The sequence below is a fragment of the Diadema antillarum genome, unplaced genomic scaffold (genome assembly GCF_040938485.1).
Source record: "Diadema antillarum isolate AM-2024a unplaced genomic scaffold, OU_Dant_1.0 seq00001754_RagTag, whole genome shotgun sequence".
NCBI lineage: Eukaryota > Metazoa > Echinodermata > Echinoidea > Diadematoida > Diadematidae > Diadema > Diadema antillarum.
In genome coordinates this window covers 428,868-573,046 of record NW_027272436.1, presented here as the reverse complement: position 1 = coordinate 573,046, position 144,179 = coordinate 428,868, and the positions used below count along the sequence as shown (strand labels likewise).

General features: G+C 37.9%; 7 protein-coding genes, 1 long non-coding RNA gene and 1 pseudogene across 8 annotated transcripts in view; 5 read left to right on the top strand and 4 right to left on the bottom strand.

Annotated features, from left to right (window-relative positions):
- LOC139712064 (neuronal acetylcholine receptor subunit alpha-6-like) overlaps positions 1 to 9,038 on the top strand; it is a 9,856-nt gene extending 818 nt beyond the window's left edge. The window contains exons 2-8 of the mRNA XM_071623901.1: positions 4,322 to 4,446; positions 5,323 to 5,367; positions 5,770 to 5,879; positions 6,315 to 6,447; positions 7,401 to 7,652; positions 8,137 to 8,394; positions 8,928 to 9,038. Of these exons, the coding sequence (XP_071480002.1) occupies positions 4,322 to 4,446; positions 5,323 to 5,367; positions 5,770 to 5,879; positions 6,315 to 6,447; positions 7,401 to 7,652; positions 8,137 to 8,394; positions 8,928 to 9,038 (1,034 nt within the window). The remainder of the gene's footprint in view (positions 1 to 4,321; positions 4,447 to 5,322; positions 5,368 to 5,769; positions 5,880 to 6,314; positions 6,448 to 7,400; positions 7,653 to 8,136; positions 8,395 to 8,927) is intronic.
- Positions 9,039 to 14,277: 5,239 nt separating this feature from the next.
- LOC139712063 (uncharacterized) lies at positions 14,278 to 15,450 on the top strand. Its single transcript, XM_071623900.1, has one exon. The coding sequence runs from the start codon at positions 14,278 to 14,280 to the stop codon at positions 15,448 to 15,450; it is 1,173 nt and encodes a 390-aa protein (XP_071480001.1).
- An 11,479-nt stretch (positions 15,451 to 26,929) lies between these two features.
- LOC139712062 (uncharacterized) lies at positions 26,930 to 28,093 on the top strand. The gene has a single exon (XM_071623898.1). The coding sequence runs from the start codon at positions 26,930 to 26,932 to the stop codon at positions 28,091 to 28,093; it is 1,164 nt and encodes a 387-aa protein (XP_071479999.1).
- Positions 28,094 to 49,079: 20,986 nt separating this feature from the next.
- Positions 49,080 to 62,432, top strand: LOC139712051 (sodium-coupled neutral amino acid transporter 7-like). Its single transcript, XM_071623887.1, has 7 exons — positions 49,080 to 49,433; positions 50,115 to 50,313; positions 52,958 to 53,096; positions 54,142 to 54,295; positions 55,084 to 55,346; positions 59,930 to 60,129; positions 62,074 to 62,432. The coding sequence occupies exons 1-7, from the start codon at positions 49,191 to 49,193 to the stop codon at positions 62,244 to 62,246; spliced, it is 1,371 nt and encodes a 456-aa protein (XP_071479988.1). The 5' UTR covers positions 49,080 to 49,190; the 3' UTR covers positions 62,247 to 62,432.
- A 7,102-nt stretch (positions 62,433 to 69,534) lies between these two features.
- On the bottom strand, positions 69,535 to 81,534 carry LOC139712079 (BBSome complex member BBS4-like). Its single transcript, XM_071623914.1, has 13 exons — positions 81,509 to 81,534; positions 79,140 to 79,281; positions 78,497 to 78,576; positions 76,389 to 76,564; positions 75,692 to 75,818; positions 74,953 to 75,080; positions 74,152 to 74,206; positions 73,683 to 73,751; positions 72,609 to 72,761; positions 71,991 to 72,162; positions 71,267 to 71,336; positions 70,467 to 70,608; positions 69,535 to 69,909 (listed from the first exon to the last, which is right to left on the bottom strand). Exons 2-13 carry the CDS (start codon positions 79,270 to 79,272, stop codon positions 69,610 to 69,612), a joined length of 1,605 nt encoding a protein of 534 aa, XP_071480015.1. The 5' UTR covers positions 79,273 to 79,281; positions 81,509 to 81,534; the 3' UTR covers positions 69,535 to 69,609.
- A 2,142-nt stretch (positions 81,535 to 83,676) lies between these two features.
- Positions 83,677 to 95,572, bottom strand: LOC139712061 (uncharacterized). Its single transcript, XM_071623897.1, has 7 exons — positions 95,491 to 95,572; positions 94,107 to 94,130; positions 88,414 to 88,563; positions 87,190 to 87,357; positions 85,370 to 85,562; positions 84,574 to 84,676; positions 83,677 to 83,871 (listed from the first exon to the last, which is right to left on the bottom strand). The coding sequence occupies exons 1-7, from the start codon at positions 95,570 to 95,572 to the stop codon at positions 83,677 to 83,679; spliced, it is 915 nt and encodes a 304-aa protein (XP_071479998.1).
- A 331-nt stretch (positions 95,573 to 95,903) lies between these two features.
- Positions 95,904 to 97,339, bottom strand: LOC139712074 (uncharacterized). Its single transcript, XR_011709554.1, has 3 exons — positions 97,179 to 97,339; positions 96,438 to 96,538; positions 95,904 to 95,976 (listed from the first exon to the last, which is right to left on the bottom strand). It is a non-coding gene; the product is annotated as an uncharacterized lncRNA (long non-coding RNA).
- A 10,955-nt stretch (positions 97,340 to 108,294) lies between these two features.
- LOC139712060 (uncharacterized) lies at positions 108,295 to 116,890 on the bottom strand. The gene is made up of 6 exons (XM_071623896.1): positions 116,842 to 116,890; positions 113,458 to 113,607; positions 111,574 to 111,735; positions 110,683 to 110,875; positions 109,303 to 109,405; positions 108,295 to 108,489 (listed from the first exon to the last, which is right to left on the bottom strand). Exons 1-6 carry the CDS (start codon positions 116,888 to 116,890, stop codon positions 108,295 to 108,297), a joined length of 852 nt encoding a protein of 283 aa, XP_071479997.1.
- Positions 116,891 to 120,555: 3,665 nt separating this feature from the next.
- Positions 120,556 to 129,784, top strand: LOC139712059 (uncharacterized; annotated as a pseudogene).
- The last annotated feature ends 14,395 nt before the right edge of the window (positions 129,785 to 144,179 follow it).

The window sequence follows — 144,179 nt, the reverse complement described above, 5'->3', positions numbered from 1 at the left end:
TTGTACATGTACTCTGTGTTTGTTTACCAAAAACTGTAATTATTAGTATTTTTTATAATGGTCATTGCTTTATCGTCATTATTCGGAATTCGTATTCTGTACAGGTCGAAGAAGTAGTGAGCCTATTGTTATATACTTCTTGTTAGAAATGAAATAAAATAATGAAAACGAAATATCTAATTTGATATGGTTTGCGCATGCGATGGGTATCTCTCCTGTATAGCATTGCATGTTGCTGACTCACGTATCAGTCTGGCATATAATGGGATTGCCGTCACATATATATACAGTACATGACTGCAATCCCGTGTACGCATCCTTGTCAACATACCTTTCTGAAATATACATTGTATAGTCTTGCGAGTGTATATATAGTGTCCATATAGATAATAGTGTCCATTTTTGTTGTTCTTGCAATTGTTGTAATTCAGCTGTTCCGTTTTGGCAGCCTCGTATGCTAATTCAACCATATTGATATCTTTATAGTCCTTGTACTGCCCCCTCCACATATAGGAAGTAACATGTTGATGTTGATAGATGATGATTATTGTGATGACATTGATGATGATGATAATAATGATGATGGCACTATTCCTCTTACTTCTCCCGCATAAAGGAGATAATGATATGACATAATGATTTCTTTATCTGATATTATGTTTTGTTTCATTGTAATAAAAAATGGCGTGTATATAAATCTCATTTGAATATGCAAAAGTCACATTGTCGGAAATGAAATGAAATGAAATGAAATGAAATGAAATGAAATGAAATGAAATGATTACGATGAAGATCACAATCATTATCGGTATGATTGCCTTTATCATCCATCATCACTATAATTATCAAAATAAAATAGGCCCTACAGCGATTTTTACTATAATCATCATTATAATCATTATTCAGAAAGTTGAAAAGATAACAGTTCACCAATGATTTCCTAGTAACTTTGAAAATAATGAAAAGAAATAAAAACAAAAAGCCAAATGATTTTGGATGAACTGAAAGACATCATATATTAAGGGTCCTTTTTAAGTTGTGGTCACTGATTATGATATTTCACTTTTGTTAAGCTGCTGCGACACTATCATAAACTCACTCCTTCGAGATTAGATTTTCGTGAAAGAAACTGAAAGTGAGAATTTCCAGGATATTTTTATCTTTTCTTCTAAAATAAATTCAAGCTATTGGCCTGTCATCTTAAAATGTATTGTGACGTGCGTAGAATTTTCAGCAAATGATATAAGTTAATGAGGAGAAAGTAAAAAATAAAATGACTTATTGTTTTGGATGAGTTACCTGATGTGCGGTAACAAAAATTAATTCCCCCCCAAAAAAAATAAATAAATAAATAAACAAACAAAGAAACAAACGAAAATTAACAAATTGTAATTGCTTCTGACACCACGATTAAGTTTTAGTGGGATTGGGCTCAAAATAACTAAATCAGTACGATAATAAGACACATTTGCAGTCCACTATAGCTTGATAGTGCAGTATCCCATAATGTTGACCTCGGATAGATAAAATGTATTTTGGCAGGCCTCCCAGGATGACGTCATCGAATATTTTGTTGCTAAAATTTCCTCAGTGCAGATCAGTTATGGAAATCACAATTATACTAATAATAAAATCCCGAGGAACGCATGCCAATAAATTTCCTGTTACCCGTCTCCTCCCCTCTTGAATGTAGGTCACACACACACACACACACACACACACGCACACACACACACACACACACTCACACACGCACACGCACACACACACACACACTCACACACACACACACACACACACACACAAACCCACAACCAACCATCTTATATTGACAACTATATGTTTCTGCAGGGAAGTGGGAAAAGATCTCTTTCTTGTCTCCCTGGGTTTTGTGGAGTTTTTGTTTGTTTGTTTGTTTGTTTGTTTGTTTGTGTTTTGTTTGTGTGTATCTGTGTCTTGATTGTGTGTGTGTTATGTGTGCTGTGAAATTTTCATGAGCTTATCGTGCTTATCATGGCTTGCTCCTACTTTTCCCTCTTTTATCTATATCTGTGTATCCTGCAGCTATGTATTTGTTCTAAACGGTTTCTTCTTCTTTTCGGTGAGTGCTCAGAGTATACGGCAACTACTAGTTTAAAAAATATATATATAAAAAATCAGAAAATAAAAACTCTTTAAAAGTATCAAGTGTATCATATTGGTTGTCACAAACTATATGGATCTCCTGATTTTGCATTCTGCGGCAGGAAAGACTTTACCCTCTAAAATGTTAACTAAAAATAAAAGAAAGGAATGGTCAGGAAACGTAGGGTGACGTTGAAGGTGCTATGGTAGGGGGCGGCCGGGGGATCATGAGGAAAGGAACAGACGAAAATACGTGTTTAAAGTCTGATCCAAATCGTCTGTACACGTGTAATATATCATGCTAAATATATATCCAATTTCTGGCTCATATCACAATAAATTCCGATTAAGTTGGGTTTCATATTAAGTTGGGTTGACTAAATAGAATAAAGTAAGAATCTGATGTATATGCGGATTAATCAATCTATTCATATTAGAGGGCAGACTTAGCTTTGAGAAGTTCTGACCTTTATATTTAGCGCCTGCTTGAATTCAGTCTTAATACGCGAAGTTAATATAACTTTAAGAATTACTGGATGCTTGCTTTATCTCGGATACGCATATAGCAAACAACTCTTTTCTCTACCTATGAATCTAATGTAAGTGAAGCGCTCACGGATATAAATCAATTACAATGTATATATATATCGCATGCATTTTTATTTGTAGCGAGTCGGGCAAGCCTCCAACAAGCTTTAGAATCTTGCCGTGCATGAAGATGAGCTAGAAATATCTTGAAATATAAGCGCGGTATGGAAGTGATTTGTCACACTTTAAAAGGATAGTATAGTTTTGGTTGAGACGGGGCTTCAGGTTTCCGACTTTTTGTGAGATGATGAAAAATCTCTTATGAAATATGGAAGACTTAGAGCATATATATTTAAAGAGGAATCAAAAATTTATGTGAAGAAAATTGGTTTTGAAATGGCTGAGATATCCAAAAGCAAGGTGACCCTAATAAAAGGAGCGACCTACCTTTTATTTGGACCACTTTGTTTTACTTTATAAATCTCAGCCATCTCAAATTCAATTTTCATCAAATATACTTTGAATTACTCTTGAATTGTATGGTCTTTCAGATTTCATATGTGGTTTCTAATTATCTCGCAAAAAGTTGAAATTTGAATCCCCCATCTCAACCAAAACTATGCCTTCCCTTTAACAGACAGTACGGTTAGAGTGCAAGTTGAGGGGTGAGGGAGGGATGAAGGGAGGGGTGGGGAGGGGGAGATGAGGGGGTCTGATGAAAGATGACTATTTCCTCCCGGAGCGAGGGAACTGCATGCATGGGGGCAAAGAGAAATTGTGTGACTTCAAAACTTTTCCGAGGGGCCAATTTGTGGTTCAACTTCCTCCCTTCAACTATAGAATGCTGTTTCCCCTGACTGTGTTTTTTTTTTTTTCCGACAAGCACTCGTCTGTAGAGCGTGAGTCTGTGTACTAAGATTGCCTACCATACTGATTGTGTGTGTCTTTTAGTTTAACTGTGTTTGATTTCACTGTCTTCGAGAAACTTTGGTGCGCAGTAGGTAGTACCTGGTAGGGTGATTTTATTTTCATTTTTTTGATGTTGGTGATGTTCTATAGAATTATCAAATTTTGAAATAGAAATAATACCGATAAATCAGTGAACGCTTGACGAGTAAAAATGAAATAAATGTAGAAACGAAGTAATCGAGTTTCCTTGTTTTAGTTTCAGTTTCAGTGAGTTTTATTCTCCACTTGTACATAACAGAAAATAAGTCTAACAATATAATATTATTATAACATGTTATTCACAAGTCATGAATATATAAACAAAATTTCACATTACACATATAATTTGTCATGGCAGCATAACGTGGTATCAAGCGTCTTCCTTTCAGTATAAATCATTGTTTTAATTGCTTTTGTTCATTTTGAAAAGCATTTTTTCACCTTACTCTGATTACTGAGACCTTACCTTATCCTCATATATATATATATATATATATATATATATATATAATACTCAGTTGTATCGCTCCCCCAAAGAGAAAAACCCCAAATCCCCTGTTCCTGTACTCACGTGTTGTGAGATTCTAATCAAGAATGCACGGATTCATTTCTTCCTAACAGGTTCCTGAGCTTTGGATTTTAGATCATCTCATCATAACACATCAGATTGCACCGTGCTCAAACTTTTCACGTTTCTTCCATCTTTCATATTCTGTGTCAGAGCTTGGCCCACAAGACAATCTGACGGCCACAATATTCAGCCAGTACAACAAGCACAACCCGCCCTCACACAACGAATCGACGAGAGTCAAAATGGGAGTCATTCTGCGTAGTGTAGCGAACTTGGTAGGACCCAAATTAGAGCCGACACTGCTGTTATTTTAGTGCTACCTTCTTGTATTATTTGTTTCAGACTTTCTTATTTTCATCAAAAGCTGCAATATCGTAAACGGCAGATGCACACACAAAAAATAAAATCGTCTTTACAATATCTGTTCGCCAATAACTTACACTTATAAAGTTCTGTTCCATTCGCATTTGTTTAAAGTTGTGGTCAATATTTATTAAGCCAATTAATGCATTGCTATTGCTGTTTATTTCCACTTCTTATAAACATTCGATATCTTGGAATTCCTGCTGAAGGAGTCGAACTCTTCTGCAAATAATTGTTGATGCTGTATTATTTCCATCTTTCAGCACTGCTATTATTGCTGCCACCCAGAAAGGTAGCATCTCAGAATTTTGATTTCCTAACTAATTATATTATGTTATGTTAAATGAGATAGTATAATAGTATTACGTCGTATTGTAGGTGATTTATCGATATACTCCTATTTTCTTCAGAAAGCTTCACAATAAATGCTATTAACTTATGATGGACGTTGAAGCATGAATGCATATTTACCTTTTATAGAGATAATGAATTAAAAAAGGCACTTCCAGTTGTCCTTTCTTTATAAAATGGTAGTTTGCTACCCCTAGAGTGAAATAGTTACTAACAGGTTTTCATAACAATGGCCAAAAAACACCACAGTAGCAGAAACAATGATTTTGAACAACGTTGATCGATATTGGACAGACCTTGTATCAGAAGTAAGTGTTGTATACGCGAAGGCGTGCTGGCATTTTTATCCGTCAACAATCGCGGCACGATGATCATTTGCTCCTGTGCTGTAATTCCTACATCATAGAGGTGACATGTTTTTTTCTTTTTTTTTCCAGGATGAATTCGAGGGCACTTTCTCGGCTATTGTGTGGCAGAAATTGGTAAGTATCAAAGAGACGCAGAACTGTTCTATGACGCTGATTCCATGAGAATATAAAGAACTTGATACTTTTATTGAGATGGTGATTGCCGATTCTTAAAATCACAATCACTGTATTATTTTCGTGTCGGTCGCCTTTGCAATTTAGTGTGAGAGATTTTACACAGAGGTATTTTATGGTGTATTAGATTAGAACATTGTCTTTTAAAAAATGAATATCTGCAGAAAAATGAGCACAGAATGATTCTGTTGTGGTGCTTCTGTCGTCATGTTGTTTTCCCCCTCCCTCTGTATCTTCCCCAACATCTTGTGGTGCTTTTATGACCCTCTGCAAGTGTTTGCCTTCCATATCATAGTTTCCTATCATTAAACCAATTTCTGACATTTTATAATTGTCATGCAGTTCTGGACTGATCCCAGATTGGCGTGGAACGAATCCAACTTCGACGGCATCGACGTGCTTCGGTTACCGGCATCACAGCTATGGATTCCAGACATCGTTCTCTATAACAGGTGGCTGCATGGATGGCTAAAATTAAGTGATGGCATGGTGTTTCTTTCAATTCAAATTTGATTTCCAAAATCACACAGATTATCTCAAATGCAATGATTACAAAAATCATTGTGATTTGATACAAAATAAATGAAAAAAAAATTGTGAGCGGAAAGAAAAATAACAAAGTGCATAAAGTATATCAAACTGTGTAATCAAAATCATTGTGTTGGTAGGAAATGAGAGCCCCAACTTAAGGACATAAGATTAATTTTGATGTTTGTAAAAATGTGTGCCATCCAATTAATAGGAAGTTTGAAAGAAAATAATGATGGTGCTATTTATAGAACACCAGTTAAAAGTTTTTTTTTTGTGCTGAGAATTTAGAGATTCCTTCTTTTGTGCAGTGAAACGCAAAAAATAAACCATGATTTTTTGATTTTTTTTTTTTGCAGCGTTGCCGAATGGGAGACGTTGTCTCCGGTCCATGTGTTAGCCTACCCGGACGGCATTGTGTATTCCATCGCTCCACTTAGTGTGAAATCGTCGTGCGAGATGAACCTCGCAAAATATCCGTACGACGTCCAGGTAAGCGTGACTTGTTATTGAGATAACCTTCGTGAAAGACCGCAGGTGATTAACCATTGATTAATTAACTAAACAAAATAACCTGTTCCAGTAAAACAAAGAACAGGCATAAACTACTAGAAGTGCACTTTTAGCATAAACAAGTATATAGTAGAAGTGCACTTTTAGTAGACACTAATCGAAATCTTCAAAATATTTTGTAAAGTTATGAAATATTGAATACTCTGATAGTATCACTCGTGTTAAGGAGCACCATGTAGGCCTTTCTAAAAGGCATTGCAATTCTTACCATCACACAAGTCTGAAATGTGTTATATAAAAACTAGCTATTTTGTTATGATTATAATCATTATTATCATTATTATTATTATTAATATTATTATTGCTATTATTATTATTATTACTATTATTACTATTATTATCATTACTGTTGTTTTTCATAATCACGCCTGGAAAAACACAAATTGTACTTTCTCCCTCCCTTTCTCACACATTCTCCTCCCCTCCCTCCCTCTCTATCTATCTATCTATCAATTCATCTATCTATTTATCTATCTATCTATCTATCTATCTATTTATCTATCTATCTATCTATTTATCTATCTATCTATCTATTTATCTATCTATCTATTTATCTATCTATCTATCTATCTATACATCTATCTATCTATTTATCTATCTATTTATCTATCTATTTATCTATCTATCTATTTATGTATCTATCTATCTATCTATCTATTTATCTATCTATCTATCTATTTATCTATCTATCTATCTACCTATCTATCTATCTATCTACCTATCTATCTATCTATCTATCTACCTATCTATCTATCTATCTATCTACCTATCTATCTATCTATCTATCTATCTACCTACCTATCTATCTATCTATCTATCTATCTATCTACCTATCTATTTATTTATCTATCTATCTATTTATCTATCTCAAGAACTGCACGTTAGTGTGGGGCTCTTGGATCCACGACGAATCCATGATCTCGCTCCAGCCGTTCGACCCCGCCCTCGATCTCCACGACCTCGTACCGAACCCGAGATGGGAGGTGGTCGACACATCGGTCGTGCGACATGTCAAGAAGTACAACTGCTGCATCGAGTCCTTCGTCGACCTCTCCGTCTCCGTGATCCTCCGCCGACGCCATCCCGACAGCTTCATCGCATCGTCCGTCATTGCCGCGTGGATGGTAGGATTTCACTTCAATTCACAAGATTCACACAATCTCCCCTTGTCTCAACTTTGTCGTCATAAATTTTCATTTTGGATTTTGCTCTGCATTACATTTTATGACAACATAATTGTTTTGAATAACAAGAAAAATATAAAGGATATTTTTTATCGACAGCTACAAGAACACCACTCTGTGCTGACGGAAACGTTACATGTGCACACGAAATAACTCTACTCAAGGCCTATTCCACAGCATAAATTTGCATGTAAAGACCTCAACGACGATGTCGATTCGAAGTAGAGACACACAAACCAACCAATAGAATAAAATCACATTTTGATTGCTAGACTTCCATACGACACACTAGGAAACCGACTAGCTATAATTGCCACCTGAATGATGGATCATCAGCATGAACATTAGCATGATAGCTGAAGCATTACAATATCAGACAACGCATCTACATGGAAAGATTGTTTCCAATCGTTTTTGGTCACAGATTCTTATCACCTTCGTGATCGCCCCGCCCTCGTCCGGGGAAAGGATCATCTTCTCCGCGTTCATATTCATCTCGCTGATCATTCTGTCGATATCGCTCAGCGGTTCGGTGCCGTCGTACACGTCCACGAGCCTTGGGCGATTCCTGGTCTTCGGATTGATGATGACGGCGATGATCACGGTGCTGATGGCCGTGAGTTATGGCATGTTCCCGAGACCAGAGTTGAGCATCGTAAAGGAGGGCCTTCAGACGACGCAGGTATAATGACAGTGAAAAATGCAAAAAGGAACCAAAATGAAATCAAACTGGATATAATTATGCATGCATATAAGGCCTTAGAACATGTGCTTTGAACCTGCAGGTGTTCTACAACCAAATAATAATAAGGACCTAAGAAAATAGCCTACTTCTTATGCATGTAGAACTAAATGCTTCAAAACTTAAATCAGCCGTTCCCTACTGAAAGTTTAGGCAAAGTTCTTAAAGACTTTAATGTACAAAATGAGCAAACAAGCAAATGCCCTGAGTGTCAACTCACTACTGAAACTTTACAATCATTTTTGGAAAAGAAGTGATACTGCTAAAATATTGACGTATCATGGAGTTAGGAGAACTAAAGTTTTAACTAACTAAATTTTCTCCTCGCCTTGTTCCCCCCCCCCCCCCTCTTTCTCCTTATCTATCCCTCATTCTCTCTCCTACTTTTTCTCCTGTTTCCTTTCACACGCTCCGACTCCGCTTTACTTCTTCTTCCCTCCCCCACCCATTCTCTCTGTCTCCCCTCACCATAGGATCTCTTGAATGAACGCAGACGACGATACTTCCGATTGCTAGATCTTGGCGCTATGATCGTCACCGTCGTGCTCCTCTCGATCATGACTGGCGCCCTCTTTGCTTCGTGAGCTGAAGGATTGGAAGCGAGTCCGTGTGTGTTGCGTGCATGTGTGAGTGTGTGTGTGTGCGCATGTGGCTCTTCCTACGCATAGATTGTATTTTTATAACGCATAGATAATTTTTGTATATAGCGTGTGCTCTGAAAAAAAAAGAAAGAAGGAAGGTATGCTAAAAAAAAAGGTGATTTAGCAGCACAATTTGTGTGTGTGCATGTGTGTGTGTGTGTGTGTGTGTGTGTGTGTATGTGATATAAGGGAGATATGGATTGATTTGATTAGGTTAATCGCGCGCGCGCGCGCGCATGTGGCTTTAGTTTCATTGTCTACCACTAGATGGCACTGGAGTATCAGAACTGAGCAAATTACCATCTTATGAATTCACCTGTCCGTGGTCACTACAAAAATCTAAATAATCTGTATATTATATGATGATCTGACCAGAATGGCGTGTATCTTGCGATCAGCGGTGCTAGCTGGTATCATGGCTTGCTTAATCAGACTGTGTTTCCCCTTGTATGGGTATATAAGGCTAAACGACCGATTGCCTTTATTTTCATCGTAGGAATCGACTTCATCCTAAATTCATTTTCTTCCATACAGTTATTATTTTGATATTCTTACTAAAAGAGCCTGACTCCTATATCGCCAGAGATACTGCCGATTGAATTCTTGACCTGTACATCATTATCGATGCTGTATCACATATGGCTGTTGTATGTATTACTGAAGCATACCGTTTCTTACAACATGAGGCGAGACCATCGAAACAAAAGTATAAGTTTAACAAATTTTAAAAAAAAAATCCAAATTGGATAGACAACTAGATGTTTGAATACGGTTGAATAGTACACTGTCTCTGCTTGGCAATTGTTATTTCACTAGTTGTGTAAATTGTAATTAATTTCTCTAAAAGGATAATTTCAGGATAAACAATGGCAATGTGTAACGTAACGATGGTAACCAAATTTGGTCTCTTACAACCATTCTATTCACCTAAAATTGGGGGCGCATCTCCATAAAAAGCTTGCCAATTAAAAGTCATATAACTATTGTGACGTAATTTCACAAAACAACGTAATTATCAAAAATATATTAGTGCCTGTGTGAGGGTTAAAGATGTGTTCTCTCATTTATGAGTTCAGTGAATAATAGTTTGTGATATCCCTAAATTTCTTCAGCGTTTCCTAGGGCTTATTGATCTTCCTTGTTGACCCCCCCCCCCCACATAATTTTTTTACACAGTTTTCATTTTTCGTGCCCCTTTTCCTATCTGAATAAATTCATGTATATTGTTATAATATTTTTTTTTAATTTTATATCCATTTTCTTTGTTTCCATTTTTTCAATTGTCATGTTGTACTTATGTTGAATAGAAAAAGTAACTTGAACTTGAAGGAGTGAGTTTACGTGTCATTATTCACTGTTTACTTAATCAAACAATTCATAACACGATACAACTTTTGACATGTTACACTGTTTTAGAGTTGCGCTGGTTCTTTTTTTAAAGGTTTATTCATGTACAGAAATAATTACTGCATATATACAGATTTGCAGAAAACAGTCAAACGGCTGATTGAAAGTCTTCTTTTTTTTTTACATTGCTGAATGATGATAAACAGCATGAAATGAATAGATACAACAGAGCTACTTCTGCAACTACAATCTGAATTCCCACCTTTGCTCCTTTCACAGCACTGGTCTCCCCCCCCCCCCCATCATTTTTTTTTAATAATTAGTTACATCCAATTAATTTATAAAATGACAACGTAATCCGGTATTTCTATATGCACAGAAAAGGGTCATTGACGCGATGTAGCGGTAAACAACAACAAAAAGATCCTTTGTTCCTTCGTACCCTTGTTAAGTACAAAAAAAAAGTATAGCAAAATCATAAAAGACAAAAGTAAAGACAATGGGAATCTGTGTTCATTATAAGAAAAATTAACACGCCCAATCCTATTGCCCCATCTCCCCATTGCAAGTTTACCCCCCCCCCCCCGTCCCTCCTGAACCTAAGGTAGGCCTAACCATTAACCCATAAACCTATGATGTACTTCCTATACAACCACCTTCCGACCCCAGTAATGTCCAATTTACCCCTCCCTTCGTCAACGCATCTGCCCCAACCCTCCTGTTAAATGGCAACTACAAACTTCTCATTGAAACTATGTTTCTGAAAATCATTCTTTAAAAAAATGGGGTAGAGGGGTTTGTACCTCTGGACCCACAAGGAGCTTCTCACCCCCCCCCCCCCCCCCCCCATTTAAGAGAACGCCATCATTAACGTCTTTACGCCCTTTCGCTATTTAAACTGATGGTTCTACCTACTATCACAGTCTATATTCCTACTATTGTACTACAACGGCAAATACTTCTTGATAGTGTTATACGACTGATATTTATTTTCACCTCTTGTTCCTCTTTTAGTATCACTTTATACTACACGATACTACTGCTACTAAAACTACTACTGCTTAATAACCACCATCATTTACTACTATACTGCTACTACTAATGTTTTATACTATTACATTGTACTACTACTACTACTACTGCTATTACCACTACTACTGCTACAACTACTACTACTACTACAACTACCGTGTATACTACCACTATTACTGCTTCTGCTGCTGCTGCTACTGCTGTTATTTGATTTTTCCTTCTCTTTTTTGCTTCCATCTATTCCGAATATTTTCCGATGCTGTCTTTCTCTTCTTCTCTTCTTTCACCACTAACATTTTTCCCCTTTTCTCTCACTTTGCACTAGGTGCATTTACAGCAACTTCTGCGGTTATTTCATTCCCTGTGTAGACAACGAATGTCGATAAAGTGCTATTGATTATTCGAAATCAATATTGAGGATTTTAAAGTTAAAAAAGAGAGATGACAGTACATTGTATGATGGTTTTTCCCGCTCTTCATGAAGGTCAGTCGTTCAAATTGTGGTTAATTTCAACTGATTTCGCATCGCATGTTTGTACAAAGTCGTTGGATGTCGAACGGACGTACTTTCCAGAACCACAAGAGATTTTGCCATCGTTGTCCATCAATACACCTTTGATATGCATTGTATGGGTTGGACTCTGCACATCGACTTTTCAAAAGTGGCTAGAAAAAGAAATCCAACGTCAAATCGCAAATTACGGAAATCACAAACCTGTATTCTGAAAATAAAAAAGAAAAAGAAAACGTACTGAAGATGCAATAAAGCATGAAAGTTCCTTGAAACTCAGTATCACTGTTCAAGAGGAAAAAATTGTTTTGTATATGTGCTTTGGGTCTAACATAAAACCTCAAGCATTCATCACTGAGAACCAAAGGCCTATTCTATTTGCGTATGCTATTTGCCTATCTCTTAAAGAATAACCTCTAGTTGGCAAAGACAATTATTTCAATACCTGCTTTGATACGAAGGGGACAAATCACCAGAATAGGTCAAGCCACATTTTGGCGTATTATACTTGAAAGCAGATACTTGTCATGAATTATACTTGTTTATGCGAATATAGTCAGGCGAAATAACAAAATAAAGGAGAGGGGGAGTTACAAGAAACACATGTAATCTTCCATTCAATGATAAATTATTGCTGGAAGGACGAATATTCTTCTGGTAGTCTTGAAAAAGAGCATTGGAGCGAATGATTTGAAAGGTCTATAGGTCAAAAGGCATTTTGCCAAGTAATGTCTCCTCAGAGTTTTGGCTAAGTAGGGGAAATAATGTCGTATTCAGTGGTGATCGACGCTAATCGATGATTTAAAGAAAAAAAACATGAACACGAGTAAAAAAATAATAAAATAAGAGGTCGCAATCGTCACAAAAACATATTGGGCGATTGAAGTAATAGTGATGGGCAGAAGCCTTGTTATGCAGCATCATAGAAATTTAGGACAAACGCATAACAGCTGACAAGCTACAGAAAGTACACATTGTGAAATCAATGACGAACTTAGTAACCGTCGCACCAAAACTGAAGTGAATGAATGAAGTATTACCGAGTTACGAAATATTGGGGCAGGGATGGGGATGGATTGGAAAATTTATCTCGAATACGATCAAACTCTTTTCGATTAACCATTACTGTATTTGGGGTTTTCTTTTTTTTACGAGAACTGGGTGTAAAATGTACAAGATTGATGAAGAGTTCACTACTTCAGAGAACAAAGGCTATCTATAGCAGCTAAAAAACCAAATCAACTCATCACGAGCGTTCTTCATCGTGTTCAAGGTCTCAGACAGGATTGTCCGAAATCCTAAAGAAGACGCATGACGCTGTGATGATTTGATGCAACCAGTAAAAGTTGTTGAACGCTAGTAATGCGTTACAATCTCCTGTTTTCATCTATTGTATATCGGAATCAACACGTGGACTACAATCATCATTAGATATATAATTATATGTATACATATTACGTCAAATATACCATCTCTTTTTTAGTACTATGTGTCTGGTCTAGGGGTCACTGTTTTCATTTACATCCACAGACTTGAATAGTGAAGTATGATATGCATTTTGATTGTGCATGTCAAACTGTGATTATCAATATTAACATTTTGTTATGCATCGAAATGTGGAAATGCAATAACATCATAGGCCACAATAAAACGAGCTTCTGTTTTTTAACCCTGAAAATTTGATTCATTAAGGTTTGTAGTTTCGTTTGTTTTATATTGTACGAAACATACTTTGATTTCTTTCTCTTAATGTGGCGGGAGAAAACGAACACCTGGTTAAAATATAAAAAAGACAATGAAACAAATATCAACTATGATATCGTCAATCCTTTCAAGAATTACATTGATAATGCTAATAATCTTTCAAAAGAAATAGTGATAATGATGATACTGTGAAGAAGAAGAAGAAGAATGCAAAGATACGTGTGTATGGTAACATGCAGGAATGACAACATCACTTTCGAGTACTGATGATTAAAGTGGAGTGTACGTCTGATTAGGAAATGGAATGAAATGGAATGGAATAGTCCACGCGTTCCCCGAGTGCAAAGTTTTAACATAATTTATCCGACCAATCAGGAATAATGTAACTTGATCGCTGTCGATCATCATCTCGATACACACAATGACAATAACCGCGCATCTTTACCTATAGAGCATCGGTGAATAAATATACTACGATCTTCTCCTACATACATGACATACTAAATCTTCTCGATTTTAAAGTATCCACTTAGTTGAGAAATCGCGATAGCTTATTTTCGTGACTGCCGAACGCCACACGCTCTCATTATGGTATTTGATAACCATACTCTTCTGGTCGCTGTCGGCAGCCTCGCCGTCGGGTTGGGCGTACCGGGCAACCTTCTCATCGCCGTCGTCTTCGGCCGGCGAAAGGAGAAGAACGCAACGGATGTCGCCATCATTACTCTCGCTCTCGTCGACCTCTTCAGCTGCCTGTCGTTGGCGATGAAAGCTGTCATGTATCCGCTTCACGGTCCGGCTGACTGGACATGTATCGCAAAGTCCATGGTAGTGCAGACAAACCTTTACTCGGCCCTGTTCATCACCCTTTCACTCGCAGTGTATCGCTACGTGGCTGTGTTGCATCCTTTTTCCCGAATGATTGTGGCTCGAAGGGCGTGGCTCATCTCCGTCGCTTGTGTCCTTCTTGCAACCCTCGTCCAGATTCCCCTCATCTTCACCGCCACCTCCAAGAAGAGGGGAAAAGTCTACGCCTGCGATACGTACGGGTATGATCCGAAGGCGCGAAAATTTTACGTCATATTTCCCGCGCTCATATTCTTGCTTTCGCTCTTGGCGATCATGATTCTGTACGCCAGAGTGTACCATGCCATTAGAGAACAACAAAAACTCCGAGAGCAAATGATAACAGGTAACGCAAACGTTTCAACCATTACTGCATCTCAAAGTAGTGGCGCCGACACGGACAAATCGCCAGCCACCCGTCGAAAAGACATTTCGGTTGCATTAAACACGCATGGATATTTTGTTTCATTGGATGACACAAATATTCCCCGTGCTGGTGGCTGTGAGGTGAACAAACCTAAAACAGACCATGGACTAGGGGAACTGGTTGGCCCCAACGCCGTTGTGAGTACAACACGTATTCCCCCTTTAAGTGCCTGTGACAACAAAATGACTGGCGTTCTTCCTACCAAATCGGTTGCTAAGCAACGGCGTCAAGCGGACCACAAGACAACCCAGATGCTGATGTTCACCACCATTATCTTCTTCGTTTGCTGGCTCCCGTCCGTGGCACTTCGGATGATCCCTCCGGAACCTAAGCAACTTTTCGCCAAGCGTGTGCCCCACGCCCTGACGGCAATCAACGTCCTGGTGCAGCTGAAACACTGCAACCATTTCATCAACGTGTTCGTTTACCTGATCGTCAACCGGAAGTTCCGCCAGGGATGTGTTGAATATCTTTGGTGTGGACATTAAAAGGAGAATTTGACGTCATCACACTGTCCGATCTCGACCGAGGAATAGGAAAGATTCTCTGCATTCAAAAGAGAATCGTGTTTTCAATTCAACTTAGTTTACCATGCACATTTTCCTATAGGATCATTTTAAATCCGTACCCCCCCCCCCCTATAAGGAAGACAAGATAGAGAATGTAAATGAAAATAGATATACAAATGAATAAAAGAATGAATAGCGATAAGTAAGCATACAAATGAATGAATGAATAAATAAACAAATGAATAAATAAATAAGAAAACAAATAAATGAATAATCATTATAGTATTTCCTGATATTTAGTATAAAACTCACAGTATGCACATGTAATATAATTCTATCGCTTCGTAAATGCACCTATCACCCAAATTATACTTCATCCTAATTTCCTATAGGCTATCAATAAGTACCTGCGTCGTTATAATTATTCACTAAACAATATCTTTTGACAAAAAAAACGAGCTTTTTGTCATGAGACTGCGCAGATGTTTCAAAATATTAATGTCAGTATATTGATGTTTTAATTTCTGCATGTGAAGTGGCACCATGTTAGATTCAAAGAATGCTAAAAGGTCTAGTACACTATTTACTCTATTCATTTAAGTTCGTTTCAGCCTATTTATTTTCCAAATATTACAAAATTATCTAAAAGTAACAATATTCATTTGCACATTCAGATGAAGAGAGGTTATAAGATGATGCAATGAAGTACAGTGTATTTACGAAAATGGCTATGTTGAGAGGCTTATATCATATCATAATTATCATGTATGTTACCTTATTACCGTGATGGTAGTGGATATTGATAGTAATTAATTTCATCCAAAGATTTGGCATGACACAATTTTGTGCATGCTTTATGAACAAGTCTTGATTTCAGCTTGGGTTATTACTCATTTCTTATGGGTAAGTTGATATTTACAACTCGGAGTGTCACCTACATTCATGTGATTTTTGGGTCCAGACAAAATAAAATATGGTATTAGTCAACAAGTATGATTATTTGTTTAACTTTTTAATGATATCTAACAACCAATTGAGAAACGACACGAATGCTCGTTCTCTTTGTCTTTCTATCCAATGCATTCTTGGTAAGCAGTGTGAGTTTGAATTTCGATGTCTCTGAACAGAAAAATTAATCCAATGACATATCTATAAACTCCCGATAGATGCGTTACCAATCGAGTATAAACTTCCTGTTGTTTCAATATCACTTTGATACCACTTCCGTGCCGGTTCGTTGTCAAGAAAGGATCGATGTCGAAACGCAAAGGCACGTTTTGAAATTTTGAAAGAAAAAAAAAACTTCTTCGGGACGAGCTTCACGTTGTCAAACCATTTTCTCTAAACACAAGAGAAAACGAAGCGCTACAATCGCATCGATCAGATTGTCGATGTTACTGCGGATCCAATTCAAATACATACAATAAAATTTTAAGATCGCTGTTTTTTTCGCTTCTCGTTTTCACGTCGAAATGGAAACGTTACCGACCAACACATCGGGAAAACAAAGACAAAATGTGTATTGTAGTTTAGGAAAACATGTCAGTCGGTACGATCATGTTTCGTCTTAACAATTATGTATACAAATATTTATATGTGAGATTTATATACCAGCCCTTTCTGTTTATTCAAAAAGTCGTCATCCTGCACCCGTACGACTCTAAGTGAATGAAAATGTCATGTCGACTTATGCGTAAAACAACATTCGTCAATCGACGATAATAGCTTTTCGGGGGTATTGTTGATATCATATCCCCGAGGTTTCTCAACTTCACGCTATTTCGAGTGAGATGATAATGTCCACAATACCCCCTCCAAAAAAAGCGGTCAATATATGTTTTATGCACCGCAAAAAAAAAAAAAAAAAAAAAAAAAAAAAGAATGATGAATTTTCGCACTTAGCCCGAGCTGGGAGGAGGTGGAGACGTCTGTCGTGCGACATGTCAAGGAGTTGAAAAAGTTGAAAAGGCCTTCAAATACGCATACTTTGAATGAATAAACGTGTTTTACAACTAACCGCAAAAAAACAACAACAACAGATAATTAATAGGATCCAACATCAGTTCTTAATTCATCTGTCTAATGCACGCAAAATTAAATAAATCAAACTTGAATCAGTCTTCTCCTGTAAGTAGGTCAGTCGAAATTCATAACGTCTTATTGTACAGATTTCTAAATTAACAAACTAATGCCCTGGGTGACTTAAATCACTAAGGCCAAGTAAAAAAAGAAACCAGTTTCTCGTCCTCGCGCGCATCGATTTTGGCCGCCGCATCGATTTTTTTACTATTTACTATTTTCAAAATGGCGCTGAAAATACCAAGAAATTCATAATTCTCGTCCCAGCCCGCTCCCCGCCCGCATCGATTTTCAGTTGCCGCATCGACTTTTTTGATATTTACTATTTTTCGACAATTCACCTACCAATCGTGATGTCTCATTTCTCATTACGCCTTGCGTCCTCTACTTAGCTGTAGTACAGCTGTAGCTTCCGTAGTGCGTATGTAATAACGCATGCATTTCACACTGCGAGCTCGGCAAGAAGGAATGACCGATAAAAGCAGTCGAACTGTAGTTGGTTAGGCGCGCGCGGGCGAGTGTGGGCTGTGATACGTACAGTGTACTCGGTACGTCGTGAACGCGATAGCGGCAACAGTTTTGCGAACAATCGCTGATATCATATTCCACGCATATTTCGCGCATTGTTCGTATTTTTCCCCGTTTCTCATATTTTAGGCGGATGAATTGTACTGTACAAATGCTTGTGAGGATTGTATCGAGTTTGTATAGATTTTCATGTCATTGTGACTATGTGCATGTGTGTGCAGTGTCGGAAGGTACGGTGCCAGTGCAGTGGCCGTGCCGGCCGCGTATGCGTGTCTGTAGCTGTCAGGGTCCCCATCCCCTGATCTGTCAGCTGTCTGTACGCACGCGTGAACACAAATGTGTAGAGGCCCGTACACTCTGCTCTGTAACGTTGCATCTGCCGGCGATTTTGAAGAGAAAATGAATGCGCTTTTCCAGCAAATGTAGAATTATTAAATGGGTGTATCTACAAAATAAATAACTTTTCCACGGATTCTGGTTTGTCTCGTATTTCTGCGGGATACTTTTCTTTACGATGTAAATTCACGGACACGGCCGTGAGTCGTATCACCTGTCATAGTGTGGTATACAATCATTCATCATCCAAATGATGAGTGATTATCAAATGTTTTTTTTAGAATAGGAAGAAACAGCTTTAAATGTTTAATGCTATAATGCCATATCAGTATCATTTTTACATCCATCCAAATGTATTTCTGCATGCATGAAGTTTCATTTCAAGTATGGTACATAATGGTTTAAAAATGCACAGAGTGCAGGCAAGACATACACTTTGGACCTGGTCTCTCATAACACAGCTAACAGAGTGATATTTCATTTCATAAATTGGATATAGAAAATAGTAAAGCCCTCTCTCATTACCTTTCTCAGAATTACCGGACGAGAAACACATATTACTTTCATTTTGACAATCCTCGAAAAAATAGCAAGATATCAAATAGTAAGGACCTCCCTCATCGCCTTGCTCAAAAAACCCGGACGAGAAACTGCTTTCTTTTTTTACTTGGCCTAAGAGATTATGCAGTCTGTTTTAAAGAGATCTAACACAGTTGAAATCTGAGTGTATAGAGTTAGGAAACCTCAGATTTTGACTTTTTTTTCTCACCTCCTTGATTCCATTTTCTTTCTTTTTTATTTTTCTTTCTCAATATAAATATCTTTCTATCCGTCTTTCTCTGTATCATCATCTCACACTCCCCGACTCAACATTCCGCCCCACCTCTCCTCTTCACCAAAGGATCTCTTGAATGAACGCAGACGAGGACACTTCCGATTGCTCGATCTTGGCGCTATGATCGTCATGTTTATTCTCCTCTCAACCATGACTAGCGCTCTCTGGAGCCATCGCCGTTCGTATGTAGCATGGAAGTACCTGTGTGCAAGGAGGTTTAAGAGATGGAGTTCCAACTTGCTGTAATTATTCAAACAGCTGTCATTTTTTCTATTGATGCACAAAAGAATTCCACAGGCGCTCTTGTGCCTTTGATGACCGGGGTTCCATACCGCCGTCTTTTGAGCAATCTGAAGATTCATTCTAAACTCTAACTTGATATCGGCTATATTGTGTTTGTTTATTTTTTAAATAGAATGAATGTTTACTTAATGATAAAGCATATAAAACAAGAGTAAATCCCGTCCAGGATTATGTGCAAAAGTGTAAACCTGAGCTGTATGTCGTGAAAATATTTGAAACTGTACCCTCACTATAAAGCCGATTTTATCATCTTTCCGATCACTTTCGACAAATGAAACTGAAATGGTATAATTTTCAAATATGGGTCTTTATTTATTTATATGTTAGATTAGTGTAAAGTCATGTAAATTTAAGCAATTTTGATTTTTATTTCATCAATTTTTGAACAATTTTATTCGCGCATCCCCGTGTCTGTACATATATAATTATGTATCGCTTAATTTTGTAAGAAGGGACGGTGAAAAGTAATTACCATCATAAAGACATATCTTCCTTTGAAAGTGACTAGTCATGATGCAATGACACATTAATAGATTATCTTTCTATCTGTGGGGTAGCTCCAGTTTAGCACGTACTACAAATAATTCTGAGTGGCGGCATGAAACATGGGATCAAAGGGAATGAGACTGTTGTTACTCCATTTCTCAAACCTCCTTGCTGTGTGGGTGTGCGCGCATGGGGCGTCCACGACTCTTCTAGGCCCAGATAGCACAGAGCTGAGCAAGTTGCCATACGTACATTCACCTTACCGTGGTCACTAGCACGACATCAATAATTTGTGAGGTTTTCTTGCGATCAGCGGCGATAACTGATCTCATGGCTTGCTAGATTAATCAGGCCCATATCTAATAAAAAGCTGATATGATGTCAACTCTTGCTGGAATGGCAGTTGTCATGGTAATGACAAGAATCCAGCTTCATCGACTTCATCAACAGCTACGGTCTATATCTCAACGTTTTATGAAATGGGGCCCTGGTGTTTTGCCAGGTACGACAGAGCATGGACCTACCAGAGGTATAAAATTTGGAGTGTTTGTCTTTACTGTCACCGCTTCTGTCATGTTCTCCATGAAAAGAAAGAGAAAAAAAATATGCATATGATATATATGTATATATATATATATATATATATATATATATATATACATACATATTAGGCCCTATATATATATATATATATATATATATATATATATATATATCATTATCAATGTGTAGGTCCTACGTATATGTGTGTGTGAGTGCGTGAGGGGTTTTTTTTTTTTTGCATTCTTGTCTTAAGTAAACAAAAATAGACCAAAACAATTAAACTACATTGTAAACCAAACACATGAGTGGGCGTGGTTGTGTTCATAGTAAGACTTCGATCAATCTATGGCCATAAGAAAATTATACTACCTATTTAATTTGACTTGCACATTAGATACTGACAGGCCTATATTCTTATTATGCAAAAGTCAAAATTCTTTTCTATTTCCTTTTTTTTCCAATTTGATTATGTCGTATGATATATGTGTATTTTCCGTGCTCATTCTGGATGAATGAAGGCACTACTAGTAAATGCGTCAGCATGGATTGATGATACAATATATTAACCAATATCGGTTTCATTCAACTTTTTTTTATTTTTTTTATTCATGTTCCATATTCCACATTTCGTACAAGTTTTATATTCCATTTGATTTGAAGCAGAAATGTTTTTTCACACAATGGTCAGTTTCAACCAATAATGCACAAATGTATAAGGACATATAATTAACGTGTAATATGAGGAACCCACTAAAAAGCAGAGCTTGTAGGATGTGGGTTCCAAAAATATAACATAGGGTTTTAGTACTGTATATCAAAGTCAGAAGTAACGTAACATGCAAAATTCAAAATATTGAGAATATTACAATGTTTACGGGATGTACAAAGTATAGTATATAATGTTTATGATTAACTTATGGTATAATGCTTAGAAAAGTAGCAAGTTAATCAAACTGGTGAGGTCATCCGAGCGAGGCATCATTTGAGTATATGCACAAAAAAAAATTGAAGCGATTACGGCAAAATAATTACACATAGGATTTTAGAAAATTGGCTTTGAGATTTTTCTTAAAGGAGCTTAAAGAACTTGAGTGCAACCGAACCGAATCTAACTCATTCCAGAAAGAAGGGCCGGTAGATGTAATTGTCTTAAGGGCTAAAACTGTACGAACAGGGGAAAAATGATAGGATTCACTGTGTCTTGTAGGGTAAGTATGAATATCACTGTTTTTCACAAACATTGAGGAAAATATACTAGGAAGGTCGCCAGTATTCAACTTATACAAGAAAATTCCAACATGATATAAATACAAATCAGAAATTTTTAACAATTTACTTGAAACAAACAATTCATCAGTGTGATCAAAAAATTGTGCTCGATTTGTAATCCGCAAGACCTTTTTCTGAACCAAAAATAACGAATCAATTTTAGTCTTTGAGCAATTCCCCCAGGCTAATATTCCGTAATTCAAGTAAGGTAATAATAAAGTTGTATAAAGAGAATGCAATACTAGTATTGGCTTTGGGAAGAGATATTTCAGTTTGTGAATAATTCCAACATTCTTGCACAACAATTTACATAAATAATCAACATGTACCTTCCATGAAAGGTTACTGTCAATATAGATACCTAAAAATTTTGTTGAATCTATTTGATTTAACTGTAAACCGTTCATTAAAACTAAACCTGGAAGAGATTTTATTGTGCTACTGAAAACCATATAATTGGTCTTGTTTATGTTAAGCGACAATTTATTTGCCTGAATCCACTCAAACACCAACTTAAGTTCATTATTCAGAGAATCGAGCAAAACATAAGGATCTGAGTGAGAATAAAAGAGACTTGTAACATCTGCGAACAGAAGAAAAGACAGCAGAGAGGATGAGTTACGGAAGTCATTGATGTATAAAATGAATAAAAGAGGACCTAAGAGGGAGCCCTGTGGAACACCACAACAAATCGAGTTTATATCAGATTCATGATTATTTACGGAAACAAATTGAGATCGACCGGTAAGATAACTTCTGAACCACTCCAAGGCCTTTCCACGAATGCCGTAATGATTTAGTTTATACAAAAGAATTTCGTGATCTATTGTGTCAAAGGCCTTGGAGTAGTCCAGAAACAGACCGACTGTATGCGACTTTGTGTCTATAGCTCTTACAACTTTCTCAACCAGTAGTAATATAGCATGGGTGGTTGCATGTTTTTTCCGAAACCCGAATTGATTATCAACTAAAATATCATTATCAACTAAAATATCACAATCGTTTACAAATTTGATTAAACGATTATAAATCACCTTCTCAAGTAATTTAAAAAAGGATGACAGAAGCGATATTGGTCGATAATTTCCTAACTCATCCTCTCTGCCTTTCTTATAGATTGGAATAACTTTAGCAATTTTCATTTTAATGGGCACAATACCAGTTAATAAAGATAAATTCAAAATGTGAACTAAGGGTGATAGTATTTCGTTTACAATACATTTCATGAGGTGATTAGAAATCCCATCATGACCTGTACTCTTCTTGGGGCTAAAAGAATTGACAATCTACGACCTCTGTTTCAAGCACTGGGAGAAAAAAATAAAGACTGTGGATTGGAATTTAAAAGGTAAGAATGAAAGGGTCTGTGTACAGATGAAATATTGCGGGCCAGATTCGGACCAATATTAACAAAAAAAAAAGAGTTGAATGCTTCCGCAATTTCCACATCATCTGTTAAATTCTTCCCTTCACAAAGGATATTATCAATAATACCCTTATTTACACGTTTATGAATAACGCTATTTATTACATGCCAGGTAGATTTTGCATCTGACTTGTGCTGTTCAAACAAAGAACAAAAATAATCTTTTTTTTTTTTGCTTTACGTAACAGGGACGTAAGAGTATTCCCATATTTAATGTACTTTGATTTATTCAAAGCTGTATTACATGATTTATATCTGTAAAATAAAGTATTTTTTCTGTTTATGGATCTAAGTAAAGCTTTTGTTATCTAGGGTGAGCGCGGAACTATTTTGTAGTTTCCTCTTTGATTTCTCAAAGGGAAATGCAAGTGATATAAAGGTACCAAAATATTTATAAATCTGTCGTACGCGTCATTCGGATCAGTGGAGTTTAAAACATCATTCCAATCAATTTCGGATAAACTTTGTTTGAACAGCTGGATATTATGATCGGAGAACACTCGTGATTGCGATAAATTTTTACACACCTTTTGTTTATGCGATTCAGGCACAGTAGAAATGGAAGAAACTATAACGGGAAAATGATCTGATATGTCCGTAACAGCGATACATTGATCATCATAATCATGGTTGTTTAAAAATATGTTATCGATCAGTGTTGCGGAGACTCCAAATAATCTTGTAGGCTTGGTGATACAAGGAGTGAAAGAGGATGATACCACAGTATCAAGAAAATCACGTGTTTGTGGCTTACCATAATCAAGTAAGTCTAAGTTAAAATCTCCCATTATGTACACGTGTTTGTTGCGGAGATAGGGCGAAACTAAAACAATTTCTAAGGTTGAGATGAAGTCAGAATGATTACAATTTGGGGGCTTGTAAATTTCTCCTATCAATACTTTTTTACCACCTGGCATACTTATGTCAATGAAAATACTTTCAATTGAAACAGACATATAATTTAACTGATTTATCATTTCAAATTTCAAATTATTCTTCACATAAAATTTTTCGTCACCAGTTCGAAAACTGAAGAGAATGATAAACTTTTCAAGGACCTGCGAAAAGACCCCAAAAGCATCATCATAAACGTCTTTCCGTCCGCCCGCTGTAAATGAGGGTTCTACCAATTATACCGCTTTGTGTACTTCTGTATACTGAAGTCGACTTCCAAAAAGTGTATGTCGACACTGCGACAAAGCTTATCTCGTCAAATCTACTTCCCAAAAAGTGTCTGTCGACATGCGACATACACTTTTTGGAAGTCGACTTGGCGAGGTAATCTATGTCGTCATGTCGACTTATTAAAGTTATCATGTGGACTTATCAAAGTTGATAAATCAACAAAGTGAGTTAGATATCCTGACATGTAGACATGATAAGAATATTATGTCGACTTGACAAGATGAAGTGTCTCGCCATTTCGTTAAGTCGAATGACACGAAGAAGCGTTCGTAACTATGGCAACCGTTGTCACTGTTAGCGCTGCTATGCGAATGATGCAACTATTCCTTGCCAGCTCTTGTTCAACTTTTACTATCCCCTCACCATTATTATAACTGTACAACTACTGCATGCTGCCGACTTCTGCTGCTACTATAATATATTGAACCACTGCGTCGTCATCGTCATCATCATCACAATCATTTACTACTGCTATTACTACTCCTATACGATTTTACTACTTCTACAACAATAACAACAAATGTATTACAACAACAACTATTACTACTACTCCTAATACTGTTAACCCTTTAACTGCTTGTTTTTCTCTTTTTGTTTCCTCCTTCTTCTTCTTCTCTTCTTCTTCTTCTTCGACATCGTCTTTCTCTTTGAAAAATGTAGCAAGCTCTCTTCTCTTATTTCTACACTATATAGGTGCATTGACAACAACTTCTGCTGTTTTAATGGAATCTTCTATTTCTCCAAATTGAAAAGAAGAGTTGAATAGCGACCCATGTGATATAGTACGCTTAGAATATTTTTCCATTAACGAGAGATGTCCATAAGTACTATTGATTATTCGTTGTCGATTGAGGAATCTTAAGTACTAAAGGAGATGGCAGAATCGCGGTCTCTTTCAGCATCTTTATAAATGTCAGTCGTTCAAAGCAAAGTTTGAAATATCGACGTCGCATCGCATTCATTTTTACAAAATATTTTGATGATAGGCCGTACTTTCTATAGAGCCAGAAGATATTTTATCATCGTCAGCCATTGACGCACCTTTGTTCCTTTATCAACATTACTTTGGGTAATGTACGGTCTGGAATCTCCACATCGATTTTCATAAATGGCTCAAAAATATATACACTGAAGTTGTCAGTAAAGAGGACAAAGTTCCTTGAAACTCAAATTTACGGAAGACATGGAAGATGAAAAATAAACACAATGTTTCTGTCTCATTGGAGTCTAAAATGAATGCATCAGTTAGGACTAAAGATCCTTCCTGTGTTTTGTTTGCCTATCTGCACCTGTATATGGCCTCTTGCTGAGTACAAACAATTGTATTACAATATGTAGCGAAACGAAGGCAACTAATAGAAGAGGATGTTAGCAGAATAGGATAAAAAAACTTTTTTTTTGACTGTTTCGATCTCAGCGGCCTGCATATCACAGTTGCGTAAGAATCTCAAAATAAACAGTTATGGTGAGTAATTTGGCAGTAACTTGCACTATAGCCATGAAGATATAATAATGAATATGAAACTATGACAGGCAATGTATGACTTTGTAAAGACAACGGACAAAATTTAAACCGTCAATAATTGTAACCTTCTCACATGCATTTTGCCGAGAATATGACAATTAACATGCAAAATGAAAGTGCAGCATATTTCGAATAACATCAAATATTCTAATGTTTTGTTTTGGTTTTGGCTTGCTTTTTTGTTTGTTTATTTGTTTTTCCACAGCGTAAAGTGTATCGTGTTGCCTTGAGTGGCTAAGGAAAACATTTTCTATACCACAAGTAAACGTTCTCCTAGGCCATCATTTCAATAAAAGGGGCACATTGAGATTTGAGAATGACAGATAATACTTTTAACTACTTGGGATATAACATAGATGGATTCCTGGCCTTTAGTAAGACAGCCTCAAAATGGCAAAGGTGAGTACATGTATAATGTAACGATGTACATTTTGTGGGTTAATCCATTTTAGGAGATCCGTCGGAGAGCAATCGGTGACTGGAAATGAAATTAACGTCTGATTAGGAATGGAATAGTCCATGCTTCCCCTAAGTGTAAAGTTTAACATATCCGTCCAATCAGAAGTAATGTAACTTGATTGCTGTCGATCGTCATTTCAAGACACACAATAATGGCATCCGTGCATCATTCCCTGGAGCATCGGCGAATTCTAAATGTACTGCCGTGATCTTTACTTAAACCTGAATATCGCGAGACTGAAGTACAACTTTTCCGAGATATAGCAACAGCTGAGTTTGGTGACTGCCGGACCGCCACACGCCACGTTCCAATATATACAAGAACACCAACCGCGCGTTTTTGCCTGTAGCGCATCAGTAACAGGTGTTGTTACTATTGGAATCTTCACTCAAAACTCCAAAAGATTGGAGCATCTAATTCTTCCAGAAAAAGCTGAAAAAAAAAACTGATTCGAGTGAAATCCGAACACCACACGGTCCCATTATGGCAAGTCGTCGGCTCGCTGTCGGCGGGATCGCCGTTGGGTTGGGCGTACCGGGCAACCTTCTCATCGCCGTCGTCTTTGGACGGCGAAAGGAGAAAAACGCAACGGATGTTGCCATCATCACTCTCGCTCTCGTCGACCTCTTCAGCTGTCTGTCGTTGGCGACGAAAGCCATCGTTCACCCGTTCCACGGTCCCGCTGACTGGACATGTATCGTCATATCCATGGTGGCACAGGCAAACCTTTACTCGGCGTTGTTCATCACCCTTTCACTCGCAGTGTATCGCTACGTGGCGGTTCTACATCCGTTTTCCCGAATGATCGTAGCGTGGAGGGCGTGGCTCATTTCCGCTGCTTGCATCCTCCTTGCAACCCTCGTCCAGATTCCCCTCATCTTCACTGCAACATCCAAGAAGCAAGGGGACACCTATGCCTGCAACACGTACGGGTATGATCCGAAGGCGCGAAAATTTTACGTCATATTTCCCGCGCTGATTTTCTTGCTTTCGCTCCTCGGTATAATCATTCTGTACGCTAGAGTGTACAATACCATAAGAGAACAACAAAAACTCCGAGAGCAAATGATAACAGGTAACGTAACCGTTTCAACCATCACTGCACCCCTAAGTAGCGGCGCTGACATGGATAAGACCCCAGTCATTCGTCCATCAAAAGACATCTCAATCGCAATTAAGACATCAGAGCATTCGCTTTCACCAGATGACACACACATCTCCTGCGCTGGCGGCTGTGATCAGAACAAGTCTAAATCAGACCATGGACCAGGGGAACAGGTCGGCCCCAACGCCGTTGTGAGTACAACACGTATCCCACCTTCAAGTGCTTGGGACAACAAACCGGCTAGCGTTCTTGTTACCAAACCTGTTGCTAAGCAACGGCGTCAAGCGGACCACAAGACAACCCAGATGCTGATGTTCACCACTATCATCTTTTTCATTGGTTGGCTCCCGACCGTGGCACTTCGACTGGTCCCCCCGGATTCTAAGCAGGGTTTTGCCAGGCGTGTACCCCACGCTCTGACCACAATTAACGTCCTGTTACAGCTGAAAAACTGCAATCACTTCATTAACGTGTTCGTTTACCTGATCTTCAACCGGAAGTTCCGCCAAGGATGTGTCGAATATCTTCGGTGTGGACAATAATCACACTGCCCCGTCTCGCCCGACGTAAAGGAAAGATGTTCATCGGAAAGGGGAATCTCGCTGTCGCCTTTAACGCCCATACTGTGTATAATCATTATATGATATTTCTTGTAGGACCATACCAGCTCAATCGACGTAATAAGAATAATGGAAACTCGTGTTTGCTTGTTTTAGATGCAAAGGCTGAAGGACTGTGCTGTGATTATTACGCTTCGTATCTGCTACAGATTAAACTATCATAATGGGGGATACATCTATCATGTGCGCAACAAATTAGATCATCTAACTCTTCATTTTGCCCAACCATCGTCATTAAATGTGCTATCGGCAAAACGCGTATTTGTCAAAGAAATTTCGCAAGATGCTGTAGGGATTCGTATAATACGCACCAGTCTTTTATGCTTTGTGGAAATCGCGGCCACGTGCATTGTAACGTCAGTATTGAGTATTGGCGGGTACACTCTTCTCTGTTTCCTTCTCCTTTTATTTCTTTTCATTTCCTTTCATTTTCATCAAAATGTTCGTAAAATCATCATTAGATATAGCACTATTCATTTGCAAAACAGGTGAAAAGGCACATAAGATATTGCCATGAATGAAATTGCGAAATTGTACGTTTAGAGCTTTGTGGAATCACAAAAAGTAAATGTAAAATAACCATGTGTGAATGTGTGCTACCTGTGTACCATGTGGCAGTAGATACTGAACATTACTGATGATAATAAAAAATCCTCCAAACCTTTGATCTGAAACTGTTTTGTGGCCGCATTAAACAATCTCAATTTTTGCCTTATTTCTAACGGAAATCTACGTCAAAGTCGACACTTACAAGTCGACAATATCTTGATGTAGACATGATTTGTTGATCGCGACTGTAAAAATTCTGTGTTGATAATCATCTCGTTTAAACGCCGTATTTCACCTTTCCGCAGATGACCCGCACATGACAGTGCCTAGCGCGTATCTCACCCGTAGTCGCCCGGAGGTGCGCACAAAAATCTTTTCACCCGCAGCCATGTTTAGGCCCTGTCACACCTTTCCGGGCAAGCTACTCAGGCTTGTTGCGTATAGGGATTTTCCAGCATTCCGCACAATTTCTGAGAGCTCACAAGAATTTGGGCGAGTCAGTGCTTGTGTCTTACTTGATGGACGCGTTCTACTTAAATTCTACTTGCGGGTATTCTATGTGACCTGCGTGCCACACATGGGGGCTGACAACTAAGTGAAGGAATTCCTCTGAATGAATGGCAGAAGTCCCACAGAATGTCATTATCTTGGCTGCATACGGGGACTGCAAAGTACCTGCGTGGGAGTTGCCTGCGAGGTGCTGCCGCTAAGGGCCTCCTACTGGCGTTCTGCGCGGACCTCTCCGGGGAATACCCGCGACTCATCCGGAAAAAGTTTTGGTCATGCTCAAAACTTGGCTGCGGTTAAATCGGACTTGCGTGCGCACCTCCTGGCAACTACAGGCGAGATACGCGCTAGGTACTGTCAGGTGCGGACCAACTGCTGAGAGCTCCGGGTAGCAAATTTGTTTCCCCGCAAGTCAACCCGCAAAACTTCTTCAGATACGGTATGACAAGGCCTTGAGCATGCTCAAAACTTGTTCCGAGTGAGTCGTGGGGGTTCGCTCGCAGAGGTACACGCAGAACACCAGTAGGAGACCCTTACCGGCAGCACCTCGCAGGCAACTCCAACGCAGGTACTTCTCAGTACCCGTAAGTCGCTCGTAACAGAAAACGGATCGGTTTCAACGCACTCACGTAGGTCACACGGAATACACGCAAGCAGAAGGTAAGTAGCACGCGTCTAGCAGGTAAGACACAAGTGCGAAACTAGCAAATATTCGCAAAAATTCTCATATTGATAATCACTCGTCCCCGTATGATTCAATAGACCGGTTTTGTGATGTATTCAGACTTTACGCATGTTTGTTCAAAAAAGTTGCCCTTAACCTTGGGTAACAACCACAAAGCTTGCCAAAGGCTTGCCCGACCAAGCATCAACTAAGTGAATTCCCGCCAGAGGAACTTAACAGGAGAGGGCAGGTGAAAGAAATGCTTTGTTAGTAGGCAGTAAGAAAAGAAACATCCATAAGCTGTAATGAATTACAGAAACCGTCTATTTTTTTGATGTTATTTGGCCTACGCCTGGGAATGGACATAAGGTTATGTGCTAGTATGTATATAAATAATAAATGGTATAGTTACAGTAGCTTCATGATTTGAGTATGTCATGATCGTGTTAAGTGCAAATATATGTGTATGAGTGCGTGTCTGTGTGTATGTGTGTGTGTGCGTGTGAGTGTGTGTGTGTGTGTGTGTGTGTGTGTGTGTGCGATGCTCCTCAAAGCCTACTTGGTGTTTGTGACTGTTCCAAAACTTGCAGTCAAACTGGAGTGCGGGGAAAATTGAAGGATCTTTATTTTCTTGTTCTCTATCATATAACCAGCAATAGCGATGAAGAAAATGATTTATGACAATTGTATTGTGATTTTTGATCAGGAGAGATGGTTGGAAATTAATGAACGAGTCTCTGTGTAGATCGGGATGTTATACCTATAGGTAGCAACGAAACGCTTTCGTTTCTCGATATTTGAAATGCATGGTTTTCCTGGGCGCTTTTACCCTTTGTGACATGCATTTTTTTTTTCGTACAAAATATGAGTTTTAGATTCTGTGTCCTTTCGACAGAAAATGCATCCAATGGTATACGATGCCACCCCCAACGATGTATTGTCAAACCGAGTTTCCTTCGGGAAAATTTTCCTTTGATCTTAGTGTCATTTTGATGGGTGATGTTCGTTATTCCGAAAATTCGTTAATCCAAAAATGGTATATCCTTAGTTGTTCCGAAGGTTCGTTAATCTAAAGGTATAGCTTCCTATACCTAGATGTCCTTTAATCCGAAGATGATTATTATAGCAGTGTAGTATTAGTTAATCCGAACATGATGGTGCGCTATTCCGAAGTTTCGTTAATCCGAGAATGAACAGAAAGTTCGCTATTCCGAATTTCGTCAATCGGAAAATGAAAAGGAGGTGCGTGCCAGTTGCGAAACATTGGAATAACGAACTATTTTTCTTTTTCATTATCTAATTAACGGACCTTATTTAATTTTCCGATTAACAAACTGTAACCATTGAATAGACATACACACACACACACATACATATATGTGATAAAAAACCTAAAATGGCAATAGATCAATATATATATATATATATAATATCGGGCTTTTCAACATTCGTGGTGGAATAAAAAGTTTCCATAAACAAAATGTATCGCCTAAAATACAATGTCACATACAGTGATGATGCATTCACAAATCTAAATTGAAAGAGCACGTTTCACACTATGAAATTCTATGTATTTTTTTGTTAATTCTTGTTAACCATTCATTCTCTTCTCTCTCAGCTTTCTTCTTATTCTCATCATTCTCTTGTTGACTTGCGGGGCAGCGGTTGAGATCTGATTTACCCTCACCCTCCCCCACATTTCCTTGAATATCAGTTTAGGCCTTATATTTTTCTTACTCTGTTGATAGAAACAAAAATAGAATATCTAAAAAAAAGTGCACTATTGCTCTTAATTTGAGTTCTGAACATGCACATGCAAAATCTCCCTTGTCTATATAAGAGAGAGCCTCTCACACCCTCCCCCCCCCCCCCTACATTTCCCTGAATATAAATGTTAATATTTTATAGAAACAGAAATCGCATGCGTCACCAATAGAACTCTGAATTTTCAGGTCTGGCATTGTCTGAAAATGCAAAATCTCCCTTATGTGGGATGGAGCCTTCCCCCCCCCCCCCTACACACACACCCTCTATCGTTACCTTTCCTTGAAAACGAATGTTTCTTCTTCTTCTTTCTTTTTTGATAGAGACAAAAATTGAATATTTCACCATTATATGTGCACTGGATCTCTGAAGTACAAGTCTGAAAATGATAAATTTCTCTCCTGTGGGAGGGGGTATCCCGCTCCCACACCCTCCTCCGCTACGTCGCTCCGCTCTCTCGTATACATCATCTTCAAAGTCTTGCTCCCTCCTCCTCGGACATCATTATAGACTGGATCGAAGCCTCTGTGGATGATTGTTTTAATTTACTGAAGTCAAGAAAATTAAGAAATCTGATAAAGAGAAGGAAATACGTACATGTACTACATACAGAGATTAATACATATTGCTATTTCATTCCCTTCATTTATTTATTTTCTTTGCGTATGCACATGGCACGCATGTGCGCATCATGGCTTATATTCGTGCTATAGTATGCAATGACTATCGCCCATTTTCAACCCCGTCACCCAATTGCATCCCTCGGTACAGATTGACACCTGTGCAGTATACACACATAACGCATAATTCATTCATTCATTTCGATACAGACTTACAGAGGCCTGTTAGGCCCCTAAATGGAATACAAACTGCCTTTGCAGTAAACATCGTGTCATCGAAGATAATTTTGTTCAGGACGAAATCAATAATCCCTTTTTATGACTATAATCATCATCTACCGCGTCCCCACACAAGTATACATCGAGGAACTATGTAAACGCAAATTTGTAAATAGATAAGTACAAATAGGCTTTACTTAGACTTCTATGAAAGCAAATGACACCAAAAAGAAAAAAAAATCATCATGAAATAGAAGGTTCTTTGTTCCAAACAATGAATACATGATAAAAAACAGAAGAAAACAGATTGGAACAAATTCCGCATTTTGTTTTCCAACGCTCGATTGTCAGCAAAAGAATGACGCTAATTCTAGATATCTTAAGAAAGAGAAGAAGAGAGCTGCATGGAATTATATTCTGTCTTCTTTGAGGGTGCTCATTGAAATAGTTTTATTAATTTAACACTGAAAATAAAGTAGGAGAACAGGTGAACAGCCGAATTCCTTTCGATGCCTGCGCAAAAAAAAAACGTATAAAATTAGTAAAAACAACACGAAAAACATGTCCGCTGGATGGTTTTTGTTGGTTTGTTGGTTTATTTTTATTGTGGAAAGGGTGACCGAACAGAAAAGGGTGGGAGTCTGCCTTGATACTTCTTCTATCAGGATCTAAGCAACCATGTTGTAGAAAACAAATATTTCTGTTTCGACACTAATAGATTTCCAACCCTTGAAACATTAAAGCCATGCTATGTTGCTGCTTACTTCTTTTATAGCACACTTCACCTGCATGTCAATAATGTATTTTGTGAGTTTTTTACAGTCTAAACAATAACAACAACAAAACAAAATCAATCATTGTGATTTTCTTGAGATATGTAGTATTGCCAACAAATTCTTCGCCCTTTTGTTTTCCATCGTTTTGGTAAACCACTCATCTCGAGGAGTATACGATCTTTGCTGTACGTGTTGTTTTGGCAAAAACCACGTGACTCGACGAGTTCGAGGCGCTGTCAAGGATCTGTTAAGGCTTTATACGGATGGCAACTCTGACGCAAGATCTTTGATTTTCAAAACTACATTATCTCGAAGAACAGAAATAGGTGGTTTTGCCGAATTATTCTTTAGCAGAAGTCAGAAATTGATGAAATCGAAGTTTGAATAAAGAACAAGATGAAGACCCAAATTTGACACAAAAACGTGAGAGACTATACGAATTAACAAACGACTGAGCGATGCGTTCGTACGCGAAAAAAATTATCTCCTTCGGCTGTTCCTACGAATTCACGAGTCCCAAGAGATTCGTTGATGGGGTATAGTTTCTTACAGTCTTCTCACGAAGTTCTGTCGACCGTCGACGAACGCCTTTTAATTCACAAGAACAGCTTAAGACCTTCTTGAGAAACGAATTGATTTTCTGTTACACAATGGCCTTAGACTCGTTAGAGTTCGTACGTTTTTGGCAAGAATGCCTTAAAGGACAAGTTCACCTTCATAAACATAAGGATTGAGAGAATGCAACAATATTAGTAGAGCACATCAGTGAAAGTTTGAGGAAAATTGGACAATCGATGCAAAAGTTATGAATTTTTAAAATTTTTGTGTTGGAATCGCTGGATGAGGAGACTACTACAGATTGTGAGTCATATGCGTACAACAGTATAAACAAAATGTAAAAGAAAATTCAACATATTTTCTCTTTTTTCGCATAATAAAAGAGCTCTTGACTTGCCTCTTTCTAAAGGCAGGGGGAATAATATTACCCATAACATTTGTCGGTAACGAGTCAGGGGAATGTGTACTTTTTTCAAAAGATGGCATTTTGTGAAATTCTCTTTATATTTTCCTTACATTGTTGTACGCATGTGACATCTAAGTTATTCATACACTGGAGTAGTCTTCTCATCCAGCGGTTACTGCTCAAAAACTTCAAAAATTCATAACTTTTGAACGGATTGTCTGATTTTCCTCAAACTTTCAATGATGTGTTCTACTAATATTGCTACATTCTCTCAATCCTTTGTTTATGAAGGTGAACTTTTCCTTTGAGTTGTCATACGTCATACTTACGATTTTTGCTGTCTCAAGATAGTCCCATGTGCGGCCCGTCTCAAGATAGTCCCATGTGCGGCCCATCGCATTCTCAAGTCATTCGTTAGAAGATACAAAATGTATCATAAATATGTGTTTTTATTTTTTCCAGTTGCAAAAAAAAAACCCCACTGCAGTACGTATACTTTCGAAAATTCTATGCTGTTGAAAGTTTGATACATGTAATGTCAAAATGACATTAGTGCCGAGGAGACTACAACTGCAGCTGCAGCTGAAGATGACATCTGCAACAGAATGATTACGAGGATGTGAACTGTCTGGCTTTATACTCCTTAAAACTCAACAATTGCACGGTAATGCGTACTCACGAATGTCTTATGAACGCTAGGAGTCGTTCGTACGAAGGCCGTACGAATCTCCGTTTGTAAAAGGCTTTCCTACGTACGCCGCAAGAGCCCTCTGTGAACAATTTAGGCGCAATTGCGATCATTTTATGAATTTGATCCTTCTAGAATATTTGTCTCGCAACCCTACAAAATTTACGAAAATCTTGAGTGGTTCTTACGATGAAAAGAATCTTGGACGATACCATCGACCAGGCTGCGAACTTTAAAAAAAAAAAAATGTCTACGAACGCCGAGAAGATCTTACGAAATACGAAATGGTCGAAAAATCGTTCTTCCTCGTTGGTAGCAGTTCTTTAAGGCGTTTGTGGCAGAGCCTTTGCGTAAATGGATGAATGCATGCTGTGTAATAGGGTTGATACATTTCATGCTGAACAGTGAAAGATACATATAAGATCGAGTCCTTGTCCGCAGTATTGCTTCCTTCCTAGGGCCATAAGTCCGTCATTATCCCACAACGACCACTTGGAAATAGTGAACAGTGACCCCTGCTGAAATAAATGCAATTTCATAATAATATGTCACTCAACGCATTCAAGCTGATAACAGAATTACGCGAATTCGCAAAAGCGAGAAAGGTAAATTATTCACCAAAATAACCCTTAAGTATAGAGACATTAAGATGATTAAAGACAAAGTCTACCCTTTATTTTGTGTTTCTGTAGAAACGACCTTTTTACTCTGCTGGAGAGGACGTGTTTTGCCCACACCATTCCCTTTATTCAGGATTATAATTGCGCGATTAGTTAATATTTAGATAACCTAATGCAGGCGTTATACCCGCGGAGACAATTGGGTGTGTCCGTCTTACCCAAGAGGCCGTTTTTCACTCTCCCCCTGATATTGATGACAATTAAAATGCATCTAACTGCAAATGGATTGTTAGCAGTTCCTTAGTCTTGTCTCGTCATATGCTGTTTTTATCAAAAGCAATGTTATGTGTGGTACAATATGTTCATCGTGAAGATAGTTCTCTTTGAGATTGGCCATCATTGCTTCGCTGAGATAAAAGATAAACTAATTTACCAAACAAATTGTCCAAAGTTGGTTCCTTAGTCAAATTCACCTATTATCTGCGTAAACTTTTGCTCATTATTGGGCAATATACAAGATAAAGAGTTAGCTTCATTAATTCATACAACGTTAACGCAAAATTCCCTGAAATGTTGTTATAAAATGAGATAATTATATCAAGTCGATGGAGTTCCTCCGGTTGTTTCCTAGGTTGGGGTTATTTGTTTCAAAAAAGAAATTGTTGCAATGTGTTTCTCTATGTACCAATATATGGAATATAATCATATCGCAAAATCTATATATGTTTATATGATATACATTATTATATACATGATCTATTCACAGTATGAACCACCAAATCAGTGTTGAACAGAGCGTTACTATGTGAACACTGTGAAAAACAATACCACAGTGTGAAATCATCTTCACACTGTTAAATTCGAGAGTTTGTTTTCACATAGTGAACTGTGTGAACATTTTGTGAACACACCACATGTGAGACACTGCGTTCTTTCCAGCAGGGATAGGCAAAACCGTGATATTACTATCTGGCAGAACTGTGTCTGTCTTCAAATGCAGGAAAAATTACACAGTGGAACGGACAATACAGAAGTATTGGATTTTATTTTTTGTTGTTGTCAGTAATTGATTCTTTATAATCTTTATGACTAACAATAGTCAAGATAAAAGCATGCTGAAAAGGTATTAATATTGAATCGTAAGGGTCTGTTTTTGACATTATAGCGAAAAGGAGAGAGGTTTATATCAGTACATATCATAGTTCTGTGTGATGGTGTAATGTAAATGTGCTGTAAGTAATGCGGATGACTTTTTATCTCATACGCGAAGCTTTGGAACTATTTTGTCTTCCACGTCGGACGTGAGCGTTCGTTTTTATTCTTGCTTGTTTGTTTGTTTGTTTGTTTTGAAACATGTTTTGAAACAACCAAATATACACTCGTCTTTCTCCCTCAATTCAGTTCAAGCTACCCCAATATTTTTTTTTAATTAATGTATACGAAATATTTACATTACTACAATACGGTCACCACAATATAAGGAATGAAAATGAATGATCAAACAATTATTTCTGGTTGAAAAAAAAGAAGAAAAAAGTAATCGGCCGCGACGGAGGTCGCTCGTCGGGAAATTTCATATCTCACTGAAACCCTACCTCGTTTGTTGCCACGGCAGCGTAAATCCTAGATGAGAGCGACATTGCTGTCTCTGAAGATTGAAGTTTCAAATTACCACTTCAAGAAGACGTGGGGTTTTTGAAAAAGCAAAGAGGGAAAAAAGAAAAAAAAGGATAAGGTGAGAAGATGAAAAAACAAACAAGAGGTATGAAAACGTACTTAGTGAGGGGAAAAATCAGGAGAAAACCTTTCATCTTCTTGATGCTGGAGGCGACTGGTGTATGTCTTTTTCTTTTCTTTTGTTACAGGCAAGGTAAGGGGTGACGTCTGTTTCCGTACGTAAGGCCCTGGACACACTGAGAGACGTGAAAGATAATCACGATATTTGTAAAGTCACAATCACGCGCAGACACACGAATAAATCGCAAGTACGGTTGACATAAAATATAAGAAAAATGCATCATCAACGGAAGGGACCGATATTCTAATGAATATCAATAGAGCTTAAACTGAAGACACAGAACCTAAGGTAGGCCCTACTGGAAGATCTCTCATTCTCTCTTTCATTTTCTCTGCCCCTCTTTCCCCCTCTTTCTTTCTCTTTGAATATACTTTATCTCCATTGTCAAATGAGATTGTTACCATTCAAATGTTGTTTTTTGTGCATCCTTTAATATTCAGTTAAACGTCCGATGTTGACATTAAAGGGATGATAATACTCAGTAGTATTGGTGGAGATGAGGATTAGGTTTTTAACTTTTTGCGAGACACCAAAAACAAAATAAAAAACAACAGTTATGAAATAATATGGAGCGTTATATTCTAAGAGGAATTCAAAGTTAAATTAGATGAAAATTGGTTTTGGAATGGCTGAGACATCTAAAGTAAAACAAAGCAATCCTATATGGGTCCCACCTTTTATTAGAATTGCTCTGTTTTCGATATCTCAGCAATTTTAAAACCAATTTTCATCAAATAAATTCTTAATTCCTCTTAGAATGACATGCTCTTTCATAATCTATTTCATAAGAGGTTTCTCATCATCTCACCGAAAAATGTTCGAAACCCGAGTGTTAGGTCTCAACTAAAACTATAGGTACGATCCTTGAACGACGCGATATTGTGATGACTACCAATAACAATGCACTATTTTCTACTAATTCTAGATGTACGTCTTGACAATGAATATAATTATATACATCTACATAATATATATATTATGACCTTTTTCTTCACATTTGATGAAATCACTGTATTTATACATTCGTGACGTCACTTTCACTTTGCGTGCTCTTTTTGCGTCCTCAAAAGTAAAGATCAAGGTATAAATACGTATAGCCAAGGTGTAGAGTCAACGATCGAGAGCAAGAGATATGGAAATGCTGAATTCACTCTTTCATCAACCTGACACCATCAGGCTCTCACAATATGTAAATTGATTTGTTTGTAGCTGTTAATCATTCCTAAATTGCTATTGCTAATTTGACATATGATATCAGCTATCGATTGCATCACGAATCGTCATTTAGCATCAAATCTCTCCCTAAAAAACAAAGCATGGACTTTTGTATCACATTGCACATGGTTTTCTGACCGTTTACCACGAATAACATTTTAAAAGTGTATTCAATATCTTTCTTTATTTCCTTTTTATCTTACAACTTTTCACTATCAAGGGAAAGACAAAGGTACGAAGTGAAGTCAAAATAGAAAACAGGTTCTGAATCGCTCTGGGCCATTAGATTTGCCTGAAACAGAGTTTATCATTAAACGTTAAGGTATTCGTTGCGCCTTATAAACTCAATTAATTATGTACGTTCACTGTTTCGTCACGTATCATTTCATCAAACGCAGGTGCAAGCACGCAAAATACAGTAGTTGGGTGTCATACATGAACTAGCCCACACAGCATAATAATATTCTTAGACATAAACTGATCTTTTCTAATTTGATGCTTGAACAATGCTTACGACAGGGGTAGTATGCGGCAACTACTTTGTTTACAAGTTTTGGAATCGTTTATTACTCTTAAAAATTTGACCCATAGAAATGCAAACTTTAAAAATCGAGAGGGGGACAACTACTACTTCAGACTTTTACACATAAATCTCACTCATGACATTTCTAGTGATGACATAACATCGAACAAAGAAGACGAGAAAACATTCTCATTCACAAATGGACATATATGATTTATAAATATTTATCTACATTGTATATACATTTATCTAATGTTTGAAATTAATTAATATCAATGATTTGAATGCGTTTTCAAGAAAAAGAAAATAAACGGTTTTCGATCATAACTCCATAGTAAGTCTACCACTGATCGACCATCTATGTTTAGATCGACTGCACCTTCGCGCAATGGTTTTCTTGCGTATGAAATCAAAAGTCACAGTAACGTTGCTATAGTGCACATGCTATAGTAAAATCGCGATGTTAATGACTGCCAATGTAAATGGACCTCACTATACAAATCAAGAGAAGTGAGGAGGGTGCAGGTAAATGACAAGAGGAAACAGAAGGAAAAGACTTGAAGAAAAACCTCATTAATACGCATAATTGATGTTAACACGTCTTTGCATTCACTAGATCTATAAGCGCTTTATAAAATGGAGAACAGGCTGTCGGTTAAAAGGATGAGCTTGCACCGGCGCACAAACTGTCACTTGCGTCTGTCGCCAAGAATTCGTCGCTATAGTCAACAGTCTTAGCCCGTGATATGAATCTGCGCAGGATTTTCTGCCATATTTAAATGAAATTAAGGCGAAACTGAGGAATATTTTTTAAGATACAATGTATTTGATCAAAAAGCGGTCAATGAGTAGTAGGTCCAACCCTGCAAGGTAACCCATCTTTCTCTAAAGAGCGTTACTATAACTTTGAAAACACGGGATCCTCTTTGAATGAGGATTATCATCAAATTATTATTTTTTCCCTGTGTTACAAAGAGAAACAATTCTGCTTGTCACAACAAATATTTTGTTTTCCCCTAGACAATGAAAATTGGTTTGTCCTTACCATAGAGGATTGCAGTGACATCTAATTCTAATGAAAATGGATTACATAACCCTCGTATGTGGGATGACACACATGCGATGTCTAAACCATGTCACCCCACTTTGGCAGTTTACTCATGACTGTTAGACATAGGCCTACCGTATTGAGATGGGGTAATTTTAGCATTTCGTAAATCACATATTATTCAAACCATCTGCCTTCCTTCCTACTTTTTTTTTTCAAACTGGAGAGAGTCATTTTTGTGCTATTGAAACTTGTTGACTTGATTTGAATTGATGTATTTTATGTAAAGCTAAGGCTGCAATGAATGCTCGCAAGTAAACAACCACTGGAGCGAAGCAGCAACGCGTATAATCAGCTCCTCTCCGAAGGACTATAAAGATAGGCAAACGAGGATCTGGATAAGGGCAATGCTAAGGGATGCAATCGCCGCAGACATTAAACTTGACTCGAACCAGGGGGTGGTCATAACCACTGAGTTTTGGTGCATCTTTTTTTTTTTAACGATATCTGATTTCGTCTGATCAGACGACTCAAGGAGAATGTCTGCGGGAATATGGAAGTAAAGGGGATTCCAAAAGAGAATCCTCGAATTCCGAATAGAAGGAAAAAAAATACTTTTTTTATGACTTCATCATGCGCGCTTGTGTTGAAATTCTAGAGGTGTTTTTTCAAGAAAATGAAAAAGCTAATTCTCATGAATTTCTGCTTTCTCTAGCACTTTACACTTTCGTATCTTTAACCTTGAAATTTTACTCAATGACTATCGCCACTATTCGCGTCTTTTCCCTTCATTTTCATTTCCATGATCTTGTTTTCCTGCGTATCTTTCTTATGATTTCCGAGCAGTGTTTCTTGAAGCGTTTGCTCATCAACGTGTAGATGAAGACGTTGATGATGTGGTTGGTGTTTCTCAGGGCGAAGCCAAGCATCACCAGCATGTTGTTGATGGGTGTGGCGCGAAAAACTCGCATCCTCTCGCTCGGAACGTGCGTCGCTATGATACCGGGTAGCCAGGACAGGAAAAAAATGACACTAACAACGAAAAGCATGCGGATTGTCTGCCTCTCTCGTACTTTGTCTGCGTAGTTTGCGAAATTCCTGGACCAGGGTGGACGGGGAAAATGCATTTCCACGTCTCTCTGTTCCACTGCTGTGCGCTTTATCGAGGCAGACTTGGAAGCCAACGACGTTAGCTCTCTTCGAGACTTGAATCCGTCGTGCTCCGAGAGAGGTTGAGACAAGTGAACCATGTCTTTCTGTGTTTTCCTTTGTCCTTTGTGCGAAATCCCAACTCCATCAGTCGATTCAGAGCAACACGCAGAGGTCTCAGTGCCCATTTTTGTTACCTTCCCCTTTCCCGAACTGGGAAGAAATTCGGAGCACTCATAGCTCGAGGGCAGCCGTCTGGAGCTGACGGTACCGGAAATCGAAGGTAACGCCAAGTTCTTCTTGCTTCTAGTTTGAAGCAGCGAATCTTTGGTGATGCAAACCGTGCGAGATGGTGGGCCCGATGGCCTGGTAATGGCGGATCCCACTCGATTAGGTTTTGTAATGGTCAGATAGATTTTTAGATAAAGGGCACAACTCAGGATGAGAACCAGGAAAAAGATGAGACTTGAAAATATCGGATAGAGGACATCAAAGTAGGGCAGCTTACTTGGAGCTCGTATACACGTACCAACTGAAGATCGGTGTGCAGCTACTATCTGAAGTGAAAGGGGGACGCTGATTATAATTCCAAGAAGGTTACAGGCAGAAATAAGACATACCAAGCTAGTCGACTTCCACTGCCATTTCTTCTTCAGCGGATGGCAGACGACACGATACCGATCCAAAGCGATTGCGGCGGTGAGAAAGAGTGACGTGTAGCGAACGTAGCGAAGTGAGAATGCGTTGAATTTACAGGAAGAAGTGTAAACAAGATCGGTAGCCAGAGTGTTGACAATGGTAAAAGTGGCGGGAAGAGCCGCCAAGAGATCAACCACGGCTTGGAATCCGATGAGAATGTCTGTGCTGGAGCGACGGGTGTGAAAACAGCAGACCAAAATGATGAGAGAATTTCCTGGAATGCCCAAAACCAGAAGGACCACGTCTCCGCACAAGAGAACCACCTTCTGCCAATCCATGTCAGCCGGGTAGGAGCCGGATTCTAAAGGTTAATTTCCATTACCCGCGGTCAGCTAAACGCTCTCCCGAGAAGTCCGTTTTCACACTGATCACATGCTACACATCAGCACCGTTTTAAGTGGTCTGCTCTGATCGTATCCTCCCTTCCCTGACGATCTCACCCACTGTGTTGACGTTGAGATATGTGACTATAAGGCCGTTATGAAAAATGTAATGAATAGATTATTCAGTGGCATTAGCTTATCGCCTCCTTACCATTATTGACTGGCTGTATAGGTAGAGGAAGATTGAAAAGCAGTCCCTAGGCAAAGATCCCCTGTTCGATATTTACTGAACTCGCACCTGAGCCAATCTCTTTATGAAATTAGCATTATGATCATACAATTATATAGACCTTTCACTGAGGTGGTTTTTTTTTCCAACAGTTACAACATAATTCATAATAGTTTTTCACCAACCTGTATTAATTTTGACTTTGGTGAAACTGCAGTTCCTTAGATTCCATAATATGTTCAAGGTGGAATTTGTATATCATTTTTACCAAAGAGTAAGTCAAGGTCACATCTTATTGCACAGATTGGAAAAACCTCCAATTGGATCATATAAAAAAGTAAGAAAATTAACTACAACTCCTATCTGAGTTGTCAAAGCATAATTGGCGAATCGTTACAACCCTCAAACTACTTGATGTGACAGACAATTCAATGAGAGTCTGTTTGTAAACTGGATCATCATTGTAGATAATTTACAAACTTATACGTAAATTAAACAAAATAACAATATCAAAGCCTTGCAAGCCTCTTATATCATATAATGTATAAAATGCAAACAAGTCTTCAATATTGTTTTCCTCATTCAACTTAAAAACTAAAAAAGAACAGTTGTATCCGTTCACTAATTTTTCATGTTGCTATAAATTGACAATGATAGTGATGGAGAGAAGGTTGACGTTTTCACTTGGCATTGCTTTGGATAAAAAAGTGATATTGAAATGATTCGATTCTCTGGTTCAAATTGGGATGTTATACCTACGTTTCATCAAAATACTTTCGTGTCTTTGTCACTTTGTTTCTCGATATTTGAAATGCATGCGTTTTTACCCTATGTATGCTAACACGTTCAATGCATTTTGTATATGAAGTATGAGTCTTTTCAACAGAAAATGCACCCAGTGTGATATGCCATCCCGAACGTTGCTTTGCCAAATCGAATTTTCTGCCAGAAGTTTCTATTTTGCTTTAATGTCACTTGTTTATGAGTGATGTTCGCTATTCCGAAGGCATGCGTTATTCCGCAACACACAAATTCGTTAATCCAAAAATGAAACAGGGTTGGTTAGTCCGAACATGGCTTTGGCGCTATTCCGAAGTTTCGTAAATCCGCAAATGAAAGGAAGTTCGTTATTCCAAATTTCGTCGATCTTAAAATGAAAAGGGGATGGGTACCAATAATCAAACTTCAGAATTAAAGGGGATGGCTAGTAACCGATCAGTGGGAATCAGTGGGAACGCTGAGGGATGATTGTTCCAATCCTTGTGAGATTCATTTAAGAATACAGTTGATATCTACTGTTGTGTGAAAATTATTTGCTTCAGAACGGTCTCATATTCAAGTAATGTGCAGATTAATGCCCCGTCACTGACCAGGCATGCTAACCTGGAAACATTAAACTGCATATTACTTGAATATGAGACCATTCTGAAGCAAATAATTTTCACCCAACAATAGATATATAATGTACTCTTAAATGAATCCCACAATCATCCTGCAGCATTCCCACTGATTCCCACTGATCGGTTACTAGCCATCCCCTTTAATAGCCTTATTTCGTTCTAAGCTTTCAGTATAGCGAACCCACCCCCTTTTTTATTTTCAAATTAACGAATCATCGAAATAACGAACCTTATGTCATTTTCGGATTAACGAACCATCGGATTAACGAACTGTCACCATCGAATAGATCCATAAACGTATACATAAAACATCTGACTTTTCAACATTCTTGGTGGAATAAAAAGTCTCAATAAACATAACATGTATATACCACTTCTCAAATACAGTAATTTGATGATGCAATAACAAATATAACCTGAAAGAGCATGTGTCACACTGTCATATAATTTATAAAGTAAAGTGAGTTTATGCCTCCGTCATCGGAGGCTTTGTTTTCGGGTTGTCCGTCCGTTCTTTCGTAATGAATTTTGTGGACAGTGTAACTTAAGAAAAAAACAGTATGAGATATCCTCGGCATATTATGTATGTTTGAATGGACGAATTTGTGCACATACCTATCAACTTTTGGGAGCATATGCTCGAGGTCAAAGGTCAAGGTCAAATTATCAAAATTTCACTATCTCCCCCCCCCCCCCCCATTATCTATGCAATGCCATAGGGTATACTTTCTTGAAACTTCATGTATACATGTGTTAGCCCGGTAAGATTGTCTAGGGAAAGTTTTGGGCCATGGGATCAAGGGTCAAAAGTCAAGTGAAAATGCCAAAATTTCACTTTTTTTCATATCTCGGACCTTGCTCAAGGAATCTGCGAAACTTTGATCTTGACAAAATACCAAAACAAAGAAAAAAAGACAAATGAAGCCAGGAATCGCACATAGGTTTGCCCCCATATCCTATAATGCCGACAAAACAATCATATACAACACTCAAAAAGTATAACCCATCAGGCCAGATACTGCGTCTGTTATCGATATATTTCACATGGCATGGCATCAACGAGTTAAGTGTGTCATTGTCGCTATAGCTTCGACTCCCGTGACAATGTCGGCAACAATATTGCTTTCCGAAGGATAAGGTCTGAGATGATGTCAACAGTATAGAGTCAAGTGAGAAATTAGTCATATTAGTCTGACACTGTTGTGAACGTGTTGTCAACGTCGTCACAGTTCTTGTCATCGAACGACGTGTGTTGGAGTTCGGGCAAATTCACTCGGGCTTGCATCATCTTCCTCGTCATCGTCCTTGTCATCATGAGCTTTTCATTCTAACTTGTCTTCGTCAAAGACTGATCAAATTTGAATACTGCACCATTAATACAGCTCCCGGCATATAGCTCAGACTATGATCGAGACTAAATATCAACCACCGCACGGGAAACGTCGACAGCCGAAACACCTTCGCAGAAATCAGGGAGGTGAGAACACCTCCCTGCAGAAATCCAACGTGATGTTGCTCACCTTCCGTCCTCTTGACTAGAAATGCGATGGTATATACTAGTACTGGGAATGCCAAACAAAATATTAAAGAAAAACAACTCTGGTCATTAGCTCAACTTAATTACTGCACTGTATAGAAGCCATTGATGCCTCTAATAACTCATATTGATTACCATATGAAACATTTAATTATCTCCACCATGCAAGCAAACTCCAACGGGAAATCGGTGTGTCAACGTGGCATTGAGATAGACTTTAAACCTGCATGGGTTGCTTACGGGACATCATGGGCATGTCGCGCATGAATTAATCCTTTAAGATCATATTCATGATAACAGAATGATATTAGAATAAACGGGTTAGTAAATGTATACAAACGGTTATAGCTGCTGGCTATACCATTGATCTTCCACAGCGTCCAAGTGAAACAAAGCATGTCGTTGAATTCACTTCGAAATCATGGTACATCTATATACATAAATGCAATTCATGGCACTGAAAATATTGTAAGACATATATAGAAAGAGGAAAGAAACTGTTTGACTATTTATATATAAAAGGCAATACCTGTAATACGCTCACCATTATGATACACAGCTTTGCCATCGGAAGCTTTGAATAACATAAGAAAGCAAATGTTCAATCATGTTGTAATTTGTCAAACAGGAAAGACAATGTTCTTTAATTTAAATTCATGAAATTCTTCCGTCGAGATGTTTTCATTGCAACTGATTGACAAAGTGCCCTACATCGACGTAAATAAGCACTGAATTGATCAGTATTTTAGTAGTAGCCATGATAAAAAAAATCATGGGCGCACATACTCGAGCAGGATTCGAACCTACGACCTCCTGATCGAAGGTGATCAGGAGGTCGTAGGTTCGAATCCTGCTCGAGTATGTACGCCTATGATTTTTTATCATGGCTACTACTAAAATACTGATCAATTCAGTGCTTATTTACGTCGATGTAGGGCAATTTGTCAATCAGTTACAATGTATTTAATGTTATGCATGGTTCTTTACATTTTGATTTGAAGTGGCTTTCACCAGTTCGATACCACACACTTCATCGTCCAATTACACCACAATGTTTGAAATAAAGTTACAACAGAAGATAGTGAATTCATACTGATCAGATATTTCTATCATTATTAAAGGGACTGTACAGTACTGGTTGAGATAGGGATTCATGTTTTGAACATTCCTAAGTGAGATAATGAAAAGCCTCTTATGAAATATGAAAGAGCACGTAATTTTCAGAAGGATTCAACGTTTATTTGATGAAAATTGGTTTTCAAATGGCTGAGATATCCAAAATAGTGCTAATAATAAAAGGCGACATGCCCCAACTGTATTAGTATCTCTTTGTTTCACCTTGTTTTTGGATATCTCAACCATTTCAAAACCGATTTTCATCAAATAAACTTTTGATACCCCTTAGAACTGCACTCTCTTTGACATCTCATATGAGTGGTTTCTGAATATCTCACAAAACGTTAAAAGCTAAATCTTCACCTCGACCAGAACTGTACACACCCTTTAAGACACATTCACCACTGTCCCATTTTATGAATCGTTATAATATGCTCAATTGAATCAAATGAACGATAGATGATTATATAAATAAATATTGGCATAGATGCTTTTCCTGGCGCAAAATTTATCGTCTGCGAGATAGCAGTACACAAGACAAGAAGACACACAATTATTGCAAGAGACTTTATAATGATGATGATGATGATGATGATGATAATGATAATAATAATAGTAGTAGTAGTAATAATAATAATTATAATAATAATAATAACAATAATAATAATGATAATAATAATAATAGTCAGTTCTTAGACCCATAATACCATAAGATATAGTCTCTATATGCGTGTATAAAATTAATGAAAACAAAGTCTATCACATATTTCCCTATTCAAACATATATATGTAATCAACAATTATCAAAAAGGTGAGTTTTTAACACAGATTTGAATTTATCAAAATCTGTAATGCATCTAATACTGAGAGGGAGATTATTCCATAATGATGGTGCCATTTTTCCAAAAGCTTTATCACCAAATGTCTTGGATTTGACACTTATTTCAAAGAGGAGATTTTCTTATTTTGAGCGCAGATTACGACCAGGATAATATGGCTTGATATGAGTTCACTGAGGTATGCAGGGGCATTTCCACGAAAACATTTGAATACAAGGGTCAAAATCTTAAACCTGATACGAGCTCTTATGGGCAACCAATGACGACTACGAAGGATGGGAGTTATATGATCAAATTTCCTTTTGCGTGTTACAAGCCTTGCGGCTGCATTTTGTATCCGTTGGAGTCCTTTCAGCTGAGAGTCTGGAACTCCAATGAGCAAACCATTATCATTATCCAAATGACTAAAAATAAACGCATGAACCAGTTTTTCTGTAGTTGCTTTGGGTCTCGATATATCGAGAACGTGTTTCCAATCCTGTGTAGACCTATTGCTGCAGATTTGCATATGTTATTAGCTGTTATTGATGTGAGTTTTCACACTAAGATCATCTTGGATAATGACACCAAAGTCACGTGCCTTAGAAATCGGTAGCCCAGGAATATCGCAAATAGCCAGCAGAACAACATGAAAGAAAGTAAAAGCAACAGAGAAATTAAGTACTCGATCATTTCCAAATGCAGTAGGAAAGAGAGAGATAGAAAAAAAAAGCACAGAAGAACACGTGATTATAATATACGTCACAGCAGCATATCAAATCATTTTGAGGTAGTTTCTCGTGTGTTTAAAGAAATCTAATCATGAAAGTTGAAGTTCTATTCCTTGTTTTAAAACAACCTCGTCACAGTTTACATGCAGATACCCTATATGTAGAAGACCTTAAATTTGTAGCCGATTGGTTCACACCTCATCATAAAAAAACTAACTTATGTGATAGTTTTCGCTAATAAGTACCACTGCATTTTCAGACAGACATTGTTCATTCCATTCGCGGACTCCAAAACTGCTTGCTGTCAACGTCACTGGTGGTACACGCGGAGAATCGTAAATAATGAGTCAACCGACCATCTGATGCGCTGAAAGTCACATGTCTGCGGTAGTCACATGACTAGTACCGTGCACACTCGAAAGCTTTTGATGTGCACAATAAAAATACACACACATCGTGTCAGTGGTGTTATGTGCCTGCGCCTACAGTTTCAGAAAGGTACATGTACGTGTTTCTACTACCGGTATAGATATACGGGGTATGTGTAATTTGTCACCGGACTTCCCTTGAGCAGTGAAATTCGACCTCGCCAACACATTGTCATTGGATGATCTGTGTGCTAATACCGAATACCGTCTATGATGTTCACTTGTGACGCTCAAAGACATTGATATCTATTTTGCGTTGTCTGGATGGAGTGGAGTGTACACCGTGCATGTGGAGCATTGCAAAACAGACAGACAAGACCTGTCTGTAGAAACCTACTGAATTGGTAAGTCTGCTGAAGTGTAGTAGTAGACCACTGTAAATATTATTCTCTTAGCCCGACCAGACCCCGCGTGCAAGAGAATTGGAGTGATATGTGCACGGGAGAAAAAGCTGACAGAAACTGCCAACTTTACATTTACTTGAACTCATTGTGCCAAAATTGGCAAAGAGAGAGAGAGAGAGAGAGAGAGAGAGAGAAAGAAAAGAGCAAAACACTTCCAATGTGTTTGATGACAACTTTGTGTGGCAATAAAGTAGCTGTGACCTTTAGAGAGCTGCTTCTTCAGCTTCAGGATGAGCAATAAGGTTCTCAACCTGAATGGTGTCAACGCCGCCCCAGATGGATACGAGTCGAGTGAGAGCCAATCCCTTCTGGGCAGCGTGTCCATCCGGATGCTCCCTACCCCGACCGGCGAGACTTCCATTCTTGGAGCCATGTTCATTCTGGTCAACGCCTGCATCGGAGCAGGGCTGCTCAACTTCCCTTTTGCATACCAGGCAGCAGGCGGCATAACCATCAGTATCATCTTGCAATCAGTGAGTTGTTTTGCAGCTGCCATCATTATTAATATTAGAGAGGACTTTGTTAATTAATCTGTGCTGCAATTATTGTGTAGATAGATATTGGTTTCTTTCATCAAAAGGAAAGTGCATACAATGTAGCAGCCCAGAGGCTGAATTGTGTGGCCTTGAATGATGTAAATGTACTGTTGTTGGGAATATCAGTGGTAATGCAACTTTTTAAAGATTTCCTTCTGATCATAGTATTTGTTTGCTCATTTATCTTTTAACATTGTTTAACACTCGTGACCGAAAGTACAGTAGATTTATCCTAACCCAGTGGAGATTTTTAGTGAATTCAGATTCAGTTTAAGAGAATAAATAGGTTTTAATCTTGGGTTACTGTATTCATAAGTTTTATGAGAAAAAAAGATAGTCAAGATGTTCTTATAAGATTTGAGAATACGTTTAAGTACAGTAATTCTTGGCTTCAGTGAAATGACTGCCCTTTCACTGGTGGATATAAAATTTGCAGTTTTCCATTCAAGTTTCTGTCAAATTCAGAAGCCTTGAAGGAATAAACTTGAGGCATCCCAAATTGACAGTTCAACTACAATGTAAAGCTTGTAACATGAGGTTCGTTTGTGCATTGACTTGTTGATTGTAATGCATGGCTTACAGTATTTACGCGATTTTGCATACCGTACATTCGTTTAGGTCCTCGTTGGGCTCATTATGGCCACCCTACTCATCCTCGCCCTGTGCTCTGACGTGAGACAATCTACCTCCTACCAGGGGGTGGTACAGGAGATGTGTGGCCCCATCGGGCGGCTGGCCTGTGAGTTGTGCATTATCGCCTACTGCTTTGGCACCTGCATCACCTTCTTTATCATCATCGGAGACCAAACAGATGGGAGTAAGTAGACCAGGAGGATGTTCATGTAGTCCTTGAATTTTGAGTAGACATCCAAAGAGAATTCTCACTCATGAATTGCCAAATGGTACACCCACATGTCCTGAAGTTCATAATACCCAAGACATCTCTTGATGCATTTATGATGCATGCTTTCCAAGGACAATTAGTATCTGGAACCACCCACCTATTGGATTGTCCAGTCGTGCATGCCACCACCCTGACAATATTCAGAGAGGCTGCTCTCCCCACTTTTACAATTTTGCAGTCTCCTACTGGATCTGTTATTCTGTACAGAAGAATTTATCCAGATTTTACTCTCACAGTGCACACTTTTCATCGTAAATAAAGACCATCACTGTAGCACTTCCCCACGACACACAAGTATATTCCGCTCCAGTATATTCCACCTTATCAAGTATCAAGTATCAAGAAAGAGGGGGAAGGTTTGAAAGGTAAATTGGGCTGGAAGAGAAAAATCACTGCCTTTCAATAGAAAAAAAAAAATTGTAAAGAATCAAGTGACTATTTAATGTGTGTTACACTCTTATCTTTCGTCTGCCCAGCAATCAGAGGAATATGTGCTTCAGCTGCATTTGCAGAAGAAAAAAAAATGCTTATCTTTGATGTGTCTTCATGTCTGCTATGCAGGAAAAGGTGTTTGGGGTAAAGAAGGGAAAAAAAACCTTTGCAAACATAATTACTCTCAGAACAGTTATTATCAAGAGCTTATAGAGAGGACAATTGTATACTTTCAGGGCTCGACACTAACTTTTATTTCTGGTGGCCCGATCGGGCCACCAAAATCATGACTTTGTATTTTTTGGTGGCCCGAAAGTAATATCTGGTGGCCCGAAAAAAAATCAAGAAAAACATGAAAAAATTAAGTCGGTCCTACTAAACATAGAAGCATAAATATTAAGCATTACTGAAGTAATACAGGTACCCATGTCCAACATTAGTGAATAGAAAATTCAATCATCTTACCGTTATTCTGAGTTCTAACATTTAGCAAATAGGCTTATAGATTATATTGAAATTTTATGCTATTTTCGTGGTCAAAACTTCCGTTTGAAATGAGAAAGTGGGAGCATTTACAGACATTTGTAAACATCCGACATTTGTTTTAGCATTGTAAAGTGCCGAAAGTTACCGTTATTCATTTCTGATTGTAAAAGCAATCATCCAACACTTACTAGTATTTTAGCACCTTACGGAACCAATTGTTGCCGTTAATCATTTTTAAATGTAAAAGAAAACAACCGACATTCATTTTAGCATCTTACGGAGCTGAATGTTATCCCTATTCATTTCCGAAAGTGAAAGCAAACATGCGCTTTTCATTTCAGCATCTAACTGAACCGATTGAAACCGTTAATCATTTCCAAATGTAAAAGCAACAATCTGTTATTCATTTCCAAATTTATAAGCAAACATCCGGCATTTATTTTATCATCGTACGGAGCCGAATGTTCCTGCTGTCCACTTCCGAAAGTGAAATGAATCATCTGACAATTATTCTAGCATCGTACGGAGCTGAATGTTACTGTTTTTCATTTTCAAACGTCAAGGCAGACATCAGACATTTATTTTACCATCAAATGCAGCTGAATGTTACTGCTATTCATTTCGAAATGTAAAAGCAAACATCCGACATTTATTTTAGCATCGTATGGAGCAGAGTGTTACTGGTATTCACTTCCAAACGTAAAAGCAACAATCTGACATTTATTTTGCCATCTTCTGCAGCCGAGTGTTATAGCTATTTACTTTCAAAAGTAAGAGCAAACATCCAACATTATTTTATTTAATCATCGTACGGAGTTGAATATTATTGTTATTCATTTCCGAACGTCAAAGGGATCATTCGACGTTTATTTTAGCATCTTCCGAAGCTGAATGTCATTGCTATTTACTTTCGAACGTAAAAGCAAACATCCGGCATTTATTTTAGTATCATACGAAGTCGAATATTACCGTTATTCATTTCTAAAATAAAAAGCAAACATTGACATTTATTTTAGCATCTTACGGAGCCAATATTGTTACCGCCGTTTATTTCCAAAATTAAAGGCAAACATCCGACTTTTTTTGGTGGCCCAATCGGGCCACCAAAATCTTCATTTCTGATATTTTGGTGGCCCGACGTGCATTTTTGGTGGCCCCGGGCCACCGGGCCACCATTAGTGTCGAGCCCTGACTTTACATTAAGTCACCAGGCTCTATAAAGAAAGTTTGAATTACTCTGAGTTTTATCTTGAAGGTGGACATGCTTGCAGAATGTAGTGGTTGAAGCGACCATATCAGTAATGAGCTAGGCTAGCCTAGTAGGGCAAATGAATTTAAATCATACCCTTGTATATCATTTGTACTCTGTTCAACACTTCTTTCTTCTGGTCGAATTAAAATGATAGAAAATGTTTCTGCATAATGTACAGGGAACCATAATTTTCCTTTGAATTGAAGTATCACAATCCAATTGCTATTGCTGAGACATTGTTTGGATATATGTGTTTGGATTTTCTTTGAAGGGCTATTTTCCCCACACTTTCAAGTTTGCTGATACCGTAGTATGCACAGTTGTAGGAATATAGTGCAGGGACCTTAGCATGCAAAAGCCAATTCAAATTTTGTTTTCTGTTCACAGTTATTTCATACATAGTCAAGGGGGATGAGGAAGTGAAGGACTGGTACCTTGACAGACGTTTCACTATCACATGTTGGGGCCTCCTTATCGTCCTACCACTCTGCATACCCAAGAAGGTCGACTTCCTCAAGTACCCAGGGTAAGCAAGCTTCGATGTCTTTCAAGCTAATAACTTGTCCAATTTGAGACCAGTGGTTGGACCCCATGACACTTTTAGAGAGACACTTGCAGAGGAGATGAGAATATCCAGTCCCACCCAGGTAGATACTACAGACCAGGCGACCTGGAGATGTCAGATCTAACAAGGGGGAGGGGGTATGGGCATAAAATGATCACAATGATTCAATAAATGTTATATTTTCCTGCAACCTTGCAATTCTCAACCAACAAAATTTTTCAATGCATTGATTTAAAAAAAAAAAAAAAAAAAAAAAAAAAAATATATATATATATATATATATATATACCAGGGCTCCACACTAACTTTTATTTTTAGTGGCCCAAAGGCAAACATCCAAACTTTTTTGGTGGCCCGATCAAGCCACCACATTCTTCAATTCTGAAATTTTGGTGGCCCGACGTACGTTTTTGGTGGCCCCGGGCCAGCGGGCCAGCGGGCCACCATTAGTGTCGAGCCCTGTATATGCACTGTATATGCTTATATTATGTGGGAGAGAGGATCCTGACAAGTGCACCAAACATTGTGTATGCTGTGCTACACATGAACTAGGATGTGGATTCAATTGATAGATTCTTGCATCGGGTTGTTACATTGCAACTGACTGACAAATTGCCCTGTGTTGATGTGAATAAGCATAGATTACTGTAAAACATGATATATTCGTGGCATGAATTTTTCACGAATTGGAGCCGGTGGCCTTTTGTGCCGCATGAAATTTTCGCGAACTGCCACTGGCATTCAATGCATATAGTGTAGACAAGAACTTTCGCGTGCATTTTAATTTCGCGAATCTTGGCGCTCGCGAAATTAAAATGCATGCGAACATTCCTCGTTTTACAGTATTCATTGTTAATTAGTAATGGCCGTGATAAAAAAAATCATGGGCATACATACTTGAGATATGTCATTGAAGAGCTCCTTCTCAATCAGTTGCAATACTATGTGGGTGTTGGTTGTATGTTCCTATCTATGTAATTCTACTTTCTCCTACCCAATCATACAGGTCTGTAGGTGTATTGGCATCTCTATATATCTGTGCTGTTGTCATCATCAATTATTTCGCCTGGAAGCACACGCCCAGTGAAGATCTTGTCACTGAGCCGTCGTCATGGACGCAGGTCTTTGTAGCTGTGCCAACTATATGCTTCGGTTTTCAGGCAAGTTCGGCCGTTTTGATAGTAGGCACCATTTCCTCTGCAACAGAGCCACTGTGTGTGTGTCTATGATGTTTCCTGCTGCTTGATTTGAAAGAAAGGGGATTTTTTTTTGGTGTAAAGTGAATGATCAGTATGCAGTAGCTTGCACTTAAGAAAACAAAATGCAATTGACCCATTGAGGATGAGTACACTCAGGCAAGTGTCTATGGGAAATGTGTGTTGTAGTAAAATCAACCCGTCCTCAACAGGTCAAAAGACTTAATTGAAGAATTCAAATGTAGAATGACAATGCTTATGCATTCAGCTGTTCCTACATCTGCAGCAGCACCCTAACCATTGTTTCTGCAAGTCCTACAGAAGTAAAATTTACTTGAATGTGTGATTAGGGACTTGCTGTTATACATGTACTTCGCTATAATAACATAATATTTCCAGCTTTTGGGAGACAATTTTGCTAATTTTGAAATTGCAACTGAGAAGAGCTTTAGGGAGACATTTTCGCAAATGGTGAAATTGCAACTGAGAAGAGTGAGTTTTTTTCACACCGTAAACACGGTATATACATATATTTTTCATTTGTGTAAAAGAAGGCAGTGTTTCAGTTTGCTTTTGATTTTGCAAAATCAATTTACAATATGCACAAAAGCAAAACCTGTCATAAAATGTACAACATATATAGTGAAAGAAAGATGTCAAAATGAGCAAAATACAACTGTACATACACTGTAATTTAAAAACAATTCTTTTTAAAAGAATCATTCTTGCTTGCTGTCCTCACTGTCCTGCAGTGTCACGTCAGCGTCGTGCCGGTGTACTCCAGCCTCTACAACCGGTCTGTCAAGAGGTTCGCCCGCGTGGTCATCCCCGGCCTCTTCATCAGCTTCACCGCCTACACGCTGGCGGGCATCTTCGGCTCCCTGACCTTCGGCAGCAATGTCTGCTCAGACATCCTGGTGTCCTACCACCGCAGGGAGGTGACCGTCATGATCGCGCGCTTCATGGCCCTCGCCAACATGCTCACCACCTACCCCATACTGCACTTCTGCGGCAGGTGAGGCAACTTGCATCTGCAGTCCACTTGGAGACCTATATGCAGGCAAAGAGGCCATACATACAGCGCTGTGTCATTCATGCACACATTCATTCCTATGTTCACTTCTCGTTACATGTTCTGTAGAAGAGAAATTCAGATGCAGCTCAGTACATGCGAAATATACACAGATTGCATGAGTAGATCTTGTTGTGAAGGTACTGCCATAGAGATGTCCGTTCAAAAAATAAAAATTGTCCTTTAGTGATCGCTTAGGTATTATTTTCTTACTTTCAAACAGGCAGATTTGACTGCATACTGCTGATCAGTGTGCAGTGTGCTTGTATGTGCAGAGACAGCACTTTTGGTATGAAATGGGTCTTTGTATAGTGTAGTTACCTCCGCCAAGGGAGGAGGTTATGTTTTAGCTACCGTTGGTTCGTTAGTTCGTTAGTTAGTTCGTTTGTCCGTGTGCAAAATAACTCAAAAAGTAGTGAATGGATTGGGATGAAACTTGCAGGGAAGGTTGAGAATGACACAAGTACCAAACGATTAACTTTTGGCAGTGATCCGAGAATTTTTGGGGAATTTATGAAGGATTTGTGATATTTTGGCAGGTAGGGTCAATGAACTTGGGAGTTCAGGCTGCGCGTATTTGAGGTTTGCATGCGCGCACTAAAGTGCGTGCCCCACTTTTTGCTAGGGCGAGGCGCGCCGCGCAGCTGAGGGTTTATGACGTAACAAAGGCTTCTATATTGGGAAATTTTTCAGCATGTAGACCTATGGGTGGAAATCACTTATCTCTATGGAGGAGCCCAAAGAGCTTTCCCCCAGTGGTAGACAGGAGAAAAAAAAAAATCTCTATTGGAAGAGCAAGATCATCGGTGGAAGGTAACTGCTTGGCGGAGGTCTGCGCTCTCAGAGTGCTTTTCAAGTTGCCTTTTTCATTCTCTCACCTTCTAACACTATGGAGTTACATACAGTGTTCTGTGCACTCCCATTATAACAAACATGCTTATAGCGAAACCAATGAAACTCTCGTTACAACGAAGTGAAAATTCAGGTCCCAAAATGATTGTCTGTGTATCTTTATGTACTTTTTTGTTCGGCTGTAATTAAATTGTGGTATAACAAAACAGAAAAAAAAAAACTGCTGGTCCCAAAGACAAAGCCTGTATGTGGCTACAGCACAGGTTGGTATCTCTTGCTTTTCATATTTCAGGCATTCTAAATGAGTGCCATCATGCAGTCTCCAAAATTCAGAGCCAAAATACACATCTTTGCAAATATTTTCTCACATGTTTGATTAGATTTGGAAATGACAAACACAGGATATGCTACTCTAAAACATTCATTCATAAAATGATTGCACAGCCCTATTCTCATCATATTTCTTGCATGTAGCATAATATGCATTTAATCTGTAAGTTGTAGTGTTATTGCAGAAAACATAGTCGTAATCATGGTTGCATTTGTGTAGAAGTGGCCTATGCAGAATAACTTGTTTGAAGGCCTAAAATGTTTGAAGAATTCAATTTAAACTGCAAATGATGAGAAAGTAAGAAATTCAAGATGAACACAACTTCTCAAGTCTCCTGAACTTTCCATAGGGAATTATCAAGGCAGTTTTTAGCTATCATACTGACATGCTGTGGTACACGTGAGACATGATGCAAAAATGCGTGTCAATCCAAATGCAGATATTGTTTATCGCACTTTGTTGTGTGAAAAGAGCCATATGCTTTTCCAACACCCAATTCAAAATTGCCATTGTTTCTTCAGTGTGATAAACTTTTCACCCAGGGGAATATCATGTGTCATTCTTATCTCTTGCCTTTTCTCTCCTAGTCTTTCTTTGCCTTCTCTTCCCTATCATATCTACCACGTGCAGGCCCTCTTACTGTCTCACTAGACCTTTTGTTTTTCTTCTTCCAAACTTTTTAGCCCTGCAGGGGGTTATTTTACTGAATCCATTCCAGCAATTCACAACTCAATAACTAATATCTTCAACCGAGACCCAAAGTTTTAATATTTCTCGTATTTTCATGTGTGCAAACAAACGTTTGAGTAACTACCACTTTGTATAACATTTATTTACAGATACAGAATACATGTAAATGTATCACTCATCTTTATATTGAATATTCAATAGTTTTTTTCTTCATAATGTTTGAAATTGGAATTTTGTTATTTAGTCTCACTACAGTGTGTCTCTAAAAAAAGTAAACCCAATTTCAACAGCAAATTTTCAGAAAACTATAAAATATTTGCACATTATTTTTTCATGGTTAGATAGTCCAAAAAGTCCTATATCCAATGATACCACATAGGTTATGTAACTCTCATGCATGACTGAGCATGATTCAACTTAGTGAATGGGTGTGAAATCATCACTGTGGCAAGTTATTTCTTGCTATTGTCATTCATTCAGGGCATATTTGAAGTTAAATTTTTGCCAGCAAAGATTGTTCCTGACACAGGCACACTTCACATGCTTTCCAAACATGGTACAGTTGACAATTGAGCAGAGAGTATTCCTGGTAACTCGATACCAGGAAACAAGAAGTTTCGTGGAAGTTCAAGAGGCTTTTCGGGTGCAGTTCCCCAACAGGCAGCCTGCAACACAAAGAGCCATCTAGTACAATGTGAGAAAGTACCACTGGTATGCTGATCACAAAACTTGCCACAGTGATGATTTCACACCCATTTACTAAGTTGAATCATGCTCAGTCATGCATGAGAGTTACATAACCTACGTGGTATCATTGGACAGAGGATTTATTGGACTATCTAACCATGAAAAAATAATGTGTAAATATTTTATAGTTTTCTGAAAATTTGCCGTTGAAGTTGGGTTTACTTTTTATAGAGACACCCTGTAGATCTTGGTTATGTCTGTCTTCTCTCATAACAGGTGATTTTATTTTGTAACATGGACCTGGCTTATAAATACACGATAGGCAGTTCATGGTCTGCTGGAGCCAATATTGTATATATTATGACTAGTAGAGAAGGGCACATACTGCATGATCGGTGGGAAAGTATGAAATGATATTGAAGGACTTATAACCTCCAAGAAACTATCACATTTCAAACCCAGAGGTTAGAACATTCTGTTTATTTCCTCCAGCAGAAGTAACCACCTGCTATTGTATGAGTTCAGTCAAGGTAGCTTGAGACAGATGCATACATTCAACTAAAAATTTTCTTTTGTAGGTATTTCTGCAGGAGCACCGACAAGCCAACAGATAGCTAGCTACTTGTAGCTATGCAGGAAGTGTTATTAATGAAAGGCATCTGCAGGTTGTGCCTCACTTGTGCAGCGCGTAACGAAATTGTGTACCAAAATTTTCATTGTGCACTGATGACCTCATTTGCCAATTGACCGCATGAGTGTGTTTCTCTGCCATACGGGAACATTTATAGCAAGGATATTTTGCCAAGCGGAGACTCGTACAAATGGCAGGCAATCACATGGACATATCTATCTACCGATAGTCGATTGCTGGCATGTGAACAACCCATACAATAATTATACAGTATTTCTCAGTGGTACGATTCAGAAAAAACAGATAACGTCCCAACAATGCAGAATTATGGCGCTTTTGTATTTTGGTTCTGTTCCTCTCCAATTTTCTCTCTGCGCTGTGAAGAAACATGTAATCATTCGAAACCTAATTACAGAAATCGTGTGCAGGTACAACATATAGTGTTTATTGGCAAAGCATTCTATTGTGTACTTTGCAAATACTACTTCTGATTCACGTAATCGTGCAACAATAGATTCTTGCAGGTGAAAAAATGCAATCCATACATTTTAACGTTACAAGTATTGTTGTTGGAAAGTATAGTACAGGTATATGTTATATGATGTACAGTGTAGTGAAAAAATAAAAATTTTGGGGTGTTGAAAGTTTCGCGCATTTCGTGTAACCAGGAACTAGTGCGAAAATAAAAGTATGCGAATATTTTTGTTTGCCATATGTCATGGCTCGACACTAACTTTTTTGTTTGGTGGCCCGATGGGGCCACCAAAATCCTAAATTTCACATTTTTGGTGGCCCGAGAGAAAAATTTGGTGTCCTGAAAAAAAAAAAAAAAATTAAAGTTCTTTTTTTTTTAGTCAAATGAGTCAAATATTCAAGTTAGTACTCATAAATAAACTTCAACAAACTTGCAACACTCACTCGCAGGCACTCATTCAGTCCTTTTCATCCATCCTTTAAACAAATTTAATTGCTAATTTCCGGCGCAAAAAGTTACGAATTTATCGACATACTTTTCAAAAAATTTTGGTGGCCCGAGGTGGGCCACCAAATTTGCCCTTTTTTAAAATTTGGTAGCCCGACTTTCATTTTTGGTGGCCCTGGGCCACCGGGCCACCGTTAGTGTCAAGCCCTGCATATGTTTCAGTAGTTGATTTCTTGATTCCACAGAATTAAAAGCACGCGAAAAACTAGTCGCACGAAAAATATCCACGTTTACAGTACAAATGTGAATGTGGTTGTGTGTTTGTGTGTATGCGTGTATGTCTTTGCATTTATACTACAGAATTGTTGTTACGTCTTGTCAGAATAATTTGTTTCTACAAAACTTTCTTACAGACTTGCGGTGGACACTATGCTCCAATCTATCATGAAGAAAACCGACGAGGAGTGGCGTTTCAAAGAGAGGAGGCGGCGAGTGATCGAAACGCTGACGTGGTTTGTGTTGTCGCTGGTGCTGGCGCTCTTCATTCCCGACATCGGTGTAGTAATTTCCGTCATTGGTGGGCTGGGTGCTGTCTTCATATTTGTCTTCCCAGGTGGGTTTTACTTGTTGTCTGGCTCATTAGAATTTCACTTTACTCTGCATGCGTTTGCTTCAATTTAGGATTGTGCAAGGCAGGATATCTTTTGCACAAGCATTGCCATGGTTACTACACTGATAAACAGAATCTTTAGGATACAAGTTTGTGGCAACTAACTTCTTGGACTGTGTTTAGCAGTCAAATTCCCCATCTGTCTCTTATATTATTGTAAGATTAGATTAGATTTGATTTGATTCAATTTGATTTATTGGTTTCTGTAATTGCAATTTTTATTATGCCTCCGCCACGAAGTGGTGCCGGAGGCATTATGTTTTCGGGTTGTCCGTCCGTCCTTCCGTCCGTCCTTCCGTCCATCCGTAATGAATTTTGTGGACAGCGTAACTAAAAAACCTTTTGAGGTATCCTAATGAAACTTGGCATGTATGTGTATTAGGGGGTGAAGTTTTGCCTATCAACTTTGGGTGCACATGCTCAAGGTCAAATGCTTAAAAATTTCACTATTTCACCCATATCTATGCAATGCCTGAAGATATTTTCTTGAAACTTAGTGTATACATATATTACCCAATAAAGATTCTCTGATGAAAGTTTGGGGTCATCAGGTCAAAGGTCAAAAGGTCAAGTAAAGATGTTCAAATTTCACTTTTTTCTCCTTGGAAATTGTTCAAGATATCTTCATGGAACATAGTATATGTGCATGTACTGACTGTCAGTGGTTATCTAGGGAATTTGGTGTTCATGGGGTCAACGGTCAGGGGTCAAAGGTCAAGGTCAATACTTCAAAATTTTACTATTTCCGTTATATTTATGCATTGCCAGCAGGATTTTTTTTTAAACTTGGTGTATGCATGTATCTATAGCCCAATAAAGATTCTCTGGGATTTTTTTTTTTTTTTGGCCAAGAAGGTCTAAGGTCAAAAGGTCAAAGATCAAGTGAAAGTGCTGAACTTACTTCTTTCTCCATATCTCAGAAGTGGCTCAAGTTATCTTGAAACTTAGTACATATGTGTATTTATGTATGTTCTGCCTGACAGTGATTCTCTTATAAATCTTAGGGTCAAAGGCCTAATGAAAATGATAACAATTTACTGCTCAATACAGAAATTGTACTTTTTCTCCATACCTTGAAAATAACTCAATGCATAAATTTATGAAAGGGTCAAAGTCAAGTTAAAGTTCTTAAATCCCCAAATACATGCTCTCCTGTTCATCCAATTAAGCATAGGTCAAGGAAGGTGAACATTCAACACATTTGTGACAAACATGTCATTTTAATATTTTGCCAATTTTCTGAAAATGTAATCACACCTTGTCCACATGTACTATAGACCTATTAGGAGAATCATGCATTATGGCGGAGGCGTATCAGTCGCCATAGCGACATTTCTAGTTTATTTTTATTTTTTTCATCATTTTTTGTTTAAACAGGATATGACAAACTGACCATTCACCACTTTCATGTAGGCTAAGATTGTATATGAACCTATTTGTGAACAAAACTATGGATTATCCTTAGGAAGCGGGCAAAGTACAGTATCTTTCCACAGTGTGGGAGAATTACCACCTGGTTTTTATCAGGGAATACTCAACTGATTAGTCACCTTCCATTTGCATTCTAATCTTATTAGTCCCTTTGTCAAGTTGTATCTTTGAAAAGAGCATATGGGCAACTCATGCGGAGAGCAACGTGTTCGGATTTGACATGAAAGGAGGTAAAAAAATTGTGTGATGTGTCGTACACCACTGTATCTACATACTCCTGACACCTGAAATCAAGGACCAGAGATATTGTAGATTTTTGATGATTTGCTTCAATGAAATATATCAGTGAGATATGGATCTTCAATTGACAAGAAAGATAGCTTCATAGCAAGTCACCTCATCATGTAATGTTTGCCATAAGTCCCATCATTCAAACCTCCATCTTCTTTTTCCCAGGTCTGTGTCTTGTCCAGTTTGTACTTCAACATTCGGCGGCGTCGCCAAGGAAGCGGTGGTTCCTCATAGCCTTCGGGACTTTCCTCCTAGCACTCGGTGTCTTCATATTCTCTGAGAGTTTTATCCTGTCCATCATGAACGACGTTTCTGGTCAGGGCAAGAACATCTGCTGAGAAACTCGTGGCTGTCTCATGCAAGTGAGAGCAGTGTGATGGCATTACGTAAACCACTTTTCTGTATTTTGAAATGACTGTGTGTGGCATCATCAGAGATATCAGGATGTGAAGGTTGTTTTTTTTTTTAACTAGTAGTAAAGCGACAGCAATGCTGTCAAATTGAAATATTCTTGCATTGAGTTGTTATTAATGTGACTGATTGACAAATTGCCCTCCATCAAAGTAATTATTCAATGTTTAAATAGTCATACACACTTGGGTTTGACTACTAAAACATTGAATAATTGGTGCTTATTTTATGTCGATGAAGAGAAATTTATATCAATCCATCACAACAATAATGCTTACCTCTATGTTCTTGTTGTGATGGTCAACATCTATATTGAACCAGTGAAGACTGGTTATTAGATTTCATTGGAGCAAAACAATTGAGATCAGTTTTTCAGGGCATGTGCTCACCTTTTGTAATTAGCAGTTACCTTGAATTGCACACCACTCTCCCTCAAGAAGTCCTAAATGTGGAGTCTGCTGTGCCTTCAATGCAAATATGCTAGATTGTAAAAGTGGGTTTGTGTAAGTTTACACTGTCGAGTATGCATGTGTGTTTGTGCATGTGTGTTTGTGTTCGTGTTTGTCTTAAAAGTACTAGGAAGTCTTGAAGAGACAGGGTCATTGGTATGAGGTGAAATGAAAAAGCACATATTAAAATAGACTCATTGCACAAGAGCAGAAGAATCACTTCCTGCACATTAGTGACATCCACTGGTTTTAGTATTTGTGTTGTGGTTAAAAGATAAACAACAACAAAAAAATAACTGTGGGAGCACAGTGATCTGAGGCTGCTTTTTCCAGTGAGCTACAGTTGTGCATAAACTTCTCTGACACCGAATCCCATATTAGACAAATTTGCAAAAAATTCAGAGGGCTTATGAAAGAGGACATTACATACAGTTATTGTTATTATAATTATCATTGTTATTATTATGAAACTTGTCCAAGTGTGCTATTGTCCACCAGAGATTATGGATATGCATGCAGTGTGTGATAGGATGCTCGGTTGAACAAAAAGGCAATGGTTATACAGAGAGTCCACAAAATGCACCACTCCTAGTTCTCTTTGTTGGTTGTCATTAAAAGTCTTCTTTTTCTGCTGATCTGTAAGTTTTTGAAACAAGACCCAATACCTTGTAAACGTCCTGATCATACTCGTAGTCTGTGGCAGAAATAAGTTCAGAGAGAGCAAATAATATTTGCTTTTGTACTGTCTACTTTGAGTTTCATATTTAGTTTTGGTGGAATCATCACACATTTATCTTTGGTTTTGTCCCATGCAATGAAGGTACAGCTGTATGGTACTGGAAGGAAAATGTATGCATGCTTTTGTTTTCCCCCATTTCAGTTTAAGTAGGTATGTTTAGTCGTGATCCTCTTTGATATGAGCTGTGTGAAACTAACGTCTCCCGTGTAGTAGGGTCGGATAACAGGATAATAAGATTTGCTCTCGAGGCTCTAGGTGGTCTTTATTGAAGGCTCTTAAGTCTTATATTAAAGGTGTCATTTAGAAGTGTTCTTTTTCTGATGCTGGTTTACTTTGTAATTGAATTGATAACTCTAATACAGGACAGAGCCCTTTGTTTTGTTGACATAAGATTATTGTCTTTTAGTCCTACTGAAAGATGATAAAAGCATGAAGCGCACACACACAATTAAAAAACTACGTACACATGCCAGAAAAAAAGATAATTCAAATAAATCATCCACTTCTTATTGGTGATTGTGAAAGCAGCTTTTATACTGATGCCATGAGCAAGGTATGGCTGATCTTTACTGAACACATCAGAGTCTCTTGCCACCCCCCCCCCCCTCCAAAAAAAAGTTATTATAATAGCTTTCTGTGTTAAAAGTTTCGACAGGGTTTTGGTCATGATGAAACTCATCTAAAACATCTAAAAATCTTCTCACATATGAACTAACAGTCTGCAGAAACATTCTAATTTTTCTGTGTTTTATGTTTCCATGTAACTGTATTTCCTCAGCGAAGAGGAACTATGTCTTAAATGAGCTATTTCAGCAACTCAAGCATCCAAGTGACTGCCTTAGACACCACAAAACCCTCTTACGTTGTATCAGTTTTGAAGCAGTCTTACATTGTAAGTGAACTGTCTCAATACTTGCATGCTGAGGATGAAAAAAACAAAATCTGCATATGATCGCTAATACACTAATCAGTAGAGGAAAGCGTAATTTATTAAGATAATAATGATAAAAAAGGTCATTTTTATCTGTGTACATTGTACACTGTATTAGGTCGTTATATTCTAGGCCTCCAACCAGTTTTTTCAGTTTTGTGTTGTATACAGTTAATAGTGTGTATCCCATCTTGGAAAGCCTATATTTGTACAAGGTTTTACAGGCTAAATCAGCCATTTCCAGTAGTCTTAGGCACTTCTTCAAAATGTGCATCTACACTGCAACAGGTCTATGGTTTTGATAGATGAGTCTGGAAAACATTTCTTGCACATGAGGTTGTCCTTTGAGAAATATGTAATTGTCTTTACTTTTTCTTAAATATCCTTTATTTTTCTTCCTGTAAGTAGAATATTCTCTTGCCATGCAACGTAATTGATGTAGGAATTTTATGCATCATTTTTTTTTTCAGTCATTCTTTCATTTCAATTCATTACATCCAGAAATTTTCAAAAACATGAACCCTTCCCATTAAAAGTCCATGTTTAGTTTACAATGGTTAAGGTATCAGATATTGAAAAATATATATGAAATCTTCAAAGATGTTGGTTATTTTTGACAAGGAAACAAAGTTATTCTATCCGCATGTATGGATATATCTTTATAGATGGATTTATTCATGCACTGATGTGTGTTTGGGCATCAGTTTCTCTACATGACTCAAAAGGGTTTTAGATTGTGATTGAAATGAAAGTTTGTTGAAGACAATTTTAGGTGGGGAAGGGACCACAAGGTAGGGAGAGAAATGCTGAAGATTAGCTGTGACCTGCTATTTTGATTATAAACTTTCAATTTTTCAAATGAAGTTTGAAAAAAAAAAGAGTCACGTGAGTCATCATTTTAAGAGCAATACTGTGCGTTTATTTACAGTTTTAGTAGTACTGGTGGCTAGTTTACTATTTTGTATATTTTGAAGGAACCATAGCAGTGATTTAAATGGCAGTGGCCACTATGATGTATCTCATTTGGTTCTTTCACATATTACTAATATTTATAGATCTATTCTATTTTTAGGTCAAAATGATGTGGTATATTGATATTGAATGGAGAGGCCAAAGCACGGGTAAAAATGTCAACTAAAAATTGGCTCCACAGGAAGTGCAATGTTTATTGCAGGTGCCGTGATCATGAACAGAAAAGGGGAAAAAATTAGGTGAAATTCTGAAAAGTTGATAAGTGAAGACTGAAAAATAATAGAAGATGTTCTCATATATTTATTTGTGCAATTTAAATATTTGTAGATGGCAGAGCCATAGACAGTTATACATGTAGATTCAAGATCTTTATCACTTCTTTTGTAATCAAGTGTAATTATGTTCTGGTTGAAATTTGTTTGTAGGCCCATCTGTTTTCTTGAATTCATTATTCACTTCTGATACATGCCTGTGATACATTTCTCCAAATTGTATATGTTGTAAAAACATAAGATAAGAAAGTAAATACATTTTTATACCGAATATCCTGTGTGACTTTGTTATAAGTTCTGTTGGATCCCATGTGTAAATATTATGTGGCTAAAAGCAGTTATTTGCATTTTTTTTATTTTGCTTTCAATGTGTGTATAACTGTACTTCATTCTCATGATAGTGACTCATATGAATCCATACACTTGAGGGGAGGGGACATAGGTATCATCAGTGATACCACTCGACTATTTCTTCTAAAGGTCATATTATCCCTTCTTCAAACGTCACAAAAATTTGCATGGTTGCGGGATAATACCTCCCAATATCTTGTATGAAATCTTATGGTAATACACCAACAGTTGGGTTTTTTGTTGTTTTTTTAAACAAAACTAACTACATTCCACTCAAGAATAACAGAATTTTTTCAGGGTCCGAATGAATTCACTGAAAACCTTAACACAGTACACTTGTATTTTCCCAATCCATCATAAAGAAGTTTCCAGTTTAATCTTTCCCAAGGAAGGTGTGACTTACCTAAAGAAATAATTTTATATTATTGAACCTGTGACCATGATAAAGCTTTATGTTCGTTTCACTGTTGTATGCTGGATCGGAGCTGGAGACATTGCATGGTGGTGAGGATATATCAGCAAAGACGTTTGTGACACTTCAATTTTTACAGCAGGAACAAACAACACTCTTGTGTAGTTATTACTCTCACATTTCCTTAATAGCTGCGGAGCATGGGTTGAGTAAAGACCATTATATTGTGTATTACTGAATGAAATTACGTCCATGCCATTGGCTTGTGACTATGAAGGTGTGCACGAGAGCCGTTATCTTTATGATTGGGTTTCACATAAAACAAGCCATTTAGAAAATTGGATGGTTTCTCTTGGAGGTATGCCAAAGTTCTAGTGGGGCTTAAACATTCACATTTCCTTCTCATGTTCTCTTTCTCTTTATCACTCTTTCATCAAATCTATCAAATATTCTGTAGTGAATTCATTCCTTTCATAACCCCCTTCCATTAATCCGATGAGGATGGGCTGATTTTGCTACAACATGCATTTATTTCCCATAGACCCCTGCCCGAGTAACTCTGGACTTGTCCTCAACAGGTTAACATCATCACACACAATCAAAGTGCTCCTTCTGATATCACACACAAAATATTTCACATATCCTATCTAAAGCATCAGTGGCTTGAAATCTCCCAGGTTTTTCTCAAAATGTTTTTGCAAGGCTTGTGTCTTTAATTAGCCAATGTCTTCTAATTCTCTTGATTTGGTGAAGAGTTACACTGCTTTACTTTGTAATTGAAACAGTACGAGTCATTCTGTTTATAATCTTTCTTGTCATACAGTATTTACCACAGTCTGATGAGCAATCACAGTTACAAAACAAAATGTAACATCTCCTCGAACCAAACTGAAAATTCGACAAAAACTTGAAAACAGCATTGAGTCTACCTTTGGATATTTCAGCCACTTAGTGTTTCTACTCCCCAAGCCCACTTTGTGTGTTTTCAACTCTATTTTAAGTTTTGGTTCCAGTGATATTTGGGTCAACTCTACTGGCAGCATACATTGTACAGTGGATTCCCGATATAACGAAGTCCTCGGGATCAACAGTTTCCTTTCATTATATTGAAATTTTGTTGTAGCCGAACAGATAAACAATAAAAATACATAGAATGGATATTTGGCCTAAATTTTTACTTCGCTGTAACCGGAATTTCGTTAAAACCGTGTTTGTTATAATAGGAGTGCACTGTAATAAATTTTTTTACTCCTATTGCATCAAAAAGAACTACAGTATTCCTTTATGTTCAGCCATAGATAATAATATTTGTAATGATTGCACACTCAAGCTGTCTTGATTTCATGATTGGTTTTAATGCACAGAGAAATAACTTACAAGCTGTCTCATTTATACAAGTACAATCATATATTTTACATCTGAAATATACACTAAATTTTGTGTATTTATAAGATACAAGAGAACCAACTTATTTGCAGGTTAGAATCAGCAAGTGTGACTGTTCACGAATGGACCCTGTTGTCCAATCTTAAGATATGATTCACGGCTCAGGGGGATAAGGTTTAAAGGCTTGGTGTGGGGGGGGGGAGGAATAGGGTCAAACAGGGTCATTGTTCTAATTTGAAAAATTCATTGCTGGAACAAAAAAAGGGGGGAGGAATATTTTTAGCAGGAACCTTGCTACTATGTTTCTTACTCTGTACTTACACTTGCACTGTCCACAGACAATAATATGAGACCATCACTGACAAAATATCCAACTGTAGTTGGTATGCCAATAATAAGCATACAGCATCTTGAATTATTTGTGTGTGTACACCTGAGCTTCAGGCTACATCTAAGATGAGACGTTTCTTCCTGATGGAACCCTCCAAAATCACTGAGGTACGAAAGTTGAGCAATATACCAACAATTTTGACTGCACCTCAAACTGCAGACTTTCCTGCATAGTCTACCTTTTATGGAACAGGTATCCAATGCAACTGGTGTATTTTTACTGTACATATAATTATGTCCACAATGCAAATCAACACAGAATAGCATCTCTATTTGATTAAAACACTTATTCATCCCAAAGCCCAAATGCATGTAAAGCTCAGAGGTGAACAGCAGAATGCCATGATCAGATAAAGGGGCAAACTTCAGTCTGTATTCTCAGGAACAAGGCAGATCAAAAGACAAATTTACAGAAAAACGCATGAAATACATTGACAATACAATGGAAATGCCATGATTGTGGGCAGTAGCGACACAGTCATTTAACACAGTAAAGCATAGTCAAAAGCCAAATTGGTCATCGTTGGTCATCTTGGTGCATTTACAGTCAAGAGCTGCAAGAGTTAGCATCAGTGATCTTGGTGTGATACAGTTGAGCACTACATCAGTTAGCATTATTGATCTTGGTGTAACACAAGTCAGGAGTCACATCAATTGCCATTAGGGATCTTGGTGTAAAGAGTTGAGCCACATCAGTTGGCATCAGGGATCTCAGTGTCACATAGCCAGGAGCCTCTTCAGTCAGCATCAGCAATCTCAGTGTAACACAGTCGGGAGCTGCATCACTCACCATCAGGGATCTCAGTGTAGCACAGTCAAGAGCCACATCAGTTGCCTTCAGGGATCTCAGTGTAAAACAGTCAAGAGCTACATCAGATGCCATCAGGAATCTCAGTGTAACACAGTCAAGAGCCACGCCAGTTGGCATCGAGGATCTCTGTGTTACACTGTCAGGAACCACCTAAGCCATCATCAGGGATCTCGGTGTAACACAGTCAAGCCACATCAGTCAGCGTAAGTGATCTCGGTGTATAATATCCACACAGTCAGGAGCCCCATCAGTCAGCATTAGTGACATCAGTGTCAGACAAAGTAAATGTGCCTCTACTCTGTCTCACTGACTTGGAATCAAGCTTGACACCCTTGGTAAATGCAAGGTAATTCTTGAAGGGAACCATGTACTCTTACATGGTCAAGAAATTCAAGGTCTCGGACAAAGGGTCTAGAAAAAATCCATGGCCTACACAATGCACGTCTATGCGGAATTATGTATTCATATATGTCCGAGTGATAACTCATTGCGGGGTCACTGCACTCTATTACTACCATCAATTCCAACAGCAAATGTTCATCTTCAGTGCTGAGTTCGGCACAGAGAGAAGACTCGCTTACTGTGCTAAGTCTGGGATTCGCTGCCGTGTGGCATTGCCGTCGGCCTGCTGGGGTGAGTAGGCAGGGGGGTCGTAGGCAGGCGGTGGTTGGGGGGCATTCTGTAACGCCGACATGAGGGCTGCATCGTTGCTCGGCAGTCGCTGTTGTTGCTGCTGCAACCCATTCTGCATTTGCCGTTGTTGCTGTTGCGGTTGCTGCTGCTGCTGCTGCTGCTGCTTTTCTTCGGCCTGTTGTCGCCACACAAGACTCTCCCCCACCTGCAGGGCTGGTCCAAGCTTGCTGGCAACATCAATCAGCTGAGGGGTTGCATGAAGCAGAAAGGTAAAAGGAGTCAATCTGTTAGCCAAAAATTGGTACTAGACACTTTTCAACTGGTTCACATACTTCCAAGATCGTCTATACTCTCTCACTGGTATTTGATATGAGAAACTAAAGAAGAGATTTCTGGCCTGATATTTTAAAAGATTAGTTATTCATATTTGCTTCAAAATTTCAGTTCTTTCTCATTTTAATATACAGCAATATTCTCTTCTTCTTTTTTTTCTTCAATAAGATGTCTCACAAAAATGGCATGCACCATTAACATCAGTGAGGATGAGATTATGTGATGCTGTGGATACCATAGCTTCTTGTTACTGAACTGTCATTTCACAATTGATCAAGATTGTATATGCAAGTGAACAGGTGGCTGGAAATAATTTCTTTATGCATTCCTTTTCTGACTTTCAAGGGGACTAATTACAGCTGTGGCAGATTTCCTGGTTGAATTCAGTCGCAGGAAATGAACACAACTACATATACAAATACAAAGGGGGAGGGAGCAGGACAGGAAAATGTGGCGAGCGATGAATACCTCCTGATCAATTTCTTGTCCTCCAGCTTCCTTCAGTTTCTGCAGCTTTTGTTCAAAGGTTGCGTAATGCTTGGCCGCTGTCTTCCTTTCCCCTCTATTATATAGAAATACAGCATAGTTCAGCCACACTGACGGGTCCTTCCTGCAAAATGGATACAAAGAGATACATAGCTACATTTGCAAGGCTCCAGAAGGAAAACACAAAATCACTCAATCATTCCTCCTGTTCAATTGTATTCAAAATCATCTCTCCTTCTGCATGAACAGGTTAACAAAGGCAAATCATGTTTCTTGAAAAAGAAAGAAAAATAAGAAAACAGATTGCTTGATGTACAAATACTGAGAAATTATGATCATAGACTAATAGCATGACTTAATCCTATGTCATTGCAAACTACCGGTAGTTAGTCTCTATTCAAGTGGTCTTGAATACACTTTTGCTTCTACAGCTTAATAATGCATTATGCAAAAAGAACAATAACAAAAATAATCAATAAGCTATCACGAAAACTTCAAGCCATTAGGCATTATTACTTCACCTATATAAGTATAGCAGCCCTCATTTACAGAGACAGGCAACTCTTAATACCTCTCAAAAAACAAACAAACAAATAAATCCCCTAAGATAATGAGTAACCAATAATATGGTGTATTCACATATAATTCAAGTCCTACAAGTATCAACTCACAATTCCAGACTTACTTTACACAACCTTCAATCTGTGTTTCCTCAGCCCTAACCACCCCCTCCCTCCATTATATGAAATACATTAAAAACAGTGCAGGATGTATTCACTCACAGTTCAAGAGCAACTGCCTGCTCATAGGCATGCTTTGCGTTCTCGTCATCATCCAGGTACGTCAAGGCAACTACACAGGAGAAAAGAGGGCGAAACATTTCTTATCACAGCTCAGCGCTTGGCAGATTTTAATTTCTTTAGCATAACGTGAGAGCACTTGACTTGCTTTATCTAAAAAGTAGGCAGAATGAAATTACCCTCGACCTATGTCAGTAACAAGTGGAGGGATATCATACTTTTCATAGAAAATGAAATTTTATGGAAATCTCTTTATATTTTCCCGATATTATTGTCCTGCAGTGACATCCTGAATTGTTGTAGTTTTCTCATCCAGCAATGGCGGCATCTAAACTTTAAAAATTTATAACGTTTGAACACATTATCCGATTTTCCTCAAACTGCACTAATGTGCTCCACTAATACTGCTGCGTTTATACAATCCACATAATTTTATACTTGGTTATCATTCCCCTGTAATCATTATTTCAGATTACTGACTAGATAGATTATAAAGTCAATCATATGTGAAACTCTCTGTGGTTTAGCAATAATACTCTAACTCATTCTGCATGGCCCAGACTATTACATGGTCATGTTAACTATGGTTGACTTTTCACTAAACACTGATGACTTAAAGGCAGAAAAGTTATTCTATTCAATGAGCACACTCATACTTTCAGGTTGTGTAACTCTATCATATCAAAGCATCGTTGTTCATTCTCACCTGCTAGCAGCATGTACAGCTGTCCCATCTTGGGGCGCAGGTTGATGGCAGCGCTGACGAAGTGGAACGCCGAAGCGTATTGCTGCATGGTGAGGTGCACCAGACCAAGGTTGTACATGATCTTCCAGTCAAAGGGCGACAGGTATGCCGCCCTCTTGAGGCAGCTGATGGCCTGAAAAGGAAGTAAGGTCACAGTGCATCACACATTTGTTCTCGTTAATCTGCAGTCACAGCAAAGTTTAGCTCTCTCTGTCTCATCGGCAACATACTTCATATAAAAAGTTAATAGGATTTGGGTTGGTAGTGCAGACTACTCCCCAGGGGGTGCAATTTATTGAAATCTAAAGCAGTGATGTGAAGTCAGTATTCAATGATAACTATTCAAGTATAACGGTATGACAACTATTCAAGTAACTATACAGTATTCAAGAGTGAATCTTGCAACCTTGGTCTGACTTTCAACCAATTTCAATGTCAGAATACTGTTCTACAGGATCTTAAAATAGCTGTCCAAATCAGGGTCCTGGCCTCTTGTGTAATGTACTGTTCATTTGCGCTGAACAGAAAACAAAAATAACACAGATCGGGTTGGGGGATGGATTAAAACATCTTACTCACGGCGACAAATTTCTTCTTGCCGAAGAAGCACATTCCTATGTTGTTCCACAGAGTTGTGCTCTCGGGAACGGCGGCGGCTGCGATGCGGTACTTGGTGAGGGCTACATCGTAGTCTCCATGTTGCTGCATCATGCTCCCTGCGGCCAGAATTGCCTGTGGAGGGAGACAAACAGTGGTGTATGTCGATCAGCTGACATAACCAATTATAGCTCAACTGAAATGAAGACTAGTTGCCTAGTATTCAAGTTAGTTCAGTTGGTAGCACATCTGCCTTACAATCTAAAGGAGTCTGGTTTGAATTTCCGGGTCCCGCTGAGCAATGTTACATGTAATCATACCGACCCCTCTAGTAGAAGGCAAAACACTATGTCCCTCAGGCAGGACATGAAATGGAGGTTCCATGTGTGAGAGAGTCACAAATCATGCACCTAAAAGATCCCGCTTCATTCATGCATTGCAAAGAGCAGGGTGTTTAACCCAGTGAAGTGGTCCTGCTTTACACCCATCTGCACCCCATGGAAGACCCGCTTTTGCAGCTGAAAACGGGCTATCCTGTCATATTCTCAGATGGAAAATGAAACAAACAAACAAACAAATATAAATTTAAAATTGTTTGCATCCTTTATTCTCCCTGGAAATGTAGGTATCTCAAATATATACATAGCTGTTGGAATCACAAAAAAAGAGGACTGTGACTCACACATCATGTGCTGTTTCAGAGAAAAATGACTAAACATTTCTGGAGAATTTATGTACAGGGTAGAGGGGTTTTAATATATCAGATCTTCTCTCATGCAAGATTGAATGCACTTAATTTGCAGTTTGCTATCATATGCCTTCTTTGGTTTCCTAATGCTACATGTGGATTTCATTTTCAGTCAGTTCATTTCAAAACCTTCACAAAAAGACATAAATACACACACATATACACTCAAAAAAGCAGCAGATTGGGATTTCCTTTCAAACAATATGTGTACATTGATATGATTATCATCTGATCTCAGTCCTTCTACACTCTTCTTCTACAAGTTGAAAGTATAACATATATAATCAGCCTGCTAAAATTGCACTCACCTTTACATGGCTGGGGTCATATGTCAGGGCATTTCCAAGGTGCTCAAATGCCCTCTGGTTCTGACCAACCTAACAGGAATAAACAACATGGAATATGATAAACAGAAAGAGCAACAAACAGTTCATACATATTTGTATAAAAATGTAAAATATAAACATATCATTCATACATACATACAAACACACACATATACATACATACTTATTTACAACATAACAGCCACATACATTTTGTATTGATTCGTTATGTATTTTTGATTCACAGAGCAATGGGAATCATTGCCAATAAGTCTAAAACAGAGGTTAGGGAGAAGAATGAAGGAGGAAAGGGAGGAGGTGAAAGAGGAGAAAGAAGAAGAACAAAGGGGGAGAAGGAGGAGGAGGTACAGGAAGAGGAGGAGGAGGAAGAAGAAGAAGATGAGGAGGAGGAGGAGAAGGAAGAGACAACACTGACATGTTTCCAACTCACCTGAAGATAGAGTAATCCAAGAGTTGTTAAAAGGTCAGGGTTTTCTGGAAATGCTCTGAAATTGGATCGAAAAAGAACACATTTTGACATTTGATAACTTCCCAATGAACTGGATGTGAAGCAGGGACGAGATTTTTTTTTTTTTTTTTCCTAGAGTGTGAATCACCATGAAGACAGAACACCAACAATACGATCCTAACTCTTTTTATAATAGGGGTATTTACAATGGCACTGTAAAATCTGTACTTTATTGTTATTGTACATTCCAGTTTTCTGTCGGCAGTTGATAAGCAACAAATGGTATGTGAGCTAAAAATCAAAATAAAAAAACCTTCATCAAGAGTACATATTTTGACATTCATTTTTTGAGAGTTTTATTCAGGTTTTTTCCAAATACAGCTACTCACTCCCCGGCTCGCCAGTTTTATTTAATTTTTTAGTCACAGGGCACCCACCCTCTGCATGGGGAATCTCCTGCCTGCCTGCCTACACCACTGATCTCCATGTAGAAAGAATCACAAAGATCAGTGACCTCCACTCGAGGACAGCTCAAGTATTTCATACACACAATTGATTTAAACAACAACAACAACAAAAATAATAAATCCTGATTATTAATGGTTTTTCTCATGCATGCACATTTCATACCAAAAACATGGAGAGTTTCTGTTTTGTTTTTTGTTTTGTTTTTCTGGCAGTATACCTAAATAGTACATTGAAAGCTCTGATGTTGTTGGGTTTTTTTCCATACTGGGTTTTGCAATGTAAATGCCCCTTGAGAGAAAGACGAAAACCACTCACTCGACGGCTCTCTTGTAGACATCAGTGGCCATTTGAATGTCTCCCTCCATAAGGTAAATCTTGGCTAGCATCACATATGACAGGTCATGCTTGTTGTACTGGATGGCTCGCTTCAGACATTCTTTGGCCTATGAAAAATACGTAAGTGATTTTTAAAAAAGAGAAGAGGGTACATATCAAAACAAAGGAGGCTTTTATGTGCAGAAACTGAAAAAGCAAGAAAACTATGAAATAGGCAAATGTGTAAAGCACTCCTATTGAGTGGTTGACTGCCAAAAATGGACATCTTCTAGAATTTAAGCACATTCCTTTTGCTTGAGAATTAGTATCTTCTCATACATCATCCTTCAGTTTAAAGAGTCTTTCCTATTCGAGACCGATATTCTCCTTAAGCTCAATATGTCCTGCATCATCTCTGGAATGTTTTCAGCACCATACACATTACAATGCATGTCCCCAGAAACAAACACATGCACACACAAATGTTTGATAGCATTGTACCAATATGGCGACTGGCCATATAAGCCTCACAGTTTCGACATCCAAAAAAAAAACTAAAAAAAAAAAAACAAGACCACACCCATTTCAAACAAATTTCCTTCACTGCACAAAGTGCTGGACTGAAACATTCTGACCCTTACTTTTTAACTATATTCTTTTTTTTCCTGGCATTTGAAACTGTACACAATGACTCAAGTTTGAAGAACCGAAGATATAGAGGATGACATAGCTACTGTACCTTGATATATTCCTTGAGGTACATATAACAGACTCCCAGGTTGTGGCTGATCTCCCAGTCTTTCTCTGTCATCCGGGCTGCTTCTGCATAGACATCAATAGCCGCTTTGTGGCGACCAAGCAGGAAGCTGGAAGAGAGTCGAAAACAAAAAAACATTAGCTCAAGACCAACAAGGCAACATGGAAGGTGCTGCATGGAAGATGCTGGACTTTAAACTTCATGCATTAAGGGTTGGATGCAAGTCTCCCTTGGCTTGGCAACATAGCAGTTTGATAATAGTACCAGATTTGTTTGTTTCAGTTACTCTTTTCTTTTCTTTTTCTTATACATAGACTGAAATTACAACAAATAATATTACTTAGTCTCATCTCTTTTAACAGTCAGCATTCCTGTTTGCACACAAGTGCAAAATATAAATGGAAAACCTGACATTCTGAGATTACTGCAGCAAAGATCATGATCATTTTATGTACCACTTCTTGCCGAAAGGAAAAAGAACAAATAGTACTACCAAGCTTTCATATAATACAGTTCTGCTGTATTTGCAACCTTTCGTTAAAAATGAGAAACAGCCTGATTAATTCAAACAAAAGATAAAGGAAATAATTTAAAGAGATTTTCATATTCCCTCGCAAGGGAAGTACAGCTGCACAAAAGTATGTTAATCAGAGGCAATGGCAAATTCCTCCTTTCTTACAGGGAGCGGGCCACTTGTTTCAGATTGTCGGGATTCTGGGCGTTGATGAGGGAGCACGTCTGGAAGCATTCCAGCGACTCTTGGATCCTGCCCTCCTGCCGCAAGATGAGTGCCTGGACATAGAGGGCGTACTCACACAGCCCGTTAGATTCTTGAAGCTGATCTTTGATGAGACCCTAGGAAGGAGGGAAAGTAGTAAAAGCGAAAAATTGATATAAATGTTTGACAAGATGAGGACAAGTGAAATTACCATCACCCACACTGACACCATGTCCATCTACATTCCAATAGCAACCAAAGTACCATTTATTTCATTCTCTGGTCTGTAGATAGCCTGGTAACTTTTATATTTGTTACATACTTATAGTTCCGTATGATCTTTTCATAAATAGCGCTAACTATGAACATGACCCTCTTTGGATACTGTAAAACAGAACCCTTGGTATTTCCAGCCAGGTCAATCTAACTCCAGGGTCAGATGAATGACTAACAATTGGAAATAAAAGACTTTAATAGTGCACATGTGACTATTACAGAATACTCAACATACACATTCATATCACTCTATTGGCACACAAGCTGTTCAACAAAAGTGAGTCCTGAATGGCAGAGATGAGAAAAGGACAGAATTGAGCGACTAAGGTGCTAAAAATGCTGATTGGGAGAAGGTTGATTTCATACAGGAACAGCACTTTTACCCCAATGATGGAGAAACTCCACGCAAATCCCGATCAATGGGACTTATAAATATGTAAACATACATGATCATGTGTAATATACAACTGTACATAAATCTGGTTTCTTAAGTTGATAAGTATAGTCTTTGTCTTTGAATAAAGAAAATAATTAGAAAAGTACTTTCATCATACTGCATTTTAATTTTTCATACGGAGTGACTATGTCAAGGGCCTGTACCTGTTGCTTTTCTGAAACCAAGGTTTGAAGTTTGTCAAAATGATGGATACACACAAACAGCAGTGTAATAATATACTAATGATGCACAGGATAGAGTGTGTTAGTGAAGGTGCGGCGCGCTCGAGAGTATTGACAATGGTGCGACATGCACGAGGCGCAGCCGAGTGCATGTTTGCAACCGTTGTCAATACTCGAGAGTGAGCCGCACCTTCACTAACGCCACGAAATAATCCTGTGCATCATTAGTTTTATAAAATGGGTCGAAAACTAACAGCATTATTCACGTACCTTTGTGGGTCAATACCAGTCAGCTACATGTAGCACTCGCTCAAAAGTCAAGATGTCCGAAGATGTTCGTCCCAAACATTTACGCACGTCGCACTCGGAAATCCCGCACACTCACCTAGTACTGTACGTACGTATAAGAGTATACGTACGCCACGTACTGTTATGCACAAGAAAGGCCGCCGGCTGTTGTGGCAGCCCGCGGCCCGAACTAGAAGTTGTTTACAGGATTGACAGCGCGTATAGTAGCGCGTGACGCACTTGTAACAACTGATTGAGTGCGCACTGCTAGTGTAAAACATTGTGACGTACGTCAGGCCAGGGAGGTGGAAGAGAGACTCTTCTTAGTGCTTACCTGAAGAAAATAATGCACGCACACGTGACTCATTTCAGCGCTTCCAATTGGCTACATTCTTGAACCCATTTTATAACACTCAATAACACACAAATACCCCAATCAGTCAATATGCATTATATACAACATAATCTGTATGGTCAGTGTGCTTACATTTGATACTGATATGAAGTAATCATATTCTAAGTACTGTGTATGCAATATATTTCGTGAGTCTAAATTTTCCAGACTCGGGACTTCCCAACAATTTCGCAAGTGGTTAAATTTGCGATCGTGGAGTCCTGTACTGAACAGAGAAATGTATACGCGTACGTCACATTCATATCGGCATTACAGTCAATATTTTCGTGTGTTTTTAATTTCGCGAATAGCAGCTGACTCGCGAAATTTGCAAAAATAAAAACCTCACGAAGTATTCGGCGTATACAGTACCTTTCATTCGGCGGTAACTATGGGAACTTATCAACAGCACAAAGCATCTTGTATGACTGTGCATAGTGATGTTGTTATGAATATCAATAATACCCAGAAACATAAACAATAAAACTCTCACCTTGCAGTTTTCAAATTCTTTCTTGACATAATGAAGGTGAATCAGCCAATTCCTTCTTTCAAACACAGGCAGCTCTGGTGCTAAAAACAAAAAACAAAAACAAAAACAAAACAAAAATAAAAAAAGGCAAGTGCCATAATGTGTCTCACCCATTCGCGTACAAGAAATTGTATGCGAATGGGATATAACAGATTAAAAGAAAGAGATATAACAGACAAAAAGAGATATAAAAGAGTAAAAATTTATGGCAAAAAAGAAACGTGCCATAAAAAGTTAACATTGAACCTTAAAGTTCGTTGACCCCTGCATGTGACCTTTGACCTTGTGGTGACCATCCACTCCCCAAGAGACATCTACCATTCAAGTTTGGTCACAAACGGACCTATGGATCAAAAGTTATGACCCATAATAGAAACGCGCCATAAAAACTTAACATTGGGCTCTAAAAGTTTGTTGACCCATGCTTGTGACCATTGACCTTGTGGTGACCATCCACTCCCCAAAGGATATCTACCATCCAAGTTTAGTCACAAACGGACCTATGGATCAAAAGTTATGACCCATAATAGAAACACGCCATAAAAACTTATCTCATCTTTATCCAGAGGTGTACAGTGGCAATTTACTTTGTGTAGATATATACCTTTCTTGCCCCTTGCTCTTGTTTGAGGCTTCTGCTGTTCGTCGCGTTGTGGGCTAAGTTGGGGTGCTAAATCTGATGGCTTCTTCGGTTCTGGATCAGCCCTTCTCGGCTGGACAATATCTTCTTCTGCCATGCCACCAACCTGTTCACAGAAAAGTGTACATTGTTACTTAATTATTGCAGGCATGATTATTAGCCCAACCTCAACATTCTTGTCCCCACACATTATTGATATATCAACATGCTTTTCTTGTGTTAAGATAACCTTTGTAAGCACTTAAGATTTCACTGTATAATATCTGTATTATAAGTCATCAATAACAAATTCTTCCGTGCCGGGGAATAACCCTAAATGTATAATGACAGAGTGAATGCAGATTTATATATTAGAAGAATCAGTAAAATTTGGGAAAAAAATATTGGACAATATGTTCAGAAGTTCAGAAAGTCTGAAGTTTTGGTAGTGCCATCACTGGATTAAGAAGACTACCACAGTTTGTGATGTCAAAGTAGTTCAACAATATGAAGAAAATCATAATGTACAGAGAAATTGACAAAATTTCATTTTCAAAGAAGAGTACACATGCTATACACATTGTTACAGATAAATGTAAATGTTTAATATTATTCCCCCTGCCTACGGTTCTGAAAGAGGTAAGCCAAAATGCCCTTTCATTAGGCTTGGTAAATGAGACAATTGTACAGTGCAAAGCATTTTCCTCAAAATTTTAATCTACTTTTATTTTTACTCTAACACTTTTGCAGATGTATAATCAAATCAAGCATTATGTTTTCTGGTAAAAATGTCTACAGCTGCTGCACCAGCTAAGCTATGGCAGACTAGGATTGGTTCCTTCCTATCACAACACACCACCAGCAGTTGCAGCACCAGATACAGTGCACTCCCGTTATAACGAAATGCTTGGGACCGGCAGTTTTCTTTCGTTATAACCGAACAAATACAATATATATAAAACAAAAACAAGGAAACCACGCATATATTATATTCTGTTTGTTGAATACTCATCATACACTGGAAAGTTATGTGAAATGGGATGGTACCTTTTTAATTTCAGATTATTGTACTACAATAACGCAAGGTCCCTTGGAAACTGTGCGTGACACATGGAGCGAACACGCAGTGATGTGAAGCATTTGCCCATGAAGAGACGCTATAAATGCTTGTTCTGCTACGTATTTTCGGAAGCGATCCGCATCGTTATAACGGAGCACATTTCTTTTGTTTTTCTTTGTCAGTGGCGCTCAGAAAAGACTTCGTTATAACGAAAATTTCGCTATAACCGTGTTCGTTATAAGCGAATTTTGTACCATAGACTTTGAAGGCGATAATTTTGGGACCAGAAGTTTTAGTTCGTTATATAACGAAATTTCGTTTTAACCATGTTCGTTGTAACGGGAGTGCACTGTAGAACCTACAATATAGCTACAGCTAGACTAGTACTAGTAGCCTCTAGTACCATTCATTCAACAAGGCATGGCATCATCACATAGATCCAGACTCTCCTCTAGACTGTCTAGCACTAGCACTGCAGTCTATCCTGCCTGGCCGACCAGTGCGACTCTGGCTATGAACGAACGTGTTGGAAAGAGTATGAGCCGATTTTTTCAAATGTACCTGGTTTAAACAATCATGACAATATCTGGTTGTGGGCATTAAGAACTTATTTGCCCCTCGGCCATCTGCTTCTCCATCGGCATCGTCTGGATGCGGTGACTTTAAACAAACTTTTGTTTTCTGTGCTGCGCGTGCAGTTTAGTGAGAACATGGGCATGGAAATTGCTGTTTGGGTCATATTTGTCCTTTTTTGACTTCCATGCTTTCTCCAACTTCCAAGTTAGATTTGAAATTGAAGAGTTGAGTGCTGTTTACCACAATCCACCTCGCCTAATCCACAATAATTCATAATGCAGGTATTAAAGTATAGCAATAGCATGTATAGTGTCGTTGGCCACTAAAGATGTGTAACTGTGTTTTTCCCCCATTCTTACTTGACGTACCATGCATGGTACATATCATAGGTATAGCGTAGTTCTACGTAGGCGTTTAGACAGTGGGTCAGTGCAATTAGCATGCAAGTCAGTACAGTGGCACATGACATGATTCCATTTCCAGTAGAAAATATGCCAGTACACAAACACACACACACCAACTTTAACACGCGGGACTACATAATTTAACATCTCGGTCCTATGTCAGCTCGATACAAAAACTATAATCTCTCTCTACGGTAAATGCGTATTTTCTTAAAACTCAACTCATCTTTCCACTGGTTAATTTCAACACCATTTACCATACTGCTAACAAACATTCATGCAACAATTCAAATTACGAGCATTTTGTAGCGTACCTTCTCCTTGGTAACATCCGACTCCGTTTCTGCCATTTTGAGCAAAATATTTTGACCACCTCGCGTCCAGGATATCTAGCTCGACACACATATTAAACAGTCCGTGGATTACATCAACAGGTCGTTAGACTGTAATTACTGTACACTGTACGGTGTTTATTCCGAAGGTCCGTATGCTCACCTAATGTGGGCCCGACAAGTAGGCCTACATTCCTACATTATACATTTTGCAAATGCATTAGATACATAATGAAAATGAACATGATGGATGTACAATGAATATGACACTAATTATTATCATGTTCGGTAAACTTCACTACGCAAGGATGCAGGTGTATCTCTTTTCGACTGTACCGTATCTCTGACTGTGTCAATTTTTGTCAAATTTACACGTAGGCATTGCCATAATTCGTCGGCAAAATGATATTGATAAAATCTGAACCCCCATTCTGAGTTTAACGTGGCTGAATTAATGAAAAGAGTAGATGCTGGAAACTGAGACAGGGATTTTTTTTTTCTCTCTCTCTCTCATTATGTTTTGTTCTGTAGGTATACTTGTTTATCATGTTGCGTTTGTAGGTTGTTATAGGCTCTATGATATTTGCTTTTGGATATAAGTTTTGAAAAAAAAAAAGTTCACATATCTTAAGTCGAAAGTCTGTTTAAACTATAAATTTCATGTGATGATGACTGAACAGTATACCTCAGCCGTATTGTATTATTCTCTCATAGGTCTGTTGTACATCTTGATAGTGTGAGTCCTGTGAGAAGTTTCACATGTTTTAATTGTTTTAAAGTTTGGCTCAATTCCAAATGTGTTTGATAGTGTTCATACATACGCGTGATGATGTCATAATTGCTTTATGTCAACATTTCATAAATAGTGCACTATTTGTGAGAATTTTGTCAAAGAAAGTGACGTCATTTTCCATCTATATATACCACATAATGGCGCGACTGGAGGACGCTCTAAATAGTTGTACGGTAAAATAATATTATCACGAAAAGGTCTTTCAACCATAGTGACTATTATAGAAGATAAAAATATTTATCACACGCAGTTAGAATAAAAGATACGCAAAAACACGCATCGATAAGCAATCACTAACGTGTTTATTTGCACGCATAGACCACTTTTAGCAACATGATTCTCACAAGATTATCAGGTGCATGTTCTAAATCAAAGGTTAAAAGGCAGAAAGTGTGCCCTGTAGTTTATTGTCAGTATTAATCATATTATATTGTATATTTTTTTTTTTGCAATTCAATACATATTATATTATAATATCAGACGCAGGTGAATCATAAGAGTTCATGACCGTCACCAATCAACCAATTTGTTCGACTTATCAGGCCTGAGGGGCATTCATAAGCAATGAAAGTGGACCAACCATCATTTCTATACACCATTATTATATCATGGCATCTTGTTAGGTACTGCAAAGATATATGTAAGATATTGCTTGTTGAAACATGATCCTATTATAACTGATAATAATTTTATTATGTCTCAACTCTCGGTTGTCAATGTGTAACATTTCTTTTAAGGTCAATTATAAAGAGGAAAAGAGCATCCCAAAAGGTATAGGTGAAGAAAATTTACCTGAATCAGGCGCAACTTTGATCAACTCTTCAACATGACCCTCTGATGTCAAATTGCTAGATTAGTACAATTAATACAATCTTGTAGGCCTATATCATCGTGCATGGAAGCCGTGTCGAAAAATCGTCACTCATATGGCTCCTAGGAATTGGGCAAGGCAAGCAGACAGACATTACTGATGACCCATACATTGGCAAGCTGCCATTTTTTTGTGATCATCCACGTCAGAGTTGTTGAACATAAGTGCATTTAGAATTTCAACCAGACGATGTAGTTCACATATTGATATACCTGACAGGCTTCTGTGTGTTTGAATCATCCGTCTGAACCTATCAATGGCCTTCCCAAAGAACTAACAGAGCATCGGGTTTGGACCCTCAGAAATATGGAGGATTGGCAACAGAAACAAAATGATAATCTTTAAATGGTGTGGAGTTAGATGAAATCAACACTAGGTACTAATTCTGAACTAAATCCGATAAATACTGAAGTTTATACTCATCATTAGTTAAGATTACAGATAAAGCAGACGACGCTTTCATCATAATTATCATTAAAGATCTCTCTAAGAGGAAAAAGCGCAGTGAACGTGCGAACTGGAGGAGGGGTAGCCGGGTCCGGTCATCTGTTCGCTGCCCATATCTTGGCACCAGTTCATGAAGGTGCTGTAACTAGCCGAGTAGGATGGAGTTAGGTCCACCGCTAGTCCTTGGTAGTGTAGTGAATTCTTGCCATGGCAGGCACCAACCAGAGAATTTACCTGTTGTATTATCACACAAAATAAAATGGCGGGAAGTGAATATCCATATAGGTACTCAAAGTTTGTTTGTTTGTTAATCTTATTCCTTGCAGACCTGACAACGAGATAATCATATTCGTTTTATCTGTCCTAGTCCTATACTAAAGGCATTTCAGCCAAATTTGCACGTGTAATTGATGTTCCTATGTTTTTGGAGCCTAGGACAAGATATTTGATCATTGAGAAACAACTTGCTTTTGAAATCGTTGACATTATTGTTGTTTTAAAGAATTTCGGAGCTGTTACGTATTCTCTTTGTTATTGGTTTTTTTTAGCTTTTCATTTGAGTTTTTTGTTTTACTGAGCGTTTCATTTAATTGTTAAAGACCTGTCTTTGCTGCGGTCAGTTGTCTATATAATGGTCATTTTCAACTCCCTCGAGTGACCACTCTAGACAGATTTTTGATTGTACGAAGTCAATTCAATGAATCGAACACTAAAATGTCTACTGAATGATAACAGTAACGGATGACGATGACGACAATGATGATGATGATGATGATGATATCTATCGTGAATGAAAAATATTGAAAAGAATTATATATATATAATATGGATGATAATGAGAACATTAAGAGAGGGGCACTAAACAGAATGGGGTGATGGGTACAAACGGAGAAAAATAAACAGTAACACTAAGTCTTGAGTGACGTGACATCATACCACCATGGAGTGACCGTCATTGGCGAGACCAAGGATGTAGTTCAGGACACTCTGGCTGAGGCACACTGTACCTCCCGGTGCACTACCCTGGGCGCAGGAATAGCTATTCGGAAGTAGGTATAGAAGTAGCAGGACATTTTATGTACTTAATTATCGGCATTTGAAGACTCGCATACACCACACATTAAAACAAAGAGAAATAAAACGAATTAACAAATTACAGGGGAAAATACCTGAAGCATCATCAACAGAATGACAGCTGATCGACTGTTTGATGAAAATATACCTGAAAGCTTACATAACAATTTGCTTTAAAGCAGTTGACATTTTTCGACGTTATACGAACATATATAATATTATATATATATATACATATAATATTATATATATATATATATATATATATATATATATATATAACTTTAATGTTTAAGTAATTAGCTATTTACCTTTTCTATGCAAGCACTATTTGGATCATAGGTGATCAAGAGGGCTAAGTCGAGGTCCAATTCAGATGGCTCATGTTTGTATCTCTATACGTACCTTCGTGATATTCTAATTGTACTAAGAAATAGTCGCCTTTCGATTTTCTCATCTGTGGCTACAGTTTTATTGATTTAAGTTCGAATAACTTCCCTAATATTCGAATAACTTCCCTAACATTGATAGATCAATTCATGCACTCTGCTCTCCCCTCCCCAACTCTTACACCCCACTCGTTACCCCCCCCCCCCCCCCCCCCCCCCCCCTCCCCCACCCACTAATTCTTCCGAAGCCGGATCAGTTCTCCCATTACCTAGATCTGGTGGCTTTGCAGCCAAGTATTGTGTCGCGAATATTGTTGTAGGGATCGGCGCCGTCACTGACACCGCTCAGGTGCGAGGTCCTGAGCGTTACTTTACCCGCGATGTGGAAGTCAAGGATCTGCTGGGCCAGAGATTTCACCGTGCTGCCGCAGAGATCGCTGCACGGTTCACCCCCTCCGCCGCCTTTTCGCATCATGGAAGAAAGAAGAAAGATATGATATGACAGAAAGAAAGTCTAATTTAATATTGAGGGATTTGCAACGAGGGCGCCTTTAAAAACTAGGAATGTCGCTATGGCGATTGTGTTATAGGAGCTCCTATATCCGCCTCCGCTATAAATAGGCCTACTCTCCCAAGAAGACTACAGTACAACTTGCCAACATGAGAAGACAGTTTCGAATGATTGGCAAATAATCACAATCTGGTAACATATGCAACTTTAAAAATGTGGAATAAAAGTTCAATCTTTAGCATTTTCACTTGACCTTTGACCCTAGTAGTATGGCCAAAATCTTTCCCTACTGACCTCATGACCATCAAATCTTCCCAAGAGAATCCATGACAGTGCAAGACAGGAAATAAATGAAAACGTACATAGGTTCATGACGATACCTTGAGCCGTTTGCTAGATAAAAACGGGGGAAGGGGGAAGGGAAATTTTTAGCATTTTCACTTGACCTTTCACCTTGGCCTCCGACCCCATGGCCCCCAAATCTCCTTACAGAATCTTTATCTGGCGTACTAAGTTTCATAAAAATACTCTCAGGCATTGCATAGAAATGGAGAAAAGAATAAAAATCAGGATATGACATTTGATCTTGATCATGTGCACCCACAAGTAAGGTTGTATGCCCAACTTTGTCCACTCACACAGCACGTAATCGTAACTTAAATTTATATGCCAAAGTTCATTTCGATACCTCAAACGTTGTCCACAAAAGCAAATACGGGCGGACAAATCGAAAACAGAACCCCGAAAACACCTCGCGGCGGGGGCATCAAAAAAGAAGAAAGATAATCGCTAGAGTGTCTACAATCGCTGTGAATGTCTGGCAAGTACTATGACCTAATTCACTGTCACCACTCTAACTGTAAACTTACGTCTAGCCAAATTTGTCTGTTCTTTAAAATGAAAGGGTTTTACATGTCTATACTTTCGTTGTGCTATGACTTCTTCTTCTTCTTCTTCGTTTTGAAGGAGGGTGTAACTAGAATTTAATATCGATCCAATGGAGGATTGATATATTGACTGTTTTATCTTGTTTTGTTATTGTTGCGTTAGTGCTGTGACGCTGGGATGTTTAAGCATGGTCCTTTATGTTGGTTTAATTTGAATGAGAAAAGAAAAAAATATTGGGCCTATGAATATGTTAGGTGCAAGGTGGCAGCATTGTGTGTGTGGGTGGGTGTGTATTTATGCAGACCCAGTGAATGCATTAAAAAACTCAACAACAGAAAAACGCCATTTTCAAAGATTCCAAAGTGTAAAAAGAAATAATAAAATATTTTCAATAATTATACATAAGAACTTTTGTTGAAAAAAAAAATCAAAGCTGTCAAAAATGTTTTAATCATTTTCTTTGTATTTCATTAGAGTCAGTATCAAATATCGCAAGATGTTTGTTAATACATTTTGCACTTAGGCTCTGTATTTAATCTTTACTTCACGCCTTTACTGTATTACGTTAATCATTTTATTTGGGTTTTGTTGTTGTTGTTGTTTCTAGAGCGAATCACGTTTGAAGAATGAAATCAAGAATGAAAATAACGAATGAATGATTATGTGGTAAAGGGAGCGCAATATTCTCACTCCCACACGTCTCCGTTGGCTTGCTGAAGCAGCACTTGATACCGGCTGGTTGGGAGGGACACAGGTTGGAGATGTAGTTGCCATAGGGACACTGCGTTGTGCTGATGCACGAGCCAACCTGACCGTGTGTCGGGTGATTATACGTGGCACACTCCTCGTCAGTGTCCGCTTTATAGCAAAACAATCAGATGAAATAAAGACTTCAAGAAAAAATGGCCTATGTGATTCAAGGTGTCAGCATTGACAAAGTCGAATCTTATCAATACTTAATTAGGCAGTCGAAGTTTCTATTGTGTTATTAGATGGTATACATTAATGAAAAAGATATTCTACTAACTGTGTACTTAAAGGTTTATATGCGGGTATTATACTCAGCAATGATGAACAATTTTTGTAAGGGATAGCCAACAAAAGAAAAATGCTTCTATATTCCATACAGGCGTCACAGTTATATTCAATTCAATTCAATTCATTTATTTTCATTCTCATTTTTCTTCCAACAAAACATAACACAATAAATCAGGAACTATCTAACAAGCATAATTATATGCATTAGAATGTGCGAAACGAAAATTAACAAATAGAGATATACATACATGATTATATCGCCGATCATATAATACGAAATCACATATAAAACTTTTCCGATTTTTTCCCCGAGATTCCCGAAGGAGATTCTTCACGTCGAAGCGGAAGGGGGGGGGGGGGGGACCATATGCCCTTGACCCCCCCCCCATACACACACTTGAAACAAACACAAAAACAGTGACTACCCCTATACACATAGACTGTCTTGCATTAAAAAAAAAGAGTATTGGCCATTACGATGAGAGAATGTTCAAAATGAGTATAGAGTTGAGACTAATAGTTAAGACAAGATGAACAAAAAGCTTGAATTATTTCCCTCAATCTATTACAACATGAAAACTTAGCAGCCACACGCAAACGCTCACTTACCCAGGATTGGCCTACCACCACCACCACCACCACCACCCCCCCCCCCCCCCAAAAAAAAAGACCCAACGATGATTATTGTATTTGCGAATCGCTGTTTTAAGAAGTTTTTAATTATTGCTAGGTCTTGCAGTCGTGAGCCCTGTAATATCAAATATCAGCATTCGATAACCCCTACAAAATAATTATGAGGCTCTCTCTGTTTTTACGTGTCTCGCGTCAATTCAAGTGCAGTCGTAACATATAGAATAAGATAATTTGTTACTTTACCTGTGAAACAGCACTTAACATCATTAGGCTGGCTCGGACAGAGGTTGCTTATATACTTGCTTCCTGGACAAGAACTTGTTGAGATACATTCTCCAACACAGCCGTAGTTTTGGTGGTCGTAGTTGGCACACTCTGGATCAGTGTCCGCGCCTGCGGCAAGTCACATAAAAAAGGGAAAACGAAATATTGAAAAGAAAAAAACACACACAAAGTATTGGTATTAGTTGTGCAAGAGACTGCGAAAGAGGATCCATTCAGGACTGTGTTCGACAAAACAAGAACGACGACAACGACAACAACAACAACAACAACAACAACAACAACAACAAGAGATCTAGATGAATTCGTAACACTTACATGCCAGAGAAATGCACGCTGCAAGGATTACTACAAGCCACGCCATCTTGACGTCTTTGGATCAGGATATCTCTAAAGCTCTTTGCATTAGATCGCCCTTCAACTGGTATCAAGCATTCTTGGAGTACACTCAAAGAGATTGCTATACTAAATGGAGGTCGACTCACTCGAAATTTAACGAGGCCATTTGAAGAGTGACCAGCGCCCTCGCACGGAAGCGCGCATATAGTACAGACCTCCTGCAGCCTAATGCACGTGAGGCAGAGCTTTGAAGTTGATGGCAGATGTCGAAATCACTCTAATTATAAGGAAATTAATAACTGCCTATATACCGTGACATTTCATCAAAGAGATTTATTCCCGACCTGTTCAATGTGATTTGATAAAAGAGGGCTTTCTCTTATGTGTAAACTATGAGCATCAACATGAAGCCAATAATAACCGATCAAACACACTCATACTTTTGATTTTGTGGCTGCACCAAAGAGTGCGTGAGACTCATGAAAGTTTTACTCGTCACAATCTGCTGTTATAAAATTTGTTTTTCGAGCGCAGAAGAAATTTCTATGAATATCAAGTATATTGCAATATGTTAATTTCAATCGCCCCGGATTTAATCATACATTCGGTCCCGTTTCCTTTTCAATATTTTACAAGCAAAAAGAAACGAAACATTTATACAAAGGCCCTATCCCACATCAGGAATTCTCGAACTACAGGATTGGCCGAGAACGTCTCACGTGACTTGAGGTAATTTTACATCGAAAAAAAATGATGTATCGTAATGTCAGACTTCGGTACATTTTTCGCTATCCAAATATTTTGACGTCATTTTTTACGATAACGAGATAGATTAAGTTATCGATTTCTCTACAAAGTGAATCGCAATCGCGACGAGGCTGAGCCAGCTGCGAGCGCCTGCGCGGCACTGGCATTTACTCTGAACATGCACTGTGCACTGTGCGGTAGCTGTGCAGGATGCCGATTGAGCGAATGCGGTAAGTTGATACAATTTAACTTCTATCGTTATTTTTTTTTCTAATTTAGATCTACATTTTCTCTTGTAGAATACCAATCAAATGTGCCATGCACATTTTTTTTTTCGAGGCGCTTGCTAAAATTTTATTTTTCGACCTCTTTAATTTGCAAATGGCGGTGAGCCGTCAGCCCAGGCTTTTAAGTGCGCTCGCGTCCTCTAGTAGTATACAATCTCTTTGAGTATTCAAGATGATTTTTAGCAGGTGGTATCAAGGGTCCCGTTTCCCATCGTGGTATCCTTTGCATAAGTACATATCACATGATTTCGATGTATTGCATGCTATAATGAGTAAAGTTTTCTCGGCAGCACGCAAAATTTAACACCAGCGACATAAAATGGTTTTACATACTATAATCATGAAATGTTTTCTAAAGCTTTGATGGATTCTCTCGTTTTTACACATAGGGTCGTGTTCTAAAGACAGGCATTTCTCATCTTCTTTCGAAACACATTCTTAGTTTTAACCCTGGCAATAATTATAGACAAAATATTTCAAGGGATGTATGGCATAAGGTATTAATATTATCATCATCATCACTGTCGGGATGAAATCATCGCAATGAAGCTACATGTATCTAAAGATAAGGGGCTGACGCTTATTGGCACACAAGAAATAATGTCATTTGTCGATTTAAGTTTATTGATTTCAGAGGGTGTATTCGAAAATTAGAGTTTGAGATTCGATCAGTCTTTAACATTTCATCTTAATCACCAGAAATTTCCTGCCGCAATCAGTAATTCCATTTTTGTATCTCAAGAGGCCTTCAAAACACATTGTGTGACTGAAGTAATACCTGGCTTAACATACTTGCAAAATGTAGCAGTCAGTGTGAACAGACAGATTTGTATAACAAGGAATTATGATGCATACATTTGGTATTTTTTTTGTCAAGTTGGCTCTGAAAGTTTACTAGGAACGTTATCAAAGAGTATTATGAAATAACAAGCAAGCGTTTTAGCACAATGATTCCATTTCCATATAAAAGGCTAAGATATATCAGACCATCTGTCACATAGTATTCTACGTGGTCGTTACTTTCCATCAGTATGAGCATGTCACACTCCTAAAGAATTCATAGATAAAGGACTTTTGCTTGATTGCTATATGCCTGCCTGAAGATTACATAGATTATACAATTACAACAGGACACTGGTTACGAAACCTGGGTCCCGTTTCATAAAACTTGCTATCAGTAACACCTCCAACATTTATGCGACAAATTTGCTCCCGGCCAATCAGATGCAAGGATTTCAGTAGCTTTTAACCACTATATCGTAACTTGTCACTGATAGCAACGTTTATGAAAACAGGCCAGGTCGATGAACGCACACGCCCATCATCTGCTGTTTCCATGGTGAGGAAATGAAGGCAAGGAATAAGACGTGTGAGATGTCCTCAATAAATTACGAGATAACCAAAGCACTGCCACCAACCGAACCATCCCTCACCTGACGAAAATTATATAATTTTATCTTTCTTTGGTCTCTTGAAGCTAAAACGATATATGAAATAGATAACAAAGGCGTCAACAACTGTTTTATTCCCATATCGTGTTATTTCATAAGTCCAGGAGTGAACTATGTACAGACTTTTAGGGTGCCTTATCTTTACGCGAATAAACGGATTATGTCACGTCGACGTTTTAAAGTCGGAATTCCTGAAATTGTAAAACTGAATACATACATGCAGGGGACGCGTCAATTACTGCATGATGAAAAGTAAAATTCTCGCTTCAATCGCTGACTTTCCCCGGTTCCCCTTCTTAGATCTGTGGAAAAACATTGTAATCATAATAATGTTCAAATGATTATCAATACATTGGGTCCATATAGTCTCTTCATTTTTTTTTTAAATACTGATGTTAAAGGGATGGTACTAGTATTGGTTGAGACGAGGATTCAATTTTCAACTTCTTTGCATGATACTTCGAAACCACTACACACTAAAAAATAGGAGAGCAAATATGTACCCCTAGAGGTACAGATGCTTGTCGCTATACAAGGAACCCTAGCGGTACTTATATGTACCCCATACAGGGGTACATATAAGTACCCCTGCCTTGGGTACTTATATGTACCTCTAGGGTACAGATTGTGTACCCCTGTATGGGGTACAGATGAGTACCCCTGCATAGGGTACAGATGAGTACCTCTAGGGTTCCTTGTATAGCGACAAGCATCTGTACCCTTACCGGTACATATTTGCACTCCTTTTTTCGTGTGTATGTGACTGTCTAAGTAAACAATATGACACACACACACAAACACGTACACAAACACGCACACAAACACGCACACAAACACAGGCATGCAATCTATGAGAGTAAGTTTACAGCATACAACTGTATGTATAAGACATGCTAAGGTGTTTTTCCTTGATATATACAAATTACACGCTTTATTTCCTGGAAACTATAACAAAGCAAAAGCATCCACGTGTTGATATTGCACTACAAACACAGAGGACTATACATACGAATAAGGTTGTTGCATGAAAAAATAATACATGTACATGATGTAGTAGTGCACTGTACCAATATGTTGCCATTTTTGTGAATTTGTGAATCATTTTTGGTTTGCAAATTTGACAAGCAAAATTCTCACCAAGCGCTATACTGGGGTATAATATTTAGTGCATTTAAGAGGGTCTCAGTGTCAATTTACGAAAACAAAATCTTGTGACAATACCTGTGACCTTCTCATTCACAAAAATATATATGTATGCAAAGACGAACAGCTTATGCAGTACATGTAGTTGAGACTGTTTATCTTTGGCACAATGTACAACAGTGTAGGTGCCTACAGGAATACATAGAATTGCACAACCAAAAAAATATGTCATAAATACACTCAAATACTAAGATTACACAGCCATGAAATCCATATAATGCTTTAAATTCACATTTTCATAATTTCTCATCAATCATAAAGTTGGTTTGAAGAACACCTTTCACTTGTCCACACATTGAACATCCTACATTATCATATCAAACGAAATATCACTTGATTTAATTTGTTGGTAAATCACTTCAGTTACTTAACTTATAGAAACAGCTGTTCATAATCTTCAAATCACAGGTAAATCTGTGACAGAAAAACACTGTAGCACTAATAGGTAAATATGGAACGAAATTTGGCATCAAAATAGCAAAATGAAATAAGTATATCAGAATTGCTCTGAATTAAGAAGGGTTTTGTTTTTGAATTTTGAAATGGCCTTTTTATTCCTTTACCTTTGAATTTCAAGAGATATGGAATAAAACTAGAAATGTTGCTATGGTAAGTGGTATGTATCCACCATAATGCATGCTTCTCCCAATAGGTCTATGTTACGTCTGGATGAGTGACGACAGTTTCACATAAGTGGCAAAATAGTAAAATGACAAATGTCACAAATGTCACAAATGTGTTGAGTGTTTACTTTCCTTAAACTAATTTTAATTGGATAATAGCTAAGAGAGAGACTTATAGTCTAAGAAAGCAGGTATTTGGGGATTGAAGAAAGTTCTTTGCTTTCATAATGCACATGAACCGATTTTATGTCCCATGTGTATATCCACTTCTTCGCAGTAACAGATACCTACTGTCAATACACTGTAAATGTCTACCTTTGCTCATCAAATTTCCTCTTACTCTGTCACGATGAAAACTACGTTCAACTTGATGCATTATAACAAAATGTACAGTGAGTTTTGATTCAACCAAAGTGATACCCCTTGCTCTTCACACAAGAAACACATTTGTATCTCTGAAAAAGTAAACAGATTATGCACCATTGACAAATGGGTAGGCCATAGATATGAATTGGATGGTGGTAGTAGACATACTGCATGTACATGTATTATTATCGCACTGTTTGCACCATCAATTATATTTCAAAGTAAGATATTTCTTCCTATAGAACACAATTTCATACACTTGTGCATTTAGTGAAAGAGATTATCTTCATCATGTAAAAGCACACTGGTCATATCATAATGCATCAAATCCATGTAGTGAGTGCTTGTTTTGCACGCTGCATAAATACAGCTTTATATCCAACTGGAGAGAAGATGTGTGAACCCGCTGAAAAGTCCCGAGTATACTGAGGCAAATGTCTATGGAAAATGCGTGTTGTATCAAACTCAAAACGTCCTCAATGGGTTAACATGGTCTTCTCTATCAGTTCACCACTGAAGAGTAACTTTTGGACGAGGATCACATAAATTAGTTTTGACCATCAGGCTAAATCTAATGGCAATCTCCTTATAGTACTCCCATCGGTTGAGGTAATCTCACTATGCACAACACCGCCCACTGGCACTGGTAAAACAGTCCAGGACTCAATCACCGTTGGACCAGTAATTTTTCAGGAATGGACCAGTAAAAATGGACAAACTGGGTTACCTACTGGTCAAACAGATGGATATGGCCAGTAAAACAAAAAATGGGTTAGTGTGCAGCCATGTCATGCAAACCATTTAATTGTCTACTCATGTCTTGCACACCACAGGTACTATGTATATCAATCTGTTCGAACATACATAACACACTGCTGAAATGTAATGAATGCTGTCAGGGAAATGAATAACTTACAATGTAGCTGAATATCGCTAGATCCACGCAAGGTCAACTAAAGCAAGGTTGGTTGCACTTCATATTCATTCTAAATAAGAAAATATAGATTTAGAAACAGCAGTGGCAATTACAGGAATATTAATGAAAGTAAAGCTCATGCTCGTGTATTTGATGTAGATTACTGGGAAACATGTAAGATCCTATTGTACATAGAAGCTATGTGGAAGTTTGTGTTTTGCTTTTGTGTGAGCTTGGAGATCTAACTTCAATATAAGTAAAGAGAGGGCAGGTGTAGAACCCAAAGTAACCAAATCCTCACCATGTTACTAGCAATGTAAAAACCTCAAGAGTGATTCAATTTTCCATTAACATCTGAACCTTTAGAATTTCTTGTCTCTCCTTTGGCTGTAACACATACACTGCAGTCAACCTATAATTTTGTATGGTAAGCACTCAGGATTAGTATCATTTTTAGTGAACTGCTTCAGTTGCCAATATTCCTGTATCAAGTTAGTAGGCTCTGCCTGCAAAGAATATGTACACTACAAACACATTATTGTCAAATTTTTCAATTGATACTGCATCTGGTGCATATGTACATGAGTACCTCAAACGGGCAAGGCAAACTATGATTTGCAATGAATTCAAGCAACATATTAAAAGATTTCCTTGCTCGTAACTATGATGGAAATCACATTTTAACCTTACAGTGTTAAGAGGCCAGAGACGTACAATCACTGTAAGCAGCAAAACAAGAACCGTATTTAAGGATATTCTTATAACTTCAAGTTAACACACATGAGACATTAAAGCTCTAAATGAGAATTTGTTGCCTAAATTCAGCTGAGGTAAAAGGTTTCTGTCCTATCAATGGGCCAGAAGAAGTAAAACCACCGTGAATTTATTGGGATATAACGTTATCAACTTTCTTATCTTAAGAACGAGATGCTGGAAATATTCAAAGCAATTTCCAGAATTGACCTGAATATATGGGATATTTAAGTTGATCAATCTTTGTACCTTGAATGGTAATTACTTGGAATATCCTAATCTTGTGAGAGAGGTTTGGATGAAATATTGGTGCGCTCTTCGTGTTGGGCTATTCCAGCCCAAATGTGCACTACACAGCCAAAGTTGAAGCAATCCCTGCAGAAATGTTGGTGCAGGTGCAGAGAACTGTTCCTTCCACCTCCACGAGAAGGCCATCTGGTGCAAAAGGAATCCCACATATTACTAATAGCGACTTTCTGATTTTGTGACACAGCCACCTTTCTTGTACAAGAGTGGTTCCAGATTGCTACAGTCCGTTTGTCACATCTGGGATGATATCGCCCATTTTGATTTTCAGTGCACGTCGTTCACTACGTACTGCTACGACGTCATGGCTCCCTTTCCTCCAACAGGCTGGCGAGTGGTTGCACTAAGCGATGACATCACTCATGTTCTGAATATAGGTGGCAATGAAATCCTTGGCAGACGCGTTTGCGATTCAGGCCTGGGATGTACTGGAGAACATGAAAGTACGTATGCACAATTCCTCAAAACAACGTCATTACCTCGATGTCGACAGTCAGGAGGTGAAATGGATTTGGATTTGGTCCTGCAGGTTCCTGGACAAATAGTGAGAAATGAATTTACAACAAATTTGTTAATAACAACAAACAAACTTTTCTTCACATTTTATCTAGTGCCATCAAAAGTGCAACATTCAAAAACATTATATTATCAGTTAGTTTCAAACCCCGGTTGACATTGAAAATATTACTACATGTATTATCTATGCTCAAAGTAACCATCACCTTTTATATTATTTGAGGTTGATGTGAAAAAAAGAAGAAGCAGCATAATTGCAAAACTTATCAAATTTGCTTCAATGATATCTATCAACCTTTCTTTTTTTTTTTTTTTTTTTTTGGGGGGGGGGGGGGCAAATAATTAACTTACAACTCTATAAACATTTACTTTCCACAAAACATTTGGAATGTACCAAAAGCTCTTCTTATTTTGTGACAAAATATCCAATCAAATATGGACTCATTCCCTTTCAAATCATATTTCACTTTACACAAACCTGTGGTATTACAGCCAGGGTCTTCCATGATGGGTGCCCTTTTGATGAGAGTCCTTCCAGCTTCAGAGTATTGTAAGGGTGAAGAGAACCTAAGTGTGAATCTATGGACAGGAAAAAAAAGAAAACAGGAAAAAAGGGGACAGTTTACCTTATTTGAGATAAAGGAATTGGTCACTTTATCTGATTGATAATTCATAGGAATTACCATCATGTCATATACATCCTACTGTACATATACAGTGGACTCCCGTTAATAACGAAGTCCTCGGGACCGGCAGTTTTCTTTCTTTATATCGGAATTTCGTTATAACCGAACAAAGAAACAATATACATAGAGTGGATGAGATTGCAGCCCAAATTTTTACTTCGTTATAACCGGATAGCACTGTAATAGGAAAATCATTGCTTACGATACTTGCAAAGTCATTCTTTCTGCAAAGGTCTTGTAAGAATAACAGTAATTCACAGCCTGTCATGGACCGCACATACCACATATCTTGCCACTTGTTCACTGATGCTACATCCAGCAGTCATGGGGCCATCATGTCACTGCCACACAATCAGTAGTAGCCCTACCCAAAAATGGACATGCATCTTCTGGTGTTACAAGTCACAATTTATCAAATGATAGTATGACCCAGGGCTGAAGTCATGTAACTACGTGTACATCATGTAGTATTGTGCTCTGCATGGTTCTTTCCCGTTTTAACTACAGTACTTATGTGTCATTAAAAGACTTACCATTACCAAGTATGCTTGATAACGTCCTTGAAGAGTTCTTGAATAATCTTTGCTCTCCACTGACTTCCAGATGGTTAGAAGAGATGCATTCCTCTCCTTTGTCACATCCATTCACAAGTGACATGAAGTAATCCACAGCTTGGTAGTGAAACAACTGCATTAGGAACTGCTTGTCTAAATAACAATAACAACAAAAAAAAAGAAATGTGTAAATGGTAGCACTAATGTGAGGTTTAGGTCTTACATCAGTTTATTGTACCGTGGTAAGTATTTATTGCCTTGTAAATTCAGAAAGGGAAAATGTTTGGGTCACACCTGCTTCCAATAAGAATAAAAGTTTGTGAAGGTAGGAATACACTGATGAATATTGCAAGTGACATCAACAATAGGTTCATAAATTTTACTGGAATGGGTAAACTGCCAAGTGTCTCGAGTATTGATGACATGATCTAAATAGCAGTAGCAACACAGCTAGACTGGGATGTTCTACACTGTCTTCTCAAAAAGGCCATCATAAATCCATAAAAAGAACATCTAAAACTACAGTGAATATTGGTAACTATACACAGCCCTGTCACTGTACAGAAGTCACAACAGGCATGCTTCACATGACGTCTGGTTGGGCTAGGGATGGGGAGACATTATGAGTACACTCTGTGATTTTTAGGACAGTATCAGCTTTTAAGTCAATGAACTTATATTCCCTTTTACATGCCATGTTACAATTGTGTTGACTGTATCCATGGGAATGAAGGCCTATCAATGCATACGCAGAATGAAATTTCATTGAATGGAAGATCTTTACACTCTTGGCACAGTCAGCATTTGGATTTATATTTCAATTACAAATATATCATCCAGTCATCAGACTCTGTATATCTTAGAAGTTAGACTATTAATACATTGTATTAGAGATCTACCAGTCTATGTAGTTGACCAGACATTACTTACATGTAGTCTTGGTCTGCCTTGTGACCATCCGGCTTATTAATTCCGATTACAATAGAATCTATAGACCCTATTATAAAAGTTTGAACTCAATCGGCCATGGGAAAATGATAAGATAAGGTGATTAATAGACTAACTTGTTAAGACAGTGCAATTCACTTGATTCAGTGTGGTTCACTTGATTAAATCAGGGGTGGGTACAGGAATTCCGTAAAGGGGAGGGGTCTTTACAAAATCAAATGGGAGATGCAGGCTCCCCCCCCCCCCCCCATTATTTAACTTATTATTTCTTTGTTTTGGTTCAATCTAACAAAGAGGGAGCAGGCGCCCGGTGCACCCCCCTCTGGATCCGCCCTTTCAATGGTAAATTAAATTCAAACGGCCACGCGTTGTATGTGTATGACGCGTAAACCAAAGGTATCCTGTAGTCTGTGGTCTATGTTGGATGTCACACACTGGGCTATCGAAACGCAATTTTATGAGGGTTACAAGGAACTCTTTCTGTAGAGGGATGCAACTGTCTAACCTTACCATCTAAAGCAGCCCAGTAACAGCACAAACCATTGCTGCCTTTCAAGATGCTCCCCTTCCACTCAAACCAGCGATTGGAAGAATAAATTTTAAAAAGCCTCCTGTTGGGAGACAGGATGCTGCAATTCATGAGTATTTTTTGACTCTCACATGGAACACATGTTTTGGTGCCCATGTTTTAATCGTATATCTTGCTTGGTATAACTTGCGCACCATCACATACAGTGACATACACTAGAGCTCTACTGCCACTGCACAACCCTAACCCCTGGGCGCTCCTTGTACGGTACACATTTATTCTCGCGTTGGGGCTGGTCGTAGTTAGCACTACTATTCAGTACAGTGCAGTGTGTACGCTATGCGTATGGGGCAGCTGGTCGCAGTTACGTGTAGGAAGTTAACAGTAACACTGCACCATTGTACTGTATACTAGTAGTTTGGCTGTAATGTAATTGTTGGGACTGTAGACAACATTTCGACAAACAGGCCTTAGAACTGTTAGTGGTCTAGACACTATATATACAAAGAACATTCTAGCTAACAATGTCTTTAGATCCTCAGACAGACTCTTTGTAAGTCCGTTGTGATCCGTCATGATCATGCACTCACTCACCGTGACATTACGAGAAGTGGTCAACACGTCTTGTCCAGTGTCGAAGTTGTGCATGCATCAGTTAATGGTCTTCTGTCGACTGCGTGCTTGAATTGAAGATCCTTGCAGTTGCACGTTTTGTACTAGACAGAAAGATCCGTCTGTCCGGAGGACTCTTTTATATTTTGCCATTAACGCTGTCCTCCGTAGACAGACGGAAGGTTGCAGTACCCATTGCTGTGTGGATGTTCTTAACCACTGTCTCTATGGAAAATTGGGTGAGGTACCTCACCCTTCTCGATTGCGTCTAATTCACGGCCCTAGGTCGGCAAATTTAAGCTTGTATGGTGAATTTATTTTTTTAAGAATACGTTACACTCACCAGATTCATGAATAATCCAACATTTTAGGAGAATTTTCAACGTAAAACACAGCCTGTCGCGTCGTCACATTCAAACTGCAGAAACATACACTATGAATCTATTAGCCAATCACATGTGAGGTAGTTTCTACGTGTTTGTTTTACTAAAACACGTACCTCGCATGTGATTGGCTTAGCAATTGTTATAGATTCAAAATGGCGACTTACTGCTCGCGAACGGCGATGTTGCGATATCGATAAAATTTCTGCATTATAACCGAGGTTGTGTGAGTATTTCGATTGCACAATGTGAGAAATTTATCCCAAATATTGCTGCATAATGTGTCATGTCATGTCATACTTGTTTGAATGTAAAAAAGCTGTCTGAAATTTGGTTTATCGTAACGTTTGATCTGTGCGCGACTACTCCACACAGGAGCCGCAATCATTGACTTCGGTCTGTATACGGAGGGGATCCGTGAAGCCAGACCCAGTCTCCGCGGAACATTCCCCGACGGACAGATACAGACCGATCTTTCGGTCAAGTTTTGTACCAGCTGAAGCGCGATAATAAATGTTTAATCTCGCTAGTTAGCTTGATGATCGGCACATTTTGTTGCTCGTGGTTACATTCGGTTACGTGTAAGCTGTATGCAACGCGATCATCCTGCGTGAAAACCTACCGCTCGGCGACAAGTCGTCGCCGCTCCAGATATTTGAATGAGTGGCCAACTTAGCGAGTTGTACAGATGAGGAAAAAAAGAATAACTAAAATAATCATACGTAAATTCTTAAGTAAATATATCATGAAAGATTATTTTGTAAATATTTTTAGGAATTATTTATGTAATTACATTAATTAATTGAGTATATCATTTAGAAAATAACGCTGGTTTTTGATAATCGCAGGAATTGATTTCCTTCTTTTCGCTTATTGGTCAACCAGTTAGGCGGTAGGTATTCTCGTTATCAGAACGTGAATTTAACAACCGTAAAGCCCCCGAAAAAAACATTTCCAAGATTGCAGGTGTATTGACAATTTGTCTTAAAACACGGTACTTGCAAGTTTTAGGTATACCGAAATATGCAAAATGTGTACTTTGACATAACCGTTGTATCCACTACCAAGATGTAATGTAACATGTACATGCATAATTGGTCTTTGTGTCAAGACTATTCACTGTACCGACAAGTAGGAACACCTACCCTCAAGGATGCCTACCCGTTCGCGTACCGACGAGTACCCCTAGACGAACTTACTTGCTCACAAGCCCGATACGGGTACGCAGGCGGAAACGCCTACCCCAATTGTACCGCTAGTTTTTAGTGTGTATGAAATGTTAAAGAGCGTACAATTCTAAAAGGAATTCAAAGTTTATATGATGAAAATCAGGTTTGAAATGGCTGTGATATCCAAAAACGATGCGAAACAAAGGGATCCTAATAAAAGGTGGGTCCCGCCTTTTATTAAGATCACTTTGTTTTGGATATCTCAGCCATTTCAATACCAATTTTCATCTATCAAACTTTGAATCTTACTTAGACTATGCCGTTTCATATTTCATGAGAGGTTTCTCATTATCTTAAAAAAAACAAACAAACAAACAAAACGTTGGAAACCTGAACCCCAATCTTAACGGAAACTGTACCATCTCTTTAACGCTTCCAGTTGGGTATTAATGTACTTCTTGTGATCTACTTGGAATTCGCTAGTGTACGTTGTTATTGTTTTTGTTATGCCTCTCCCTTTTGCACTTTTCTTCATCGCCTTGTAAGAATTACACTATAAGAAGCGAGGCAGTCGAATGCAATTCGTTTCAATTTCCCACTTCACAACGGTGGTGTTTTTTTTTTCAACAAGCTAAGTTTATCATCCTCCAACTACTTGAATGGTACAGACATCCTTCCCAGGATAACGTTCCTTTAATGTTTCCTTTGAGTTTTAACCCCTTCCGTGTCAGGGACTTTGGACAGTGTGCATTAACGCTGTGGCGTTTTCTGTGTTCTCAAAGAACGCAAAGGGGTTTAATGTCGCTGATGACTAGGATGAAAGCTGTTTAAACGAATTTTTAGGTGTCCTTTTTGTTTATTTGTTTGTTTGTTTGTTTTTTCTGCGAATGAGTTACAGGATATCTTGAGCTTCTGCCGAGAGGACGAGCTACTAGAATGTCTATTTGTACATAATATCATGTAAGAGTGCTCTTGATTACTGACAAAACCAGAGAAGCAACGTTTTCGCAACTCGTCGCATTTTCATGGTGACAGGTCATATTTCATGGGAGAAAATAAGCTGTGAAGGTTCTGTTACTTCTTGAAGACCGCAGTAAAGTCTCTGTATAAGGCCCTGCTGCTGTAGAATTCGCAAGCGAAGTGCATGATCAGAGAAGAATTATCATTATCATAATAACTGTTGCTCTTGTTGTTATTATCATTATTGATATCATAATTTATATTTGTTATGATAATGATGATGATGATGATGATGATTATCATTATCATTTTCATTATCATTATCATTATCATTATTATCGTTATGACTATCATTATCGTTACCATTATCAATACATTCACATACAATCAAAGAGGCCGTGTCAGCCTGGAAGAGACAGAATTTCTAGAAATTTCGTGCCACGTATCAGTCTTTGCAGGGTCCATCTTATTTTCCTTGGATATGGTGTAATAGGGCAAAGAGCATAATTTATCGCACTATTATCTGATAGCAAGTCTAAACTATGAGATGAAGTTTACCCAGCTGCTGCTCTATCGTGATACAGAAGAAGGTTGTTGGCACGAATATGGATAGATATCAATTATTCAGGAGAGTATGGTGGATATTCACGAGACACTTGCACGCATGTCCTCCCATCCCACCCCCTTCACAAAGTATGCAGAGAGAAAAACAAACAAACAAACAAAGTCTGAACAAGAAGGGCAAGGCTGTATAGAATAGAGAATGGCAGAGTGGCATTAAAGCACCTAATATTACCTGTGTTGAAGAACAGGTTCACTGTAATATACCCATGTGGATTGAGATCAATGCAGCAATATAAGTAAAACACATCAGTGAAAGTTTGAAGCAAATCGGACAATCCATCAAAAAGTTATGAATTCTTAAAATTTCTGTGCAGTCACTTTACTGGATGAGAAGACTTCTACAGTTGGTGATGTTACACGCGTAGAACGATATAAAGAAAATGTAAAGAGAATTCCACAAAATTTCACTTTTTGAAGAAAAAAAGTATACATTCCGCCAACTTGTAACTGACATATGATGTTGGAGGTGGAAAAATGAATGAATTATGTTAAAGGTAATAATTACTTCCCCCTGCCGTCTGAAAGAGGCAAGTAATGTGCTCTTTTGTTATGTGAGGAAAGTAGAAATATGTAGAATTTTCTTTATATCTTCTTTATATCGTTCTATACATTACATGACATCACAAGTTGTAGTAGTCTTTACATCCAGCGATCGCGGAAATGAAACTTCAAAAATTCATAACTTTTGAACGAATTGCCAGCTTTTACTAAAATTTTCACAAATGTGTTTTACTAATATTGTTGCATTCTTTCTATCCACATGTTCATGAAGGTGAACTTGTCCTTAACATCTATAGCCGAATTGAAAAGTACTGATCTGATATGATACACACACACACACACACTCACAAACAAGGTTTTCTTTAGTTGTGAGTTTCTTCAATTGGTCTCCGTCTACAAATTAAATTTGTTAAGATCGCAACTGCTGATCTGTAAATAACAAATTTACAGATTAGCAGTTGTGATCTTAACAAACATAACAAACTTACACCAATTTGTAGAGGGAGACAAATTGAAGAAACTCACAACTAAACCTTCAACCCTCTGAATAATATCTTTCTTTCAAGGTCTTCTTTATACAGAGTAGCCTCTGCAGTGTTGCCACTGCTCTACCAGAGGGCTTTTCCATTATCATTACCCTATAGCGTTGGCAGGGTAAGTATAATTGTATGAGATTATGTACATTATTATTGTATACATATAAAGCATGATCAATTACATGGACAAAGTCACGAGTACGTCTCAAGTATTTCTATCACACCGTGAATGAAATAAAATCGACAAAGACTTCAGGTTCATGCCAATCAAGGGCTGAGTAATGATAGAAAAGTTTGTGTGCAAAAGTATTCAGCCACCTTCACTTTAAAGTTTTCCATTGGACACCAGTTATCATACAAAAGACATCAAAGGCATATCACACTGATGTCGTTTAATATCTTAAACACAGCAGCGAAAGGTAATGTGATAATGAAAACATAAACAGTATTTTCGCTTCTGAAATCAAGGCGTCTGGTCAGACTAAAGTGCCAATGATGATCATGTCTGTATTTCATATACAGCCCATTTTATGACCTTATGATATCTTTCGTCAAAGCCTTTTACAGCCAGAGTTAAACAATCAACAAAGTAATTATCTATTCAGAAAATTCTTCAAAGCACCGCTGAATACAACAGGGGAGATTATTCAATCGTCCTTCATGAATGGGGAAAGATAAAAACCTGAATAAATCAGTTTTAAGCGAGCGAGAGTGAGAGTTTGGGCTTCATTTCATTTCATTTCATTTCATTTCATTTATTTCATTTCCAACAACATTTTCATACACAAAATAACATAACATCAATGCAATGTAGTAACAAAGAAAAATGCGTGAAGTTGACAATACTACGCATCACAAAAGCAAAGAAAACAATGAAAATTGAATTGAAACTAAAGTTGCAGGAAACAACATGGCGGTGGGGGACCTGGCTGTTTTAGGAACTCACCCAAAATTCGGTCGGGCTCAATACTCACAATGACTCTAAAAGCATAAATGCAATATTTCAAAAAGGGATAATGAATGAGATTATACTGACATCAATAACCCCTCCCGAATATCACACATTTGTCATATATATAGTGATAATTTCCTTTCTCAATCTTGCTCAGAATGTACCCCTGTCTAACAAAGTAATTTAAGAAACAATTACAGAAATTTTTAGGTACATACCGAATCAGAAAGCTACATTTCTTCAATGTTCAACCCTACACGTGCAAGGAGTAGATGATAGACATTAATTTTCTTTTAAGTTTGACAGATTAAAAGACCCCATACCACGATAATATTGGGAACAATCCTCGAATAAATGTACAATTTATCGTTTTGTAAACCCTCTTTTTAACCTATAAAATTATCAATTCGTCACTTACATCTGGTGGGGTGCATTTCGCCATGAAAGTTGAGAAAGTAGTTCCAGTATTCCAAATGGATCAGATATGATCAGATCAAATTTATGTTTGTATGCATGAATTCATAGGCCAATCTCCATTCTGATTGGTTCTTCTAAAATAGTGAAAAAAAGTAATAAGTTATTCACAAATAATTTTGTTTTCATAGATTTGATTTGATTTGATTTCTTGAAGATTTGATTTTTATTCATTCATTCATTCATTTTCAGCTTAGATTTTGACGAAAAAGAAAAGAAGAAAGTTCTGAGATACGTGATCATATTGGGGAGTTCTGTTTTGATAACCAAATTTCAATATCCGGGATTTACATTTTTTTTTTTAAATCAACTATAAGACAATTTATGTTTAATTGTAGGAAAAATCGGGTTTGATGATAAAATTATTTTTTAAATATTCCAGCATGCACAAATACATTACGAGACGTTCTAACGACCTCTGCAGTATATTCTAGCACAGAAAAAATAATAATAAAGACGCTTTATCCTATTTTTAAACACCTTTTTAATCGTGTTTTGTTTTTAATCAACTCTTTGTATAAAAATTTTCTGTTGCTGCCAATTGCCGTAGGACCTACCCATGCCAGTGGAGAGTCTCTGGCAACTGCTTTACTTTGTAAATGTGGCAAACCTCCGCTTTCTTTCCACTAATCTTTTTTTCTCTATAATAATTCCTGCCCCTTCTCGAAGTTTCTTGCTGTTTTGTCCTGTCTGCGTTTTTCCCCTCTATCGTGTGTCTGTGTGTCTGTGTGTGTCTGTGTGTTTGTGTGTTTGTGTGTGTGTGTCTGTGAGTGTGCGTCTGTGAGTGTGCTTGCGTGTTTGTGTGCTTCTATGTGCTCTCATCACTTTACCTTTTGCTTTGCCGCTTCCATCAAATTCAGAGGCATACATCTCCACAAGCTTGTCGTCTACGTGGGTCGGCCTGTCTTCTCCAATTACAGTGATTTTGAAAAGTATCAACTTGCCCATTTCACTCTTCCGCTTTCAAATGTAAGTCCACATATTTCATATTACATGAATTGTTTTAATTGTTGCTGTTGGAATTTAAGATTTGATTTGAATTGAATTGATCTGAATATCAACGACAGATCTAACATTGACAATGCAGATAAAATCCATGTACATGCAACTGAAAACTGTTGTTCGCCAAGTTTATAATTATTAGCAAATATTCTTCTTCTTTTTTTGTAACTGCCGAATAATATTGTTGCTAAAAATTAAGACTGGTCAATATTGTTGAAGTTGATGTTGTTTTTAAAAGTGAAACATAGTGAGACGATATCTTGCGCCAGACGACTTTGTTTGTTTGTTTCTTGCTTTCTAATATCATTTTGACATCTTGCTATGAGGCATCAAAATTGCAACATGTTTCATAAATTGCTATAAATGACTAATATAGGTCCTAGATGATTTTATATATGGCATCTGGTACCCATAATTATGTAGAAGGGGGCAAAGCATTCACGTTTGAGAACCTACGTATGAGATGGGTCAAAGGGTATCGAATGCTTTGTGGCCCAGGGGTGTATTTCTTTGGGATGTTAACAAGAAGGGTGGTAATACAAACAAAGAGTGATGGGGTGTATATTTTTCAGTTGTACGTTTGTGAAGAACGCGTTGAATTTTTATGACTGTATGGAAAGCATTTGAATCGCTTCGACATTTTCGATTGTATTAACTTAGCCGAAGAGACGATGTAATGTTTACTATAAGAGAGAAAGAGAGAGAGAGAGAGAGAGAGATTATTTACTGAAAAACTAAATATCGTTTTGTGTCCCATGAACATGCAACAAACAAACTTAGCTGAAGATAAAAATAATGCATGTGTTGTTGTGTGTGACAAAGTGAAAGAGCCTTGCATTGCAAATGTGGATTTTGGGACGCATCATGCCCAGACACATGCAACCGTACATCAATAATCATAAATTACCAAGTATCATATATGATTGTATATATATATATATATATATATATATATATGTGTGTGTGTGTGTGTGTGTGTGTGTGTGTGGTGAAAACTTTGAATAAGGAAATGGGTCTTCGTGTATGTCAGACATGCCCACACTTTGGACCTCACGAGCATTGAAAATCAAGGGTTGTGGGACGAACACGGTACTAGGGCTTTCTACAGCTCAAGGTATAGAGCACCGGTCTCATAGCAATCCAGGGGTCTCGGGTCCGAAGAAACCCATTTTCTTTGCTCAAAGTTTTCACTTTTTAATCATTCGTTTCTGGTTAGTTATCTCTTTCTTTGTTTTCATTATATTATATTATATATATATATATATATATATATATATATATATATAATATATATATAACATATATAACATTATATATATATATATATATATATATATTATAAAGTGTGTGTACGTGCGTGCGTGTATTTGTACGTTAATGTAAATAGAGCTATAAATAGGAATGATGGCATCCTCTATTACGAAAGTTTGTTTATCTTGGAATGAAATAAGTTTCATTAATCCGAATACGAGAAGAAAGTCGCACACTAATGATCCTTCAGAATTGGAAACGTTATTTGATTTTCCGATTAAGCGAACCTTCCAACTAGCGAACGTTATTTCATTGTCGGACCTAGTATATCATTTTCGGATTGACGAACTGAAACCGTGCTTTCTACACACGTCATCACCGAGACCATTCCACACACACATGCACACACGCACAAACACACACACACTCTCTTTCTATGCATTCTGTATATAGGCCTAATATACTAGTTTGCATGCATATCATGTATATAAGTATATTTTCTATTAGTTCATCAGCTACAGACTTGCACGCGTCTCGTCTGATACAACATTGACCACTCAGTGTATACACACAAAATTTGAGAGTAAAGAGAATTTGTATTTCCTCCCCAAAAAAAGATTGCATATTGCTATTTACCATCATCATTTAAAGTCTTTCCCCATCAACCACTTGCTTAAACACTTATTGCTTTGGTTGTTGATGGTTGATTTTTTTAGTTTCCTGCGTTTATAGTTATTCGTGTTTGCTTATACTTGCCTTTGGTAACCCCCCGGTTACAAGGGATGAGCGTTACTTCTCGAGATACGCAATATAAATGAGTAGTCAATAATGTTATGTAGTCATCTTATGAGAGTCTGGCTGTTGACATCATACCAATTTGTCACACGATGTCTTACAAAGTGTTTGGCGCGGTGTAGAAACAATGATGTATCACCATTACACTATGCAATTACATGTAAGATTCCGAAATGCTATCTTGTTCACAGCTCGGGTTCTTGGCAATAAGATCTTGTGTGAAATACTATACAATCATGTATTTCAGAATATACTAACAGCTTTTGGTTTATTCAATGAGCCCAATAATCGAAATAAATCACCAGCTTATCTGTAGTGAATCTATATCTACGTTAGATGCGCGGTCTACCTCGCGATCTTTAGGAGTAGAAGGCACAATGGGTGTGCGTGGAATGGCCGGGGTAGCCCGGGCCGAGGTTTTCAACAGCTCCGTAGGCGGAACACTTCGACATCCACTGGCTGTAGGAGCTGGAGCTGAATATCTGGAAGTCAACGGCTGTACCCCTGTAGTGGTATGAGTTAGTGGAATGACAGGCACCGGCTATGGCGTTTATCTGCGGTGCAAAGAAAGGAGGGAAGAAAACGGCGTCGATTACCATCAATCTTTGGCCACATCATTGTTGTTATGAGATGTTTTCTTTCTCTTTGCTTTGCTTTTTTTTTGGGGGGGGGGGGTGTTAATCCTAGAATAATAACTTTAGACAAAAGAGTTCGTATCAGCTTTCTTCAAATGTCAGTAAAATAGGACATGACACTCCATATACTGTTATTCCAGTAGATTAAGAGAGCACAACTTTCACAGAGTTACAATTACAAAATATGACACGAAAAATGAAATAAGCAGTTTTTGCTGTATAATAGAATGTGTATGACATACAATACTCACAATGGATACTGCATAATATACAAATAGTTACACGCTGTTTTTGGAGAGAACGTGAAGACAAGAGTGCAAAGATCCGAAATTTTTTCTCCCTTATACATGTTTTCGCGTATACTTGTCGAATTATTATGGAATGAAGAGAGGAATGAAAGAGGATGCCTATACAATTTGGCTGCATAGAAGTCGTAGAAAGTGAAATGCAATACAAGACAAAATTGTAAAGACAGTGTAAAGTCATAAAGTAAAGATGTAATGCTTTTTACAACAACAAAAATGAGAAAGCTTTACTTTCTTGATTGAAAACGTGGCAACTCTGCATTTCATTTATACGCATCCTCATCTAGCTATCAGCTTTAGATGGAAATTTGATTTTTCTCAGAGGTTTTATTTTACTTAAGATATGTCTCATTTAACATTTAATGCCGGTGCATGCTAAATCATTTAGTTTCTAGCTTTCTTCTTTGTTTGATGCACTGCAAAGTACCTGAAGGTAGTGGCCATCGTCAGCAAGGTCGATGATGTATTCCAGAAGAGTCTGGCTCAGACAAGTTGAACCGCCGGGAGTACATCCAGAAGAGCAGCAGTACCTTTGGGGAGGATTTTAAAGAGATGGAAGACCCCCCAAAAAAAATGTTTACGAAGATAAGCATGAAGAATATGGGTAAACAGAGGGAGACGACAAATATATATATAGATGGGAATAGAAATGAAGAGAGGAGAAATTAGAACTTGGAGGGAGAGGGGAAGAGGAGAGAAGTGTGAGATGTGAGGGGCTGAGATGTGGACAGGGGAGGGAGAAAGAAAGGCAGAGAAACAGGGAGGAAAAAGAGGAGATCGAGCTGAGAGGAGATGTGATCACGAGAACAGGACCCCGTTTTATCAAAAGATAAAATAGATTTTAAATGTCCTTACTACACAGGCTGCCATAGACTTACAGTTGAAATCAACTATAGTATATAATCAATTTTAACTCTTCACAAAACAGGGCCCAGGAGACATATTAAGGTGAGGTATAAATACACGGAGAATTGAAATGAAAATAAAGGAGTAATATGAGAACGGACAGGATGGTACAAGTGTAACTAAGATGAAGGATTAAGATTGAAGAGTTATCCATATGCAAGGAACTTCGTATTCTTAAGATTTTGTTAGCCCGGGTTATTTGAAATTGCTATGGTTAGACGACATGAACGAACAATACTCTAATAAACGGAGTTCTATTATATGTATTTTACTCGTCCCAATTCGCTCACAGTTTCATTTATTTCCTTTCCTCTATTTTCTGAGGTTTTTTTTTTTTTGCATTTTCTCTTTCTTTCTATTTCTGTTTCCTCTTTACATTTTTTTTTTCTGCACTCTTTCTGGTTGCAGCTCTTCACCTACTTTTCCCCTTCCTTGCGTGGTAACCCACATTGTACAAGCATAGTCTTTTGGGTGAGTACCTTCATTTTTTTCCCGCCGAATTAATAAGTGTGTCTGTGTACGTCTCTTCTTGGATTGATCATGGACATGAAAATGCTGTTATTTTTACTTCCTGTGGATTCTTCAAATGCATGTCCAATTTCAATAATTACCTTGCTGTTTCTTTTTTTGTTTTTAGCTGAAAACAATATTTATTTTGAAGTTGAACTTTGAACAATTTTCTACGAGATGAATAGTTGTGATCAAGAGCAACACACTGTAAACTTATCAAAGAAAAAAAAACATCGTAAACGAAGTAAAAGTATTTCATTCAGGCCATTCAACCTGATCTGTTTTGGAATTTTCATACACTCGAATCCTTAATTCATAGACAAACAAAAGACAGACAGAGACGCAGACCCCTTGCGAATGTTATGATGAATATACATCCGTGTGAACATACGAAGATCGTAGAGCCGTGTAGCCGTTGCACGTGTCGACGATGTTGGAGTACGAGTCCGCGCCGTCTCCGGAGCCGGATGGATTGAGCACCCCGTTGTCTGTCAGAAGGTAGATGCTTCCCGCGTTGTGGAGAGCGAGTACTTCGCACGCAAGCGACTGCACAGTGGAACCACAGGATCCGCCTCCTCCTCCACCTTCGATTAAAATTGATGTCAAATGATTCATATCGATGTACTGTCAACTATTATACTAAGTTGCTTATCACGTTATTCCAAATTAGATATTAGATATTATGCCTATTCATTTACATCAATCATTGGCTGATTTATTGAGTAGTTGAAAATGATAAGTGCCGTCCACTGTTATTGTATTGTATAATTTATATTGTTTTATGTATCTTATGTTAAAATATGAATATAAATTGAAATTTAACTGAGACTGTCGATGTGATTTGTGGGTGTTTGAGTGTGTTTTCAAATTCAGTATAGGACCTACATTTCAGTCTACATCACAACAGTTATGTGTGACACTGTTGCGAATAAACATGTTTATGAATAAGTAAATGAATTGATATATACACATATCGTCATTTACATGCTATTATAGATAATCAAAAAATTAATTTAAAAAATGGGGGGGGGGGGCAGATTGATCTGATATAACTGCTCTCACTTAGCAAAAATAAAATATGTGTACACATAATTATCATGTATGTATGTATAATCAGGTGTTCATCATAATGATAACACTGACAATGATCATGTTGATGGAGATAATGATAATGATGTTATAATTCATCTTATCGTACGATTAATCATATCATATCATTGTTTTAATTATCAATGATTATTTTCTTCAATATTATCATTACAGGCTTATAATACGGCATTACATGTGCCCGATGGTTTGCTGAAGCAACACTTGACGCTGCTCGCCTTGGTGGGACAAAGGTTGGAGATGTAGTTGCTGTACGGACACTGAGACGAATCGATGCAGTGACCCACTTGACCGTAGGTGCTGTGGTCGTACTCGGCGCATTCATCGTCGCTGTCAACTGTCATGCACGAATGGGAGAAATTCGGAAAATGTTATATATCATTTGATGCTGTATACTACACCATTAACTGAGATGTGATATAGGCCTACATTCTCAGGCGTTATTGAGTCAACCACTCAGGGAAACGACTGTCCCCAACGCCTAAAAATCTATTTTCAAAGGATATATATATATATATATATATATGTATATGTATATATATATATGTATATGTATATATATATGTATATGTATATATATATATATATATATATATACATATATATTTTGAAACAAGGAAGGAAAAACTGACCAGAAACAATTGTAATAATACATAGCGAAAACTTTGAGCAAAGAAAATGGGTTTTCATCGGGATTCGAAGGTAGATGGTAGATGCTTCCCGCGTTGTATATATATATATATATACATATATATATATATATATATATATGGATATATAATTATATATACATATAATACATGTACATATAACAATTTTATACTATTTTCACCCACTCCCGATATTGTGCACCTTCCATCGAAAACAAAACAAAACAAAACCTGAAAATCAGTCTCTCATTTAGATTTATAGACATTACAGCGGCATACAATGAGAACCTAACCACAATATTTTCAAATTGTCTCTTCTGAGGACCCACATGTCGAGTTCTTTCCAATATTGTTCAAATCGTATCATTACACCATAACATCGCTACGTTACTGTTCATACGTCTGCAGAATGTGGCTGTTTGTTTGTTTTCATTATCTGTATTTGAGAAGAATCTGTTATTTCCCCGCGTATCCTATAGCCTTTCATTTTATTTTCTGTATTTTGGTTCTATGTTGCACCCGTGCTCCTCATCTGTTTTTTTTTTACATTCTGTTCAGAATTTGGGACCTACGCTTAACAAGCTTGCTTTTAAGTAAATTCCGTCACATTTCATGAGCATTATAGAGCCAAACTTACGAATATTGACCGCCATGTTTTATATGTTTACAATGATTTACTAAGCATCTTAGCCGGATATTGTGATTCACTTTATTTTATTTTATTTTATATTTGATGTACATTCCTTCATTGAGAAATATGAAGATAAATTGAATTGAATTGAATTGAATATTTACAAAATGTATAGGGCAATAACTCCCTGGAATCCCGGACCCTTCCCCTTCCCCTAACCCTAATCCTAACCCTAACCCAAACTCTAACCCTAAACGTAACCCTTCCCTAATCTTTACTCTGACCTTATATCACTAACCAGTAACTAGCCAGGGGTAATTATCCTCGGGGGGTAAGTGCCCTAAAACGTTTTCAAATACATATATTCACAATTTTGTAACAAAAATGATAAGTGCAATATACATGTGATGTAGTATATCTGTAGTAGTAGTAGTTGTTGTTGTTGTAGTAGTAGTAGTAGTAGTAGTAGTGGTGGTAGTAGTAGTAGTAGTAGTAGTAGATAGTAGAAGTAGTAGTATAGTGGTCCGACAGCAGTCGTAGTATCAGAAGTTATAGTAGTAGTAGTAGTAGTAGAAGTAGAAGGAGTAGGAGTAGTAGTAGTAGTTATAGTACTAGAAGTAGAAGAAGTAGTGTGATAGTTTTTTAAAAAAAAAATCAGTAGCAGGAAAATACCAACATGAGTATAATAGTTGTTGTGATGTTGCCAAAGCTGACTTAGCGGCACTCTTCTGCAAAAGGTGAATAGTAAAGTCATTAAAAACCAATGAGTAAGACGAACCTGTGAAACAGCACTTGACGTTACTGGCCTGGCTCGGGCAAAGGTTGCTGATGTATTTACCGCCGGGACAGGCGGAGGTCGCCACGCACTCTCCCACACACCCGTAATTGGCGTGGTCATACGACGAGCATTCGGGATCGGTCGCGGCACCTTAATATCACAGACACAGCAAGAAGAGCAACACTTTTTGTTGAGTAATTTAGTTGGTAATTACAAACTGCTGCATGACTGAGTCGGAAGTTTCGGTGAATTAAGATTGTATCTCATGACATAATCTCAAATTATTGCATCACACTTTATCTGGTTTTCCCCTGATTAAGACCTAGGAAAATGTTCCCCATGGAAAGCAGGATTTGCGAAGCACTGTGGCTGTATAGCATTGAATGTGAAAACTTGCCACCTACAAGGACACAATTAAATACAATGTAATTTCCTTTTTATTTATTGTTCCTTATTAAACATTTCATGCAATTTTACATTCCATTTGATTTCAAAAGAGAAGTACAACGCAAAGTACTCATGTTAAGATGGGAAAAACAGATATAAGCAAATATTGATAACGTGCAATAAAATGAACCTAACAAGCAGAAACTTGAAGAATGTATAGGCTGTTTGTAATGATTTAATTTCAGCACAAGGTATTCATGAAGAAAATGACGAAACGGACGAAAACACAAAATGTCGAGGATGTTTGTTAGCATAATCACCATGTTTCAGGTAATTTTTGATCAGATCGTGACTAACGGCAACTACATTATTATACAATGTACATGCATCCTCAAATGGAAATGTCCAAAGCCCATGCAGAGTGACATGTTCCCTTATAATCAAATTCTAGTTTTTATAGAACAATTTATTCAGCAGGATTGAAGGACAGTTGAATTTTGCCCACATTATGATAATATAGGTTTTCCCGCCCAATTTCATCAGATTTGCATTCGATTTAACGATGCGACCATTCAAGTTTGAGAGAATTTGAATGATCGCCGAGATCGACATTCAAAAAGGTAACTACTTCATTCAATTTAATTTCATCAGCATACGATTTCATGAGTTTCTCACACAAGGGTGTACAAAGGGCATTAAAATAAAAAATGCAAGTTCAACGCATTCAAATTCGCATCAGCACCGCCGTGGAGAGCGTTAAGTAATTCAAATTCACCATAAGGCAAACAATTATAAAGTGTGGGCAGTCTTTTTCGTTGTTGCGTTTATTCTTTGTACTTACTCAGCTGTTTGAATATGCAAACTTAATATACAATGTGATTTTTTTTTACTCATACTAGCTAATAACTCGTATAACCCCACTTTCAAACACATTTAATTCATACACGATTTTAGCCGCTTCTACATTACAGAGTATGCGTGAACAACATCTCGAATACGGACAGAATTAGCGGATGAAGCATGACCTTGACAACCAGCAAAACTGGCGATATAACCCTTTGGTGAAATAGGTTTATCTACATGTCAGCTGATCCGATTACGGCATTTTATGATAACTTATGATATCGACACGAGGAACTAAGGAATAGAATCAAAATGGATCAATATGGATTTGGACGTATAGGGCCCCTAAGATATTCTGGGATATGGCTATTTCAAATGTTGCATCCATACTGTTAGGAATGAATTGAAAGTGACAGAAAGGTCGACAGGAAAGAAATACCAATACAATTAAGATAATCAAATAAAACTTTGAAATGTAAATGGTATTGTATCATCCAATCGTATGACGGTGAAAAAAAGACCCTTAGAAGTAGTTTATGTTGATTGAATTCGAACGTTCAAAGTGCAAAGTTGTGTTCCTATAAATGAAATTGAAACTGGTATTTGGCACGAATTTGAACGTCTATCCAGCTGGCGCGAAATTGAATGCCAACTTTGAGTCCTTTTAATTGAATGAATTTCTCTCTAAATTGAATGAAATAAAATCTAAAAGGAATGACATGAAATGAAATTGAATGCTCAAAAGAATTAAAATGAACGGTGAGAGGAGAGCAGTGACCAAAATCGCTTTAATCTGAACGCCTTTTGATTAATTCGAATGCAAATCTGATGAAATTGGGCGGGAAAACCTATAATTATAAAGCACTTAATATACATCCAAACGTCTTTAAAAAAAACAATAAAAAGAGAGATCTGCTTTCGAGCTCTACGAAAACGTCACAACGGACATAGTGACAGAGGGATCACACAAGGTTCTAATAGGATATTCGTTACTTAAAATATCAGTCTAGTATTTCACACATTCGGTCACGTGCTTTCTCTTCGACTTGGCAGAAGCAGAGATCTTTAGTAATATCATTATTTGGTATCAAAAGCAAAAGCGAAGATCGATGTGTTAACTGACACTGCTGAAATTATTTATAACCATTACCGCTGAGATCATGATAGGTCTCATTTCTATAAATAACAGTGATTTCACAGACAAGAAAAAAAGGAAATGTTATAGATCCATGTCAAAGGAAAAGAAGATAGGGCCTAATAGAAGAAGTAAGGGAGTGAAAAAGAAAATATGCCATCAGATTCAATCACGTGACTCCTATTTGTCTTTCAGAAAGTAATTCATTAAGTAATTCATTAAGTTTATGTTACACTGATGTATATATTATGAAATTCATGTTTCACGTAATGATATATAAGTCAGCAGTTTTCGTAATTACGAAAACATAGAGAATAGCCTACCATTCGAATAAAAGATGTCAAATTCGGGGGAGGGGGTCGTTAGATGTAACAGTTCGCATATACACTTGTATTCAAACTAACATAAATATTTCATTTTACGACAGTTGCATTTAAATAAATCTGGGAGAGAAATGAAGAATGAATTAGAAATTGAGAAATCTGGAAAGTGCCTGAAAAGTGGAGAGAAAGAAAAAAATCAGATGAAATGGAAAGAAAGATACATGCAATGTCAACATGAAAAAGAGGTTTGCTCAAAAGCAAGGCAAAGATAAACAATATTTGGAAAAACATATGAAACAAAGTATTGACATTAGGAAAACAATAAGCTTGGGGGGGGTTGTAAAACACTGAATCATTTTTTTTTTTTTATTAAAACGAGAAGCAAATATGGCACATATTTTCTCCATCACCTGTTCTATAAAAACGTGTAGACTGTAATACATGTAATACGACAAGCTGATTAAGCATCCAGGATCCGGACGTCAAGACGTTCTCGGAATTAAAACAGTAAGACCAGATGAATTCATTGATTTAATTTTGCAGCTTTAATCAAAGTTACCTGAAAGAATCAGAACTTACATCAATTGACTTTGAAATGCATTATAGGAAACGATGCGTGATTACCGATTGAAACAAACAAACAAACAAACAAACAAACAAACAGACAGACAGACAAACCAGCAAACCAAAACTTACGAGCCAAGCCAACGGCAACGAAAAGTACGATCGAAAGGACGACCTTCATGATGAAGCTGTTTTCTTGCAGGCGGAAGAACGATAATACACAGTGAGCCTAGTGATATATGCTTGCAATTAAGAATTTTGGAGCAATGGAAGTGACTTTTATTCTCTCAACTCAGTCAGAGCGGCAACATGATGGGAAAACCAGCACTTGGCGGTTGAATTTGCATCTCAAGTGGAGCGCGTCACGAGTGTTCGTTCCTGATATCGTCGAGCAAAAACAAAAACAAAAAACGCGAAAAACACAAACGGAAATGAGAAAGACATATCTGTAACGACGTGGCTGACTGAGTTAGTTAGCAATCCGACCCTCCCATCCTCTTCATACTGTGCAATATGACCTTGAACAAACAGTTAAAATGAAGATAACTTGTAGTCATGGCCTCTTTCCTTTCCGACACACACACACTCATGTGTTTTTTTTCTGTTTTCCCAATCACTTACACACCAAATAGTACACATAAGTATACAAACACACACAATGCCATAATGTGGAGAGATATTCGATCCTACCTCTCGATATATAGCAATCTTTACTCTTGATACGCGTCTCCTTTTTTATATTTTTTTCGTCATAATGATGATTTTGTTTCATTAAATAACATGATGCTCAATATCATATGATATTATGGGTGTAACTTATGAATGACACAAAGTGTCTATTTAGATTTCAATTTGGACAAACTTCCGAGTTCAAAACACAGTGTAAGAACATTTGTAGGAATCACTGACTGATCATGCCATCCTTATTACATTTCACAATGATTTCCTCGTGAAAATCCATGATAATGAAGTGCCAGAGCCGATGTTTAAAAATTCCGAAACACAACGCATTTATAATTTCAGTGAACACAAAACGTGTGTAAATCTAAAACATAAGTCTCTTAAAACAACAAAAATACTTTTTTCTGTGTTTCTCCTCCAATTCAAGGAAAAGTGTTGGTATAGCTCTGTACAGCGCCCCGTGATAGAGGTCACTTTGTTGTTGCTGTTCTTTTTAAACTAAATGACAGACGTATATCTCCGAGTCCGCATGTAATAGCCCGTGATGTTTCAATGTTTCCGGGGTCATATTTAGCCCGCCCTCTAGCTGTCGTATAATATTACATTATAGTAACCTCTTTGAATTTAAAAACCACGTGACTTCAGATGCCCAGTAATAGAACTGCACAGTGCTGGCCAGCTTATGTGAATCATAACGTATGTTTCTATTTCAGTGAGTGGTCATACTCCAATCAAGTGATCACAATGAAGCGAGAATCTGAACTGTCAAATCTCAAGTGACGTCACGTAATATAATTTCAGAATAATTAGCTGTTGCCGAATTGGCTATAGAATGAAATGATATGTATTCATGTACATCATAATATTGCTTCAATAACGATTTTGATATACAACATTAGTTTACAGTCACTTTATTGTGAGTTAATTCTCCCCTGGAAATAATTTTTCGCGAAGCGATAGCGCTTAGGGAAGAATATTCGCAATCTCTTCGCGGGGAAGTCAAGTGTTATATCACACTTCTAAATAGGCACTATCTGTATGTTATTGTACGGAAATAGAATTGAAACAATTATGGACAATGCGCCTCAAGTGGCTCGAAACATTAAGTTATAATTGCCACTAATTTCTACTACTTGCATACTTGAAGACCATAGAGAAAGTGCTTTAGTATAATTTTAGACTGACCATGCTGACAGCTAGAGCACGACTTCTACATTAAATATCATAAGTCAATTGCGATTCCAGTATATTTCATTACTTTCTTTTCACGAAAAAAAAACCAACAACAACAACATCAGAACAGGTGTTGGTAATAATAATCATGTGACATTTTAAAAAAAAATGATAGAAGGAGATTCATATTCCATAACAGTTTATAATATGCTGCTCAAACGTAATGTAGTACCAGTCCCCTCACATTGATTTACCCTCTATGTACAAACTCGAAATTACTATAATTCCTATGAACTATAATGACGTATATAGGAGAGGACGCCAGAATTAACGACCAAAAATGTCGGTAATCAATGTAGGGCCTAACTGTCATTGGAAATTATTATAGTACATATCCATGAAAAATTCATCTCAGCACTTTGCCCTTCAACTATATAGGTAAGCCGATTTTTACAGCAATTAACTGTCTATTATATTATTACTTACAAAAATGATATAAGCGAGCATTATAGATCTGCGACGCAAACGCTAAGACGACGCCTCCTCCCGGGTTGGACAATGGAAACAACTGTCTTGCGCATGTGCAGATCACCATTTTTGCCTAATGAGAATCGTCTTAACGTTCGCGTTGCAGATCTAAAGCTCGCTATTCAAAACACGAGCGAGCAACTGCGCAGGTTTACCTGATTTCGGGAGTCAAAAATGCATGTAAACATATAGGCTTACACTAAGTTCAATTATACGATTCCCGTAAATGTTGATTGCCCTAAGAAGTTGATTACTTAAAACTAATTAATAAAAGGACAACGTTAGTTATTGGTCATTTCGCTCCCATCCTCCAGATCTTGTCAATATCTGTGCTCTTTTAATTGAGAGGGTTATGTTGTCATATGTCATCAAATAATGATTATCTACATGTACTTAATGTTGCTCTTATTTGGGCCATTACAACTTTGTACAACAACAACAACGACGACGACGACGACGACGACGATAACAACAACAAAAACAACAAACTTAATAATATATGTGTTTTCCGTAGATAGCACTATGAATTTCTGTGGTTCTAAGTTATATCCACATACGGTGCTCATTTGCGAAGTATTTTCTCGATATGGCGCTAAAAAATACAAACAAACAAACAAACAAACAAACACAGACGATTTTGGTACCTAACTGACCTACGGGAACCATACATCACATACTATGGACTTTGATCTGCAAACACGAAACGATCTCTCACTGGGCCGATCTTTGATTTGGAGATATCACTCGGCGGCTGACCAGTCGGATCGGCGGGGAACCCATGGCCCGGACGATACAACCGTACTGCGGTCGCTTCGGTTAGAGTTCTTAAGTGCACATCCAAAGAAGACTGATACAAGTACACCAGTGTATGTATATCATAAATCTGCACTGAAACACAAACTTGTAGGTTGGAAGATTCGGACCCACTTACATCTTCTACCAACATGTGAGAGAGTAACAAATGTGAGAGAGTAAGAAAAAAAAAATCTTCAAGAGAATACGACTTGAGGAAAGTACTTTGTGAGGGTTCATATTGTAACATTATAGTGGATTTAAAGACTTTTTTGCCTCAATATTTTACAACGTTGGAAAATGACTAAAGTGCAAAAAAAAAAAGAATGACAAGAAGAACATTACTGAACACTGACGAGGATACTACAAAATGTATGTTTATAAGTGTGTCCGAGTGCGTTATATTAGGGTTAATGTGTGTGCATAATCATACTTAACATGATGAGGTACTGCAGTGTTGTGGAGAATAAAGGATTTGAGGAAGCACGTGACACATTAATTCTCCTGACAAGGTGATTGACAATAGGATTTAAAGGTGCGAGAGTCTGTCAAACTTCCCATGATGTCTAAGCCTATGTTATAATACAGTATATGCAGAGGTTGACGCAGGCACGTATGCATTATATAACCGCGATGTTATGTAGAACCCTGCTTAAAACTCAAAAATTGATCATGGGAAATGTTGGGTTCCTCCTCGTCTGTGTTTTGTCGGCGGCATACGGTGAGTTAAACCTCTCTTCTAATCATGTGGCGCTTTAGGCCTGTAGTAAGTCGAGAAGGCGGTAAAGCCCAAGCAATGCCTGAGCGATGCCGTGTCGAAATCCCGTCGGTAGCTGGTCGATTTAAGGTCACAACGGGATAACTCGATTAAAACTACTCATTCTACGATTCTATGATGGCGCAACAAGCATTAATCCGCCAAGTTTGAAGAATTACGATTTTGTAGCCAAAATGTATACTTTGTCAATGTGTATTTTGACTTATGCATTATAGTAAGTAAATTTTGCCTGTAAGCAACTTTTAGAAGTGATCTTATTATTCTCGAAAAGTTCTAAAAACGAAAATTTACAAACGTTTGGGGGTTTGTTGTTGTTGTTGTTGTCGTTGTTGTTGTTTTACCTTGGGTATGTGTGCTATCCTAAAAAAAAAAAAAAAAAAAAAAAAAAAAAACTTCCGTAATGACTGTTTGTATTTTTCAGGCTACACCGATCCAGAATGCAGCAGTTATGATCATCAAAATTACGGCTGTGTTGGTGAATGCATTTCGACAACCTCATGCCCAGGTGGAAAGTATATCAGCGGATTGTGTCCATCTCAAGCTGCAAATATCAAAATGTTGCTTCACTGGTACGAACTGCATTACATTGTTCGTAAAAATTGTTCTCCCCTGTATATAGATTAGTCATCTTTATAAGATTTCGTTCTGAATGATAAAAATCGTCATGAAGAAAAAAAAACCGGACAAAATAACAACATTCCTACACCAGTGATACTACAGAAAGAAAATCAATCGTCTTTTTAAATAATGATTATTAGATAGAAAATTTGAGAGGGAGAGTTCGCATTCACGCATGGTTTAAAAAAAAAACAGCACATACTACGCAACAAAGCACAACTGTGAACATTGATGGTATATAATGGAACTCGAAAGGCAAATTGAAAAATATGTAATATTAAATATGTAATAATAATATATAATCAGCCATGAATAATGATGAGCCATTGTATATTTCCGAAAGTGTTCATAATAGTTGATTACTTGTGCCATGCAGAAACAATAAATGAAATGAAAGGAAATGGAATAATATATGATATATTATTTATGATATATGATATATGACATATCTAATATCAAATGAATAATACATTATTACTACTACCATACTACTATTGCTATTACTATCACTATATTATTATCATTATTGGATCATTGTTATCGATTTGAGTCTAATATGTCTTAGTGTGCGGATAGAAGCAGCAGTAAAACGATTGATGTGATTGATGAGGAATCTACTTTCCTTGAACAAAATTATGCTTTTCACAAATCAGTTAATATGCATTGTTGATAATATTGATATGATATTGTTTGAAGGAGTGGATAACTTCGGCTGGAATGTTTGACACATTTATCAACTGCGATGTTTCCGATAGTCAATTGCCTCGTGTTATGATGCATTTGAATGAAACCCTCTGATCTGTATGTGTATGATAATTTTGTTTGTTTGTTCGTTTGTTTGTTTGTTTGTATGTTTGTTTGTTGCTTTCCCGTTGAATAGCGGACAGTGATTCTGAATGCGCTGAACATGATCACTGGCGATATGGAGATGTCGGTCACTGTATCGACACCTCGCAGTGTCCGAGCAGCAACTACATCAGCGGGCTGTGTCCGACCAAACCCAATGACGTGAAGTGCTGCTTTTCAAAGCCAAGTGATACATGTAAGTGGACTGGTCAATGAACAAGAGGACTCCAAGTAGGCATCATTCGCTCGTCACCATGTCATCGTAATGAAGGTTGAGAGTAAAGATGCGCCTATCGAAATGTTACCGAAGTTTACAATATTGATTGCAACTTTCTTGCAACACCCCTTTGGTGGCTTTTTTTCCCCCATTAGCTGTTTTGGCTGATTTTTTTTTTCATCAATTCATTCATTCCTACATTGTCTTATGCTTTGAGAAATGCCGAATAAATCAAATCATTTGAAAAAAAACCCCAACAACAACAAATCAGACGTGTCAGAGTCGAACTTTGGCCAGAAAGCCTTGTTATGCCATCATTTCATCGATCGTGTGTGATCACTTACGAGAAGAATGGTGTTGCGTCCTCACAAAAGTGCTTGTGATTATTGATGATTCACCGGCATGGAACAATGAAAAGAACAGCATCACCGACAAAAAGAAAGAAAAGAGAAAAGTTGTAATATAGTTTGTATAATATGAAACGAAAATGCTCATAATTTCACATATGATTTTATATAGTCAGAATATATTGTGAATCTCTCTTCTGATTCCAAAAGGTTTTCCATGCGAGACTTTCTTCCATTTAGATTTTTTTAAAACGTTTTCAGAGCATGGGCAAGGAAAGTTACTTGGAAAGTTTTAAAGAAATTGACCTATTAGGCAAGGAAAGTACTTGGAAAGTTTTAAAGAAATTGACCTATTAGTCATGGTATCTCAAATCGTCAGTACCACTTTAATTTTGCAGTGCTTTCTAACTAATAACAACAGTAACAAGTGCATCCTGATCGTAATTTATTTGCAGGTGGATCTGATGGTGGAGGAGGAGGTAGCGGGTCCTGCAGTTGGACGGTGCGGTCGCTATCGTGCGAAGTACTCGCTCTCCACAACGTTGGAAGCATCGACCTTCTTACAGATAACGGAATCCTAAACCCACTGGGTTCCGGAGACGGGGCGGACGCGTACTCCAACATCGTCGACACCTGCAACGGCTACACGGCTCTACGATCTTCGTATGTTATACACGAATGTCCATTAATATAACATTCGCCTTGAGTCGATTCTATATCATTCTCTCTTCTGAAAGAATGAGGACATATTTCATGAAGAAATGGGAAAGAGATATAAGGTTGAAATAGAGCTTGTAGAGCAATTGCCTTATGCATCACATCGCATATGATTCATGCCTGTGTGAGAGAAAAGGGTGGGGGAGTGGTAGAAATTGAGAGTTTTGTCAGGGAGAATGAACAGTACGCTGGCAACCATTTGCCGACTTCCAAAAACCTTTCGAGTGACGACCCATAGTAACCAATATAACTGCCGAAGGGTGAATTCAGAGGTCGTATAGAACGGTTGAGGGCTGGTCTTCGCTTATGTCTGAGCCCAGGTCCAAGTGAAAGAATGGCCATGGTTAGTTATCATATAGAATAATTGCTATCATTCGTCCAATGATGTTGCTGGAAGTTTCAATCTTTTGTCGGCGAATCCCCATGGCTGTATATTACAATACTCCAGCACTTTACTTTCCGTTGAGTTCGAAGACCAATGTTAAGTTTCCAGACTGCTAGAGTACACGTGTATCAATGTATTATTAGTATTATTTCTTATCCTTGCTGTAGTGCAGAATAAAAGATTATCACGTCTCCATCTTGTATCTAAGTTACACTGTACTATCATACCCTTCTTTTCTTTTATTCCTCCGTTTTCATTCTTTATGTTCCTTACTGCACGTCTCCCGCTGTCTTACTTTATTTCTCTTCCAAACATTCTTCCCAATTTTTCAAATTATTATTTTTTTCGTCCAGTCCTTTTTTTATTGTGACACTAATTGACATTGGATATGACCATTGTATATATTAATCAGAAGGTTGTGTGTACGAGTCCCACCCGAGCATGCCCGAATGTGTATGTCCATGATTTGTTTTTCATGGCTATAAACACTGAATAGTCGGTGTGTGTATTGTGACGTCGATGAAGAGCAATTCGTCAATCACAGTATGATTATGCGGAATCAAAAATATCACTCTCTCTATAATTCTTTGTCTTACATTGTCTCTCTCTCTCTCCTTCTCTCTCTCTTTCTCTATCTCTCTATTATCTCTTGTCTTCCCCTCCCCAATTAAGTCCCATTTTCTCCTCTCTTTATTTCTCTTTCTATCTATCTATTATATCTCTATTTCTCTCTCCCTCTGTTTTTCCATGTTCTTTATGCACAACTTTGTAAACTTTTTTTTTTTTGTCTTCTGTCTCTTTAAAATCCTCCCAAAGCTACTGCTGCTCCTCCGGATGTTCTCCTGGAGGTTCAACTTGTCTGAGCCAGACTCTTCTGGAATACATCATCGACCTTGCTGACGATGGCCACTACCTTCAGGTATTTTGACAAATTTGGAGCGAGAAAAGTAACACAGTGTATGTTTATACCATCTCTCGATCTACCAGTTACTGGTACCATCTACGATATTATAATAGCGGCTTGCAAGAAAATATCGCGTGGAGGTGGTAATCAACAGCTGAGCATGTTTTGTTGATGAGGAGGTCGTAACGTCAGTTTAGGTCATAAAGCTAATTTTGCTATTGTTTTTGATAAATCACATTGATGGTTTCAAATATATCTTATGGCCCATTCTCAGTAAAAGTGTGCAAATACGGAATTTTGGTGTCGCCGACATTCCATTACCGTTTGCGGTTCCATGAAACCTATTAGATACTATTTAAATGTTTATAATATATCACGAGGACATTATTTCTTAAAAATAAACACGATCAAATGCGGTTGTCTGCCTTTTTGTATAAAATTTTGCTGTTAAACTTCGTTAAGACCCCCAAAACGCAGTGTCGCCGGCTATTTTAGAATTATGTTTTATTGCTCTGATGTGACATCAACGAATACCTATTAGAAAATCGATGTACTGGTTACTGCACTGGAAGTTTATTCTTGGATTTACGAAAAGCCTTTGACCTGGTCCCACATGATTTTATTATTCATAAACTTGAAAAATATGGCGTATTTTCCAAAGAACTACAGTGGTTCACAAATTATCTAAACAATAGACAACAGTGTGTTTCTATAAATGGTGTTCTCAGTGAATGCCTAACGGTCAAATCTGGAGTACCCCAGGGTTCAACACTGGGTCCATTGTTGTTTTGTATTTATATAAATGACCTGTGTAATATAGATGTATCATCGAATGTTAAATTGTCTCTTTATGCAGATGATACAGTGATATTTTGTAGAAATAAGAATATCCAGCCATTACAAGAGGAAATGCAACTACAGCTCGATAAAATTTCTCAGTGGATGAAAGTAAACAAGATGATGTTAAATGTAAAGAAGACCAAAGTAATGGTGTTTGGTTCAAGAAAGAAATTGCAAAATTGTAAAATTTCTGTAATGTACAATGGTCAGTATATTGAACAGGTAAATGAATTTAAGTATTTAGGAGTTATTTTAGAACCTACTTTAAACTGGTCGAAACATGTTGATAATATTTGCATTAAAATTGCTCGTGCAATTGGAAGTGTACGAAGAGTGAAATGTTTTCTATCACGTAAAACGATTATCAATTTGTATTACTCACTAGTTTTACCCCACATAGATTATTGTTCCACCACCTGGGGTTCATGTTCCAAATCACACATTAAGAAATTACAAATAATGCAAAATAAATATATTCGTATGATTTTTGATATAAAGCAACATGAATCTGTATCACTGTATATACCAACACTACATTGGCAAAATATTGCAGACAGGATAAAATACCAGCATTGTCTCATGGTCTTTAAGATTTTGAACAGGCTTGCACCGCCTTATATGAATCGCCTGATCACACAGCGACCCGTTTATTATGTAACACGGTATGCTACCAACAGCCCACTGTTTGTTCCTCAGGTTAACACCGAGTACAAAAAACGTAGCTTTTCTTATTATGGTCCAATGCTCTTTAATAAGTTACCCCTTCCCGTCCAGACGCTGAGTTCATTGCCTCTTTTCAAGAAACACTGCCGACCATTGCTACATACTATATGATCTTAGGTTGTGAAGCATGGTAGAAGATAATGTTTGTTTGTTTTTTGCTCATTTGATTATACATTGAGTTGAGTTGATATAATCCTGTATCACATGTTACCACATGTTTTTGTAATACACTGGTACCCCTCTAGTACCATTTGTGAATGTACTTGTAAATACTGTATATAATTCGTTTGTTTGTTTGTTTGTTTGTTTTTGTGTAGGTCACCTACTGTTTGTTTTTACCTGAAAGTTTATGTATGCATTGTATTATCGTATACAGGGCTTCCTTGAAAAGCAGGTCTGCTGGCTGTCAGTAGAACTGAACGGAATGTCCCTGTTAAAAGATGTTGTGAATAAATAAATAAATAAATAAATGCTCCTCTCCGTCCACAACCACACTTTCCAAATATCATTTATTTTGCATGGACGATAAGCAAATCTTATGTGCTAATCACAATACTCGAAAAGTTCCAAAATTTTTATTGACTTCTTTTTCATAGCCTTTTGAAACCTGTCGCCAATTTCACCACCAGATACGTTACCAGTTTCTTTAGTGTTACAGCATTGCGAAAATAACAAGACTATGCACTGACCCTGAGTATGAAACCCTGAGGATATACTTCATACATTGCAAGTACTTAGTTTTTTTGTGCAACAGCTTTTTATTGAGAATACGGTACAATGTTTGAAATGTCGGTTTTCTACATTTTAATTTGGACAGTTATACGTTACATACATTTCACGCCACCCACTGCGACAGATATTGCAATGTCAGACAAATTGTATATTATACAATACTCCTCGGAATGACGCATCGATTCAACATTAAAGTTTAGTACAAGTGAGAAATATTCGGTGGATATCGCTCTCATAATAACATGATCGACCATATACGTTACCACAGATACGTGACCGAATTTTGTTCATTGGTCTTGTGCTTCCAGGGGATCAAATCTGGTCAAAATTCATCCCTACACATTACATGCTTCGTTTTCTTGGACCTCAGGATTATATTCTTACACCAAAAGGACAGGGAGGTGAAAAAGAGCAACACTTCCACATGATTTTTCTTTCTGCGTCAGTGTCTCACAACTTAATGCCAATTTTTCCGACAGATACGTTACCACATAATCAAAATGCTGAAAAAATTGTAAATGTTTTTACAAACAAATCGTTGTGTGCTCATAAATTCCAAAGTTCTAATCTATAAAACCCAGCCACTTTCATATTCTATGCAACAACTTTTAACGTTTATTTTATAAGACGAAGCTATGATTCAGCATAGCAGTTTTTTGCTTTTCAGATTTAGCAGATACGTTACGTATTATTCAGGGCACCCACGGTGACAAATAATGTCATGTACAACAAAGTGTTCATAAACCAATTCTGCATAGAATGACGCTTCCATAAAAAATTAGAGTCATGTTCAAATGAAGAATATTCAGTAGATATTACTCTGTAACTTCACCGACGGATTCATTATGGTACGCCAGATACGTTACCTAACTTTGAAAGAGTAAAAAGTAGTTTATGAAAAGCTTCCGGGAAAAGTTTCAGTGTTCTGTTGCATATTTATTCTAGTGTTTTTCAACATATGAAGAACTACTCAAGATTCATTGATAAGTTGAACAATTATGTATTCATTTTCATTAAAAGGGGTGAGCCAAATACTTTACCATAGATCAAACAACTTTTTAGTATATCGAGTTCATAGAGACTGTACCTACTTCCTTCTAAGTGCGTACAAAATATCTTTTTTAAACCTTGTTTGCATTATCCATCAAAACTAAATGAATATTTGTAGTCAGATGGATAAATACATTCAGACGTAAGATGAGAATATTCTGTGAATGAAGAACTCAGCTCTCATATTTAGGGCTCTTTTCCACTACATTTCATAGTTTAAATATTACGTACAATGTTTAAAATTTTTAATTTGGGCTTACATCATTCATTTTTACATCAATTCATAAAGTAAATAACTAAACAGGTGATATTCATTAATTCACACATAATTAAAATTATTAGTTATATTTTACCAGATGCGTTACCAAAGGCAATTCGATGTTTTTCGATAGTTATTTCCCCAGGAAAGCAATTCATATTTGTTTCCTGTGCAAATTCCAGATCGGATCGTTCCCTTTGCATGATTTGTGGCATTCGAAACTTTGTAAGCGAAATTTGTTAAAAATACAAAGTGAATCTTAAGGTTATATTTAATTTCAGCAAAAAACATATTTCAACCTACCACACAGAAATAATTTCTACCAACTAGCAAGAGATGACAACGTCTTTACCTCTTGAAAAATCTCAATATCTTTAGGGGGGACAGATGTCTTTTCCTGAACGGAAATTGGATCAAAACAATAAATTTAATTCAAAGTTAGGAGTCCATTACAACATGTAAATTTGCGGTAACGTATCTGATTGGTGATCAAAAATCATATATCATGCTCTATTTCAATTCATTTTTACTCAATGAATGCCCATCATTTAGAATGTTCCTCTTTTTGTTTCGTATTTGACCGGTTTTGAAGTTACCAAAAACACATCTTTGAATGTATTACTTTGTGGTTGATTTTTCGGTTTTACTCACATGGAATTGAACACTTAATCTGACAATTGCCCATATACTTCTTTTTGCTTTGCGATTATGACCCAAGATATCTATGAAGCCAGAAAAAAAAAGAGTGATAGGTAGATTCAGTCCTACCATTACTTGCTTTAATTTTGATGTGCTTGGCACAAGCAAAAGGTAAAACAAAAAAGAAGTTGTGAAAGCATGAATACATCAAAAAGGTTTACTCATCCACTTTGTAATTGCACCCATTTAACCTATACTTCTCAACTACAAACGCTAAAAAAACGCCATGCAGCGCTTGCGAAGGCATTGGTTTAGTCTTTTCAATGCAGAACCATCTATTTCATATATTCGTATACTACTACTGATAACGTTGTAAAATTCCACGGATCTGGGCCCTGTTTCATAAAGCTGTTCGTAAAGTTACGAACAACTTACGAGCGACTGGTGATCAGTTCTTGTGCTGAATTATGGAAATTCTGATAGGTATAGCACATCAGAACTGATCACCAGTCGTTCGCAAGTTGTTCGTAACTTTACGAACAGCTTTATGAAACAGGGCTCTGTTTGTCACTACAGAGATGAAAATAATCTCGCAACCTCAATGACGCGGACGAAGAATATTAGATTTTCTCCCTTCCATATACATCACAGATAAACGCCATAGCCGGTGCCTGTCATTCCACTAATTCATGGCACTACCAGGGCACAGCCGTTGACTTCCAGATACTCAGCTCCAGCTCCTACAGCCAGTGGATGTCGAAATGTTCCGCCTACGGAGCTGCTGAAAACCTCGGCCCGGGCTACCCCGGCCATTCCACGCACACCCATTGCGCCTTCTCATCCTAGAAGATAATGTGGTAAACCTCGCATTGGCATATACAGCGTTTTCATAAGCCTATTCCACCAATGGGTATATCAATCCGATTATATCATGGGGAACCATAATCTGGGTTAAGCCGTCGAGTGCAAACGTGGCACCGCTTCATAGGATTAATTTTTCTGTGCTTTCTGCAATGTTTTTTTTTTTTACCTCAAAATTCAGCCTGAGTGGTTCCTCTTGTTTCTATATTTGATTTAGTTAAAATATTTATTTTTCTATATTTACCATAAATCAAAAACAAACCATCAATAACATTGCAAAACAAGAGCAAGAACATATAAGCAACATATTATATTAATTCTTCTTGAACTAGCGAAAATGACGCAATAAAATTTTCATGATTATGAGGGTATAACCAAAGGAAGCATATACCTTGTAGTGGCTCAATTATTATTTAGCGTAAGACTGTCATGATGATTATGAAGAAATGAAACTGCCAAAACATAAGTCATACAGCAGTCATATACGCTTTATGAATGTGAATTAAAGAGATGGTTCGAGCTGTTTCTGAAAGCATTATGTCCAAGGACATCTGCTTATCAAAACTGTCTTGTTCGCGTCGTTGTTTACCGATTTTATTAAGTAAGAATATGTGAGGCACTAGATAGAACAGCAGCGATGCTTCCTTTACCATATTGTTTTCATATTTTCTTCTCGGACTTAACTTTGGACCCCTATAAGTACATGCTCATGATTTTAAAGAGTATATTGTGAACAAAATTATCGGAATAATGTTTAACTTCCCTCTGAGTTATCAATTCTATAATGGGTGTTGTATAACTTTAGGGTTCTGAAGTTAACAAATGTAACACAAGGCAGCAAAAATGGACACGATGTGGTATATTGATACAGGAAATGTGAAAGCATCAATTCTTGAGAATTGCTTGCTTTCGAGATATCATTAAAAATGACAATACACTGCAAGTGAATGTTGACTTGTCTTGATTTCCAATAGTCTTAGAATCATTGATATGATAATTATGTGGCAAATGAATATTACAATATTTTTCTTCTGTTTACTTGGATAACCCCACGAAAACAAACAAACAAACAAACAAACAAACAAACCAAGATTTTGTCAGTTACGTCATCTGTTGATAACTGCCAAAGTAATTATATGATCTACAAAAGACATTGGAATGCACCTTCCCCTATAGACTGAGCACCTAATATTTCCATGATATCACGTAATGATATACAAAAGGCATTGTGTGTATTGTGTGGATCGACAAAATCTTTGTTCAGAGTGTGTGTGTGTGTGTGTGTGTGTGTGTGTTTTGCGGGCCTATCGAAGTCCTCTGGAGAAATATGAATATGAATACATTATATTATGATTGTATATATACAGTAGAAAAAATATCATAAGATATACATGGCAGGCAGTTGTTCTATTCGCCACATATAAGGATGATCATGGTATTACAAATCAGCACAAGTGAACACACATTTTCGATACACTGTAACTTTTTTTTTTGTATGGAAGCAACTGGGATAAGTCATTGAACTTGAATTTGCGAATAAGCCCATTTGACACTTTAAACTTCCATATCCAATTTCTGCGACGACAAAAAAAAAAATATGGTATCTTCAGGAAAAATTCAACAGGTAAGAAAGTATAGCCCCATCGCTATGCTCTTTAAAATTGAACGATATTGTGATAACTTTTCTTTTCTTTCACTGTCTCTTATGTATACGCAGAATAAAGTTTATCTACCTTTCCAAACGGCTGTTCGGGAATGATATGTTGTTTTATCTTATTTACACAGACATAATACTGATTATATGATATTATATAGTACATGGAAAGTACCTTTATTCCGTCGTTAGAATAATACTGTACAATTAAAGCAAAAATGAATGAATGAATGAATGAATGAATGTTGAATGGATGGATGAATGAATGAATGAATAAATGAATGAATGAAACATGTCATACATCATGACAGTCACACTTCAAAATGATATGTACAAATGTACCAAATATTGTCTCGACTGAATACATTGAATTAAAATTTCTTATGAGAACAAAATTTTTATAATTTAAACGCACCAAAACTGACCAGGTATACACTGTACTAAAATTGGGCACACGTTTTCAGTCTCGCACTCTTCACTCATGCATACCATGCATACAGAGTCCTGTTAATGCCATCTGCAAAGAAATACATTAAAGATCATTACTTTTAAATAAAAAGCACCTGAACTCTAAATGACAGCAAACGCTAGACATTCAACGAATGACTGACAATATTGTGGCATTGACTATACTTCAGATACTAAAACTTCAGACTAATACTTGCACATTGTTTCTTTCAATAAATCACCAAAACTTAGTGATGGAAGGACCAAAGAGGTTATACTCTACATAATATGGTCAACTAAATAATCTTTTTTAAGAAGAACAAATATGTTTCAACTTTTGCGAAAAAGGATGACGTAACATCTGCGATGCTGCCAATTCAAATACGTGCATGTATTGTTATCGACCATTACTTTTCAAAACCTCCACACTTTTAACGAACCGACGTTAAACTCTATCTTGAAGTCATAGCTGATGACTTAAAATGCCTTTCTTGTACTAACAGTGTTATCTGAATACAGAACTGATTGACAAGAATTTGACACGATTGCTGGTTGTCCAACTCGCCAGAAGCTATAGTAAGAAGGAAAATCAACATCTACAGCAAAGCGGATTGGGAGAAATTTGCTGATTTCATGCAAGGTGTAGGCAAGGAAATTGAAGATAAGCTTGACTTTTGCTCAGTGAATGAGGCTTGGGTTATGTTCAAGAATGGAATAGAGAAGGGAATGACAGAGTTTGTTCCACATAAGATGACATCCAAAAAGAATGAAATACCTTGGATTACAAACAAGATTAAAAGGTTGATCAAAAGGAGAGATAGGTTGAACAAAAACAGTCGGAACATGAAATTGAGAAACCACGGGGTAGTCCCTTTTCAATTGGAGGAAGAGTTGAAAGCTATTAAGAAATCACTGCAACAGGAGCTAAGGAGGGCTTATTGGAATTATGTGGAATCTCTCTTCTCTATCGATGAAGATACCACAGAATTTGAGAGTATGAAGAGATTTTGGGGCTTCATCAAACACAACAGGACTGATAATACAGGAATAAGAGAACTGAAAAGTGATGGTATTACGATCACTGATCCGATTGCAAAAGCTGAAGCATTGAACCAACAGTTCAAAAGTGTTTTCACCAAGGAAACTCCCATACCGAATGACTTACTACCGGAAACCTCAGACTTTGAAGAAATGGAGGATATTTTGATTACATCAAAGGGTGTAGAAAAGTTGCTTTGTGGTTTGAAGATATACAAGGCCCCTGGACCGGATGTTATAACTCCACGAGTCTTGAAGCAGCTGGCAAAAATTCTGGCTCCAATTCTTTGCAATATATTCCTGTTGTCATATGAATTAAGTGAAATACCAAATGATTGGTGTGAAGCAAATGTTGTACCAGTCTACAAGAAAGGTAATCGATCTACTCCTGTAAACTATCGCCCCATTTCGCTGACATGCATTTGCTGCAAACTAGAACACGTTTTAGCCAGCAAAATTATGAAGCACGGGGACGAAAATAACATCATTTTTCCCCTACAATATGGCTTCCGTAAGAACATGTCATGTGAACAACAATTACTTGGTTTCACAAGCGATTTACATAGGAACTTGGATGCAGGGTGTCAAACGGATGTCCTAATCATGGATTTCTCGAAAGCTTTTGACAAGGTTGGACATGAGCGGCTTTTACGTAAACTGGACTACTACGGTATCAGGGGGAAAAATCTGAAATGGATTCAAAGTTTTCTCAATGGAAGAAGTCAGAGGGTCGTTTTGGATGGTGTTAAATCTTCTCCAATAGCGATGGGATCTGGGGTGCCTCAAGGGTCGGTTTTTGGGCCTTGCCTCTTTCTGCTTTACATCAATGACTTGCCTGATGGTCTCGCGTCAAAGGTTCGCCTTTTTGCCGATGATGCAATTTCCTACATGACCATCGACAATCAACATCATACGCAAAATCTTCAAGAGGACTTAAACAAAATTGGTGACTGGGCGAAAAAATGGATGATGGATTTGAACACAGATAAGTGTAAGGTTTTGACAATATCCAGGAAAAGAAGAAAGGTGCAACACGTGTATCATCTAAATAACGCCCCTCTTGAATCTGTTGAATACGTGAAGTACTTTGGTGTAATCATCACTTCTGATTTGAAGTGGACCCAACACATCAACAATACTGTCAATAAAGCAAATAACGTGCTTGCATTTCTAAGACGCAATCTTCGCATAAAATCTTCTGATGTTAAAGCCACAGCTTACAAAACGTTGGTTCGACCAATTGTTGAGTATGCTTCCACAGTTTGGGATCCATCTACCAAGAACCTACTCCACCAAGTGGAAATGGTCCAGAGAAGAGCTGCGCGATTCACTTTAAATCGCTATCATAACACCTCGAGTGTCACCAAAATGCTACAAGAACTTAATTGGACCACTCTGGAACAGCGTAGAGAAAATGACAGGCTAATTATGATGTACAAAATACACAATAATCTTGCACCTCTTTCAGCACAGGACTATATTAACAAACAGGCTACTCAGTTGACGAGAGCCTCGCAACCACACTCCTATCAGGTACTTAGTACTATAATATTCGAGAACTGAATCGCATCGCCATTCGTTCTTCCCAAGAACTGTAAGGAACTGGAATTCCCTGTCGTCAGAAATTGTTTCAGCGCCATCTGTGGGATCATTTCGAAACCGTCTAACGGTTGATCACAGTGGCTAGTTATTTTCGTCATATTTTCTATGTGCTTGTAATTATCTGTAAATAAATTGTATTATAATGTAAATAGCACCAGTCTGCAAGAATCTTCAGTCTATTGAAGGAGGCAGACTTAATCAGAAGAAGAAGAAGAAGAAGAAGAAGACAATGTGCAACATATCAAACATGACGTCATTTGGCAGGCTGTTTATTTCCACAGGGGGAACCAAGCGTTATGCGCATCTTCTTCTTGTTACGTAATGTTCATGAGGTCCGCGTTACGCGCCTACTGTGGGAAGAAGACGCCTCTATGCGCGTTGACATGACAACGAAAAGGTACAGTGGCAAATATCAACAGAAAAACAACACTCCAACATTTCGTGTGCTGACTACGATCGGCAGTGGTTTATCACGGAACTTTCTGATATTTTCGTATTTTGCGCTCGAGAGAGATACGATAAATATTTTTGTCAGGTCAGTATTGATTATTTACACTTCAATATGTGAACATACGTGATTAATAGCTGCTATGTTTACTAATTTTCATGTTATCCCAGCTATCAAATTTTTTTCTACTCGAGACAAATCAAACTCTCAAAGTCAAATGAAGGTCACGCAGTCCACTGTACACGCAGTGGTGTATACAACGTTGTACTTCGTGACTTTTCAGCTCTCACTGTGTTAGGCTTACATTCTGTTTTTGTAGATATTGAGATCTACTCTGACAGACGACGAATGGAGATGTTTCCCAAGTCCCAAATTCACGTTCCCGTACCATGGGAGTTACAGAAGAGGGCCCGATATGGCAAACCGTGGGTATGGGCGACCGCAATGTCATCCGCGAGCAGCCCTGAAAATGTAAGCAAGACCGTCCCTATGTCTCAAATCAGTATATTTATTATACGCCATCAAAATGCAACAAGCCATGGATACATGTTATAATACTTCAATACTATTTGGTAGAAAGTCTACCACAAATTCACAATAACATCAGCACAGATGAAATATTAGCGAGATAGGGAAAATGTAGAAAAGATAATCGAACGGAATGATTGTCATAACGTAATAAGTATGACATAATATTATAATAACTATGATTAAAATATGAAGACAATAACAGAATGACGCGAATGTACAAGTATTACGTAAGTCTACAAGCATAAACTATTAAAATCATCCGCCACAAGTTAATATTGAACGGTGCACTATCCCCACAGATTAAATCTATTAAAGTAAGTTTATAAACAGAAACGGCATTTCATGACTTGAGGTTGCTTTGATATAACATATAATGATAAAGGAAAAGACAGGCGAATGCCGTTTGTTTGATGAAGTCAACACCATTTACAAGGGATTGGCCATAGAAATCACTTTAATCGGAAGATACACAATGCAACAGACATGACAAGCGTTGATTTAAAGATAGATACGATGATGCTTCTTGGTTTCAGCGGTATTTATTTACGGAAAATATATCTGGTTTTCTCGTTTCCCCATTTATAAGGTTGAGACCGCCGGCCAAGCTCCATCGCCGCCAGTGTACCTGGCAGGCAACCTGCTCCTTCAGCTCCTGCAGCAATCCCTCAAGAATGAACACCTGAGGGAACAGATTGGAGTATGTTGAAGACCTAGATCTTTATCACATTCCTCTCTTTTTATCAAAATGAAGTTTACAATGCCGCTTTATAAGGAAAAAGTAAAGAACCCCCCCCCCCAAAAAAAAGTGCAAAACTATATCATATCTTTAAAAAAAAAGGAGAGTCATATGGAAACTTAGGAAGAAAAAAGTAAGCCAATCAAACACATAAAAATGAACAACAAAATATAGGCAAGGCTATAGTTCCTGTGGTTTTTTGTTTGATTATGTTATAAGCTGTTTCCAGATGTAAAGAACATAATATAGATCCTATTCCTTTTATGTTACTTTCTCAATGATAAGCCAATAAGTCCGCCAGATACTGACTGCCAATTTTCTTATCTCCTCATTTCTGACAGGCTTTATCCAGCAAAGTTCAACTTGCTGAGAGGAAGTTAACGCTGGCTAAGCGGTCAGCAAATTTCATCGGGGGCATGGCCAGCCACTCCCTTAAGAAGGCGGCTCGCGCCCAGGAGGAGACTCGACTGGCCGAGCTGATGGTGAGGCAGGCGGAAGATCGTGCTTGTCGTGCCGAGAAACGGGTGACAGCGATTCAGGAGGAGATACAAGTAGCCGAGACCAACTTGCGGCTGATCGGAGAGAAGGCGATGATGGCAGAAGAGATCGCGGCGAAAGCTCAGCAAAGGGCGGTATCTACAGAAGAGAAACTGGCTCTGGCAGAAGAAGGAACTAACATCGCAGAGGAGAAATCTCGGCTCGCCGCGGAGAGAGCGACACGTCGTGCCGAAGATAGGCTGAGCATCGCCAAGGAGAATGTGAGGCAGGCAGAAGAAAAGGCGATCATTGCCGAGGGGAGAGCGAGGCAGGCTGAAGAGAAGACGATAATTGCCGAGGACAGAGCAAGGCAGGCCAAAATGAAAACGACGATGGCCGAGGAGAGAGCAAAGAAGGCCGAAGAGGATGCACTCTTCGAAGAAGAGAGGGCGAAGCAGGCCGAAGAGAGGACGAGACGGTTCATGGACAAGTATCTGGATGCAACATCACAGATCGAGATCTTGAAGATGGAGCTGGCTTTGGCTAAACATAAGAAAGATCCTCCAGGGAGCCATCTTCAGGTGAGTACTCTAGATTTAGAAAAACAAAAGAGAAATGCATATTCAATGTCATCTTTTAAAATGAAAATACAAAAAAAAAAGAGAGCACATTTGAAAAGATCAAGACTTTTGCCCTTAATCTAAATTTTGCAGAGAAGAATGAACACAAAGAATATAAATTTGCTTCTATTTTTGCCTATTCCCAGGATCTTCAGACTGACATGACTGTCGCTTCCTTGGCCGTTTCTCCTGCATGGTGAGAAGAATTGAATATCATGTTTCAACAATTTAGACGCAATGCCATGACATTCTGTTTACGATTATGTTGACCTCGAATCCTATATGCATTTAAACATTGAATAGATCCGTCCACAACTATACCAGGGCAGAATGCAAATTAGCAATCAACTGACGCAGAAGATTCAATGAAAAAAATAAGTAACGCCGGCTTATATCACTTCAAAGTTTCCTTCTTCAAAAATTTACGTGTCTTGATTGCACGTCTTGACTGTTCAGCCTAAAACATCGGAGTCGGTAACAAGTACACATCATCTATAGCAGGTGTAGAGAAAATATTGCCAACGACTTCTTATCCTCTATATTCTGTTCTTCGTAAATCAGTACGCCATGTCAAGCCGCAGCCTCGGCACCTCCTAGCTCCCTCCCATCCCCATCCTCACACGGTTCGACACCAGTCGGCACTGCGGGCTATTCGTCACCCACCACCTCTTCCGTCTCAAACTCCCTATCCCCTGTGTAAGATTACGGCAATTTACTTTTTTAGAGTGATGCTTCTTTTATAGGGAGTCTAGTATGGTGGACTCTGTATATTACGTATTCATTACTTGACGACGAGATGTCTGTTACACTACACCATATCGTTTAACCTAGAACTTCAGCTCTGAATTAGTATGGAAAGGAAATCGCATTTGCCCACCATGTAAACCACTGTGAACTATCGTAGTTTTAACCTTCAAATAACAATGACGTAAGATACCAGTCGTCTTTTAACCCATGTGTATCAGTGTCGATGACCATGATACATGTAGTTATTATGTGGTTCTTTATCTTTCATTTTGTATACAAGAATGTTTTATTCTTATAAGAAGAAAAAGACTCGTGCTGTTAGTGCCTCTTTTTCTTTCTCTCTTTTCTTGCAGACATACTTCCCACACGTCCAAACCGACATCTTCGTTTCAGACGTTGGCAAGCCCCACTCCTTGGTAAGAACTATTAAGTCATGAACGATGGAGAATTTCATGGTAACATTTTTTTTTAAAGTTCACCAGCGTGTAAACCTTCGACAATCGAAGGCTGACATTATAACGTTCTTGTGATGATAAACATTTTATCAGTACACCAACATCATCCTGTCGTATACAATGAGAACACAACATGTGATCCACTGAAAAAAAAAGATAGATATAATATTACGACTGCTGGATTACTGTTTTCTCTCTTTGTCAGGCCTACCAATATTCCATCTCAGGTAGTTACGACGACTGGGGCCGTTGCCAATAGCAACACAACGGCGAGAACTCCAAGTCCTCGTGGTGCTGCTGCACCATCTTCACCATCAGTTACCAGCAAATCTTTGGTTACCAGCTCCTACATTTGGACCATCACCGATCTCAAGGAGTTCCACCCCACCAAAGGCTCCACCATCCTTGGTCAGGGGTCCTACGGAACGGTTTATCTATGCCGTCACCGCATCACCAATGAGCCAATCGCCCTAAAGACTTTCACGCTGCCCTCGTCTATCAGCCAGATGACCAAGAAGGTAACTTTTCTCTTCTTAATCTATGTTCCACCTTTTGCATTAGTGTATCAATCGTTTATTCATTTACTCCTGCTTCGTAATGTCAACGGTGAATCATCCTTTGATTTCAAAACATGTGACGATTCGAGTGCAGGAAATATCTCTAATAGATTAGAACAATATTTCATGTAAAAATGACTTAGTCATAATGATGATAACGATAGAAAATAAATGACAAGGATACAAAGTGAGATGTGAACATTAGATGGTAAATGACAATGATATAAAATTAATGTGAACATTTATCTACATTCTCCATCTATCATGTCTTGCGTCACACCTCAGGTAGCTGAAATTAAAGAGGAAGCCGCCTTGCTGGATTTATTTGGCAGGGAGGAATGCTTCCCAACATACCTAGGATGCCTTGAGCTCGGTACTGGGTGTATCGGTCTCGCGATGGAGTTCATCGGTAAGTTAAATTAATGGGTATAATCACACATTTCCTAATGGATGACTAATCTAGGATATACTTTGTTATTTTTCACCCGAACAAATAAGTAGAATAGAAAACAAAACGAATGCAAATTCAAAACAAAGGATATTAGTACCAGACCAACTGGTGTAGAAAAAAAAATTAAACAGACATCCATTTCTTCAAATTGTTAATGGAAGTAGTCATATTCAAATGGATTTTTTTTTGTGCCACCAATTCGTGATTCTAAGCAAGAGCAAAGTTATTATCGCATCTCATTAAAGAACATAATAACAAGTTCGCAGATTCACACTATGTTGAAATCTGAAGATGAAGCTTTAAAAACATCAAGAAAGTATCATATTGCAATGTTCGTACCATCTAAAGATAGAATGTCATGAATACCAACCCTATGACTCTAAACCATCGTTTATCAAACTGTCACCAGGTGACGCGGTAACGGGAGAGACCGTGACTCTCCACAAGGCCATGCAGGGCGGGGTCCCTACCATCACCCGCTCCAACTGGCTCCGTCTGGCCTTGGAGATCTGCAAGGGTCTTGAGCTCCTTCATCATGCAGAGAGGATATCTGATGAATGACTTGAAAGAGGACAATGTCTTGTTGGACAAGTCCTCTTCAGGTGAGTTCAAGTTCCTTAGACCAGAGTACATGTCAAACACACCATTTACCCGTTTCTATTTTTTTTTTAACAGGAAGCTGGCAGAGACATTTTGATTTGAATCCCTCTAGTGGTACACCTAACGCATCGACGGACAGCTGAATTTCAAGTTTTACCAGATCTATAGATTGATGAAAACACTTCTTGTAATGCAATATGAAAGTGAGGTTAAGGAGTGTAATTGATAGCCATTATTTACCCATCGACACATCTTTTTATCTCCCTACTCCAAACTCACACACGTCATGTCGTATTCATTTTTCTTTCTCCAATGTTGTTTCTTCAACTCCAGGTCGATGGCGGGCCAGAGTCATCGATTTAGGCATGGTTTCCCGCCAGTCATCTTGCTCCCCCTACTATTTCACCGCCGATGAGAAGTTGCGATACCTCAAGGGCGAATTATATCAACACATCGCCCCAGAGGTCGCCCTTCAAGATCAGGCGACCGACGTCCTCAGCGATGTCTTTCAGGTGGGTCGTCTGCTGAACATGATGGGGCGAGCTGCAGGCGACGGGGTTTTAGTGCTCATCGGTTCGCTCTGCGGTAATCCCAACCGAGCTGCCAGGCCTGCCTTAGGAGCTGTGGTCCAAGAGCTGGAAAGGATGGTAGATGGGATGCATTGGAGTCCGAAAAGATCTCATAACCTCTCTTCGCTCTAGTCTGAAAGAAAATATACCTGGTAATATGCAATTCGGATTCCTATGAAGAAATCTGTCAAAAGCAAAGACAGAATCACTTTGATTGCTTAAGCACAGAGTTTTTCGATTATGATAGCCAATAAAAAATAGCATGATGATGACGAAATAAGGACGATATACCAATTTAGACAAACGTCTGAGCATTAAGATTGGCCTGACGTAAACTAACATTTTCATAATGCTTAATTTCATTCGGTGTATCCATCTCAGCTTTAAGCGTCATTACCACCAAACCCATATTTGGCTATGCTTACTGGATAATTCATCAGTAACGAGGTCTTTCATTCGAAGTAGTTTACGACATCTTTTCGGACTTTTGTGCAGAGGTAAGTATGTTTGTACATATTTCTATCATTTTTATTCTTCTTGAATCATTATAGTCACGTCACAGCGTTGATGATACAATATCAAAATGCAAAAAGTTACGTTGCATAAGAGATGAATCGTTCATATTGACTTATCATAATAGCCAAAACAATGCAAAGACAACCAGATTTGCTGTGACCAATAGATGAAAACTACCTTGTTGCAGTAATAACCTAACGCAGTAAATGCATTTACCGTTCTCAGTCTATAGTTTGCTTACGTTTAATGGTCACTGATGCAAAATACTGATTTCAATGTCTCAATGAAAGAGTGGAACAACACCAAGAAGTGTAAATGAACGAGTACACTCTTTTCACAGTCATGACGGTAATCATGGTAACATCTTCAAATAATACAGATTTGTGATGGAATATGATATCAGTGTGAAAAAATATTCTCCAAATTCAGTGACAATGTCGCCTCAAGTTGACAAGTATCATGTGGGGCGCGCTCATGCAGACTGGCCGAAGTCAGAACACTCACTCACTCAAGCATTGCATTGTGGGAACGGAGATGGAGCATGATCCAAGGTTGTCCATCACAGTGTAGAGCGACGTGGGGCTCCTCACAACAAAACAATAGGAACATCAAAAGCAACAATTAAGTTGTAATGAGATGGAATACGATAAAGAGGCTGTTCATCAAAGTGTGGAACAAGGTTACGACAGTGGCAACATCACAAGCAACAGGTATGTTGTCAGGAGATGTAATACATACTAATAGGTTGTCCATCACTGTAAAGAGCGAGGTGGGGTTCTTTACAAAACCAAAACAACAACTAGCAACATCACAAGCAACAGGTTTAATGTAAGGAGATGAAATACTATGAGAGGTTGCCGATCACAGTGTAGAGCGAGGTGGGGCTCCTCACAACAAAAATAGGAACAACAAAAGCAAAAAGTAAGATGTAATGAGATGGAATACTATAAAGAGGCTTCTCGTCACAGTGTGGAACAAGGTTACGACAGTGGCAACATCACAAGCAACAGGTATGTTGTCAGAGGTTGTCCATCACAGTGAAGAGCGAGGTGGGGCTCTTTACAAAACAAAAATAGCAACATCACACCAAGCAACATGATGTATGTTGTAAGGAGATGGAATACAAATAGGTTGTCCATCACAATGTAGAGCGAGGTGGGGCTCTGCACAGAACAACAATAGGAACATCAAAAGCAACAGGGAAGTTTTAAGGAGATGGAATGCTTAATACTGTTCATCACAGTGTGTACCATACAAAAGAATACATAAGTTGCCATCACTTTGGGCCCTCACTTTTTTTAACCCTTTAACCCTTTAACCTTTTTTAAAGTAAGTAAGTGGCACTAAAAAGAAATAGATAGAGATCTTGAAATGTGAGCGCGGTAAGGTGAGCTGAAGACCTTTTTTGTTGTTTTTTGTTTTTTGTTTTGTTTTTTTGCTTTTCACCTGAAGAACCCCGGATGTGAAAGAGGAGAGATGAACTGAGGACCTTTTTTTTTTGCCTGTTAGCTCATGAAACCCGGAATTGCCCCCACCCCACCCCCCCCCCCCCCCCTGCCCACTACACACACACACTTTTGAAAACGTTCCGCCGGCCCAAGGAGATGGAATACTAGCAGGTTGTCCATCACAGTGTCAGAGCGCGGTGGGGCTCTGCACAAAACAAGAAGAACAACACAAACAACAAGTGATTTGTGAAGAGATGGACTTATAACGTTGTCTATCACATTATGATAATGGAGCTCTAATATACATAACATAACCCTGCCTCCAGGAATATAGTTTTTCCTTCGTATTCGTTTGAATGTTGTTGGACAATAGAAATTACCCGAAAACTGAAATCGCAATGCCAAAATTTGAAATAATTCACCGCTTCGTTTTGTTTTGAAGGAAGTGTAATGTATTTTGCAAACAAGGGGGAGTGAATTTCTCTTATTGTATACAGGTTGGTGCAATCATCTGTTGTCATTAAAGTGCGGATGCCAGGTTGGGGAAGCTATATAGTATAGAGAAGATCGATGTACAATATGCAGTAACATTTCACTCTCCATCCAGGTAAAAGGCGACGAGGATAACAACCGTCAACTCGTTTACAAGAGAGGCGGCGAATAGTAATAGGATAGGCCAGAGCCCTGTTTTATGAAGTTATTATTGATTATAGTTGATTTTTATCATAAGTCTATGGCAGCCTGTGTGGTAAGGAAATTTATAATCGATTATATCCTTTAATAAAACGTGGCCCAAGATGAAGTAAGAAAGAATGGCGATCATCTCCATAGCACACATCTCCATCCTAAGTTTTTGCTTCCATTGAATGAATCAGACCGTGTTATGACAACGCTCTATGATACTGTGTACAGAATACTCTTATTGTGTGCGATGAAGTGTGCCAATAAAGACAACCATTATGGATAGTCCCTTATGACATTGCTTGCCTCGAGTCTCTCTGTAACTTTTTAAACCTTAATATATTTGTTCAGGATTAGGTGTGTGTTATCATGACGTTGCGGTAAAGGGCGTGAAAATAAAAAGAAGATCGATTAACGCTCGTGTGAGAATTATGTTACAGAGACAGATCGTTTGATCATGAGGAATGTTTATGCTGAAATAATCACATAGATATAACTGTTTACATACATCATTTTATACAAGAAAGAACAAAAAAAAAGATTAATATGGAATCATATAGTATAACAAGAATCAATAGCGTATACAAACACATCTTTGTCTATCAACTTATATCGACGATTGAGCCCACAAAAATGAGATTAGGGGTTCCATCAACCCAAGCAAGGAGCTTGTGTACCGTTCATCACGTGGAAATTCAAAAGCATCAAACTCTGCAGAGATGCTGCGGTAAATAAATTGAAAAGTATTTAAGAGAGAAGTGAGAAATCAATAAGCTCACATACGAACGGATCGAGTGTGAGAG

Excerpts from the sequence above, each read along its gene's own strand:
- LOC139712062 (XM_071623898.1), top strand. The coding sequence starts at position 26,930 with ATGGCAAGTCGTCGGCTCGCTGTCGGCGGGATCGCCGTTGGGTTGGGC.
- LOC139712079 (XM_071623914.1), bottom strand. The coding sequence starts at position 79,272 with ATGGCAGAAGAAGATATTGTCCAGCCGAGAAGGGCTGATCCAGAACCG. Across the intron at positions 75,081-75,691 it reads ACCTCAAGGAATATATCAAG|GCCAAAGAATGTCTGAAGCG; the intron begins GTACAGTAGCTA and ends TATTTTTCATAG. Across the intron at positions 71,337-71,990 it reads GCTGTACATGCTGCTAGCAG|TTGCCTTGACGTACCTGGAT; the intron begins GTGAGAATGAAC and ends TCTCCTGTGTAG.
- LOC139712051 (XM_071623887.1), top strand. The coding sequence starts at position 49,191 with ATGAGCAATAAGGTTCTCAACCTGAATGGTGTCAACGCCGCCCCAGAT. Across the intron at positions 53,097-54,141 it reads GACTTCCTCAAGTACCCAGG|GTCTGTAGGTGTATTGGCAT; the intron begins GTAAGCAAGCTT and ends CCAATCATACAG. Across the intron at positions 54,296-55,083 it reads CTATATGCTTCGGTTTTCAG|TGTCACGTCAGCGTCGTGCC; the intron begins GCAAGTTCGGCC and ends ACTGTCCTGCAG.
- LOC139712061 (XM_071623897.1), bottom strand. The coding sequence starts at position 95,572 with ATGGCCTTCTCGTGGAGGTGGAAGGAACAGTTCTCTGCACCTGCACCA. Across the intron at positions 94,131-95,490 it reads ATTGCTTCAACTTTGGCTGT|TCCTGGACTGTTTTACCAGT; the intron begins GTAGTGCACATT and ends ACGGTGATTGAG. Across the intron at positions 87,358-88,413 it reads TGTTAAGTGCTGTTTCACAG|CGGACACTGACGAGGAGTGT; the intron begins GTAAAGTAACAA and ends TTTGCTATAAAG.
- LOC139712060 (XM_071623896.1), bottom strand. The coding sequence starts at position 116,890 with ATGAAGGTCGTCCTTTCGATCGTACTTTTCGTTGCCGTTGGCTTGGCT. Across the intron at positions 113,608-116,841 it reads CGTTGCCGTTGGCTTGGCTC|GTGCCGCGACCGATCCCGAA; the intron begins GTAAGTTTTGGT and ends TGTGATATTAAG. Across the intron at positions 110,876-111,573 it reads CAGCAAACCATCGGGCACAT|GTGGAGGAGGAGGCGGATCC; the intron begins GTAATGCCGTAT and ends TTTTAATCGAAG.
- LOC139712063 (XM_071623900.1), top strand. The coding sequence starts at position 14,278 with ATGGTATTTGATAACCATACTCTTCTGGTCGCTGTCGGCAGCCTCGCC.